Source organism: Rhipicephalus sanguineus, chromosome 2, assembly GCF_013339695.2.
Source record: "Rhipicephalus sanguineus isolate Rsan-2018 chromosome 2, BIME_Rsan_1.4, whole genome shotgun sequence".
Taxonomy (NCBI): Eukaryota; Metazoa; Arthropoda; class Arachnida; order Ixodida; family Ixodidae; genus Rhipicephalus; species Rhipicephalus sanguineus.
Window position 1 is genome coordinate 191,955,344 of NC_051177.1, and position 144,179 is coordinate 192,099,522.

Genomic DNA, 144,179 nt, shown 5'->3' on the forward strand with positions numbered 1-144,179 from the left:
ACACACACAAAAAGCTAATATTTTCATGGCACTGCTACTGAGACCAGAGCCGTACAAAATACTAATAGTTATGCCACCTCCATGATATTGTGATATATTTTACCATTGTCTTCTCTCCGTTCCAATCTCTGTTTTCCCTTTATTATTATTATTATTATTATTATTATTATTATTATTATTATTATTATTATTATTATTATTATTATTATTATTATTATTTCAGAGAAGCCGCACCAGCTGTAAGATTTCTGGTAAAGGAAGGGCTGCTTGACTCAGCTGCCGAAACGACAGCGTGGTTCACGGACTTAGTGTCGAAGTGGTACGCTTTGATGTCGTCACGCCATCCCACTTTAGCTCTAAGCCACCGAAATATGAACAAGTATTCTGCTGCTCTGAACACCCTGCGCCTTGCAGCAGAGACAATCAAAGGAATGAAGATGGGCGCCACAGCTCAGTGGAAACCATCCCAAGCCGGGCTTCTCATTTCCACGACAGTTGTTCTTCGCCTTCAAGAAGTCTTTCTGGGCAATGAAGGCTACGAGTTTTTTCTAACGAGCAGGTTACTTCAAGACTGCCTCGAAAATCTGTTTTCTGTTGTGCGCCTAATGAAGCCAGTGCCAACAGCATATGATTTGAAATGTGCTCTGAGGCTTGTGAGCGTGAGCCAATTTCTACATACACCGCGGACAACAAGCTATGAGCTTGATGATCGAGACTACCTCGTCGAACTCCTTTCTCAAGCGAAGAAGCAACACTCAGAAAATTTGTATGCAGAAATATACGACTCCGAGATTTTGTTCATTGAGGAGCTGACGGCAACGGAATGCTGCATTTTGTACTATCTTGGAGGCTACATCCTGAAAAGCGTTTTGAAGTCCGTATCCTGTTCCCAGTGCAAGGATGCCCTCCTTGGTGCAGCCAGCAATGAATATGCTTCTTTGACAGTTCTCAAGGAATATGTGAGTGATGGACGAAACTTGATTTATCCGAGCAGGGAAGTGATCCGCACTCTGAAGAACTATGAGGAGCACTTCATGGGCGTTATTGCGTGGTGTACAAACAATGTACACACGATGAAGTCGCCACTACGCTCTCTGACAGAATACCTTGCGAAGGTAGACCGGCCATGCCTGAGTACTTGCGCAGAACATAAGGAAGAAATAGGCAAGATGCTGGTAGCCACCTACACAAGACTGAGGCTACGCATACATTTACGTCAGAAACCATCCACACATGCCGGAGGTCATGGAAGCAAAACTTGTGCTGGTGTTAGTCTACCTTAACAGCAAGGCCTTTTTGTATCCTATATGCACATACGCATGAGAAAAAAAAAACTCGACGGAATTAAGCACACAGTTCATAATCATCTTGTCCATAATATATTTTGCGTAACGGTATTAAATGATTGTACTCCATCGCGTGTCTTTGTTTTGATTACCTAGTGCATGACACAGTTTGCCACCATGTAATCGTGTAGGCGGCGCGTAATAGCGACAATGGTAGTAAGGATGCCGGGCATTCGTACTTATATACAGAGCAGCTACTTTAGCATATTTCTCTTACTTTCCGCTATGTCCATATGTGAGCGCGACGACAGAAAGCGCGCGGCGACGGTGCAACTACGAAGACGAGCAGTTGCCCGCCGTTGTCAACTCTTATTATAACAGAAAGAATATTAATCTCTATACCTTCGCTAATCCTCTCGAACTAGCGGACGCGTCACTGAATGTTCACTCTCGCTTATCATCTACTCTGGCAAAGGAATGAATGTCGAAGCTAAAGTGAATGCAAGCGCCTACTGCAAGCAGGAGCCACCGCTATCGGGGCGCTCCCCGCGACTGGCGGATGCAAGAAAATGGCGGTTGCGCTAGCAGACGACGCGGTTGTCCTCACCCTAGGAGGGCGCTCGCATCGAGGCACCCTAAGACTACGGGAAGCTGGCGCTGAACGGCCGCGCGTATCACGACGCTCACGAATTCGTGTATGCATCCGAGTTTAATTGCATTTGTGCTTCTTGCAGGCTTTCACAGGTACAGGGGGATGAAAAGAAACGCGAACATAGCGGTGCACTGTTTTCATCACGCTCTAACCGTGGTGGCAATGAAAAGATGCTAGATGGTCTTTTATTGTGTCATGGATGACGTCGTGTTCTCATCAATCATCGAGGCTATAACCACTTGAAAATAGATGCGAAACAACAAAGAATGCAGATGCCGCATGTTCGCGCTTCTTTCCATCCCCGCTGTAAGTATTCTGCAAGCAGACTCTCAGGCCATGCTGCCGGTTCGATACTTGCAGTCGAGTTTGATAGTATTCGCGTTTCGCGGGATCAAATCCCGGCCGCGGCGGCTGCATTTTCGATGGAGGCGAAAATGTTTGAGGCCCGTGTACTTAGATTTAGGTGCACGTTAAAGAACCCCAGGTGGTCGAAATTTCCGGAGCCCTCCACTACGGCGTCTCTCATAATCATATCGTGGTTTTGGGACGTTAAACCCCAGATATTATTATTATTATTAGTATTCGCGTTTTATTTTCTATTTCAGTCTATTGCAACCGCCCCAGTGCTGTCATACTGTTGTGTTCTACTATGCAAGTGGAACTGAAAGAAATCACGATTGTCTTTTTTTTATTTTCCTTTATTGATAAAGAAAAGAATCTCACAGCTAGGGTCCTTTACGCATTCATCTAAGACGACTGAAAGGCGAACGCCATCTTTTTCTTTTTCTTCTAGTCAAATATTAAACATTTCCTGCCTCCCTCCGAGATATTTCTGTGCCTAACGTGGTTTTCTTACAGCCTCAAAAATCGGAGGCAGTGCAAGCTTTCTGCACATCAGCGGAGGCATGCACTGCCTCCGTGATCGGCCCATTTTGACCAAGCGAAGATGTAATATGACGACGTCATGATCTGTGACTTCATATGATGACGTCATCACGTAATTATTTTTTGCATCACTCGTGCTGACGCCGCCGACGGTCAATTTTCGTGTTTAGTGAGGCATCTAAGGCTTTCGCCTTAATACACTGTTCGGCTGTCGTTCCATGAAATTCCAGCTGCCGCTGGTATTCGGTAGAGGTGGCTTGCAGTAATTAGGCGGGATAATTGGTCTCCTAATACATCTTCAAACTACACTAGAATATGCAGCTGTCGTTTACGACGCGAAGATTTCATAGAATATAAGAAGCGGCGGCTTACGAAGGATGCAGTAGCGTCACTCTTTTCAGGCTACCCTTCACATTTGCAGCGCAAGGTAACAACTGAATCAAGCTTGGCAAGTATCCCTAAACGCGACCGTGTTGCGTCCGAACAGTCAACGAATGCATGTAGTACCAGTAGCAACGCTGCCTCGCGATCGTCGCCATGTGCATGCAGCGCTGACATTAGGTCCCGAAGCTGAAGAATCGGAGCCCATGGACACTAACATGCTCTACCGGCGAAACAACCGACACTCATTATCACTGGAAGCAGCTTAGTGACCAGGGGCGTAGCCAGAAATTTTTTTCGGGGGGGTTCAACCATACTTTATGTATGTTCGTGCGTGCGTTTGTATGTGTGCGTGTATATATAGGCAAGCAAAACTGAAAAATTTCGGGGGGTGGTTTGAACCCCCCCCCCCTTGGCTACGCCCCTCTTAGTGACATTTCATGCTATTTAGCGTATGAACTCATGGCACCAGTAGACGGTATCACGCATCGGGGAACTTTAAGCGCCCAAGCTCTTGGCAGATGCTGCTTTCGAAAATCGACTTTCAGACAGTCAATAACCAACTCTCAGTCAAGCGAACGTAACGGTGACAAAACAATTTTCTGCGCATCACTGGCATACGCTCTATGGAATCGGGCTGGCAGACGACGCGCGAGCGTCTCGATCAAATAGCCGAGAAAGACACATGCCTTTGAAATGGGCTGATTGCCCAGAACGACAAGTGCTTCATGATTTCAGTTTACAAGGTGTCATTGTACTTTAAAGAACGCGAATACAGCCGAAAACTGAACCATATGGCAGCTTGGAATGCAGCCACGGCATTCGTTTCCGCGAGCGACGACGCGACGGCTGGTCTACTACGGTGGCGGCGCCCCGCGGCTAAAAGCCGGACTAACGCCGACGGTCGGTTACCATTGCGCTCCGCTCCTTCGCCCAGGCACAGAAAAATAGAGGAGGCGCTGTCGAGGCCTACTCTTTCTCTGTAATACGCTTGGTCCCCTGTAAGGACTGGCTGCGCCAGAGCGTATGACCGAAGTCGCTTGTTATTATTACATGTCTTTGAGATTGAAGGCATTATGAAAAAGTATGCTATAATAATATTAATAATAATAAGAAGAAGAAGAATTAAAGTGAGACGTTGGAGTGAATAGCAGATTAGAAACTCAATTTTAATATGTATTTATTTTAGATATGTTTGTTGAGGGGCATATATTAACGGGCTGCCATCACAAGTAGGTCATACCGACTGTGTGTATACTAATAAACTTCTTAGTCGCAAAACGTTTTGTTCGGCTAGTTGGTTCATGACTTCTGAAGAAAAAATTGTAGCGCAAAGCAACACACGGACAGACAAAGAGGACCAGTCCCGTCCTCTTTGTTTGTCCGTGTGCTGCTTTGCGCTACAATTTTTCCTTCAGAATTCTTGGTCGCTTTTGTACCCGAAGGAAAGGCTGTCTCTTAAGTCTATGGCGCGCGGCCTAACGGCCGGATGCGAAAGCCGTCAAGGGGAGATTACATGCTCTTCACTAGAAAAACAAAGCACTGATTCATTTAAAATAACATGGAGAGGGCACGTTGCGTCACAAACCTGCCGATTGCACGTACAACGATGACGCAAAATGGTGGCGCGATTAGATAGCCGTACATCAAGGCTTTATTTGCATTATAGCCCACCTAAAGAAAAGTGGCCCGATTTCGATGCACTCATTCGGTGTACCAATAGTAATTCCGGCACCCAGGATCGACTACTGCTTCTGGAGGACTTCAGTACCCCTCACACTATTTGAGGCTACCGAACAGATACCCCTAAAGGCCGGGAAAGCGAGCGAGCGGTTGACGCTCATGGCCTCCAACGTATCATACTCCCGCAACATTCGACGAGATCGGGTAACAGCATCAGTGCAGGCACCTTTCCTAACCTTGCATTCACAAACGATGTCGACGAGGTGTTCTGGAACAACCTATAGTAGGTATCTAGGCAGTGACCATCATATCTTGAGCGTGTCGATATAGCCTGTCCCAAAATTCTGCAATCCTGTGAGCATGCGGTAACCACAGACTGGGTAAATCGTCGTAAGGTCCCCATGCCTGAGATTATTCCCGATAGCACTGAGGACTGGGCAACGCACATACGAGAGGCTCATAAAGCAACCTCCAATCGGCTAGCGCTCACAGTGAAAACCCCGGTAGTCGAGAGCCATCTGTTACGTATGCGGGAGGCCAGGAGAAGGCTGACCAAGCGATGGAAAAAACAGCGACATAATCGAAAACTGCGCCACACAATTGCGGAGATATTTGAGCAGGCAAACTCTTACGCACAGCAGTTGGAGACAGCGAGTTGGGCGAGGTTTTGCGACTCACTCCGCGAAACGTTACACACTTCCAAGACATGGGCAATACTGCGCAGCATAACGGAACCAGGTAAAACCAAAACGGCCGCAAATCGTACTCTTTAGAAGCTCGCCGGAGAATTTCCAGGAACAGATGAGTTCCTCCTCACTAAGCTCCGAGAAAAGTGTGTAGGCCTAGTTACCACTACCCCGTGCACTTTCAGCGCAAGAAAACGCACTGCTCGACGAACTGATAACCAAGGCGGCAGCGCAAGCTGCGAAGCGAAATACTGACCCAGGACCTGATCAGCTTACGAGCGCTATGATCCGGAACCTGAGCGACGAACACATCGAACAGCTTACTCGGTATTTTAATGAACAGGCATGGGAGAGGGGCATTGGCTTCACAACATTGGAACGAAGCCAAAATTGTTCTTATTGCAAAACCAGGAAAAACCCACAACCTACAAAATCTCCGACCAAAATCACTAACATCCTGTCTTGGCAAATTATTTAAACAGGTGATTCACACAGTCTCACGCCTTGCACAGAAGATCAAAACCTTTTTCCAATTAACATGTTTGGATTTCACCAACATTTGTCAACGCAGGATCCTTTCCTACTACTTCGGATGCAGAACATCTCTCGATGCCGAAATTGGTGCAGAACATGTCCTCGTAGCTGTTGATATGAAAAGCGCATTCGACGATATGTCACATGACCACATCTTATCTGAGCTAATTGACATCGGTTGTGGACGAAGAATCTATGACTACTTCAACAATAGGCATAGGCACTAAGCGCTGAGATCCTTTTCTCATGCACAATAAAGGTACACCACAGGAGGTGATACTCCCCCCCCCCCTTATCTTCAACGTCGACGTGAGACGCTTAGCCAAAAACCTTGCTGGCATTCCAAAGCTAGGGTACACGTTATATGCGGACGACATTACCCTATGGGCCACCAGTCGCTCTTTAGGACAAAAAGAGCAAATCTTGTAAGACGCAGGGACCGCTGTTGAAAAATTCGCTGCAGCGGAATGAGCTGCGCCCCCGATAAGTCTGAATCTATCAGGATCCAAAGCCGAGGTCGTCGAATTCTCGAGCCCGTCAACCTCTTTCTACAGATAAGAGAGGTCCAGAAAATGCGAGTCCTCGGAAGCTGGCTACAAAGCAACACGCGAGTGAACCACACAATCAAAACTCTCAGAACGACGTTGAAACAGATCTCCCGTATCATTCATACAGTCACCTATCACCGAAAAGATTTCAAGGGTGCGGAGACGCTCCGGCTTGTTCAAATTTTTTGTCCTCAGTCGGCCCACATATAGTCTTCCTTTCCAGGGCCCCAATAAAAAGATCTAAAGCTCAGAGATTCGTAGAACCAAACATCGTACAAAGCGGCTAACGGCCTACCACTCGGAATCTCCACTGAACGCCCAGAAGCCCTCGGGATACACAACAATGACGAGGAGCTATACGAGCGGCAGTACTAATTTCTCAACGGTAAAGGCTTTGCTTAACCAAACCTGGGAGAAAATTGCTATGCCATGTAGGTTACCCACCTCGCCCATGGCTAAACTTGTACGTGAAAGGATCATAGCAGCCCCTATCCCCAAAAAACATTATCCCAAAATACCATGAGGGCCGTAGAAGTGCACGAGCTCGCAAGTTACAGCGGCACTTCGAAATAAAATCCGGACATGGTGTACACAGATGTCGCCCGATGCGGTACCAACAAGTACGCCCTCGCATCGTAGGACCATCCACGGGTCAAGGGATGTTCGCGGACGAGCCGCGTCCGCGAACACCGCAGAAGCTTCAGCCATCGCGCTAGCTATTAAAACTAAGGATATCCTGGGACAATAATCGGTTATTCTCACAGATTACAAGGTCGCATGTATACACTCTTCCTCACCGGGAGATAACCACAGCACCATTCGCCTATTAGGACCCGACCTAACGCAGGACCATGCGATAATGTGGTGTCCAGGTCACGCAGGACTCGATATCAATGAGAGAACGGACGGCGCAGCTCGTGCTTTTATCAACTCCATCTCCGCAGGTAAAGACGGTAATTTTAACACGAAAGTGTCTTATGCCCGGGTCCACAAAATTCACTGACGTATTTCCGTCACAGAAATGCGTCAGCAAAACACAGACAACAGAGAAATACCAGAAAAAAGGGATGGGGGCGCCAAGCCTGTCCCGTACCTTTACACAGTGGGACCTGCCTCGTCATTGTTTATGGTCTTGCATATTTTTCATGATAATGGCGGCTGAGCATCACAAATTTTGCATTCCAAGAGCTGTTTGCATTTTCCATCTTCTCCCCCGAAAAACCGGGGGCCAAATGCAGGCCGTTGTGGGAAGCACGTCATCACTACATTTTCACTTCTGCATCCACTGCGAAGCTTGTTCTTTTTTTTTTCAACCGCAAGCAACAGCGAGGGGGGGTGGTAGGGGGTCTGCGGTGAGACTCCTTCGCCCCAATTAGAGAACCCAGCGCACACCTATGTATGCAAGCAAATACATTGGGGTGCACTGCCTTCGGGATTGGCCCGTAATTATCTGTCGACATACGCGAAGAAATCCAGGGATGCGAGTCGCATACTGTTTCGCTGTAGAATAAAAGTCAAAACTACGTGGCAGAATACCCTAATACAACAGAAGTATGGAGAGACCGTGTTGATGAAGACAACCCGCGTACAACAAATGCCCAAGCAAAGCTGAAAAGAAAGAAGACTTGGTAAGTGTATGACATTGTGTTAATACATCGCAAAGCTCGGAAAAATTCCATGATTGCGAGTCACGAAAAACCTTCGCGATCAAGACAATACCAATAATAACGGTCGTATTCTGTGGCCGCTTGAGTGCTGGCAGACGCAGGCAGATACACAAAAAGAACTCTTTGGTTATCATACGTGCCATACATATTAGATGCGAAGTATCTTATGGCGGAGTTCAATCCGGTGGTGGTGGTGTGCGGCGTGACCACCCTTACTGCGCATGCGCATACCCTCTCCACTTCCCCTCCACTTCCCCTCCCCCTCTCCCCACCCCTTTCCACTTTCCACTTTACCGCTCCCCTCCCCTTTCCCCTTTCCCTCTCCCCTCCCCCTCTTCCCTCCCCCTCTCCACCATTCCTCTGAAACGCGGGCTAGACATGTCGAAATTCTCGCCTGCGCCACGCCGCGATGAGCACCAGCGCATGCGCGTCCCCTCCCCCTCTCTCTCCTCTCCTAGGCTACCCCAATTTCGCACGCCTCTCGACCGCGTTCCCCCGCTCGCCCTGTGAGAATTAACGACCAGGCTAGAGGGAAGACAAGACGCGCGTAGCGTTCCTCGTCGCGTTCCACGACGCGAGGTCGGTAGCATGCCCAACGAACGCCAACGGAACGCGATCGTGCAAGTGCTCCGGCTTCGCATCGCCTCATGGTCCCCTTTAGCGGGAAATGGTTTATTTTAATAATACTAAATTAAAAAGGCGATGGGCTTTTCTTCTCCTCTCACTTCTATTTAAAGCAAATTAGGAAGAACGTTCTGTTACGTTCTTCCTAATTCTTGAATTCAAAACCATTTTTTTCTTAGCCTTGTTTCTCTATGCTGAACTTAATCGAGCTTGTCTGATAGCACACATAGCTGATGTCGCTTACGATTCGTTCCAGACCGAATTTCATTCAAAGCTTCGCGACTGTGTGATTTGTCCATTGTCCCGCTGTTGCCGTACAACCCAGCAAATATACGAAGCGTAAAGCTAACTGTAAGCTAACTCAGAAGCGTGTCATTCATGTATAGGCCAAATAACACCAAATAAGATGTTTTATTCTCTTAAAGCGATGTGTCAAAAGAAATTTCCCTAATTCTTAAAGCTAATACTTTCCTATCTTCCCACATAGAGGGTTCGACGTCCGGTGTTCAATTTTTGAGCGGTACAAGCAGCTACAAAAGCAAAATATCTTAACACAATGTACACAACACAATTAAGTAACATATTAAAAGTAGAAAATAGAAATTAATATGTTACAAACTAAGAATAAAGAAAAAGTGAAAATAGAAGTATTTTAACATAAATAGACAAAAATGAAACAGGAGGAGGAATAAATTTTAAGAACCAGCAATTTAGGTACCTTGGCCTAGGCCTCCCACGCGGGAGGCCAAGGCCCGCGAGGCGGCGAAAATGCAACAGCAAAAAAAATAATTAAAAATGCCAAATACGAAACTGGTACCAATCTATTACTATTCTATCCCAGCTACATAGTAGTGCGCATTCCATGTCGCGCGCTGCTCGCGACGCATTCGACGCAGGAATTCTCATTCTTTGTCTTCGCCACCAGACGATCAGACCCATCAGACCACATCATTTCCTTCGACCTCAACGGCCGCAGCGGCATCTCTCCCCAGCGTGGAAGCAGCTGAAGAAGAAGGCAACCTCTAAAGATGACCGGAATGGGCGACAGTTCGCAGGTGACCGCTGGGAACGCCTTCACGAAGCTGCTCAGGTACCTTGAGCCAATACACCACCAGCCAACGATAGACGAGAACGACCTCCTCGAGCCCAGTGTTCGCCTGGCTGAGCTGGCAAGACACGTCCACACCCAAGACTGCGTCGTGGCGCTCGGCACTGCGGAAATGCGAAGCCAGCTCTGCATAACGTTCCTCCTGACCCTTAAGGCTTCTCGCGCCGTCATAGTGGGCGAGAAAATTTGCGAAGACGCGGATTTTCTTGACTACCTGCGACTTTTCATTTCTCACCAAGTCCGCGTTGTGTCTGCTACAACCTCCTATTCCCCAGATGAATTCCGGGACACGTATCTCATCGTAGAACCCGAGGTCCTCTGGACTCTGCTGAAGGATGGCGTCCTCCGGACGTCCGACATCGACGCCCTGGTTCTCAGAGACTTCGAGCACTACCTAGATGCGGGCCACGCCTACTGCAAGGTCCTCTCTTCCTTCCAGCCGTCAGCAGCAGCTAAGTCCTCAACGCGGATCCTAGCGCTCGCCGACGGTCTGCAGGCAGGCAGCTTTGAAGATCTCGAGAGGGACTTGCGACGTCTCAGGACGCCACTGAGACTTAACTGCTGTCTAGGCACTCCGGCTGCACCCTACGCCAGGGAGGTCTCGGTTGAACTGTGTCCCCTCGAGGTGGATTGGTCGGGAAACGGTGACTGGAGGTGGGCCATCGACGTCATGTCCTGCTCGGACGACCGAAAAGTCCGCGACGTCGGTGCTGCCCTGAGCGAATGGGGAATTTCCGTGGCGTCCGGCGAAGCCCTGAACGCATTCGCGACAACACCAAGCAACGAGCTGGGGGAATTCCTGCTTCTAAGCCGCATGGCTCTGACGCCCCTGAAGGGCTACGCCGTGCTGAACTACGTTCAGGGTAGAACGTTAGCCCTGACGAACACGGCGGCATCAATGCACGACCTGGACAAGTGGCTTCGTCAAGAGGGCTCCGCGACGGTCATCAATCAGCCCGACGAAGTCGCCCTGGCGTTGTCGGTAGTCCTGGTGGCGACGACGGCCGACATGCCCACCCTGAGGCGCTATTGCTGGGACGTCGTAGTCCTGTGCGACTTGCCCTTCGGCGTCTCTTGCGACGCGCTCTTTGCCAACGCCGACCGCAAGATTGCGCTAGTGACTGAACGCGAGTGGAAGCGTTGGACGGAACTTCTCGAAATACACGACGAGCTGGACAAGCTCCTGATTCGCGTGAACGAGTTATCCGTACTTGATTAGTAAAGTATAAGTGACGCCCACAGATATCACCACCTTAATGTTCTTGCATTTTCTGGTACCAATTTCGTTCTTCATAATTCTTTGTGGGTTTGTTCTGTCGAGGTAACCAAACGTTCTTGCCTCAGTATGAGTGTTCATTGCTCTACAATCTTTTTTATAGGCTGGCCTCACCGACTTGTTTCTCAAGATACAGTACTAGTAATTGTCAATTCATAGATGCCACAGGTACTGCGAGTTACTTTATTATACGCATCCGCAACGCACAGCTTTATGTAATGCAGTGCGCAGTTGAGGGGCAGCCAGATGGCACGCACTCACCGGCGCAAATTTTTTTACCTTAGTGACATTTCATATTTCGCTATTGACTAAGGGTTCTGTGTCATTTCCGTATTAATATTTATTTTTATTACAAGCACGAATGACTATACTGGCTATATTGTTACAGGGAAAATACAATACTGAGTCAGTATCAAGCCACAGCACAGCTCACAACACAACGTCGACTTCTTCACCTCTTTTCAGCTCCCTTTTCAGGGTATATCCCACTATGCCCTCTTAGCGTAGGTAAAACCACGCAACACCACCCCCGGCGGCAAAAGCGCCGACCCGGCGCGTCTATGGGACCACAGCAGAAGGTGGGTGGTAACGCTTGAGCCTCGATACGTGGACGACGTCACGGGATAACAGAGGAGAAGAGTTTGTAGGATTGGCCGGGACAATTTCGTATGTAACGTCTGTCACTTGTCGAAGCACGCGGTATGGCCCCGTGTATCGAGAAAGTATAGCTTCTCAGAGAGACCGGCACGTCGCGTTGGGGACCAGAGAAGAACGAGGGAACCCGTTGGAAAACGTTGGTCACGATGCCGCTCGTCGTAACGGTGCTTCTTGAGAAGCCGTCAATCTGTTGCGGGCAAGCTGACGGGCGTGGTCAGCGCGGGCAATAGCGTCGCGTGCGTATTCCGTGGTCGACTCTGCAGCAGCCGGAAGGAAGGTATCCAATGGCAACGTTGGTTCGCGTCCAAACAAAAGGTAAAACGGTGAGTATCCAGCGGTGTCGTGCCGGGAGGAATTGTACGCGAACGTCACGTAGGGCAGTGCAAGGTCCCAGTCACGATGGTCGGTCGACACGTATTTCGAAAGCATATCTGTCAGGGTCCGGTTTAAGCGCTCTGTCAGCCCGTTTGTCTGGGGATGGTAAGAGGTCGTCAGCTTATGCTGGGTGGAACAGGAACGCAGGATATCGTCAATCACTTGAGAAAGGAAAGTACGGCCGCGGTCTATCAACAGTTGTCGTGGGGCACCGTGCACTAAAATAAGATACCGAAGTAAAAAATCAGCGACGTCTGTAGCGCAGCTGGTTGGCAGGGCTCGCGTGATTGCGTAGCGGGTCGCGTAATCGGTAGCAACTGCAACCCACTTGTTTCCTGAAGTTGATGTTGGAAAGGGACCGAGAAGGTCCAAACCGACTCGGAAGAAGGGCTCCGGTGAGATGTCGATAGGCTGAAGATACCCAGCAGGAAGTCCCGACGGCTTCTTGCGGCGCTGACAAACTTCGCAGGCGTTGACATAACGCCGCACAGAGCGTGCAAGGCCAGGCCAGTAGAAGCGGCGGCGCACACGGTCATACGTGCGAGAAACGCCAAGGTGACCAGCGGTTGGGGCGTCATGAAGCTCGTGGAGGACTATGGAGCGCAGGTGCTTTGGTACGACCGGCAGTAGAGCGGGTCCGGCGGGTGACAAATTACGCCGATATAAGGTGTCATCTTTGAAGGCAAACATGCGTACAGAGGCGTCGTGCGGGGAGGATCGCAGCCGTTGCATTATTTGACTGACATGCGGATCCCCACGCTGCTCGTCGCTGAGGCGAAGCAGCTGGGAGAGGGAAAATGCGCAGTCGTGCGAGGCAGTGCTCGTAGAGGGCCTGTCAGCCACAGGGTAGCGGGATAGGCAATCCGCATCTTGGTGCAGTTTTCCACTCTTGTACACGACCGTGTAGGTATACTCCTGCAAACGGAGTGCCCAGCGAGCGAGACGGCCTGTGGGATCTTTCAAAGAGGCGAGCCAACAAAGGGCATGATGGTCGGTGAGCACTGTAAACTGACGGCCGTATAAATAAGGGCGAAATTTCGCAACTGCCCATACCAGAGCGAGGCATTCGCGCTCCGTGATTGAATAATTGCGCTCCGAAGTGGACAGCAGCCTGCTAGCATAAGCTATCACGTGATTCTGCCCACGTTGTCGCTGGGCCAACACAGCGCCGATTCCGTAACCACTGGCGTCAGTGCGGACTTCGGTTGGCGCGGCAGGGTCGAAGTGCGCCAGAACAGGGGAAGATGTGAGCAGTGTGACGAGCTTGGAGAAAGCTGCTGCTTGCGAGGGACCCCAGTTAAAGGGCGTGTCTTGTTTGAGCAGGTCCGTGAGAGGTCTAGCAATTTCGGCGAAGTCTTTGACAAACCGCCGAAAGTAGGAGCAGAGTCCCACAAAGCTGCGAACATCTTTGGCGGTTTTCGGCACAGGGAAGTCCTTCACGGCTCGAATTTTTTCCGGATCAGGTTGTACGCCGGAGGCATCAACAATATGCCCGAGGATCGTAATGCGGCGACGGCCGAACCGGCACTTGGACGAATTAAGCTGAAGTCCGGCGAGACGGAACACTTCAAGAATTGCTGAGAGTCTCTCAAGGTGCGTTTCGAACGTGGGCGAAAACACAATTACGTCGTCTAAATAACATAGACACGTAGACCACTTGAATCCGTGAAGCAGAGAATCCATCATTCGTTCGAATATGGCTGGGGCATTACATAGGCCGAAAGGCATGACCTTGAACTGGTAAAGGCCGTCGGGTGTTACAAAGGCCGTCTTCTCTCGGTCCACGGGATCCACAGCGATCTGCCAATATCCGGAAAGGAGGTCGATGGAAGAGAAGTACGCGGCACCATGCAGACAATCAAGGGCGTCGTAAATTCGAGGTAGAGGGCAGGCGTCTTTCCTTGTGATGTTGTTGAGATGGCGATAGTCCACACAAAAGCGCCACGATCCGTCCTTCTTTTTAACTAACACTACCGGAGACGCCCAGGGACTGGAGGACGGCTCTATAATGTCCTTCGCTAGCATCTTATTTACCTCCTGTTGGATGACGCTCCGCTCAGACGCAGACACTCTGTAGGGGCGGCGGTGAACAGGGTTGGCATCACCTGTGTGTATGCGATGCTGGACAACGGACGTCTGCCCTAGAGGTCGGTCGCCGAAATAAAAGATGTCCTGGTAGGACCCGAGAACGCGCTGGAGGGCTTCAACGTGTTCAGGCGGAAGGTCAGCGGCGATCATGTTAAAAATTTGACGGCTGCCACAATTGGTTGTCGGTGGCGTCCGCTGCGTAGGAACAGCGGCATCCAAGGCGAAAGCTTCGACCGGTGAATCTAGTAGCGAACAAAGGTGGGCTACGGCAATGCCTTGCGGGAGCACTTGATTTGCGAAGCCGAAATTTACCACTGGTAGCCAGGTTCTGTTAGCCATGATGCTGAGAACCGTATAGGGAACAGCAACACAATGCGTGAGCAGCAAGTCGGGAAGAGGCGCAGCGTAGTAGTCACCGTCTGGCACAGCTGGTGAGCACAACATATCGACGTACGTAACAGATTGCTGGGGCAGATGAATAAAGTCGCTGCAATATAATCGGCACGAAGGTTGGGACGGGGGGTCACTGAGTTGTGGCAGTTCAAGGCGCAGCACACCGGCGGAGCAATCGATAAGCGCAGAGTTGGTTGCCAGAAAATCCAGCCCAAGTATGAGGTCGTGGGGACATGTGGCAAGCACAGTAAAAAGGACGACCACCTGATAACCGGCAACGGTAAGCTGAGCTGTACACATCCCAACGACAGGAACGGATAAATGCAGCGCGACTTGGACGAAGACAGGAGACACATAAAACACAGACGAGCGCCGACTTACAACTGAGTTTATTTGCACTTGACAGGCCTTTTTGTATGCACCACCTAGCCTGTATCAACCATCACACAGAAGCAGATAAACGAGGATAAAACGATAAAGGACTTAATGATGCTGTAAGCAAAAAATATCACATGCCTATAACAAGACGAAAAGCCACCGTTTATGCGCACCTATATCACACAAGCGAACTAATTTTTGATGACAAGACAGCGCAAAGAATTACACATTCCAAAAAACGCGCCAACAAAAACCAAGCCGAACACACGCACAGCGTGAAATATCTTGTCCTGGTGACGATTGAAGTAGGCATCTAAAAGAACAATGACCAAAAAACCACGGAAAAGCATGAAAGGATGAAACACTCAATAACAACCTAGAGATCAGAAATCGGCGTCAGGTAGTAAAACCAACAGACTGCTTGCGCTCTTACCGGAAAAAAAAAAACGAGCAATACAAAACCAAAAGCAGACAAAATCAATACAATTAACTGTCACAAATGACACAAATGAGGTGAATAATTCGTTTTTCACAGTGCGTGGTTGTCACCCCGGCGCCGGGTTGTTTTGAATTATCTTGATCCGTTCACAGTTAATTGTATTGATTTTGTCTGCTTTTGGTTTTGTATTGCTCGTTTTTTTTTTTTCCGGTAAGAGCGCAAGCAGTCTGTTGGTTTTACTACCTGACGCCGATTTCTGATCTCTAGGTTGTTATTGAGTGTTTCATCCTTTCATGCTTTTCCGTGGTTTTTGGTCATTGTTCTTTTAGATGCCTACTTCAATCGTCACCAGGACAAGATATTTCACGCTGTGCGTGTGTTCGGCTTGGTTTTTGTTGGCGCGTTTTTTGGAATGTGTAATTCTTTGCGCTGTCTTGTCATCAAAAATTAGTTCGCTTGTGTGATATAGGTGCGCATAAACGGTGGCTTTTCGTCTTGTTATAGGCATGTGATATTTTTTGCTTACAGCATCATTAAGTCCTTTATCGTTTTATCCTCGTTTATCTGCTTCTGTGTGATGGTTGATACAGGCTAGGTGGTGCATACAAAAAGGCCTGTCAAGTGCAAATAAACTCAGTTGTAAGTCGGCGCTCGTCTGTGTTTTATGTGTCTCCTGTCTTCGTCCAAGTCGCGCTGCATTTATCCGAGTATGTACCAACTCGCCCAAGTCAAAGTTTTATTGGGACAGGAACGGTGCCGCCATCCGCGACTTCTACTACATTGGTCAAGGGTGGCGTCAGAATCTTCTTCATGCGACGACGAAAATCCGCACTCATGACAGAGACGTGAGCGCCTGTGTCGATCAAAGCTTGAACAGGAGTGCCATCAACATGTACTTCAAGTGTGTTCTGGTGTAGACGTAAGGGCAAGAGAGGATTTTTGGTTAACGTCGACAGGGCAGCTTCACCTCCAGAAGCTGCGCAGCCTAGTTTTCCGGAGACATGCGGCGGCTAAGTGACGGCGAGGGCGAGCGGCGGCGCGTTGGTGAGCGAGAGGAACGGCTTGGAGGCGGCGACGATGGGAAGGTGCGGCCATAGTCCTCAGGGGCGGCGAATGCTGAAGACTCAGTGCGGTTCGGATAACGGCGATTCATTGCGCGGAAGGGGCCGTTGTAAGCGAGATACTGGCTAGGAGTAGTAGAGGGCCACTGACTGCGACAGTAACGAGCAACGTGGCCGGCACGACCACAGCGGAAGCAGATCGGCTTATCTGCTGTTCGCCATTCAGAAGGGTTCCTGGAACGAACAGGGTACTGACGGCGGCGTGTTGTCTCAGAGGCTACGGAGGTGTGAGTATTGTTCATGGCACATACAGTGGAAGACAGACCCAGATTGGCGAATTCCTGGCGGACAACGGCCTGGATCAGGGCGACAGCCGGGGCCGGTGTCTCGGACAACGTCGGTTTATGGGCAGCCGGGCACACAGCCTCGAGTTCGCGTCGGACGATGCGTGTCACATCGTCAGTTGTGGACGGCTGAAAGGGGGTTCCTTCGCAAGACGATGTTGCAGCGGTGTTGGGGAGACGATGGAACTGGTGCGGAATGCGCCGACTCTTCGCTTGTTCCAGGCGGCGACACTCCTTAATTACGGCGTCGATGGTCGTGATGTTGGTAAAAACGAGCAGATTGAACGCATCGTCTGCGATACCCTTCAAAATGTGTGAAATCTTGTCAGCCTCGGACATGTTGTGGTCAACCTTTTGACACAAGGCTAACACTTCTTGAATATAGGTCAAGTAGGGCTTGGTTGACGTTTGAGTACGTACGGCCAATTCTTTCCGTGCAGCAAGCTGTTGACCAAATGGGTTGCCGAAAAGGTCACGGAGCTGTTGTTTAAACATGTCCCAGCTTGTGACTTCGTGCTCGTGGGTCTCAAACCAGACGCGAGGGGTTTTGTCGAGGTAGAAGATGACATTTGCCAGCATAACGGTTGGATCCCAGCCATATTGCTTGCTGATGCGCTCGTACATGCTGAACCACTTGTCCACATCGATGTTGTTCTCCCCGGTAAAGGTGCCGGGGTCACGGGGTTGCGTTAAAGCGACGTACTGGGTTGTTGTTGTCGGAGATGTTGCCGACGTAGCTGGCGAAGGCGTGTCTTCACCCGGAGCCATGGTTGCAGACTTAAGGAGGCGTCCACTGCGGAGCTCCGTCGTCAAAAAAAAAGTACCCCGCACCTCCACCTAAAGTGTTACGGGGAAAATACAATACTGAGTCAGTATCAAGCCACAGCACAGCTCACAACACAACGTCGACTTCTTCACCTCTTTTCAGCTCCCTTTTCAGGGTATATCCCACTATGCCCTCTTAGCGTAGGTAAAACCACGCAACAATATTTTTGTAGACAAGCGAGAAGTACGAGAGTTATGCAAAGTGCAAGAAAGGGATATTACTCTGACGCAAGCCAGAAAAGATTGTATTTGCATCCGATTTAGAAAGGCCTTAAAAAAACGCCAGGCCTGCGCGGAAAGTGCAGCACAGTCGCAGCAAAAGCTGGACGAGTAGCATTTCTAGAGCCCGTTGTAAACTCTCTTGTGGATACTAATACAACTACACGAGCAACGTACCCACTACGCCACAAATCATAAATTTTGGGAAGTTGGGACCACGACATTATTCGTCATTCTGCGGAGAAGCGAGGTACCATCTGTAAGGCATTATGTGCAATTTGTTGATGCGACGGTTGATGACGATGAAGAGTTATCGCTGAGACCTTTGTAATGGGTTCGAAGCTTTAAACTACCCATTAGTTACATAATTCGCATTGTGTGACGCCCGGTCGTTATTTAACTCTCCCACCATGCTTTATAACATACGCTAACGTGAGAAAGAGACAGGGAATTAATTTTATTGAGAGACTGAGAAAATGGATCGTGGGAGCCTTGTGGGCTTCCTTGGCAACCAATAGAAGTGCACTTGCGAGGAACCCACTACGCTATAAGTCATCATAATTTTTGTCAATTAGGGAAGCAGCCACTATGCAATTTTTCGTCATTCTGCGGAGAACCATGGTACCCGCTACATACCTGTAAGGCATTATGTGCACTTTTTATTTTTTTTTTATTTAGAAATACTGCAGGCCAATACTTTGGCCCTAGCAGGAGGGGAATTACACAAAGGGAAAAAACAAACAAGCAAAAAAGAAAAGAAAATACAACATGCGTAAACAATGCCATATGAAATGTACATAGTGCGTAAAAAGAAGCAGCAATCTCACCTCGACATCACTAAAATTCACAAGAAAAATGGTTTGTCAACGCAGCCATGAAATCGTTCGATTGAAATACATGAATAGGAAGAGAATTCCACTCGCTCACCGTTCGAGGAAAAAAAACCGTACTTGTGGGCGTTTGTTCGCCGAAAATCGGCGCAAGCAAATGTTCGTGAGTGTGTCTTGTTTTTCTCGTAGTAGGCCTACATACCAAAGAGGGCAAAACCATATTATTTTTCGCAGCAAGTGTATTGTGTAGTAGTACCAGACGATTAATTTTTCTGCGTGTTTGTAGTGTCTGTATTGTGACGCAACGGTTAGCGCGACCTTTATTAGGCCCCGAAGGCACGGTGAAGCGACCACACCCGAGGCACAGATCACAATCAAGCCGAGTTCCCACTACAGATGAAGACGACGAACACCCATGATGATGACCATGTACGAGGAGGGTAGATGTGTCTAATGAATGCCCACTCTAACTTTCCCCCCACGCGAGGGCGGTCATCCTGACCGCGGGTTAAAGCGAAGAACGCCTTGCGAAAGGCTTCATGCGTGATACGTGGACTATCTCTGCAGCCCGGCAGCGGCGGTCCGCTGGGAGAACAACGGGTGCCACGCGATAGTTGACGGGAGACGTTTGCTCCAAGACCGTGTAGGGGCCAATAAAGCGTAGTTGAAATTTGTCGCACAAGCCAGGAGTGCGAATGGGTGTAAGAAGCAGCACTTCATCGCCAGGGCTGAAGGACACGGCGCGATGAGAGGCATCATAGTCAAGCTTGCGGTCCTGTTGCCTTGCTTCAGTGCTGACGCGAGCCAGCTGGCGGCAGTGAAGCAGCCGGGACACGTATTCTTCACTGGTGGATGGAGATGGTTTAACAGGCGCAGAGAAGAAGGAAACGTCGAGGAAAGAAGAGGGCAAACGACCATGGACGAGGTAGAATGGCGAGTAACCTGTTGTGCGCTGTACAGACGTATTGTACGCGAAAGTCACGAATGGCAAAATTGCGTCCCAGTTTCTGTGATCCGGTTGGATATACATGGCTATCATGTCTGACAGCGTACGAGTTAGTGTGGGCATTCATTAGACACATCTACCCTCCTCGTACATGGTCATCATCATGGGTGTTCGTCGTCTTCATCTGTAGTGGGAACTCGGCTTGATTGTGATCTGTGCCTCGGGTGTGGTCGCTTCACCGTGCCTTCGGGGCCTAATAAAGGTCGCGCTAACCGTTGCGTCACAGTATACTGTTTTGTGACATTAATGAGGACGGGGAGTCTTTCCTGGCATATTTTTCGTATATAAACCTCACAGCTTTTCTTTCTGATGCTGTGGCTGATGACGATGAAGAATTATGGCAGAGCCCTTTGTAATGGGTTGGAAGCATTCAGCGACCCACTCGTTGCGCAATTCGCATTGTGCGACGCCTGGTTACAGAATTCGCGTTGTGTGATGCCTGGTTGTTATTTTACTCTTCTACCACACTACATTACATATGTTAATGTGGTTCCTTCCCGATATGAACCCTGTATAGAGTGTTTTTGCAAAGCAATTTCAAGCACCGGCATGCCCCTGAGGTTGAACACTGGGCTCCCACGCAGAGGGCCTAGGTTCGAACCTCGTTCCATGCAGTGTATTTTTTCTTATTTAGGTTTTTTTTCTAATTTCGCGCGATAGTGCTTGCGGACACCGGCAGCGGCGGCGGCGGCGGACAACTACGGCGCCAAAAACGGCCCTAGTTGTGATCTCATAACAGCTTTCGCTGTAATATTGAAGCAGATGACCCGATGGTCCTCTTCTCTGTAGTTTTCGCCAACGTCGGAGAGCGTGCTGAACGCATTCCAACTTTTTCAAGGGGAACACGGAGCTTTACCAGGTTAGAAACCGACAAAAACTATAATGCGCACCGCCAGTGAATAGCAGTGCTGTAGACATGCTATAGGAAGTGACGCGAGCCAGCTGGCGGCAGTGATTCGACCCTTGTCGAATCAAGAGCCCAGTCATCGTCAGCGATTACCTCCGGACTGAGTGCCCAAAACGAGTAAGCGCCTTCTCTGGTGATGTCAAGGAATTATTTTATTCCTTGCCTCATGACCTCGTGTGCGAGGAAGTTAGCCAGTGCATTGAACGTTATGGGTGCACAAAATTTCAGAATGCGTGTGGAATTCATGTTGACAGGTTTTTGGAACTACTGCAATTTTACCTACAATCGACCTTTGTACTTCACAAGGACTCCTTTTACACTCAGCGTGAAGGAGTGTGCATCGGCTCATGCTTAGCTCCGGTGCTTAGCGACCTTTTACTCGCACGTTATGACAGAAGTCTCATGGCTAAGCTTCTCCAGACAAGCACTGTTAAGGTGTTCCGCTATGTAGACGACTTTTTAGTTGTTTACCAATTTCATGAAACTAACCCTCGACGAACCACTGGTGATATTTTTGACGTATTTCGGCGTGAAATGGAGCGACTAGAATTAACTTCTGAGTGTACGTCTGACGACAGGCTACGATTCCTGAATCTTGAAATGCATTTTTTGTCTGACCATGTCTGTTGGCGGTACGAGCCACGGTCAAAGAAAAGCCTTCTTCCTTTCACGTCCGCGCATTCCAAATTGGTCAAGCGAAGCATCGCTCATTCCTGCCTAAAGGCAGCCTTAACTCGCTCTTGTCACCACCAGGTCGACAGCAGTTTTACGCACCAAGTGCACCGTCTTCAACAAGCAGGCTTCCCTCTGCCCATGTTAACCTCCATCGCCGAGACTCTCCTTAAGTCGCTAAGAGTGCCCAATAACAGACAAAGCCATAGCCAACGTATCACGCCTCACTCTAGCACGGCGGTTATTCCCTACGTACATGAGGTTTCGCGCAGGCTAAAGAAAGTTGCAGGCAAAATTGATGTAAGAGTTGTTTTCTGCGCACGCGGCAAGCTGGCTGGGCAGTGCCGCAGGGTTAACAGTGATGGACCTAAGAAACAAGCATGCACTAAGAAACACGCTACGCGCTATGTGGAATGTGTTTCAGCTGTTGTCTATAAAATACCATTCACTTGTGGGCGCTGTTACATCGGCCAAACAGGCCGATGCGTAAATGATCGGCTGAGGGAGCACTCTTATGCTCTGAAAGGCTCTGTTCCTAGCTGACCACTGTAAAGATTGTGGTTGTCGGCCGATTCTCGATAAGTGTGTGGTCATGGGGCGCTATAGCAAGCAGCGCGAACGCGAGATCTGCGAAGCCTTTCACATTCAACAGCATGATGTTTCTTGTGTTAGCGTACCCTCAATTTCGCTTCATGGCTGTGAAATTAGATATCTGAGGTCCACTGATTTGACAGGCTCTTGATAATGTTTGCAGTTTGGCCTTATCACATGGATGTGCACTTTGGTGTATGTTCCGTGTTTTTGCGCAGACACCTGTGTCCTATATATTGCACTCGTTTTTGCAATAAACATTGGTTGTTAGTTCAGCGCCGTGTATGTGTCCTCTTCTCGTCCCGTGTCTAGCGCTGTTTCTATTCGTCGTCTACCATAGGAAGCGACGTCACAGTTTTGCGGTGGAGCCCCCGCCAAACTCTCAATAGAGAAAAGAATTACGGTTTTCGTTTCTGCTGCGAAGTAAGTTGCTGCAAGCTGGCATAGGAAAAGTTAAAGTAAAGTACCAAATTCGTTTCCAGGTGCATGTCACTGAAACGTGCACTAGCACGTGGTCATCGACATGCATAGTTTGAATGACAAGCCTGGCTAAAGCGTGTACGTGCTGAATGTCCTGCGGAACTCTCGGTCATACATGCTTGTTACGGTCCGCTGAATTTAGTGCAGGCGATGAAACCATCTCTCCGCACGGAGTCATGCACGATTGTCACGCTCGTCTCTGACACGTGAAATTCAGTCTTGATCAATCAATCTAGGCATGCACGATACGCTAAGGACCGACAACCGATCTGACACAGCTCAGTGGTGATGCAAGGTACACATGCAACACCACTGCTGGTGATGCATGTGTACCTTGCTGGCACACATGCTGGTGTATGCTGCCTGCACCATCGCCAATCCAAGGCGCTACAACTCCACTAACATGAAACTCCTGGAACGTCGTAAAGTTTCGAGTCTCCTCCTCCGCCTTCCTTCCTTCTCGCCTCTCCTTTCTTTCGTGTTCTCTCCTTGACGGTGGTGTCGCCTAACATGCTGCAACAGCAGGCAACCTTCCACAAAGTCAATGCGCGCCCTCCCGGGCGGTGCGCTTTAACCTCTTGTAGGAATGGTCGTAATATGTATTCGCTTAAAACTCAGTGAAAATGAAGGCTAATTAAAAAAAAAAGAAGACATGTGAAGAGCTCGGTTGCGCTCACGGTCATTGTAAATAAGTTCGAAGTTCTTGGTGCAGGTACATTCGTTGGGAAAAGTATGCGGCCTTACGTTCCAAAAACGTCCATTTCATGCGGCACGATGGCACAAACTTAAAGGGGTACTGACGCCATTTTTCGGAGGCGAGTTTACTCGGCCCGGGGCTGGGCAAAGATACTTTGAAATTGTATCGCGATACGATACAAGATATTCAGGAAAAAGTATTGGAGATATAGATGCAAGATACTGCCGCAATATTTGTATCCGATACGATACTTGGCAATTGTATCTTACGATACTTCGATACATTCTCAAATTTGTTATTATAGATCCATATAATGTAGCAGCAAACGCCTATGCGCGGAAATGTCTGCTGGAAACTTTCTTAACTGTGACCTATTTTGTTTCACTGGAATGAAATGTCTTATTATCTCAAAAGTTTTGCCCTTCTTGCTTAAAGTGAATTAGTTCCCTTCCAAAACAACTTATTGGGCTTTGTTTTAGCTTCTTCACCGGACAACTATTTATGCACTTCGCTGACAGCGGTTCTTGCTTGTCATTTTTGCAACTGATGGGAGTCGCTGCTCAGCTTGCCGACCAGCTAGCGGATTGCCATATAATCACATAACGTCAATAGGAAGTCTTCGCACGACGGCGCAAATACCGGTGTGGACTTTTACCTTGTCCGTAAAAGAAGGTTTGCACAATACCGTATATCCGAACAGGCGTACAGCAGCAACAACGCTGGTAACGGCTTTTTTTTTTTTTTTTTGAGGGGCGGAGGAGGGGGGAACGCATGGTGTATATGGCGTTTGAGACCTTTCGCTAACGGCCCGGCCGGCACACATGACCATCCCCGTCCCATTTGTTATTATTATCTAATTAAGTATGTTCGTGAGTCACGCAGACATGACTGGTCTCAAGCATTCCTTTCGTGAGGAACATGTGGTCACCATGTGCTGAAACATAACCTTGGAACAAAAAATATACATTTTAATCCGCGTCCAGATTTCACTCGTTGTGTACACCGGTATCGATGTTTCTCGAATCCTGACTCCAAATCCCCTTCAGAAATGACCTATATATGAGATATCGGATCTTTTCAAATGGCAATGTCATTTTGTTCAAACTCTCTCCGACCCCACCATCTTCACTGTCCCGGCCCTTGGAGCTAAATTTCGCGACTGCTGCCCGCCGGCTATAAGCTGAGTTTGAGACCCCTGGTGTATACGTAGATGACGGAAAACTGCAATGAATTTCCATGATTCTACTTAGCTGCTGGCGTAAGGGATTCTTTGTTGATATGCTCACTAACCTGCAATCTTTCAGCAATATTTCTTCAACGAGAGAACATGTGCAACATAGAAATGTCTCAGACGTATTGTATAGAATTGCACAAGCGTTGCAGGACACTGCCGCTATTCGCACTATTGCCGCTTATAGCTCCCATTTCCTCCTCTCTAACTTTCCTTCCCCTCCCCCGTTCCCCCGTGCAGGGTAGCCTACCGGGCTCAGCCCTGGTTAACCTCCCCGCCTTTCTTTTATTCTTATTCTCTCTCTTATTACGTGGCGAATAGTGATAGGAAAAATATTTAAGACTGCCTAAAACAGAAAAAACAAATATAAGTAAAATAGAGAGAGGTGGTTGGGTATCAAACATTCACATTGAATGAGTACAGAAACACAATACAGACGACGCCCTTAATAGCTATGAGCATGAAGTATTGTACACTTACCTGTTGAGAGAATAGAAAATTCGGTGCCTACGGAAAATTGCCTGTAACGGCTCGTTGGGACGCTCATGAATAAATCGGAGCATTCAGTAAAACAACGTTTCTCGAATCCTTTTCCTAACACCTTTAAGATGGCTCCTAAATATTTCCGTTATTATGATGCAAACTCAATTTCGCTATTTTCTTAAGCGGTAAACAGAATATTTTGTACTGTGTACTCAGGCACGCCCACATAATAATATATTTGTTTTCAAAATCACCTTGGCAACGTCTAAATGTGTAAACAGTAGCAGAAATGAAGCAGACAGAAGAATAAAGCAGAAATGTTATTTTGGGAGCACGTTACAAAATACATATTGCAGTGACCAGACCAGAAAAACAGTGCAGAGACCTAGGTAACGTATGTGATGCAAAATGACAGCTAAGAAAGCACTTGTGCCAGTAAACAAATTATGATTTCATAAATTCTTTGAATAAATATAGATGGAAGTGGAAAATACGGTACGCCAACATTTTTTCTGTTAGGTAAACGCTTGCTCTATTAGATCTAGCATCAGTACCAGTGGTGCTAAAGTTGTTAGAATCTTATTTGCATATAAGTTAATTTATTGCACGCAAGTCAAACTTACATCCACAAGATCCTTCAAATCGCTGATATGTAAAATCCACGCGACGCAAAGCAACCCCATTCTTGCACACGCATCACATTTCGTTACGGAGCAAGACGCAAGAGAATCTTCAATAACGACAATGTAACAACATGAAAATTTGCGCGATAGACGCCGCACGCAATGGAGTACGCGGCGCATGTACAGTGGCTAAGAGGAAGTGTCACGACATTGGCGCAACTAAAAAGAAAAGAAATCGAGAAAACAAAAGGTGCGTGGGCTGGGCGTAGACGTCCGCGTGCTTGTCTTCTTCATATTCTAACCTCACTGGGTGACTCTGGCGTAAAAATAAAATAACGCCACTGCCCTTAGACTTATTCAGATGGCTTAGTGACACCAGTACTAGCTTGAGAAGCGGAGCTTGGCCAGCGATTATTGTTTCGCGCGGTTGTGTTGCGATAGAAGTATCTTGTATCTTAAGATACACATACATTATCTAATGTATCGGAAATACAGATACAGATTCTCATCTTTCGAGACGTTTCGCGATGCAGATACAAGTACCCATAGAGTATCTAAGACAGTATCTAAGATACATTTATCTTCGATACTGCCCAGCAATGACTCGGTCATACAAATCTCCTGCATACAGAGATGGCTCTGAAAAAATGTGAAGCACAGCAAATGCTGATAAGATATTTTATTTTGATATAAAAGTCAATTTTCCGATGGTGCACCTACTGATATCGACACCAGCTCTACGTCAGGCAACAGAACTAATTCTGGTGACTTCACGCAGCAGTCTGGCGAGTTGTGATGACGTCAGATACCAAAACTTCCGAAATGGCAGGTTGTGAGTCACCAAAGCATTTAAAATGACCGCTTGCGCGTCACCAACGAAGCCACGGTGCGGAGCGGCCGTGGAAACGTCACGATATCTTGCGTGAGCACGTGACGAGAGCTCATACTGTGTCGTGACGTCAGGGTACAGTATGAACTGAAACTAGCTTTTGAAAGCATACTGTAATTATTTTTTCAGGGCGCTCTCACGGTTAGCAGTAAATTTTCTAGGTTCACGAGGGCTTGGCTTTTCATTTGGCGCAAGAAAAGGACAAGTGAAAGTTTTCCGCAACTGTGTGTGGCCGATGGTCCTTCTCGTTTAGGCTCTTTCATAAGTAGTGGAAGCTTTCCTGCCATGAGAGATAGCAAAAGGCACCTTGCACATTTTCTCCTGATAGTGTTCTAACGTCGACTGCGGTCTACACAACCGGGTGTCCCAGCTTACTCTAGCCAGAGTTTAAAAATAACGACGCGACCAAACGCATGTTGCTCACTATGGCATGGAGTATGTCCCACTATTTTCGTGTTCTCTTTGACTGCTTAATTAAGCAAGATTAATTAAATAACATCTAAAGCAACGAAGCAGGGCAAAAAATTCCAATGACAAAGTTGTAGATCGTTTTGCAAAAAGCCTGATTAGACACTTTCTGACTTCGTATCTATTAAGTATTCGTGTTTTCCCGCGTACTGCAAATGCCTGCGAAATACAAAAAAAAGATCATTCCGGACCGTTGGCGCTATAATGAAACAGCTCCACTAACGTGAAACCTGTGGTGGCACGAAGCATGCAGTGTGCGTCGGTGTTTCCCACAGCGAAATCACTGCTGATGGGCAGTGATTTCGCAGAGATCACTGCGAAAGAAAAGTTCGCAGTGATCAGATGAAAAATTTGACAAAGAGACCCACAGTCCGCTTTTAGTTAACTTGCACGCTGCGAATCTTTATTGTTCAACTACGCACAAGAGAAATCTCCCATCGGTACTACAACGCAGGTCAAGATCCAGTGCCTATATGTACGCGGGGGGGGGGGGGGGGGGGGGGGGATGAACGGTTGTGCAGCGCGAGCAGTCGGTTTTTTCAATCAAGAAACTCGCTAGCAGACGCTGCCTACGTCGGCGTTGTCTTTTCTTTCTTCTGTGGTTATTAAGGAAAGGGAAAAGGCACCTAATTTCTGTCTGCTTATAGGCGACACGGCGCAGTGCCTTGTAGGGGTGGGGGTAAGGAGGGAATAAAAGAATAGTAGGAAAATAGAGTAAAGTGATAGGAGCACATCCATCCAACGAAGAGAAAAGAGGACAGGAAAGATGGGGAAACGGTCACGGGAGTTCAGGGACGGGTCCGCGAAACACAGCTAGAGGCACGGTGCACAACATCGGCGAAGCGGCGAAGGCCCCGTCGATGAGCGGCGCACGGCATAGCGGGCGAGGAGTCCGTCACGGGGCGCCGATCAGCCAGAGGCACGTCCGTCTTGCTTGAAATCCAGCGAGCGCGGGCGAGGGCGCGTTCTCGTTCCTTGCCAGCAGGAGGAGGAGGAGAGGTTGAGGAAAGGAAAAAGCGCAACTTCTGCAACCCTAATTGGGAGCACGGCTCGGCGCCTGTAGGGGAAAGGGAGAAAGGGAGATAACGATGTGAAGAGGGAGGAGAAGGAGAGGAGGAACGCTGTCCATGACCAAGGACGCGGCGGGCGGCAGTCCAGTGACCTCAAGGAAGCGAAGAACCGCCTTGAAAACCTGGGTGTGGTGCTGTGCAGGGAATAGGAGGTCCCTCTGTGTAGCCGCGGGAATACCCTGGCGACGGAGTGCGGCGAGCAAGGCATCTCGTTGTGCTTGAAGCGCTGGGCACACACACAACAGATGAGCAATTGTTTCGTCTGCCCCACACGCACTGCACGCAGGTTACGAAGCTCTGCCTAGCCGATGGCGTCGTGCCGCAAGCCAGGAGCATCCGATGCGTAGACGCAGTAGTAGGGACCGCTCCCTCCTGGAGAGGCCCCTGTCATTGCCAGCATGGTAGTTCAGCGTTCATCGCAGAAAGAGCGTTTCAATAGTGAACTTCACTATTGAAACGGCGCGGCGCGCGCCATTCGCTCTCTCTCTCTCGCCACATGGCGAGCACTGAGGCGGTGGCGCCCTCTCTGGCGCTCAAGAAAGTGGACAGGACACGACGACGCACGCTGACACGCCGAGACCCTAAGGTGCTTCACCCCTAAAAAAATATGGTTAATCCCTCCGTCATAGGAATCACTATAACACGAATAACACGAAAGTAAAACGTGTCTTTACAGAAGTAGTTGAATGTTTACAGTACATTGGTATAAGAGAGCTTGCACACTGTCTGTTGGCGTTTGGCAGCTATAGATCCGTTTAACGTGGATGCACCCACGTTGACGCTTGGTGGCACATCTCCATCCCGACAAACCTTTGTGGTAGCTGTAGTAGTTAACGGTGAGACCGTAATCGGAGAAAGCGGCTCGACAGCCAGAAGAGTGTCCCTGGCTGGACGCGAAACTTGACTGGACGCAAAACGTCTACCCTCTAGTCCTGCCGTGACTTTTTTTTGGGGCGAGCGTAAGCGGGGAATGCGGTGTTACAGCTAGGCGACGCAGGCGCGTGTCGCAGAGCTATTTTTAATATGGATGGATGTTATGAGCGAGGCCGAGGTTTGGGCTAAGGTCGCCACCTCGCGGTGTTTAAGGCGTTGACGAAATTGCACTTTTTCTATTGAAAACGCGCCGAATGGGACGGACGCGCAACAATGACGAAATCCAGGAGCTGAACGCGGAGGCCATGATTGTAATGCATTACTTCACTTTACCGCTCCCAGACGGCGACACCACCCCGCTGATCAAGAGCACTGTGTAAAGAAAATGTGAGATATAAAAGGCGCGTTTGTAAATTCTCCAGAGTGTGTAACCGTGGCGTAGTGGATAGCGTGCCCGGCATCTGTTGTCGCGGGCCGAAAAGTCGTAGGTTTGACTCCCGCTGATAGAACTTCTTTTTTTCTTTGCCATCTGATCGCGCGCATTTTTCGATGTCATTTCCGTGACGGAAATACGTCACTGATGTCTTGGTGGAACCCGGCCTAAAACACTTTCGTGTTAAAAATATCACGTGACATGCCCGCTTGCGCATTACATTGCTACGTTCCGCGTTCAAATCATTCATGACAGTGATAAGAAGACGCAGCGGTCATCGCTTGTGCTACCTCAAACAACAGGTTCGTAATCGCACAGCCACCACCGGCGGTCGCTGTCCTGTCGCCTTTTAAGCCGCACCTTGGCCTAATGCTATAGTCGTTTGTAAACGAAGCGTAAGGAGCACTGCAATCACGGCGCGCATGTGGGTATGTCAAGTGGCACTTTTTTTGTATTTTGCGGGCATCTGCAGGAAGCATAAAAACACTAATACTTATTGAATATTAAGTTAGAAAGCAATTAGATTAAGTTAGAAAGCAATATTAAGTTAGAAGCAATTAACCAGGACAAAAGCTAGTGTGACATACTCCAAGTGCAACATGCATTTCGTCGCGCCGTCATAAAGTGCTTCGGCATATTTTTAAACTCTGGCTAGAGTTAGCTGGGCTCCGTGTATATGTGCACCGATATTTACATCAGGGTGCAGTTGGCTATTCATGGGCAGTTGGACACGTTACTAGTAAAAAGTAAACTTCACATTAATGGGTGAAATAATATAACGCTGAAGCGTAAAATAATAATAAAATGAGGTATTTTATATGCCAAATCCATATCATATGATTATGAGGCACGCCGTAGTGCAGGGCTCACGGAACCTGGGGTTCTTTAAAGTGCAGTAGAACGGAAAGTTGCACTAGTTGGAATGCATGCATGATTGATGCAGAACTATAGACGGAGACGTAAAGGAACACAGAGTGCACAGGGCGGGCGCTGTCTCGCAAGTGAAAGATTTATTTCGAAGAACAAACCGGGGAGAAAACCAAGAAGGGCATAGCAGACATGCGCATAAGAGAGTAAAGCAAATTAATGAACAACAACACGTGCACCTTCTTTAGAACAAATTCAAACATGTCACCTGATATTGCACGAGCCAAGCAGATAAGCGAACTCTTTGTCCGTCAAGAAAATTGACGGATGGCTCACGCATGCGTCTCCCATTCTTTTAATATGAAAGGCCTCGATAACTTCACGGGTTACTTTGTTAGTGTGTTAGTGTGCCTAGAAAGCACTTCCGCATCTACGAAGACCGGAGAGTAGCCACAAGTATTACAATGCGATGCTAGATGGGATGTGGTAGGCTTCTTCAAAGGCTGATTATGTTCCTTTAAACGAACGTTGATACACCTGCCGTTTTCTCCCACGTACGATCTGCCGCAAGTAAGCGGAATTTGGTACACCATCCCGCGCTTACAAGGTACATATGTGGACACATGTTTAACTTTACAGCCGTCAGTTTTCTCTTCACTACACTCTAAATATTTTCACGCGTAGCAAGCGTGAGAGGGGGGCGTGTTTTTGCACGCTTGTTCTATGCGTGGTGTGCTTTCACGCTGAAAAAATCACGCTTCCTAAGCGTGACTTGCGGGATGCATGACGCTTGCGAAGCGTGAGTGGGGGCGATTTTTTGCATGCTTGTACTAAGCGTGGTGCACGTTCACGCTAAGCGCACCACGCTTGCCAACCGTGACTGCCAACCTTTTTAACGCTTAGAGAAGGTGTAAGAGAGGAGTTTTACTTACTTAATGCGGCGTTCTCCCGCTCCTTGAAATGCCTTTCTGACTGTCAGAAATCATCCAAAAAGAAAGCTGAAAGAAGATAATATTTGTTGTGCTGTATGAGCTTGGCGGCTTCTTGAAGAGTATACATACTGATGCCCGGCATTAATTAGCGCATTACAAAAATTAATTTTCCTTTTCATCTTGCACATGTGCAAGCTGTAGAACGCGACACTGCGAGAGTGTAAAGTGAGCTTACTGGCTGAAACATAAATATGGATTTCGGTTTATAGTACAGAGAGTAGGCTAGAAATAAGAGACAAGTTTTCATTATTTCACTGGCTACTCTTTCCATGTTGTACCCAACGGCACATATATACGCACAGCTCAACATCGGCAGTGCGGTTTGTATTTACGGTGCAGCTAGCAAGCTCGTGTTATGCAGAACCAATAGAATGTTCCCGTGCCCAATATGAAAATTGAAACTTGATTTTTGTAATTAGCTATTTAATGCCGGCCAACCAGCATATATACCCGCCAAAGAGCCGCCAAGCATCAACAAATACAGCACAACAAATATTATCTTCTCTCAAATTTATTTTTAAACACTTTCTGACAGTCAGAAACACATTTTTAGAGCAGGAGAATCCCGCATCAAGTAAGTAAAAATCCTCCCTTACACCTTAACTAAGCATTAGGAAGGCCTCCCGTCACGGATCGACAAGCCTCACATCGCGATTGCGGCGTTAGATCTTCGTTATACACCGTTCAGAATTTAGTAGTGTTAGCAGAATGAAGGCGTTCTGGATTGTCTCAAACTTTCATAAAGCATCTTCCACAGGTGCATCTGGCGAATCCTACAATGAAGCCTGTGATGTGCATGCATTCTTTCGAGGCGATTACTTATATATACGGTAGTCCAGAAATTTGAGTGAGGAATTTTGCGCGGAGTCCTCTGACACTTTACATTTTGAATCAAAGATAAGGGGTTAAGTAGAACGAAATATTTACAAGAATTTAAATTTGAGTAAAACTTTTATTGACCATAACTTACAAAAACGCTTCTTCTTATGGAAGAGCAATCCAAGAAAAAACACACAGGAACTGTAAAATAGGCGCTAGATGAATTTTGAATGTCTCTTTAAGCAGCACATAAACTTTGATGTGTACTTAACTCAAACGAAGTGTAGTTTCGTGAACAAATCCCGTAGCCTTTTCTGCGCCCATGGAATTTCGTCGATGCCGGCACGTTTAACGACTGCTTGAACGAAGCCAAGCAACTGGCCAAAAGCAGCCGGATACGCAAGGTCCTTGACGTATTACACACACAAACAAAGCACCAGTGCTCTTTCTAGCGACGTGTTCGGCTGTAGGTTCATGGTTTCGCTGGGCTCTTTGCCGCATACAAGCTCCTTCACGTCGCCCCACACAATGCACGGGCCAATAATGTCTGCGGGTGAAACCTGGCAAAGATAAAAAGGAGAAATTAAATTGGTACCTGATGGAATGAACCGTTGTCCAATTTCACTTGGTACAGAACTACAAGTTCATGAAAATGATTTTGTCAACAAAGCTCATATTGCGACTGCGACGTTAAATCTTCTGATACACTGCTGAAAACGGAGTATAGTGTCAGAAGAATGATGACGTTATGAATTGCTTCTGAAACTTTGGCTCTTAAAGAACTATTTTACTCACCTCTGAAATTAGATCCATTTCGCGAGCCTTGGCCTCAGGTAAGCATCCACCTCTGTGTACGATGGATCCGCTAAGGATGACACTGTCGCCACTGCAGGCTGAATTTTGCTGAGGCTTTTGACATTCTCCTCGATAGTGCTTAAAAATCTTAGTTCACTTTCAAAGGCAAGCTGAAAGAGAAAACGTGGAATTAAACTTCATGAACACAGAATACAGCGCACAATCAGCAAAACTTCGTGGCTCTTTGTTGATTTAATTATAGCGGCATTGGGGAGCAGCAAGAACAATACAAAGGGGTTTTGAAGTCGTAAAGTTACGTATAGTGCGTACACCGGCAATCTGTTTGAGCACGAATGAAAAAAAAAGTGAGTGCTCTAGATTACACTGGGCGCCAATAAAATCTTCTGAAATAAAGAGGGACATAAGAAGCTACATGACTGTCTTACCAGTTCTTCGTTTAGGAGATAAGCCGGTAATACCGTCACTGGTGACGTGGTCCTCAGGATCAAGGATGCTTTTAAAACTGCCTTCACGCGGGGTGCATCTATTCCGCTGTCAAAATGTCCTTCTTCATCTATTGTCTGTACAGATCAACAAATATAAATTTCACAGCGATAAATATAATTGCGAAAGTAAGACGAGTGCCTCTTTCTGAACCCCATACACTCCAACAGATCTTGCGAGCTTTTCAATCACAAGTTGTTCCCTTGACAAACGAACTGCGTTGGCAGAACCGTTAGTCCTTCTCGAGACTAAATGCAGAGAGGTTAACCGTATGTTTGACATCCCGTATGACGCAACTGTAAGGCCCAAAGAAGGAAAATTGTGGTGCAACCGTTCATCCATAGAGAGGAACAGCTGCAGGAAAAAAAATGATTTGTACCCGCGGTGGGAATCGAACCGCTGTCTTGTCGGTTGGCAGCCGGGTGAGCTAAGCACTCTTCCGCAATTATAGTGTTTGTGGAAGTAGAACTCAACTCGACTGTGAACACGTGCACTCAGCGTGGTATCTCAGACATATTCATCCATTAGAAAAAAAAAACCGTTAACCTGGGGATCGTATACTGACCACATTTCACTGCGAATTTCAGAAACGGCATTCAAAATATTAGCTATTAGTTACACCACTGAGTACCATACGAAGCACTTCATTTTTGTACTCGCGACAATTTTGGGCTTTTACAGTAAAAGGTGCAAGCTCGAATTGACTGTTTTGACACGTATGCTCTACCTGAGGCGCTTACAAAAACAGCTTTTCTGTAATTCCGTATAATTTTGCTATAAGATCACAACATGACTGCAACAGAGCTCCATTCTTGCTGCCGCCACAGCTAGCATTACCGTCCGCCGAGGCACTGGCTCCACGTAGTGGACCGTAAGGTAAACTGTTTATGCTACCTTACGGTAACGCAAATATTAGGGAGTTTTCGAATAGGGGCCCCAAAGAAATAGCGTCGAGGCCGCTGCGCATGCGCGAGACCGAAACAGCTTCGGGTTTTGCGTTCGGGACGCTATTTCGCGAATTTAGCGGGAGCCCCAAAGCCTGCCCCAAAAGCTTTGCGTCAAACAAACATGACGGTACTCACTTCGAAGCGACGGCTCTCAGCCAAGACCACAGTGACCTAGAATAGGGGGAGCGCCCAAATAATAATAATAATATCTGGGGTTTAACGTCCCAAAACCACGATATGATTATGAGCGACGCCGTAGTGGAGGGCTCCGGAAATTTCGACCACCTGGGGTTCTTTAACGTGCACCTAAATCTAAGTACACGGGCCTCAAACATTTTCGCCTCCATCGAAAATGCAGCCGCCGCGGCTGGGATTCGATCCCGCGACCTTCGGGTCAGCAGCCGAGCGCCATAACCACTAGACCACCGTGGCGGGGCGTGCCCGAATCGCCGCAGACCCTATTCGAAAACTCTATAACTCCTGCTTGACCCAAAGCGAGCCCACGCAAGAGGCTTTGGGGCCCCGAACGTTTGGGCCACTATTCGAAAACTCCCTATTAATTGCACACAAGTGCGACTTCACCCAGTAGCCTGAAATTCCTGAAGGTGACGCAATCGTATCTTACTATAAAAGGCGAGGTTGCGGCATAAATAGTTCGCCTGTAACCAGAGCGGTCTCTTGGCAATAGCGGCTTCAAAGAATACTTATGGACTCGTGCGTTGCGCACTCACATAAAAAAAGCGAACTTCAGCCTTGATGTGCAGCAAAAACACACAATTGTACTGTGGCCTTAACGCGCTTGTTTTGCAGGATATGGCACAATTTTAACGCTTCGTAATGTACGCATCGACTAGATGAATTTACGGCATACAATATATTTTTGGTCATTTTCGAGGCGCTCTGCGGAGGACGGAGGAAGCAGGCGCTGTTTATTCACCGCGCGAGGCGCCAGGCGGCCCCTTTACCGGCGTTCCGCCTCCTGGCCCGAAAATGGCCACCGCCGCGAACCGCGACGCGGCCACGAAATTTGGCGCCGACTAGCCAAAGCTAACGAGCGCTAGACGCGGGGACCGGTGGATACCCGACGGCGAAGGAGAAACGGCTCGCAGCCACGGCACCGAGAGCAACACTCCTTCCTTCTTTCTTGTCATCCTTCCCGGTCGATCGCACGACCCGAGTGAAACAGAAACTCTCGGACTGAATGCGACATCACCAGGGGCGTAGACAAGGGGGGGGGGGGGGGGGGGGGTTCAAACCCCCCCCCCCCGAAATTTTTCAGTTTTGCTTGTGTATATATACACGCGCACATACAAACGCACGCACGAACATACATAAAGTATGGTTGAACCCCCCCCCCCCCCCCCCGAAAAAAATTTCTCCCTACGCCCCTGGACATCACTTTCTTTACTACAAATACTTTCATGAGCAATTACTCGAGGTAACCACGTCACGTCGCTACGAATCCGGCATCTAAAGTTAATGTTGGCTCTGATGTAAGTGTTCGAGCCAAAATTACGCCGCTATGACACGAAATGGAGATGCTGAAAATGAAAGTACGTGAATTACATAGCCCTAAATTTTCGCGTTTCTGTCCGTCATACTGTACACAGAGAACTTGGCCTGATACTATGTCAAGTTCAGAGGTCAATAGGAAGAAACGTCACTGTTGGGAAAAAAGTTGTAGAATATATAATGAGCAAACACATTTCGAAATATTTGCTTACCCAGGTATTCCAAGCGGCCGTGAATGGCAGGCGAGTGCCCGCAGTATGCGCACCATCCGGCCGGAATAGCAGAGTTCGCAGTAAGTGGCGCCGTGTCGCGCGAGAACTCCGGGCAGTCGCATTCGGTGTTCTTGCATCTACCGCGCGGCACACGCAGGTCAATCGATGTCAAGTTATTCATGACTTCACCACTTTTCAACACCACAAAGCGAACCCTCCGCACAGTACACGCTCGAAGGGCAGGCAGAGACGATGCACAAAGATCTTGCTAAGTCAATGACTCCAACGACTCTAAACCCGTTTTCCCGCCAAAAGTATATATCGAAGCAAGCGCCACCTTTCAAGGCATTCGCGTGAAAAACAAAAATAAATGAAAGCAGGCGCAAATCGCAGCAGCAGGTCAGAGGCGAGTAACGGCGACGTCGCACGGCTGTCTTGGCGATTGTATCAGGACATATATACGCGTGATGAGGAGAAGCGCGATCGGCGTCGCAAACTTTTCCTCAGCGTGAGTTTTCCGGTTCTCACGCGTAGAATCCCGCATCACGCGTAAAATACAGCGAATGTGCGTGTCCTTGACCGGCGTCACGCTTGGGTGGAGGAAAACAACGCATATTTTGAGTCACGTGGTACATAAAACAAATTTTAGGAGGCCGAGGGGCGCGTTTCACGCTTACTACGCGTGAAAATATTTAGAGTGTACTCTTAACAAGAGGGCAGATCCTATATAGCTTTTCTGGAGCAGAAAACCATACCTTTTGCCAACATTGCTGAGGCCGTGGAAACGTTTAAGGACATAAGGCAAAACCGATACCTTATCGTATTTTTTTCTTTTCACCACTGGTGTCGGGACGATTTTGATTCTTGACCCATTTCAACAGGCGTTTACTGCAACTAGCTAGGACCCCGGGAAACCTGCATTTTTTAGGCGCTGAATCTGTGAGCAGAAACTGCGCTCCAAACCATGCGTACAAGACTCAGTAATAGCAGACTTCAGGGCTGAGAATGCAATCCCGTTTTTGACAACTTTTGAGTGTCTTGAACAAAATGGAAGGAGCGGTTTTTGTGACCTAGGAAGGTAACACAAACAAACACGGTTAACTTCAAAAGAAAGGCGCAAGTCTAAGAACTGTAACTTGTTGTCCTTAATCAACTCAAGTGTAAACCTAAGCCCGAGTCCACATTCACGAAAGACCTTCAACACATCAGTCGCATTTCTACTATAGTCATCACATGAGAAAAACACAAGGTCGTCATCAACATATCGAAAGACGGAACACACCAATTCCTTTAGGTTGCCTTGTAGTTTTCTGTTGACACGGCTCAAATAAAGATCACTTAAGACCGGTGCCACCCGCGAGCCTATGCATACAACCGCTTTTTGTACATACACCTTATCGTCCCATTTCACAAAGGTGTTATTAAGGTAAAACAGCAACAGTTCTAGAAACGACTCCAGAGACATCCCACAGCACTGCGTAAACTCAAACTCGTCGTTATATTGGGTGACCGCTTCTTTTACACTGCACATTAGTTCAGCTTGTCCAAGGGAATAAAATAAGTACTCAACAGATTGCCGCTCTGTTTGCAAGCCAGCAGCTCCAAGTGAACTTCTACGGGAGCAAAGAAGAGGCTCAATCCAGTGGGTGCATCGTGCCTAGCCAAGGCTTTCCTCATCTCCGGCACTGACATCTTCTCCGACTACAACAAATTTATTTTCGCCGGCAGATCACGGTTCCGGGTTCACAAACTCGCCCATACATTGCGCAGGGCATTCCTGCTCCGACTGCAGCAGTGCAAACACTTAGAAGCTTCCGTGACCGTGATGATCGAGAGGTATACTAGTTGCCGGCCCACGTGGTCCACGCTGACTCCTAGGTGGAGGTCAATGACGAAATTGCCGGCATGCGTGACTCGCTGGTCCACAACTGGTAGAATACCCCCATACCCGACACGACGACGACAGACTCTTTGCGATCAAGCGCCTACTCGACGATCAAGGCTGCGGGGTTGCTCGCGTTGGTATACGAGTACTTTCACATCATGCCGTACGCCTTCGCGTTCCCTTACTTCGGCAGAAGCTCCACGGCGGTACTCAACTACGCCGGCGCCGGTGGGACCGCGGCGTTTGAGCTGGCGAAGCTCTTCGTGAAGGCGTACGGCCCGTCGCCAGCATCAAACGTGTCCCTCGAGGCTGTTCTACACTGCTTGGAAGACGCGTCGGCTATCTCCTTGACCAGAGACCACAGCCAACTAATGATTCAGCGCGCGCTCGCCACCAGGGTTTCTTTCGAGGCCTACGAGATCGAGTCAGCTTCTTGGGACGTCACTGTCCAGAACCTTGAGGAGTTTACTGGCCCGCAGCTGTTCTTGCTACTCACTCTGTCCACGAAGCGCCAGGGGACACAACGAAGGCGCGAAGTGCAATGCTTACCTGCAAAACTTGGAGGAGTTCGCTCGAGCTTTTGATTGCGCACCGGGCACCAAGACGAACCCACCCTCGAAGTCCAGCCTAATGTATAGAATGTGAAGCAGCTCCGGGTACTATGGGAATGGCTTCAATTTCTAAGGTTAGGACTGGGAATGTAGCCACAAATCAGTGCGTAGCTCGTCTTAGTTATAGTACTCATAATTACTGCGTGTTATTCTTTCTAACTTGCGATTTTTCTATTCTTATGATTTTTTGTGTCCTTTGTTTACGCACAATGATTGGTTGCGCTGCTCACAGACATGTCTTCTTTTTCTTTGACGTTTTCGTACATTCGTATGATCTGGAAAGGACCCGCACGTTAGTCACCACAGCTTTCGCATTGTTTAGCTCTGGCTTTCGGGGCGGGAGAATGTATCCAGCATTGTTTAGCAATATCCCAGCGTTTCTTCGTGATCTTAGTTTGTAGTGTTTGCATCGAACTTATCACCATTAGAAAGCAATGAACGAGGCTCAGGTACTAACCCGCTGCAGCACCATATAACGGAAACACGTAAAACTGCTGGCACTTACTGCTATAGCAGTCATGTGTCATCCGTAATTTAGTGCATATAGTGAGCTCTGACTTGTTAACTTGTCTTCCTGCCATTGTATGACCGGGCAGACATAACGAGAAATGTGAAAACGAGCGATACATGCTCACGTTTCTAATGCGCCTTTTACGGAGTCCCGATCGAATTAAGGAGCGTGGTTGATAATGACTCTAAACGCATGCTCGCTTCGATTTTGAAACGTCTGAATCGCAATAAGCTTCATGCGCACGTGTTCATCCGTGAGTTGGATTTCATTATGATCGGCGCATGCATCAACACGGACATTGAGAACTTTGTGGAACATCCACCTCTACTCATATTATCGCAGCCGTGACCGCACTAAGAAAATGAAACCCGGTAGATGTTATTTAAATGGAGAAAAAAATACAGAAGGGGTAAACTGAGGGTGGTGGGGTGAGGAAGGGGGCGGTATCTGAAGTTTACTTCTACCGAATCCACAATAACACTAACAATTAGCTTCGCTAACCGTGTTACCGCACTGACATCCCTCCGTGCACTTCATTGCTAAGTATTTTTAGAGGCTGGTCGCAAGTTCTCTAAATATCGTTCAGTTAAACCAAGCTTACTTGAGATCTGGACATCCCAAATTTCCTGCCTGTAGCGTCGAAGACAACTCAAGTACGTGTGGCTGGCAGAGGTAAGAAAACGTTGGCTACTGTTGCAACGGATGTAACAATTCTATCCGCAAGCACAGTTCTTATTTCGTCTACGGTCAGTCACCCAGCCTACTGGAATGCGCTGGTTTAACGCAGGGTTTCCATTGGGTAGATTCAGAAAGCAGAGAGAACCCAAGCTAAAAGTCCCAAATAGGAGTCATTTATCGCCAAATTTGTAGCCACACAGAACGGAAGAGGTAGTTTGAATGAAGTGGAGGAAGGAAAAAACTTTTGAGTGAGCCGAAGGCAGAATCGTCCAATATGGACGGCGTCTTTGTAGTCTAGGATGCCGTAGGCCTGAGCTAGAGTTTTTATTATTAAACAATGAGTAATCTCATTCTAAATAAGCAGGAACATAAAAACAAGACCACATTTTTTTCCCTCTTGCTAGGTCACGCAACAGGGAAGTTGCAAATAGTTTCTTCATTTACTACCTTTAATGCCAAGGGCATTACAGAAGAGAGTGCATGCCCTTGGTCTTGAGAGTAAAAAAAAAAAGAATGACCAAATTTTTAACAGGCTACTTCCTATTCAAGAGCAAAAAAGAACAATAAAGAAATTTAGAAGAGGCTAGTACTTGTACGATGGCGGTTACTGCCTCGTGAAAATGTTGATTATTGCCTATTGATGCGATGTCAGCTGCAATGAAGTTGAGTGATCTCACTCAATTGCTGCGCGCAGTGGAAAAAGTTAGGAAAACGTTTCGTTTTTCACAAACGGAATACCTACCTTACAGCGACGGTTAATGCGATGGGGCATCTATGGGTTATAAAACAATTGTGTCGTGAAGAACGCTATCGTAGTACGTCTTATGAAACAAGTTCAAGTGGCAAAATTGTCTACGCCCTTTTAGAGACGGAAGGTAAAGGCTGGCTTTCATGGATGTCACAGCAACGAGCGATTGTAGTTACAAAGAATAAAACAAGATGAATTATTCTGTACAAGTTCCAGGGAAGTGATTAGTTTTACAGCATAGGGTCCCACACTGAGGCAGTGTATTGAAGGTTTGATCGTATACAGGTTTTCTAAGGTATTAGTTTAAATGAACAAAGAGCAGCGGAAAAGTTGCGACGTAAGTATTTATGCATACGGTTGGCATTATTAATAATGTTTTCATCTGTACTGTCTAGATTAGATTGCATGATATATGAATATCACAATATTAATAACGAGTGACGGTTTTTAATGGGACTCTGATAAAGAGGTGAACAGGTGGACTCTTAGTGTTTCGGGCGACACGCATACCCTTGCATTTTTGGACACTTAGTCCCATAAACCATATTTTCGCCTGTTGGACAGAAGTATGTCCGATTGTAAGTTCAGAACGCCAACGTAAAGTTTATGTAGAATAGACAGAGTTCTAAACAGGGACAGTAATTTCGGAACATTCCAGCCAATAAGTCATTAGGAACATTTAAGCGTTGAAGCAGCTTCTCCTTGAAGTCACAGATCGAAATGCATTAGTAGAATTACTACAATGCCAGTCGAGTTTCAAGTAGTGAAATTTAGCTGAACATGAACCGTCCAGCTTCATACTGTTACGGATCTTTGGTTTCGTCGCGTGCACACGAGAACAAGCGCTGTGCTCAGCATTAGAAATTGGCGTCAGCACACATGGCGGGTAGCGTGAACAGCGTACTAGCCGTACGCATTTGCCAATATGCGCCAACATCATCGCTTCGTTTTTGTTGAGGTGCCTCAAAGCGCACTAGCCTTCTGGTGGGAGGAGGACACGCGCGCGCATCGGCTGACACCACAGAAAAGCAAACAGCGATCGTTCGCGACCGGATCTTATTGCGATAGCAATTATATGGACACTCCAGACGCATTCTTGCCGTCAGCGTAGCCGCGAGGTTACGCAACTCCAGCAGCGATAAGGGTCCAGAAGGAATATGCGCATAAACGGAACGTAAGCTACTCGCCGGATAGGCTTTACGTTTACGGCCCTATCTCGCAAATCCACCTTCCTTCGTGGCTACTCGCGATATCCGCTTTGCGGAGACTCCAGCCGCCGAGTCAAAATAAGCCGTAGTGCGAGCGCCAATTGCGATCACCTTGTTTCAGCTGGATTACCGAAGCTACAGCACACGGTACCGAAGCTAGAGCGACCTAGAATACCGAAGCCGTAAACATGAGAGGCCTAAAGCCCGTGACAGGCTGGACAGGTCGCGCCATCTATCGGGGCCAAGATGTATTTCAAAATTTTATATATTATTGCCTGATGAGTGGAAACAAGAGATCCGCAATTTGTTTTGCCGCCAAAAAATTTTTAGAACCACAGGGAATCAATACTGACGAAGAGGTGGAGTGGAGCCCTCATCCGCTTTGCTGTTTCGGCCAACTTTCATTATGAATTGCACAAAATATAGTAAAGTTAGGTAGCTGAAATTTCTTTAACTAAATATGTGCATGTTTTTGCTTCTGCTCATGTACTTTTAGTTTTTATGTGTTGTGCACGTTTTTATAAAAAACCTCAAAATTGGCCCAGGAAACGTTCTTTTCTTTACCTTGAAGGTCATTATCTCAAAAATGCCTTGTAGCAGAGCGACAAAAATTCCGCATTACGTTCTTCCCATAATTATCTATACCTAAGTGCTGAATTTCATATTTATATAACTTTTCAGTAAAGAGATACAATCAGGCTAATTTTAAGAAAACACCGAACAATAGAAACTTCTGACAATTAAAAAAAACATTTTTGATATTTCTTAAACTTTCTCCACTTATTCTCCTGCACATCCCCTTTCACGACATATTGCATAATTTCGTTACCTCACGCAAGGATTGGCAATTGTTGAAATGCATGGTTTGGCGTAATTCCGTCTGATCGGGAGGGGGAGGAGGCATTGTAGAAAAGGAATAAACGCTGACCACAATAAAAACACTTTTAAAAAAATTACACCATCTCCCACTGAAGGGAACTATAGTGTACTAGTACACTATAAAGAACCTTGAGGGGATGCGAACCAGCATTGGGGGCGCACACCAAGCTCGCATTACCAGGGGCGTAGCCAAGGGGGGGGGGGGGGGGGGGGGGGGGGGGGGGGGGGGTCAAACCCCCCCTCCGAAATTTTTCAGTTTTGCTTGGGTATATATACACGCACACATACAAACGCACGCACGAACATACATAATGTATGGTTGAACCCCCCCCCCCGAAAACATTTCTGACTACGCCCCTGCGCATTACGTTCATTCGGCGTTTCCGTTAGCGTGTGAGGATTGTATTTAGTGTTTGTGTTATCATTACGTTGTGTTCGTGCGTTGCTTTCCGTTAGCGCCGAGTGAACGAGTGGCGCCGACGTTGACGTTACAACTCATCTGAACGGGAGCGAAGCGAGAATTACGGAAGCCGACCGAGCACACGCCCTTATATACACATGAAATGGGGTAAGGAGAGGAGAAAGTGTGTTACAGGCTGTATTAGGGGCGAAGCTCCTTAAGGCGGCACCCGTTCGTCCCTCGTAGTCGTCGTCGTCGTAGTAGTAGTAGTAGTCGTAGTCGTAGTCCGTAACAAGTCTTACGCTTTGACCTCCAAGGTGGTGCCGGTGGGAGATTTTTCCTGTGCGTTGTTGAACAATAAAAAATTCGCAGCGTGCGCGTTAATAAAAGCCTAATTCTTCTGTCTCTCATTCCCCATTAGCAGCCATTGGCATGTTCCAGTAGGAAACGTTAATAGAAGTAGAAGTGTAAGTGTTAGCTAAAAGCCGACTCTGTCTCTCATTCCCATTAGCAGCCATTGTTTACCTCCAAGGTAGTGCCTGGTGAGATTTCTCCTGTGCGTGATTAAACAATAAAAATTTTGTTCAAACGCCGTTGATTGATGAAATAAACCAACGAAAGACGCCAGATGTTTTGTAAAAGCAAAACGAAAGAACGCCAGATGTTTCTAAAGCAAAACGAAAAGACGCCAGCTGCTTAACGAAAGACGCCAGATTTTTCTAAAGCAATGGTTTTCTAAACAATGAAAATTCACAGCGTACATGTAAAATTAAAGTGAGCTGCAAGTCGTCATAACTCATCGAACCTTTAGTATAAACGCGCCCGATCTCACGTCGGTGATGATGTACTGGGCAGAATTCACGGAAGATTCACGGTTTACCGATGAACCTCCGCAGCTTCGCCCACTCATCATCATTCACTCCGTGGATATGCTGTGATTTTTTTGGCTGCGGCGCGGCTGCATCACGTGGGAGGAGAGACAGTGCCGCGGCTGCAGCGCGGGGGAGAGGAGAGAAGGCGACCGAACACCTGCGTAACGGAGGAGAGTGGGAGAGATGGAGAGTAGACGCATGCGCAGTGGAGCGCGGACGCCACCACCGACGACGGACACGGCCGCGATCAAAAGCTGCTTCGCATCTAAAACAAACAAGACTTTTCGGCTCCCGCATGGAAGCCTTGTTCACAAAGAAGTGTAAAAAGTAAGATACGTTTCGATAGGTCTATTGAAACGCATTGAAGCCTATTGGAACGTACCTGACTTTTACACTTCTTTGTGAACAAGGCTCCCGTGTGGGAGCAGGAACGTCTTGTTTGTTTTTAAAGTGTTTTTATTGTGGTCGGCGTTTATTCCTTTTCTACACTGGCAATTCTTTTAGATCCGACTTCTTGCCCAGCAAGTGTATAAAATGCAGGAAGAGTTGGATTTTTTCTTCGTAAAAGACCAGCAGTACCGAAGATGTCGGCGGCACTGATGACGTCAGCGTTGAAATTTGGTCACCAGAGAGGCCACGAGCGCGGGGCTACCGAGCAGGCGCGCGCGCACCCGAGATGCTCGTTGTGAGAGACGGCGCAGTGAGAGCTCGTTTTCGCGTCCTCAGACCGATTGATTTCGAAATAGCAACACCTCTCGGGTGACTTGAACGCACGTGCACTGGAGCTCCGCTGTTTTATCCGTCCTTTGTTCGCATCGCAGCTAGGCGCTGATAACACGGCGGAGATGGAAGCAAGGTAAAAAAATCACACCATCTCCCGCTAAAGGGGACCATGAGGCGATGCGAAGCAGCGTTTCGGCATGTAGAGCCCGCGTTTCAGAGGGGGAGTGGAGAGGGGAGGAGAGATGGGGAGGGGGAGAGAGGGAAAGGGTAGATGCGGTGTGTGGAGATGGCTTGCGCATGCGCAGTAAGGGTGGTCACGCCGCACACCACCACCACCACCACCACCGGATTGAACTCCGCTATAAGATGCTTCACATCTAAAACTCTATAAGGGAGCTATGAGCACTATATCTTCACGCACGCTGCTACCACAGAAACTGCGATCAGTGGGAAGCATGAACGTGGCGCTCCAGTGGCAAAACAAAATATGGAACGTCAAAGGAAAGAAAAGCAAAACTATCGGTAACTGGATGCGCTTGCCTATCTTAGATGTCGGCAGCAGACGGCCTGAACTGGCCGCGCGTTCGGTCCGCTGTTCACACTTCATTGGACGCCGATAGTGCTTGCGCTTTGCTCGTACTCTACTCCTCCTGTGCGTTTCATGAATGAGTGCACTGTGGAGACTACCTTTCGAAGCACAAGAAGCTTATTGCAGAGAAGCCAAAATTTCGCAGAATCACCGACCTAGACATCAATGCTTTGAAGGAACGTTTAACACCCGAAAGATCAGTGACTGTCAGTGAGACGGACTGCTTGTGCTATATCGCGTGCTTTTGCTACCACTGCAACGATAGATCCCCATGGAACGCGCAGTTGAACGATGACATTCTTATGGCCCCTGAAGAAGAAATCGACGTCATTAACCAGATCACTGCGACTACCGGCGTGTCCTCTTTGAAACCTCCTGGCACAGTGAGAAGTCGGGACAGGCCTGCCTACATCAAGTGAAAACAAACTGAAGTGCAGAACGTGGCAGAAGGTGGCAGCCGAAACTGTTCGCTGCAAGATACGCCGGGCGTACAGTTAAGGTGATGCATCGGAAAATTCAGCCGAAGGAAAGTGGTGGTTCTGCGCGTATTGGACCGATAGCTTTCGGCAAGTTCATGCAGCAATGACGGCACCCTGGGAACGCTGTCAACTCCTCACTCTCCTGTCATCCACACTAGCGAAAATTGTATTAATAAGCTTATTTCTTAAGTATGGAAGCATCGGATCTTCAGACCTGCATGCTGCGCTGTGCCTTGCGTGAGGACCTCATTGGAGGGGCCGTAACTATTAGCGCAACGAAATTATGCAATATTGTTTCAATGATTGCGAATGGGGATGTGGAGGAGAATAAGTGGTCAAAGTTTAAGAAATATACAAAATGTTTTTTTTTTAATTGTCGTCAGAAGTTTCCATTGTTCGGTGTTTTCTTGAAATGAGCCTGATCGTATCTATTTACTAAAAAGTTATATAAATATGAGATTCGGCACTTAGGTAGATAATTATGCGAAGAACGTAATACGGAATTTTTGTCGCTCTGCCACAAGGCATTTTTGAGATAATAACCTTCAAACTAAAGAAAACAACGTTTCCTGGGCCAATTCTCAGGGTTTTTTTTTTATATGTACAGAACACATAAAGACTAAAAATACCTCAGCAGAAGCAAAAACATGAACATATTTAGTTAAAGAAATTTCAGCTACCTTCATAACGAAAGTTGGCCGAAACAACAGAGCGGATGAGGGCTCCACTCCACCTCTTCGTCAGTATTGATTCCCTGTGCTTCGAAAAAATTTTTGGCGGCAAAACAAATTGCGGATCTCTTCTTTGCACTCCATCAGGCAATAATATATAAAATTCTGAAATAAATTTGAGGTCGACCAGCCATCGTTTGTTCGATCTTAGTGGAATCACCCATCTATAGCGTGGTATATTTGAACATCCTGCATTTCAACACGACTCTAATAAAATTTTGAAATAAATTTAAGAGGTCGACCAGCCATCGTTTGTTCGATTTCAGTGAAATAACCCATCTACAGCGTGGTATATTTGAACATCCTGCATTTCAACACGAGTGTACTATGGACCACGCATTCAAACTTTCAAGCTGACTCAATGCTGTGCTCGATTTCTGGCTTTAAGGCCTCATCAAATTTGGGCTTGTGCCTAGCGGCAAGTGAATTTTGGTGCAATGCATTGTGAAATGTTACATTACTTTACGTACCTGAGCTTATCGTGGACTTGGACTGCCATTATCACATATTTTGCTTTCACAGTCGGCCACGTAGCATATGTATTGCATTTTGTCTGTTGCGTATTTTGGAGATCTCACGCGAAGCGTGGTGCTCGACATTAGTGGATTGATTGCGTTGAAACAAAAGTAATTCGTAGTAAAGCGAATCATAGATTTGATTTTTATTGGCTGAAAATCATAAAACAAGCCTTATACAAAGAATACAGCTCGCACCCAACTGCGGCAACAACAACAAAAAAACTATACACACAAGTGGACTCAATATCGAGTAACAATTAGGAAAACATTCCGCAACTTACTGTAACAATAAAAATATGAAACGCAAGTTTCAGAAATCGGCCCTCGCTTTACACACCTGTCTGTCTCAGCTTTAATAGAGAGCCATTTGGGAACGAACTAGATTCATGTCAAAAGTGAACGTACACCAGGAGTTTGCTTCACAACTTCTCAGAAGGAAAGGACATGTGGTTCCAAGGACTTAAAACCATTTACATTACGCCCTTCTTCAGGGCATTTATATTTAGGCATATAGTACAGGCTTCTCTGTGGGGGTGCATATGAATCACTGGCGGTAGCGTACCGCACAATTTCAGTGTTCAGATTTGGAAACGTGTCACTTTACGAAAACAAAATTTGAAACGCAAGGTCGCCTGAGACGGCAGAACCTACATCTGTCGCAACAAGCACTTGTCCACTTTAGGGCGGCTTAACCGCGTCATTCCTAAGGGCTAAAGTCCCTAGATTTTTCCCTGTTCTTTAAAAATCTAGGGACTTTACTAAGGACGATGCAGCGATCGCGGCCACCGCCATAAGCTCTTTTCACAAGCATCGCTTCATAGCGACACACGGCAGCCCCACTTCTGAACTTACAATTCAAGATCCAGGCGAGCACTGTCATTTAAACATATGGAGCTAACACCTAAAATGCATTTGCCACATTTTTTTTATATCACGTTACACCATTATTACGTTACGTAGACGCGACGCAACGACTGAAAGGTAACGTGATAGCCGTAGGTTATCCTATTCCATTTATTTTGTCAAGAGCGGCACCAACGGTCATATCTCGCGACTGGTTGTGAGGAGGAAAACAACCCTTTCCATACAAGGAACGACTCTTCCGTCAGTGGAGCCATCTCGATTTATGTTAGGAATTGTTGTATGAACAATTTTTAAACTAAGAAAATGTTGCCGATCTACAGACTACGCTTCCGCGAAAATGAGCTAAGTATTGCTGCATTGCACAGAAGGGCATTAACAACCTTGTCGAACCCTGGTTGAACCCCCCACCCCGAAGTTAATTTTTCGCTACTTCGCATCACCACCAGCTATGGAGAAAGTGGACGTAACATGTATTCGCCATTTTCTTGATTGCTGTGGAATTAGCATCCACAGTAATAGAACTGCCTATTCTTTTTTTGTAATTAAATAAACGTTACGAGTGCCAGCGATGCCATAATGACCGAAAAAACCTTGGAGAACGCTTGAGCTTCGCTTCCCCCCCCCCCCATCCACTCCTCTCACCTAAGAGGGGGAGGGGGGCAAGTCTGCTCGGACCTGTTCCGTAATTGTTTGAAAACCAGGGCCACGCAGGTCCTTGACGATATCGCGGCAGAAGGCCCCTGATGGTCATTCCAAGAACTTCACTTGCCATTGCTTCATTTTTTTTCTTTTAATCCATTGGGAAGCGTGTTCTTGGACTCTACCAAAACGAAGGGAGGGGAGGGGGGGGGCAATGAAACATTGCCCCTCATAACGGGGCACCCTGCACACATCTGTGAATGTGGCCAAGTGGTCTACCGTGTAAAGGCAAAATAAAACTTGAAAGTGGCGACAGGACTCCTTCATTCCTCAAATGTCTATTGAATGGAATCAGCTCGCAGATATTGCATCCATATCCTAATGCACCCAATCCGAAAAGCGCAGCTTGCCTTTGTTGTGATGAAAATGTGTTACTTCTTTATCCCAGTAACGTGCACCCAATGTTCTTTTAGAGTAGAAGCATAGCCAGAAATTTCTTTCGGGGGGAGTGGGTGGTTCAATCATCCTTTTTGTATGTTCGTGCGTGCGTTTGTATACGCGTGTATACATGCACATGCAAAATCGAAAATTAGTTATTTGGCACCTTACTACATGTAATATATCCGTACAACTGAGACATTGAGGGCGAACAGCCACATTTCTCAGTTCCAAAAGTGCCAGGCCTGTATGCATATGGTATGGGAGTAGGCGACGTGTCACCTGCAAGACCCATCCACCATACGGGGCAACTTTCCAGCGAAAACGCTGAGCCCGCCGCCTGCCAGAAGCGGCAAACACAAGCGACGAGCACGGCTCAATCAGTATTCAACTACATCCAACTTAGTCTCCGAGAAACTGAAATCGCGGTGGTGGCGGCCTCCTGTTCTTCACTGCATGCGCGCGCGGCAAGACAAAGGCATGCAACCCGTCTCCACATCAGCGCTCGCTGCTGAAAGTTTGCAGAAAAGTTCACTCCATGTAGGTGAACTTAAACAAGACCAACCAAGGAGCACACAGAGCCAGCTGGGGCTCAGGAGCAGCAACAGCCTGGAAGGTCCAGCTGACCAGCACGTGTGGCAAAAAAAAAAAAAAAAAAAAAAAAAAATTGGAGATGGCATACCTAGGACAATTTGATCGAAAGATAGTATTGGCCTAATGTATGATCACCGCATCTGACAGTGCGTGCAGTGCACAGAAAATGCTAAAGCCGAGCAGCTAAACGAATATTCTCTACCAATATTGCTCTCTCAAAGGTAGTGGGAGAAAAGTGCAAGTGAGGTGCCCAAGTCTCTGGCTTATTTTGCACCGAGCCCACTATACAACACTATGCATATAGCCTCCCAAACCACATGTGCCAGCACTCACTAGCTTCCTCTGCATTTCGCACTTGCCGTGTATCGCAAGCAAAACACCTTGGTCGCATTATTTCATACAGAGCTAAGAAATCGCTACAAGATGTGCAGGCAGGGTTCATTTAGTATCCATCGATCAAGCTGATGCAGCATAAAGCTGGTGTCGCCATGCACTTGCAAAAGCTTAACCTATCTAGGCTGCACACTCTTCTGCCCTGCCATGCAATTGGCAAATATTTAGTTATAACATTATGGCAAAACAGCGCAGACAGGACAGGTGAAAAAGAAGTACAGGAAAAATATGCAGACCAGTCATGTGTCGCTACTTCTACTGTGTAGTGTAGGTACTGCAGCTTCCTCAATGAGCCCATGCACCCCAAGAGTTGCCCAGAGTTATTCTAGAGAGTGCCACAGACATCTGAACTCAAAGTAACAGCCAATATAGTTCAGTAAAGAAATTTCCCCAGGCAATGATGAGCAGCAGCACAACTTTCCGGCGGGACCTTTTGAAGAGGCACACAGACACACCAAGCTCTGTGTGCCTGATCTTTTGTGCCTTGAGACTTCTTACGCTAGTTAGGTTCGGTTTTATGCGGCAAAAGCAACAAATGCTATGATGCATTAACTACAAGTGAACAATTGTTTTGCACCAGCAAGTACTACGCACTTTCACAATCTAGAATCTTTCTGAAGCCATCTTTAACTGCCACTTTCAGCAATGACCTAGTCACGTAATGAAAATTCCAGCTGTAAAAGCAGTCCCTACTCGTAAGATTGGCATTTTCCTGTCTGACTTCTCTGGGCATTTGAGAAGATGCCGTACTCTTAGTCTCTTTCCCGCTGCACAATAGCACAGCATTCACATGGATTCCTAAAAAATGGTGCATAAGCATTCATTTGCATCAGTTAAATGCCTCCACATCTACAGTGGCAAGCTAAGTTCCAACAATGCTAAAACGAAGCAACACATGCGCACACAGGTAGACACAGCAGGTCACGTGATCTCATGTCTGAGCACGCTATTTTCAGCATGTTCCGTATAAATTTTCTGAATTGCATAATGACAAACTCTTTATTAGGCACTTAGGACTTGGCCACATCACAAATGAACAGAACATCGATGAGGGACAACACGAGGCTTTGAAAGATGAACTATGAATGAACAACATGATCAATGTAGCTACGCCATGCGTAAATCACTACAGCTGGTGGCTGCTTGTGCATGTGCTATTACACCTTCGGCAGATTTTTCTTGCAGTGACTACTAAAAATATGCTATGCGATGATTTAGTCAGATGCTTATCCTTTCAAACGATGTTGCTTGTTAAAAAACTTCCATATGGTACTCCAGTGCATGTTGTCTGCTCAATAAAGCACAGCTCCCATCGCCTGTCCAGGGCGCCAGACACAGTCGCTGCCATCTTGAAACCTGAGGAATAAACCACATGGCAGAATTAACACTGAGGAAGCATGTCAACCTAGCATATCATTTTTAACTATTCGACCCCCATCGCATCACAGCCATTTCATCTACCTAGCCATATCATATCCAAAATTGATCTATGAAAGCTGCTTATGCATATTAACATCAAATAATATACTGTAAAATGCCAAGCAAGCGCCCCCCCCTTCGGTGAAGGATAATCCAACCAGACTTGGAGGGGTGGCGCTTGCTCCGTCCCAGACCAAAATTCAAGATGGCGGCGGAAGAGCCGCTAAAAAAATGCCCATCCATGTTTAGAATGAAATGCTTTATTTACTGTTTTTATTCCCCCTCGTCACTTTTAAACAATTGAAGCAGCGACCGGTTTGACCAATATACGACCGGCCACATGACAATGGAATTTCATTAACAACATTATACAGTAAAACCTCGGTGATACGATCACGGCTCCTACGAATTTCGGGGTGATACGAATTTTTCCGTGGTCCCGGCCAAGGCCCATTAGCCTGCAATGTATTGCAGTACGATTGTTGCGAACCGATTTGCACCCCGCGACGTTTGATATACGAACGTACGCTACCGCGCAGGTACAAACAGGTGTTGCCCGCGCTGTCGCGGAAGACCCGGCAGTCACGCGCGCTGCACGACCATCAACGGTACGTCGTTGCCTCCGATAGTGCACGCGAATCTTGGAGGCCTTTAGGCGCCTTCGCGTTTAGGTTACAGATGACGTTGACGTCGCGCTTTCTTTTTTTCGACGCGTTGACTCGTGCTCCTGTGCTCGAGGCAGCAGCGTCTTTGTACTGTGTTAACATGTGCCTGCCACGTCGATGCAAGCTATGTCCCCGCAATCAGACGTTCTATGAAACAAGACTGCGGGTCCGTCAGGAAGTCCCATTAAAGGTGGACGAATACCCCAAGAGACGAAGCGGGAGCTTGGCCTCTATCATGTGCAAAGCGCTTCTCTAATCACTTCCGCCATAGTACTCTTGTCATGCAGAAAAGCGTAGTAAAATTAGGAAGGGGCTACTAGCGGTCACGGGGCACAACACATCTGGTTCATTAATTACACACGCGCGCATGCACCGTATATTTACGAGTACAAGTATGATTGCTGACGTGTAAAACCTTTACTGGCAATCATTCAGAGCTGTTTATGACGTCGCTGCGACCCTGACAAACACTAAATCAAAACGTATGCCAACTTTCTTTTGTCGCATACTAATTTCCCATGTTTTCTGGTGATACGAATATTTTTTTAACCCCGTGAGATTCGTATCACCGAGGTTTTACTGTATATGCATTCAGTGTACTCATTCTTCTGGTTCTTTTTACGCAAGCGATGCTCGTCTTGAAAAAAAAGTGGCCGCAGGTGAGGAGTGGGAGGGGGGGGGGCGCTTGCTTGGTCACTGGCGCCCATTTCAGATCTCCCGAAAAAGGGAGGGGGGCACTTGCTCGGGTGGGGGCGCTTGCATGGCAAAGAACTAGGAGGCTCACCAGTAAATATACGGCTAGCAGTGCGGGTGATATGGCAACAAGGAGCATTAAGCGGAAGGTCAGAGAGGCGGAGAAGACTTATTGGATGACAGCGATGGAAAAGAGGCCGGCTCTGAGTAACTACCGAAAGGGAAAAAACGAAATAAGGAGGGAAAGGTTTATGATAATTCAAGGGGAAGCGCTTTACTGTTTGAAGCAAGGTCGGGCTGCCTTAGAACGCGTAGTTATAAAGCGAGATTCAGTAACGAAGAAGAACTATGTACATGCTGCGGGGGAACTAAGGAAACGATGGAACATGTACTGATTGAATGTGGCGATATTCACCCAGGTATACGTGTGGGCATGAGTCTACAGGAAGACTTGGGTTTTAGGGACAACAATGGAAAGCTGAACACGTCCGCGATAGAAATAAGTAAAAGACGGTTAGAGTATTGGTGGCAGAAAAGTAGAGATAAAGTACCAAAATAAATAATGGGGAAAAATAACGTCATTCTGCCTTAATTAAGAGGCAGATAGATGGACCGTGAATTTATATTTTTTTGGTATAATAACAGATTTAATCAATGTAGATAAGGTAATAGGCCAACATGAAACAAGGAAGTTTTTCTTTTTTTTTCTTCGAGCCTGGTGACAGACATGTCACCGCCCCGTTGTAAAGGGGACGCTCATAGCATCCATCCATCCAAGGTAGGCACTTTGTCAGATGATCTGTCTATGCTACGGCGTTACAGAACTGGCATACAGCCATTACGGAAACTCTGAAGGGAAATCAATGGAGCGATCACTTTTGTTTAGACAACTCCATATAAAGTCAACGAAACAGTGTTATTTGTAAGCTTTAATTGAAGTGAGGTAATTAAGGAATATAGAGAAACAAAAGCAGATGGAAAAAGAACTTTCTACCAGCAGCATGCGAACCCATGACTTCAGTCTGTTTCATGCCTCAGGTAACATAAGGCATACAGTGTAACGGTAACATGGACAAAGACACGGATGAGCGCTGACTTGCAACTGAAAGTTATTACCGAGAACACTGAAATGCGCACAAAACAAAAATTAGCCATGGGTTATGAACAAAATGGATAGTGCGAAGAAAGAAAATGCAAATTATTCTAAATGACTGCCATTGTGGCAGAATGCAGTTTTTCTGACTAGGTGCGTACTGGCCACGCATGTGGCTTCAGAACGCTGTGCTTGACATCCAGTGATAGCAGGACTAGTGACGATGAGCAGTAGCTTCGTTTTGAGCGCAATGTCAGAAACATGGCAGGAGCAAGCTCCTGAATGATTTTACCACGGCTCGCATGCGCATCAAAACCCCGCATGCTGCATTGTGGTGGATGGAGAATCTGTCACCGAATGACAGATCCTGGTGAAAAATGTAGTGGTGGTGAAAAAAAGTACCGGACGGTGAAAAATCTACCAGGACGTGCCTGCGGTAGCGGAAAAGATGTCTCAGGTGAAGACAGTGACGCAGCCGCACTGCTCAGGAAGTCATGAGCCAATTAGAAATCGTCGAGTTGACATTGCAATTTCGCAGTAATGCTAGGCTAGCGCCTTTTCCTTACATGGTGGCACTCATGAAAGCTTCATTGAAGTGGAAGTGCCCAGGAAAATTATTCGTTGTGACGAGACATTTTTCGCGTCGTTTCTTATGGGCGGCCGAAAGGGAATCAAAGATTCTTCATTCTGGTAGAAATTTCACTGTAGCAGTGTTAGTTGTAGTGGGAGTTGACTAATGGAAACATATGGAGGGAGTCTATGCCAGCTGGGATTTCACTCGCCAGAGTTCAACCTACCATATCTTTTGTTAAAATTGACTTATCCACTTTTGTTTTGCATGTAGCTTTAATTCCAGATTACTGTGATGTGCTGATTTGCTTTGTAGCTTCTACGGTTTAGAAAATGATATGCCTCCCAATAAAACACATGAAATGAAAGATATTTTAAAAACTGCATGTTGTAGCAGAAAAAAAATTTCATACCTGAAATCAGCACATAAATAATAGCTGAGAAAGTTTTATAAAAGTCCACTCAAAAATAAAGACTTATGCTTCCACTAGAACTAAATGCTGTAATGACTTTAGTTACACTATTAATGCAGAAAAACTGGCGAAAGTATTCGACCATTCGACCATAAGTATCTTGGTGTTTATTTTACTGCAGAATTATCCTCGCCTCGCCATATCCAGTATGTCACGTGCAAGGCTTCAAGTGTTCTAGGTTTTATTAGAAGAAATGCAAGAAATTTGCCTATTGCCGCTAAAGAGCTCTTGTATATAGCCAATGTTAGACCAATACTTGAATATGCTTGTGTTTGGCACCCTTGGCAGCAGGTGGACATTCAAAGGATTGAAAGAATTCAAAATTTAGCTGCGAGATTTGTTCATGCCGATTATACCCGCCACTGTAGCGTGACCAGTGCAAAGGAAAGCCTTGGATGGGAGTCACTGCAGCAGTGTAGGCAAAACTTAAAGGGACACTAAAGGCAAATAACAATTTATGTAGTGAAAGCTCAATGTATGACGTCTAAAACAGCAATATTATCAACAGCAGTGCCCTACTTACCGATAAATTAAGCTAAATGTATCACACGATGAGCGCCACGAGCGGCACATTTTGGAAATGATCCCGATGACGTGAGAGAGTTCGACTACAAATTAATCACTCGTAATCAAACTAGCTGCAATAAAAAAAGGACCTTCCGTGCATCAAGAGACGTAATAAAATGCTGCTTGTTCATTTCTGTTTGATTCATGGAAAAAAGAACCTCTTCGGCGTTGCCATGGGTAACGGCGCGCATGGTTTGAAAGTTCCGTTTTCGTCGAACTGCGCTTCGCCCGGCACCCTGTTTCGCTCACGGGGTCGCATCTCAGTGGTAGTTTCGGTATCGCGTACTGCCGCGTGTGTTTTGCGCAATCGTGAAAGTCGCTCTGAGAGAAAGTTCGGCAAAATGCTGCATGCATGTGATGTTGCCGGATGCCCGAATGACGCACGCCGCTGCGCAGTAAAAGGCAGGTAATGTTGGGCACGGCAGCAGTGACGTGAGAAACACCGCTTTTTGAGGCGGGTGATTTGAAGTGCACTTGAAAGACGCCGGCAACGGCTGGCATTGTGGCTCGACCTTTTACGGTGGCGTTAAAAACTTTGCCTCCTCTAGTTCATGGCCCGGCCACTAGATGTGGCAATTTGTGAAACATGCATTACATTCATTATTTTTCGCTGGTGTCTGTCTGAAATGAAGGATGTGTCGACAAATTTTGGCACTCAATCTTTCACATACTCCAGATGCCATTTTCAAAAGAGGAGCTGGCAAACACTACCAGGGTTAAACATACAGAAGTACAAAAACACAATGTGCGGGGGCTGTTATAGATCAAATGGAAAGGCATTGCATGCAAAACGCAAGCTTTGTGGGTTAAAGTCACACTCGCAACAAGCTGCTTTTCTGTATGTCACTTAAAAGCAAACCCACATATCTCATGTGTGATGGTTTCAGTCAGCTTTGGCAATTGGAGCTACGTCCTGTTTTGTCTCCATCAGAAAGAGCAGGTCTATATAGGGCGCATGTTGACTAGCAGCCGAGTGTTTTACAGCCAAGCACACACATGATCCAAAACTGGCCACGACCAACACGGCAGGAAGTAGAATAGATAACTGCTTTACGAGAGTAATGCAAGAACTGTGAAAGGCTTCCCGCTGTGCAGGTGACAAGACAGTTTGTTATACTACAGGGGTGAGACGGCTGAAATCAATTTGGGAGCAGTTTTGGGAGCAGCAAAATTTCAATTTAGGAGCAGGAGAACCTTGTTTGGGAGCAGTTAGCGGCATTTATTATGTCGTTTACGGAGCTTGAAAAAACAAATTTGTAGTAACTTGGAGGAACAAGCACATATTTTAATCGGCTTAGAATGCACATAACATTCAAAGAGCCTTTGGAGAAAGCTTTTTTTAACAGATTATTGCCAGGTATGAACTACACCTGTACCTTTTTACAAACCACGCAATTTATATAACCCTGGTAACAACATATGAAATAGATAAAAAAAAAGTATTTCCAAGTAGGTTCACTTTACAATTGAAAATAAGAAAAGAAAAACATCACACTTCTCAAATAATAAAAAAAAAGTCAGTTTCACCGCAAGGGCGAAGCAATGAATGCGATAGCAACAAATTGTAGTGTTACACGAAGTAAGGCTCGCAGCTAACTGTTTTGTATCCGATCTCGCGTAACTATAAAACGATGGTGTAAGAAAATACGGCCGCTCCAGGGAGCCATGTTCTCCGCATAGTCACTTCGCTTTGAGAACGCAGCACGTAGAAGCGTATACGAGCCACCCCCCCCCCTCGCGTCTTCGTGTCTTTTAAGGCTTGTTAAAAACGGGCGGGGAGTTTCCTGTCTGCTTCGACGGCAGGCCTTTCCGAGCGGGGTGAAGTTATCGCATGCAGCCTCCGAGCAACGGCAATGGGCCGGCTCGTTTGCTACGGCCGCGTACGTCGCCTCTGCTCGCGTGCTTTTACCCGCTGGAGAACATAAATTCGCGGGGGGGATCTTATCAATTTGGACTTCATACCGGAAGGACATGACGGCGACGGCAAGGACCCCTCGAGACTGTCCATATAATTGCTATCGCAATAAAAACTGATTGCACAAGAATGGTATAGTCACATAGCAGTAAGTCTTTGAACGGTCAATGAATGATTCCGACTAGCACGCGATTGCGGCGACGCCTTCGCGCGTAACATCAGGAAAGAACAAAAGCGCATGCGTCGTACGCTAACCACTTGCGGGCTACCGTTAAGTGACGGAAATAGCGGGCCGCTAACGCTAACTTAGCGTACGCTATTCGAAAACTGCCTAAAATAAAGCGCCTTCAGCTATCTGCTCGGCTGCGCGGGTGGCGTAGCGTCAAGTGTACCGCACGCTTTCAATAGGTGATAACAAAAGCGCGCTGCGCCACCGTTCACTGCCACCTCGTGAGGGACCGCCTTCAAAAATGCGTCGCGAGCGCCGAGAAACCTTACCCCTCGGACACTACGTCGTTACTGCTCGGACACTACACATATTTACAACCGCTCAGAGGCGATTATCACAGCACTATGGAAGCCTCTATTACAAAGGCGCGTAGAAGGACACGCTTGGGCGCGTTAACGTGTTCTGAGAACGTATCCCTGGCGCTGCTTCTAAAGTTACGTTTTCCCACGCTGAAAGTGACGCGGGCTTGAAAATTCTTGATTGTGGGGCCGTTTCGGCGCAGTTCGGCACAATTTTTGCAATTTTTATGCTTTTGGAGCAGCTTGGCGCAGGAAAACGGAATCTTATCAAAAATGCGCAATATGCACAGCTGTCTCACCCCTGATACTAATATTTGTTGCACACCTATACATATGTGTCATATTGTGCTTACTCTTATTCTGTATGCAGCACCCCTACATAATGACCCAGCGGGCCCTTAGGGTACTCAAATAAGTGAATAAATAAATAAACAAACAAATAAATAACACCTGTCTACTCACCACCTAATTGCGTGGGAGAGGTTTGCCACGTCCAAGTCCCATAAGCCTCATCCTTGCTCGTATTTCAGCTTCAGAGTCTTCCTCGCTCTTTTGCTCAGCTCCTGCGACAAATGGGAACATTAAAGTGCATTACATTTTGCTTCCCTTTCTGTTCCTGCCTCGCCGTGCTTACAAATGATCCTGTGAAGCCAAAGTACAATGCAGTCGAAAAAACATTTTAGTTAGAGCTGTGCGAATAGCAAAATTTTGGGTGCGAAGCGAATTCGAATAATAAAGATTGAGTGCAAATCGAATCGAATAATTTCGAATAATTTTCGAATATTTCTCAAACATTTTTCGAATAATTCGAAGTGAAATTACAGAAAAAGTTGCAGAGAATCCCTAAGTATGTTCTTGTGACACAGCAACTTGAAAGTGTTTCTTTTCACTAGGCTGATGAAGCACTGGTGGGGTTATATTTCATAGTTGTCTTTCTTATCAAGAATGAGGCAATGTAGAGGCCGAATTGTATTTATGTACATGATTTGGTGCAACCAAAGTGTTGCCGACAACACTTTTCACGTGATAGGCAGAGATGCCATTTCCTCAGCCTCTCCTCCTCTTTAAACTTCTGTGGAAGGCCAACTGATGTGGTGGTCAAGGGTGTGCTCCGTTCGAGTCCAGAGTTCCAAATCTGCCTCGTAGACTTTGATATCTAAGAGCATCTGAATTTTGGATGCTAAAAAGCTTCGGCGTCCTATTTTTCGAACTTCTTGCCCAAATTTCAAGTCCAAAACAGTATTAATTGAGCCCCCAACTCTGCCACATCTTTCACCTTCATGTTAGAATCAGCGTTTACTTGAGTTAATACATTTGCGACCGTAGCGGAGCTTCAAAGGCAGCTTTGCCGCAATACGGGGGTGTGATGAGGTGAAGCATACTGAAACTCTAGGGACCACTTCCAAACGGACCTTGAAAGGCAGCTCTGCCGCAATACGAGAGTGTAATGAGGTGAAGCATATTGAAAATCTGAAGGGGTCACTTTCAACCGGACGTTGACTGCATTTGTCTTTGGGAAGTTCGAATAGTTCGAATAGTAAAATTTCAGTGCGAATCGAATCGAATAGCAGACACTATTCGAAAAATATTCGAAATTTCGAATATTCGCACACCCCTAATTTTAGTCAAACCTAGCTACAATAACTTCGCATTGGAGACAAAAACTAACATTTCGCCTTGTATACATATAAAAAAAAAAAAGATTTTCCTCGTTGTACTATTCAATCATTAGTGACACCCATGTTGTACCGAGGTACAACTGTACTGTCAATAGTGATGTGAGCAAAGAAATTATAAATGAAAGCTACATATGCAGTAAATTTCACACATTTAGCAAAAAAATAAACAAAAAAACCAAATTACACCCTTAGAAACCGTAACCGAAATGCATCATTAAATCCTCATTACAATGACGTTGCTCTACTTTCAAGTTTATTGCTTCTGTCAAAATGTCACGTCTTCCCAAATGAAACTAGGCGCACGTTAATTTCGAACGGTATTGTTCAAATCCCATGAGCAGAGAAGCTGGCTCTGCTTGCTTGATAGCAAAGTTTGAAGTCTTGCATTTCACCTCCACTGACATGCAAATGCCATGGCTGGGACTGAACCCAGAACTTTCTGGTCAACAGCCAAGCACCGTAACCACCGAGGCAGCCCAATAGTGCAGAGGATAGCACGAACCTGCCTGCCCTTCCTACTCCTTTGAGTCAAATGTAGCACGGAGAAACAATGGGAAAGCATGCCCTTGTGAGCTCACAGCTGTCAAAACGAGTCCTACATAGTCTGATGCTTGCACACACATGCTGCTATCATCAATTGACAATATCAACTGCATATCACTTTGGCAGCCATAAGTGGAAATCCTCGATGGTTAAAAAGCTCTATCACCAGATTCAATAGCACAACGTGCTACAGTCTCCGACCGTTTATTCGGACCTCTGTGGGAATCGCCAAGAAGTCCCAATAATCGGGAGTACGAAAAAAGGCTTCACCAGAAAAAAGCACCTTTATTGGCCCAGCGGCCGGAAAAAGCTTGTCAATGAGAGTCTGTACACATGCACACTTTCGTGCGACCAAGTCTGCCTGTATTAGACCAATATTTGGCCACCCTTGTGGGTCGGCAATAGCACTGCAACGGCCTACGCTAAATCCGCATTTGATGGCTGTGGTGTGGGAGGTGCGTCGTCACGGCAGTCACTGTCCACATGCGCTGGTTGGAGTAGCTGACGGACGATCTCATCACCCAATTCTGCGATGAGTCACTGCCTTCCACCTGGCGAATAATCTCTGCTTTTCTTGCCATTGTCAGGGCCTTGTAGTTGCCACGTTTCCTTAGCTCCGACGGTGCACATGGAACGGGCGGCATCAGAGCAATTTCAGTAGATTGGGCCTTGCACGCCAAGCAACAAGCAAGGGAGCGAGACACAAAGCTCGGGACGCAGATCAGGCCTAGCCACAGGAACCCTCAAAGCCAAAAGGGAACGACGTTCGGCTAGTTGATGTTCCAGCGCTCGTGCTGTTGTACTCTCTTTGTCCGAGCTAGGATCCACTTCATACTCGTACGCGTTATTAGTCACCTCAAACGCCGCACCGAGCTGATTCTGATCTTGGCATGGCTTGGCCTGCTGTTTGGCCGTGGTAGCCATTCAATGGATACTTCACTGGCTAAAGCCAAAAGGCAACCGTACATGTAGCCAACAAACAGCCTTCGAGATCTGTAATTTCTGCGTGGATTTTGACACTGGCACAATCTCCAGCTAGAGCCAGTGCAACATTTCACTGCTGGCAACCTAGCAAAAATATTGTAAACATTGCCGACAGCTTGTCACAGTGTTCAACGTCGCACTCGATCAGCCAGCCAGAGTACGAAAAATCGAACGGCGCACTGTGGGGAGTCCGAATTTTCAGTCACGAGTTTATGTTACTTCAATGGGACGAGTGGCAGTGTGGTGAAGGTGTCCGAATAAACGAGTATGTCCGAATTTTCAGCATCCAAATAAACGGTTGGTGACTGTACCTGCAAAAACGGTAACCAATCCCTCCACTGCTGTGTGTCTCAGATTGCCAAGCACATCGTAGTTAAACACTTCACAGATTGGAATCTTGGACTGCACAACAAAGCGCATTGAGAGTGTACTTCTTAGACCCCAAAGAAACCTATTGCTTGCAGGCTGTTCAAAACTGTAGCTAGGAATATTGTGCGTTTGTGCCCCCACACTGCACCACTGAGAACATCACGTCGCAACTCCTAGGACACACGACCTTGTACCACCTTGTAGATGTGAACAAACCACCGGTGATACAACACAGGTGCACACGGAGCCATGCTTCGTATCACTGGACAGTGATGGCAGAACCAAAATGGCTAGACACATCAACATCATAAGAAAACAAGTCACTTGTTATGAAAGTGCATGTGGAGCATTTCCACAAACTTTTCAAGCAAACTTGACAGACTATACTTTAGGATCATTTTTTTCAGTTACCAATTTTTTGGGCGGTGTCCTTCCTTCATCCCTCTGTCATTCTTCAACAAATTAAGATTAAAAGATTGTGTTTGTTGCATGTCAGTACTGCATGTTATCCCTGCCGGTGGCAAGTTCTTTTCGTCCACTTTACTTTCTTCACATTTATATTCTAATTACTACAAATAACACCCCCTATACTTTCCTTGGCATTATTGTCTTAGTTCTCATTAATATTGTGTCTAACAAACAAAAATGAGCCCTTAAAAAGTCACCTTTCCTTCATTCATAGCAAGGATCTCGTTCCGGCAGACTTGATGCCTTCAAGTAGTATGCGAGGGATTATTGGTCAGCTGCCCGTTCGTAAAAAGATCATGTGCTACGTGACGCCAACAGACAGAAAAAGAGTGTTCCACACTTGCCGCCATGGCTGCGATCAGCGCTGACTAACACTCCTAGGTTTTAATGCACATATATACCCCACAAAGTGGACGACAGGATGACCACCGCCATAGCTCAGTGGTAGAGCATTGGACATGTTATTCGAAGGTCGCAGGTTCGGTCCCTGCCGGCGGCAAGTTATCTTTTCGTCCACTTTACTTTCTTCACATTTATATCCTAATTACTACAAATAACACCCCCTATACTTTCCTTGTCATTACTGTCTGTTAGTTCTTATTAATACTATGTCAGTACAGTCAAACACGGATATATCGAACCCACATACTATATCGAATTTTCAGCTATATCGAATTCGTAAATTATCCCCTTGAAAACCCTTTGTAAAAGTATAGAAATTCGCATGTCTATATCGAACGGTATTTTTACCCGCCACCAGCTATATTGCCACGCCCACTTCATGTCTTGTTTTGATGTATTCGGGTTTGACCGGCAGGGACGGTTATCAACGCTCGACGCTGTCCGCGAAGCATTGTTCGAGAAGCTTCACGTCTATAGTAGATCGTTCTGTTAAGATTGCGCCCCGCACGCGAATGTTCCAGCTTTGTCTAGAGATAACGCCGCCACCAGCGATATTGCTGGAAAGTTCGATACCGCCTGTATAAAAGCCGACGCGATTGACCGCTTGTGAGTTGATCGACGGACGACGCCCTGTTCGCCGCTATCATTGCGCAGCGTGTATTGCTGTAGTTATAGTTCTCATTTTCCGGCCACAAGTTCGGCCAAATAAACAGTTTCATCCTGCAAACGCCGACTGCTGTTTTCGTCGACGTCACGACCACATGACATCTGGTGGAGGTGCTGCTTCTTCCATGATCCGGACGCCCCCGCGAAGCGCTGACCCAAGTCCAAGCCGCGAGGAGGACGACAGCAAAGAATACCCGGATCGTCGAACAAGCCGCAGGCAGAAGGGACTGCAGCCAGAGCACGGGCTCCTTCCCGAACAAACCAGGCAGCCCAAGGTCCCAACACCCACCGCAGCGACGATGACCGACCCTGTGCAGCCTGCGCCGATCCTACTCCGGCAGCCCAAGGAGCCGCCAACCTTCCGCGGGTCGTCATTCGAAGACCCGGACACCTGGCTCGAGACTTTCGAAAGGGTCTCAACATTCAACAACTGGGACTCCGAGGACAAGCTCCGTCACGTTTACTTTTACCTCGAAGACGCAGCAAGGACCTGGTTCGAGAATCGGGAGTCCACTCTTCGAACTTGGGACGCCTTTCGCAGCGCTTTTCTGCAGACGTTTGCAAGCGCCGTCAGAAAAGAAAGGGCCGCAGCCTTGCTAGAGACGCGGGTCCAACTTCCAAATGAAAGTGTTGCCATCTTTGGAGAGGAAATGACCAGACTGTTCCGCCACGCTGACCCAGCCATGCCTGAGGACAAGAAAGTCAGGTTGCTCATGCGAGGGGTAAAGCAAGAGCTCTTCGCTGGGCTGATGCGAAACCCACCCTCGACAGTCCAAGAATTCATCTCAGAGGCGACGACGATTGAGAAGACCCTGGAAATGCGCAACCGACAGTACAATCGCCGATCGATTCAAGACCGCCCAGCTGTTCATGCCGACGGCTCCGACGACCTGCGTGAAACGATCCGAGCGATCGTGCGGGAAGAACTGCGCAAGCTTTTACCCTTACCACAGCCTGAAGTTGCCTCGATCGCTGATATCGTCCGAGAGGAAATACAGCAGTCTCTGGGCACCCCCGAATCAGCGCAGCCACAGCCGCAAGCAGTGAGCTATGCCGCTGCAGCCCGACGCAACGCCCCCCCTCCTCGCCCACGTCAAGACGCCGCGCCACCCCAGCGGTTCCGCCGCCAGGCGCCACCGCCGCCGCCACCGACGTCATACCGCCCGCCAGCCGGCCAGCTATACACGCCGAGAAAGACCGACGTTTGGCGCACCCCCGACCACCGCCCACTCTGCTACCATTGCGGGGAAGCTGGCCACACTTACCGCCGCTGCCAGTACCGACAGATGGGACTGCGTGGGTTCGCCATCGACGCGCCGCGTCCACAGCGAGGGGAAAGACCACACGACATCGCCGACTACCTCGCGGGAACGCAATGGACGCCCCGACAACCTTCCCGTTCGCCGTCGCCAGGCCGCTACGTCTCCCCCCAACGCCGACCATACACTGGCCCAACGCGAGGCCGGTCACCCAGCCCGTATCCGGAAAACTAAGGGCAGCAACCGATGGAGGTGCGGTTGCTGTACGACGAAATACCGAAGATCCTCCGCCGCCGACGACAACGCCGCAACGACATCTAAAGAACACGCCGCAAGCCGAACGAAGCCCTGACGTCGAAACTTCACGGCCCGAAGAAGACCTGACGACACAACGACGAAGCAGCGGGACAAACCGACGTAGCCGTGATCCGACGCCGCGACCAAATCGAAACGGTAGGCGACGAACGAGTGACCTCGACGTTCTCATCGACGGCCACAACGTCACCGCTCTCGTCGATACTGGAGCCGACTATTCTGTCATCAGTGGACCGTTCGCGACGAAGCTGAAGAAAGTCAAGACCGCCTGGGAAGGCCCCGAAATCCGCACAGCGGGAGGTCACCTAGTAACGCCGGCAGGAATCTGCACAGCGAGGGTCTCCATGAACAACCGGATTTATCCCGCAAGCTTCGTAGTCCTTCAGCATTGCTCCCGGGATGTCATCCTTGGTATGGACTTCTTAGGCCTTCATGGTGCAGTCATCGACCTCAGATCGAAGTCGATAACACTATCTACAGAAAAAGCATTACCGCGGTACACGCCGCCAGGGAAGCATGCCTTGAATGTGCTGGAAGACCAAGTCACCATTCCCCCTCGCTCCAGCGTCATCATTTCCGTCGGCTCTCAGAAAGTAGCAGACCTGGAAGGCGTCATTGAAGGTGACCAGCACCAGTTGATTAACCGCGAGATTTGCGTCGCAAGAGGAATAGCAGAGTTGCGGGGAGGCAAAGCAACAGTGATGCTCACAAATTTTAGCAACGAGTATAAGCACGTAAACAAAGGCACGACAGTCGCCTACATCGAAGAAATCACGGCTACATCGATGGCTTTCGCCATCGCCGATTCTTCCGAGCCAACACCGACGAACCAAGCTTCTCAACCAGTTTTTGACGTTAATCCTAGCCTTCCGAAGCATAAACAAGAACAGCTCAAAACCCTGCTCTTGAAATACAGGGACTGCTTTTCGTCATCGTCAAGAATCCGCCAGACCCCAGTTGCAAAACATCGCATCATAACAGAGGAAAATGCCAGGCCACTCCGGCAGAGCCCGTACAGAGTTTCAACGCGAGAACGCGAATCCATAAAGAAACAAGTCGACGAAATGCTACGCGACGACATCATCCAGCCGTCGAAGAGTCCATGGGCGTCACCCGTGGTGTTAGTGAAGAAGAAAGACGGAACCCTACGCTTCTGCGTCGATTATTGCCGCCTGAACAAAATCACGAAGAAGGACGTCTACCCTCTCCCACGGATAGACGACACCCTGGATCGACTCTACAACGCGAGGTACTTTTCGTCGATGGACCTCAAGACCGGCTATTGGCAAATCGAAGTCGACGAGAGAGACTGAGAGAAGACTGCCTTTATAACACCAGACGGCCTCTTCGAGTTCAAGGTTATGCCCTTTGGTCTTTGCTCGGCACCTGCGACGTTCCAGCGCGTTATGGACACCGTGCTGGCTGGATTGAAGTGGCAGACTTGCCTTGTGTACTTGGACGACGTCATTGTGTTTGCCTCAAGCTTCGACGAACACCTCCGGCGCCTTGACACGGTACTACAAGCAATCAAGACTTCTGGCCTCACCTTGAAGCCTGAAAAGTGCCGCTTTGCATACGAGGAGCTGCTGCTTTTGGGTCACGTGATCAGCAAGGGTGGTGTTCGCCCAGACCCGCGGAAAACAGCTGCCATCGCTGCCTTCCCGCCCCCCACCGACACGAAAGCCGTGCGCCGTTTTCTCGGCTTGTGCGCCTACTACAGGCGCTTTGTCAAGGAATTTTCACGAATCGCCGAACCGCTAACTCACCTCACGAAGACCGACGTGCCATTCAAGTGGGAAACGGCGCAAATCGAAGCATTTGAAGAACTGAAACGACGCCTTCAGATGCCTCCGATACTAGCACATTTCGACGAATACGCCGATACGGAAATCCACACCGACGCAAGCAGCGTAGGACTCGGCGCCGTCCTTGTGCAGAAGACTGACGGGCAGGAAAGGGTCATCAGTTATGCTAGCCGGTCGCTATCAAAGGCAGAAACGAACTATTCCACAACAGAAAAGGAGTGCCTAGCGATCATCTGGGCTGCATCCAAGTTTCGCCCGTACCTCTACGGCAGGCCCTTCAAAGTTGTGAGCGACCACCACGCATTGTGTTGGCTAGCTAACTTAAAGGAGCCTTCAGGTTGCCTCGCACGGTGGAGCCTACGACTTCAAGAATTCGACATTACCGTCGTTTACAAGTCCGGAAGGAAACACTTCGACGCTGACTGCCTGTCTCGCGGCCCCGTCGACCCACCGCCGCAGGACGACAAGGAGGACGACTCCTTCTTGGGAATCATAAGTGCCGATGACTTCGCCGAACGACAGCGAACGGATCCAGAACTCAGGGGCCTTGTGGAATACCTCGAGGGCAGGACCACCGTTGTTCCGAAGGTATTCACGCGGGGACTGGCGTCATTTTTCTTGCGCAACGGTGTTCTCCTAAAGAAGAACTTCTCACCGCTTCGAGCCGATTGCCTTCTCGTGGTACCGTCGACATGGCGGCCAGAGCTCCTCCAGGCTCTGCACGACGACCCGACGGCTGGACACCTGGGTGTTTCTCGCACGCTAGCAAGAATACAGGAGAAGTACTACTGGCCGCGCCTTTCCGCCGACGTCACTCGTTACGTGAAGACCTGCCGGGACTGTCAGCGACGCAAGACACCGCCCACTAGGCCAGCCGGACTTCTGCAGCCTATCGAGCCACCTCGACGGCCGTTCCAGCAAATCGGGATGGACTTACTGGGGCCGTTCCCGACGTCCAATACCGGAAACAAATGGATCGTCGTAGCTACAGACTACCTCACCCGCTACGCCGAGACGAGGGCCCTGCCTAGAGGCAGTGCCGCCGAGGTAGCGAAGTTCTTCGTTGAGAACATCGTCCTGCGTCATGGCGCCCCAGAAGTTCTCATCACCGACAGAGGTACGGCGTTTACTGCTGACCTAACTCAGGCAATACTGAGATACAGCCAAACAAGCCACCGCCGCACCACAGCGTACCACCCACAGACAAATGGCCTGACCGAACGGCTAAACAAGACCATCGCCGACATGTTGGCCATGTATGTCGACGTCGAACACAAGACGTGGGATGCCATCCTTCCCTATGTGACCTTCGCATACAACACGGCCGTCCAAGAAACGACGCAAATGACGCCGTACAAGTTGGTCTACGGAAGGAGCCCGGCGACGACGCTCGACGCCATGCTACCCAACGTCACCGACGAAGAAAACCTCGATGCCGCCGCTTACTTACAACGTGCCGAAGAAGCTCGACAGCTCGCCCGCCTGCGCATCAAGACCCAGCAGCACACCGACAGCCGTCGCTACAATCTTCGACGACGCTTCGCGGAATACCAGCCCGGCGACCGTGTTTGGGTCTGGACGCCGATACGCCGACGTGGGCTTAGCGAAAAACTCCTTCGGCGATACTTCGGGCCATACAAGGTTCTTCGACGCCTCGGCGCTCTTGACTACGAGGTGATCCCGGACGGCATTACGAACTCCCAGCGACGCCGCGCACGACCTGAAGTCGTCCATGTCGTGCGCCTTAAGCCGTTTTTTGCGCGTTAGCGAACTTGGGTACTCTATTTTTCTTCCTTTGTTATTGTAATTTATTTTTGTATGCACTTGTTTTTTTTCTCTCTTCCATGTTCTTTCACAAGCATCGGGACGATGCTTTTTCAGAGGGGGGCAATGCCACGCCCACTTCATGTCTTGTTTTGATGTATTCGGGTTTGACCGGCAGGGACGGTTATCAACGCTCGACGCTGTCCGCGAAGCATTGTTCGAGAAGCTTCACGTCTATAGTAGATCGTTCTGTTAAGATTGCGCCCCGCACGCGAATGTTCCAGCTTTGTCTAGAGATAACGCCGCCACCAGCGATATTGCTGGAAAGTTCGATACCGCCTGTATAAAAGACGACGCGATTGACCGCTTGTGAGTTGATCGACGGACGACGCCCTGCTCGCCGCTATCATTGTACAGCGTGTATTGCTGTAGCTCTAGTTCTCATTTTCCGGCCACAAGTTCGGCCAAATAAACAGTTTCATCCTGCAAACGCCGACTGCTGTCTTCGTCGACGTCACGACCACGTGACAATATCGAACGCCGTGCGAGCTGGAAGTCGCGCTTTGGCACTCGCTGAGCCCTGCGACCTTCGCGGCACTGCGCCTCAGTTGACACCCAAAATGTTTGCTCGGACTGTACTCTTGCTGGGTGCGTTCTCCAACTTGTGGAACGGCTTTTTTTTCTTTCTTTTTTTTTCCCTTTCTTTCTCATACGCTCTCCACGTTACCGTCGGCTCGGAGAGCAGGAACGAAGGAGCCGGCGGCCTCCTCCTTTCGCCTTTTCTTTCTTTCTTTTTTTGTTGCTGCTGTTTTGTGAGTTTTGATCAGGCATTAGGGTGGCTTGTTGGGGCAAGTTGGTACATACTTCTTCGTGAGGAAATGCCAGCAGCCCCAAAGAAAGCAGAAGAAACTGAGCCAAGGAAAAAGAGACAGGAACAGGTAGGATGCCAGCATCCTACCTGTTCCTGTCTCTTTTTTCTTGGCTCAGTTTCTTCTGCTTACTTTGGTGCTGCTGGCTTTGGCATTTCCTCACGAAGAAGTCTGATCAGGCAACCACAGCCCGCGCCTTTCGTATTTGCTCAGCCAACCACAGCTCGTGCCTTTCATACATCGCCGCTGCCCTCGCAGGTAGCCCGGGTGCCCGGGTAGCCATCGCCACCATCGCGACTGATCGCAAGCACTTCGTTGGCGGAGTTCACTTCCGTGAGTTGTCGCATACCACCGCATTCCTCTTTAGCGTGCGTGCTCCCCTGCGAGCTCAAAAACATCGAGCTAAAGTTCCTGCTGGCCAACACGACAGCGAAGCTGCAACTGCTCGACCAGGGCATCATCAAGTCCTTCAAGGTGGGCTGAAGGTTGACCTGCTTGGTGCCATTCAAATGGTGACGGGCGCCTGGCGAGACGTGAAGACGGACATAGTGGTCAACTGCTTCCGGAAGGCAGGCTTCGTGACAGCGGAACTTGCGGAAACCAGTGAAGACGGCGACGACAAGCGCATAGATGACGCATTTCACGAGTTGTCGTCCCTCTTCCCGGCTGCCGTTGCACCCGAAGTGTCTGCGGACGATTTTGAGGAAGCGGACTGCAATGTTCAGGCTGTTGCGAGCCCCGCTGACGAGGACATTGTAGCTGCGGTCACAGGGACCCAGGATGCCCAGGCCGACAGCTCAAGTGGCGACGAAGATCGTCTGGACGAGGCGGCGGCTACACGAGCGTACTCCGCCGAAGTGGCGGCAGCATTCGGCTCGATTCACCGTTTTTGCAGTGACATGGAGTGAACTGGGCTGTCGCACCTGGACAGCCTCGATAAGATCGAGGCCAGCGTCTTCAACTTCATTTCGAAGATGAAAAAGCAGGCCAAGAAAAGCAATTTTGTTTCGCGCAAATAAACCATTCTGTTGCATCGCGTGTGTGGAATTAGTTGTCACTCTTCAATGCGCCGATTGTAGGTGATCGTCCACCACTGGTAAGGTCTCGGGGCCCGTATTACTTTATATCGAATTTTTCTTATCTTGAACTAATTCGCGATCCCCTTCGAGTTCGATATATCCGTGTTCGACTGTACTTAGGCATTCAGTAATGCAACACAACTATTTTTGCTTGCTTGCTTTGGATGTCTCTGTAACAATCTTTTTCTTTTTTTTTTTTCAAAGATTTGGCTTATGTGCTAATGCACATGGGAAGCATTCCACATTGTTTTCTTGGACCAGCTGGGCAGGGAAAAATAAGCAATAATACTATGCACAGGACTCGAGAACTGACAAAAATCTAATGCAATTTTCACCTACAATTATGATCAGTGCAGCTACTCTGCAACTTTTGAAGCATTCTTGTTTTGAAGTCATCGAAGAAAATCGCACGTCTCTGCCAAATCTGCATAAATTTGATGCATAAATAGTCTCCTCCCAAGGAGACACACTCACTGGCTTTGACAGCAGCCGCAGAGGCGTAACCGCGGCCCAGTCCCATGCGGTACACTTTGCTCTTGAACTGCTGGTCAGATTCGTCACCACTGTCACTGTCTTCATAAAGCGCTGCACCTGGCACGAGAGAAAAAGAAGGATTACACTTGCATCACAAGAAAGAATGCAAAAGGCATCTACTACATACAATGCGCACGAAGATCAGACAAAAGGGGAAGATTAATGCCCCCACACAGTGGCAACAGTGAACAATTAGCATTATTACAACATGACGATACTATGCCTGTGCAAATATTAGTGCTCTTTGAATACGCAAACAAATATTGCAGTATTTGAATTTGCTTTGAAACGAATTTAGAGTTTCTGAAATTTCAAAGTATTCAAAACTAACGTACAGATTAACTTTATTGCACATAACCTGCCTAAAAAGGTGGCTTCACCGCAGTGAGAGTCTGATATGCCATGAGACCACACATCCAGTGGAAATATGCACTGTTGCAAAGCCACACTTCATAGTTAAGTAAGCAATTACCTACTTTCCTAACTTTTTTTAACAGCAGAGCTGCCAATCATGAGTCCGTGCAGAGCGAACTCAAAACTATCACAATCATGAACCGGCCTGCGCTCTCTTCATCCCCTTCATCTTCTGCTTTGCTCCCAGAACACATGCACTAATTTGTCCGGTGTGGAATGCAATAACTCGGATGGGCGAGGGAACAAGTACAAAGAGAGAAAGAAGAGAAATAAACAGGAGAAAAATTCTAGGAGAAAATCTTCACGAGGCAAGATTCGAACCCGTGTACCCATGATCCGAGGCGAGTGTCTTAACCACTCTGCTATCCAGGCACGCTAGCAGAGCATAGCATATCAAGGAAGATAGAACTAAAGAAATATAGCGAGAGAAAGGCAGAAATAAAAATAAACAGACAAAAAACAGAGAGAAAGAGAATAAAAAGAAAGGCAGGCCACCCAGCTCCACACATCCTTCAGGCTTCGCACCAATACGGGGAAGCTGCCTTATTTTTCCTCAATTTGAAGAGTGTTCTACGAAGCGATAGTGGCCGAGTATGGCAAATTTTAAACTAACGTATTTTACTACTCGTAGCTTGCGCCCTACAATTGAAATCCTGCTATTCAAATTCACTTTGAAATTATTTCATACTAATTAGTCGTTAAGATTCACTACAGCTTTGCACTGAACCGAAAACATATGTGCACAAGCCTCAATAATACCTGTGCAGTTACTTTTTTGAAGGCGAGAAAAAGCCACCAAAAATGCTGAATATCAGTTGCCTTCTACCTCTGAGGCTATCAAAATTTTTAAAAAAGTACCTGTTCAATACAAATAACGACAGAACTTCCATTGTTTGATCAATGCACTATATCACTAAGAAAAAATGCACAGGGGATGGCCAACAGCTGATGACATGCCACAGTGTCGATGCACTAAACCATTGCTTTTTCACTGTTCAGCATCGCATATGTACTACCACCTAAACATAGGCTGGAATGCAATATTTCACAATTTCTACGTTGTTCCCAGGGCTCGTGCTGAATAGTTAGGGATGGCATCAAATCGGCAGAGAATAGATAAGCATCTGCTACGAAGATATTTTGAGGGACAACTTATCTTGAGACAAAAATCATACTTCCATGAAAAAAAAAATCGAAACGCACCTGCCAATGTGCGCCCCAGCACAAGTCTATTAGAGCCTTGTATTTCCTACCATTTCCTTTAAACAACAGCTACTAACCCAGCCCACTTTTTCTTATCCCTACAGAGTTTACACAGTCTGTTCACTTACCATTCTTCCTCTGCATGGCCTCCATCGCTTTCAGATGCATCAGTACCTGCTCGCAAAAAGGAAACGAACAAGAAATTTAGCAATGTCCTGATCGGTAGACATTGTCAACTCATTCGTTCATGTTAAGCTATACAACTCCCCTATACAACTCCCCACTTTTCTGAAGCAATGTTTTACGACTGTTGCCTCAATCTGCACCCATACAGTAAAAAGCACCTGCCCCACAAATCTGAGGTCTATGACAGAGTCTCGCTTTTGTCGTACGTCAAAACGCAAATGCTCAGCCAGGCGTGCGTGGTACCTAGACTTCACCCGAGTGAACGTTGCCTGGATTGATAGGTTACGCTTTTGCCGTTGTGCACGGTGGAAAATATGCGACCTTTGCAGCATGAAGCTGGGGAAGCTGCATGTGGCTTGAGCGACTCAACGAAAAGCTGCACACTGCTCTTCTGCTTTTGCATCTTACTGTCGAAATCCAGCAACCATCTGTTGGAAGATGTCCTCAGTCATCCAGGCACTTTTGTTGGAGTCCCAGTCCACAGGAATGTGCACGTTGTGCATGCACAGCGGTTTTTTTGACTTGCCTACAACCAAGAGCCTTGCTTTCTTTGTGCCAATGTAGCCACAGAAGGAAACACTTGCACGCTCCTTCAACTTCTCGCCGCCTTGGCACAGGTGTTCAGGAAAACAGAGGGGTCTTTCCCGGTTTTCAACTTTAAAAAAAAATGCTGCTTTCATCGGCCTTGAAGACATCGTGCACTGTGTAGCCTTCGGGGCGCACAGGATGAACATCAGCTTTCCAGTCTGCTACAACAGTAGTCGATGTTGGCCAATTCTCTTGAAAGGCCCTTGAAGGAGATTCCACGCCTCGGTCTAAATCAGTTGAGCCAAGTTTGATATGACTTGATATTCAGACCTTGCTGGGCTGCAGAGATGACCTAAACAAAAGGTAGAGAGATCACTGTCAGGTATTTGGTTACGGACTAGTTATCTACCCTCGTAGTATTCGGATGTCTGTAGTAAGTAGGTCCGTTGTACTGAGGTTATATTACACAGGCACGTGTTTCATTTTGACCCAATGGAATGCGGTCGCTCTGGCCGGGAATCGAATCCAAGCATGAGCCACTCGAACGGGTGCAAATTAGTTTTGGTACCCTAGATGTAGATATAGCAGTATGCAGTGTTCCTGCAATGGCTACAGCCGCTGAACAAGCGCTGTTGACCAACTCAGGTGCACTGTTTGAAAGAGCACGCATGCAATAGGCCATGTGCGATCACACACGATTCCAGGATAAAAAGGAAGAAGAAAAAGCATTAAGCACATGACCATCTACGTCCACAAAAATAGCAATGCACCTTTTCTTGTACAGTCAAATGCCGTAACAACAAAATCGTGCAACAACAAAATGATTTCCTGTCCCCAGCGAACACCCAAGTGTTCAATGAATCTCGTATTTCTAGACAATGAAATGTTTCTAAACTGCAATCCCGTATTATACCGTATTACCGCAAATACTGTATCATTTTGCAACAGCAAAGCTTTTCGGTTTCCCTGTAGATTTCGTTATTGTAGGATACAACTGTACTTTTGAGACCACAGACATGCAAAGTTGAGCACCACTACAACGAAATTGACAGTGTGCGAGAAAAATATTCATTGAAGTGAAAACTTCAATGTATAACATTCATAAAAATATAGCTGACCTGAACTTTAAACACAGCGTGAGACATTGTACTCTCTCATTCTTACCATCATGAAATGCCCACAGCAGCTCATGAAAAGGAATGGATATGAAACTTATGGCTCTCACTTTGCACAAGACTTGCGTACACAGACCTGCTAACACCACAGTTCTTAAAGTACTACAAGAGATCACAAAAATAACTCAAACTGGGTACAAAAATACTAAAATGGTTTTATTTTCCAAAAACTGGCTTAGATGAATGAAATACAAAAGAAACATTTCATAAGAGGCTGAAAAAGTTCTCAAGTCTCGGAAGTGGAGGGGTGGGCTAGCATAGAGGCCGTGGCAGCCTTGGCCTTCCTCAGAAAGTCTTTATCAAAGACCTGTTCGTGGCACTTTCCTGAGTGTGACTGAGCGCATCTTGTGACAAGAAACTGCTTCACAGTCTTTTTTTGACATGGAGGCATGAAACTGGGTGTGCGCCTTTTTTCACTTTGCTGAATACTAGAGCTGTGCGAATAGCAAAATTTTGGGTGCGAAGCGAATTCGAATAATAAAGATTGAGTGCGAATCGAATCGAATAATTTCGAATAATTTTCGAATATTTCTCAAACATTTTTCGAATAATTCGAAGTGAAATTACAGAAAAAGTTGCAGAGAATCCCTAAGTATGTTCTTGTGAGATAGCAACATGAAAGTGTTTCTTTTCGCTAGGTTGATGAAGCGCTGGTGGGGTCATATTTCATAGTTGTCTTTCTTATCAAGAGTGAGGCAATGTAGAGGCCGAATTGTATTTATGTGCATGATTTGGTGCAACCAAAGTGTTGCCGACAACACTTTACACATGATAGGCAAAGATGCCATTTCCTCAGCCTCTCCTTCTCTCTCAACTTCTGTGGAAGCCTAACTGATGTGGCGGACAAGGGCGGGCTCCCTTCAAGTCCGGAGTTCCAAATCTGCCTCGTAGACAACGATATATAAGAACATCTGAAATTTTGGATGCTAAAAAGCTTCGGCGTCCAATTTTTCGGACTTCCTGCCCAAATTTCAGGTCCAAAACAGCATTAATTGAGCCCCCAACTCTGCCACGTCTTTCATCTCCATATCGGAACCAGCGTTTTTTTTAGTTAATACATTTGCGACCGTAGCGTAGCTTGAAAGGCAGCTTTGCTGCAATACGGGGGTGTGAGGAGGTGAAGCATATTGAAAATCTAGGGACCACTTCCAATCAGACGTTGACTGTCTCTTGCCTCAGTTCGACCGTAACGGAGCTTGAAAGGCAGCTTTGCCGCGATACGGGGGTGTGATGAGATGAAGCATATTGAAAATCTAGGGACCACTTCCAACCGGACTTTGTCTCTTGGCTAAGTTCGACCGTAACGGAGTTTGAAAGGCAGCTTTGCCGCAATACGAGAGTGTAATGAGGTGAAGCATATTGAAAATCTGAAGGGGTCACTTTCAACCAGACGTTGACTGCATTTGTCTTTGGGAAGTTCGAATAGTTCGAATAGTAAAATTTCAGTGCGAATCGAATCGAATAGCAAACACTATTCGAAAAATATTCGAAATTTCGAATATTCGCACACCCCTACTGAATACTCTTTCACACTCCGGTTACTATGCGGGGGTGTTAGGAACACCAACATAAATTTCGAAAGTCTAGCATACTTCAAGCTGCCATCCACTTCTCGTAAACTGGAGACCGCCTGCCACTGCACGTCAATCCGCTGCTCCTTAGGTACTTCAGTGGGTAGTTCTTCCAACTGAAGACACGTGAACTCTGCCTGAATGTCGTCCAGAGCAGAATTCACATCTTGCCCCTCTTGAAGTGGTAACAGCACTGGGCAGCGGTTGATCAAGTACTTGACATCACAAAACCTGGCGTGTTCAATGGAAGGAAGCCCTGCTACTTCTGCACGCACAACTTCTGCACTCTTCAGTGGAAATTTCAGGATCATGAACTCTGTTGCTGTAACGAAGAACCTTCTTATGTATATAAAAAACTCTTCCCTTGCGTCTTTAGGCTTTGCAAGGTCTGCGTGGTCCAACTACCAATTACAATATCTTCATTATCTCTTTGGCTGACGGAAGATTTGTAGTCAACGTCTGCCGGCACATTATGTTTTTTTTGATAACTGAAGGTTTGACATGCAACATGATCTCTCTTAGCAAGTTGCTAAGCACTTGCTAAGCAGCAGGTGCACTTGAGGGGCTCCAGACTGCAGGAACACGTTCGCCTTTTCAAATTCTTGAATTACAGACAGCAAGTCACAGTATGCTCCGTTTACATCTGACGAAAGAAACATTAAAAGCCTTTCTTCTCTGTTTAAGACATTGCCTGGAAGGTTCTGGCTTCGCTTAGGAGCTGTATTCGACACAGGGACATTTGTGTCCAGTCTTGGTCTTTTGCTCTGATGACTGCTCTCCGCTTCCTTTGCATGCTTCTGAAGGCCAGTGCGAAGGTTACATGGTTTCCTGGGAAACTTGGAAACCTGCCCAGAGGGACTTACTTCACTATGGAAGAAACCAAGCAGTAGCTGCCACTGGTCCACAAGCAGTTTTCAAGCTCCTTCGGAGAAAGAGCTACCTGGTGCTGACATGCTTTAAAATTTTCTTAGCCTCTACATCGTGGAGAGACTGAAAAGCTTTCAGCTTGTCCTTCCTGTCTGAGCTTTTCTCGTGGTAGTAGAAAATGTCGACTAGCACCTCATCCACATTCAGTGGAAGGCATGCTGAGCCTTTCTGTGCCGCCAGATTGATCAAATGGCAACAGCAACCCATGATTAAAATGTTCTCATGGCTTTCTTTCAGCACAGCAGCCACTCAGTTTTTCAATCCAATCATGACTGGCACGTTATCACATGCCATGCCGATTTAGTTCTGGAGCGGTATCTTTTTGCTCGTTAGCGTGTCCACAACAAGCGCACCGATGTTTCGTCCCGTGGAGTTACCTTCGAGGGCAGGCATCGCGAGCAAGGCAGTGCGAACAGTACCATCACAGAACGTCACCACGATTGGATACAGTTTTGCATTGTTGCCGGCGTCATTGCTCCCGTCTGTGGCGGCCAAGAACGGAACGTGCTGTAAGTGACCTATGACTTCATCAATAGCTTTGTTGGCCATTTCCTTCACAATTGCTGTAGTCTTCGCACGGGCTCAGTTCTTAGCTTCCTTCGAGTCCAGAAACATTTTTCGAAAGAGGTCTCCAGTGTGATCAGCAGCCGTGAATGGCATGTTCTGTTCATTCGGGAACACAGTAAAAAGGCACTCCGCTCTAGTTGTAGTATCGAGATCCGCTCTGCTGAAGTACCCTCCAAGTTTCCCGTGTCCGTGTTTCTTCGTATTCAGATGTAGCAGAATGTCCCGGTGACCAGCGTGCAAGATGGTCACATCGCAGCAGCACAAACTACAAGATGCGTACCGCTCACCTTTACGCGACCTCTTAATAAATGGAAGGTCAGTTGAATATCTGGGAATAAACACTTGAAAGTACAGTAGAACCCCGCTGATACGTTTTTGAAGGGACCGTAGGAAATAAACGTAAGAGACGGGAAACGTAAGAGCCGAAAAACAGGAAAAACGGCAAAATATTTAGTGGTACAGAATTTTATTTCAATTCTTACGAGCAGCACGAACATTGGCGCGCTCAGCCGCGATCTAGTCGATGGATAGAAACGCGGAGCTTAGGACGGCCTCATCCACAGAAATGTAATCAACGTATGTGATTTTTTTAACACCAACAGCTGTAGGTATGAAAGAACTAAGCACACGCAATCACGACTGGCGCGGCGAGTCCGACCGCGAACCGCACGCACGACCATGCGAGCTCCAACCAGCTCGAACTCCTCCCGTTCTCCGACAAATAACGATGATGATGAGTCTACGCCAACGCGATGGCAGAAGTGAATGCCAATCTCGAAGGCCTTGCTTTTGCAAGCAATTACGTCATACACGCCATGTTTGTGCAATGCAAATCTCAGAGGCTATGCTTTTGTCAATAGTAAATGCCAATCTCGAAGGCCTTGCTTACGCGAGCAGTTACGTCATAGACGCCATGTTTGCAATTTGAATCTCGAAGGCCATGCTTTTGTTTGCATCAATTGAAAGATTCTGTTGTTTGCGCCTCTCATGCGGCTAATATTACGGTCAAACGAGGCCAAGCTGTGTGAAAATGCGCCATGGCCGCTCTCTTTGGTAGTCACTCGGTCGGCTCCGGGCGCACTTCGCGACGTATCATATGGGAACGGTCCGACAGTTACGACGTAACAGCGGGGTTCCCAATACACTGTACCCTAAGGGAGCTATGCCGGGACCGGCGGAAAACGACGTAACAGCCGGGAAAATGCAGCAGTGAGGAACGTAACAGCGGGGTTCTACTGTATTTCTTCTCAGACAACTCGTGAGCTGCTAGGACTTGTAATATCTGGGGTTTAACGTCCCAAAACCACGATAGAGCTGCTAGGACTGAACCATACACTACAGCTCTGCAAGAACATGTGCAATGCACCTCCCACAGCGCACAAGGTAACAAAGAAAGTAAAGCACATTTCCACTATCTGCACAGTCAATACACTTTGGCTTTGACTTTGGATATAAGCCGATTCAGTGTTGCCTGCATGGGCCCGCAAAAAAAAAAAAGAAAAAAAAGAAAAAACACAGAAAGAAAGGCCAGATTCAGCTGGTGCAGTTTACTGTCTGAAGCAGCGTGTTCAGTTTGAGAGCTTTTCGAGCCGAAACATGAGAAATCATAAAAATATAGTTGTCATTACGATATTCGTAAAAATGTGCTGAAAATCTGGCACTTTACGATAAAATCGTAAAACTTGGCAGGTATGCGTAGACACCTTGGATTCTGTCTTTGGCATCGGCGGCATCTGCAGGAGCTCCTCTTCCTCCTCTTCTAGTGTCTTGGCTTCTGGCAACACCCTTGGCTTCATGTCGCTTGGCAGCAGTTCATCCCTGGAGTGGAAAAGGGAATGGCGGGTGAGCAACCAAAGAAGCAGGCACCGAGAGAGCTATTTTTAATAGGCATTAAAAACGAGGACAGACTTGTATATCTAAATTACATCCTCCTGGCTGTAATGGCTTGAAGACATTGCAATTAATTTTTCAATTAAATATTGAATCTCATGCACAGCTAGGAATCATTACCGTATTTACTTTCACGATGGTTGTGCAGCTATTTTGCTATTAACCAATGCAGAACTTGAGGGTGCGACCATTGCACAAGTTAAAAAGCCTGTACAGACACAGCAAAGCTGTTCCTTCACCTTATACGTCAAGTGACCGCAGAAGTTGTCCAAGACCAAAAGTGGCTGTTTAGACAACAAAGCGGCTGGGCAGTTCTGCTGAAAAGTTTTCACTCAATGAAGCAGGTCATTCGTTCACCCCTTTCCTTGGGCGCGAACTACGATTCCCTTGGGGAAAACTTCCTTGGGAATTCTTTTCCTTTTGAATACATTGTAGTGGGGTAGCTTTCTTCCCATCCACGGATGCACAAAGTGTCACTGCGCAGCGTTGGCGCTCAGCACCAGTGGTTTGCAGGTCGATGCTCTAACAGCTGAACCACGCAGGGTTTGGTCTGCGTTCCACTACGTGGGACAATACATAGTAATTGCATTCATGGCGAAGGACAATACCACGCTTATGAAGACTAAGCACCTTGTGAGTGTAGTCCTCTGGAAGCACCTGGCACAGAGGAGTGCTTTGCCGAAAAGAGAGCACCTTCCTTTCCAAAAATCTTCGCACCCCGTCGGCATTAGCTTTGAAATCCTCACGCAGTATGCTTGTGACAAGTGCCAAGGCTTGTGCCTATAAGTACAGTGTGTCCGTTGTCAGCCATCATTCCGTACTTGCATCATGTGGCGGAGGAGCTCTTCTTCCAATTCAGGAAACTTGCATGGCTTGCCTCGGAAAGCACACGTTTTGCCGCTAGTGTTTTACAAAGCTTCTGTTTGACCGCACCATCGTAGACCGCACTTCTCGTCCACGTAGAATTTTCTGCTGGCAGCACACTTCCCGTATTCTAGAAAAAACTACAGCCTTCAAATACAGACTCAGACATTTTTTCTGTTTATTTCGTCACCGATCTTGATGAAACTACACTGGCTTGTGCAGTTTTTCAAATTTGTAATTACTTTTTTTGTAACTCATCTCATTCCTGAGATGACTTAAGTTCACGCCCCCATTGTTTAAGACCTCGAAAGAAAAAAAAACTGCTCAATTAAAAGCGACATTTTAGATACGGCGAGACAGACTGACGACTAAACATTGAAAGCATGCAAGGCGTTTTTTGTTTTGTCTTAGCTATTTTACAGCAGAATAAACTTTTGATTCTGAAAAGCAGTTGGCATTGTGTTAGTTTTGAAGAGTAATTAAAAAGGCGTATGCTCTAATTCCATTCCCATACTTGGATTCTATACACATACAGGTTTCTATTGCAAAAAGAAATTGTTCTACCTGCCCTAGCTGCCGAGATATCGAGGCCTCAAGATTGAACAAAGTCATAAATTTAAATTTGAGAAAAATGGAAAAAACAAACACACAGTTTACTCAAAAAACAACAATCAGGATGCGCATATATTGCAATGCAGATGCTAATAGCCACCAGGGACATAACCAGACTGATGCTTAGCACTGCAGTGGCGCTTCTTTAGTGCTTGCTGGACATTCTCACCTGAGGCACGCTTGCGGTTAGAGTCAGCTACTCGACGCCTGTCCTCAGGCAGCGCCCGACGCTTGGGAGGCTGGTGTTCAGATTGAGCTCATCCAGGATACCTGTTGAAGTTCTCAAGTTGCCGCAGTTAAATTTCATTACTGCCTCTGCAACTGCAGCTTCAACCGCAAACAGTGAAGCATGGCACTGCTTAGGTGCCAAAGCCCAGATCATAGAATGAAGGCTTCTATTACTGCTCTGGGTTTTACTTCTTTGGCATCTTTCTAAAAGCACTCTGTGATAGGCACTTGTAAACTGGCAGAAGAGCCTTGCACGCGTGTTGTGGCAAATTGTAGCGGTGCCTCGGAGTGGGTTCCCCTTTTGCAGCTGCTGCGTTCTGCCAGCACTAAGATTCTGGGCCTGTCGGACACAGGCTGTGGTTAGACTCACTATTATTTGAAGTTATCAGATAGTAAGTCGCCATGACAGCTCTTTGCATGCCATCAACATCTCCTTTGATTGATTTGAGCACCCAGCCGTAATATGAGCTCAACTTTGTAATCAGGTCCCCAATGAGCCTTCTTGCAAGGGTTTCAGAGGCTCCTCCCTTGTGCCCTGCAACCAAATTGCGTAGGGCAGTGTCCATACGCTTCTGGATGTGATTTACACAATACTCTTTTTGTACTTTAATGAAGCCATAGACATCTCCTTCTTGCAAAAGCGAGGAAGGTGCAGCTGTCACCATCTGAAAGGATGGTTGTGTATTTGAGGCCACTTTTTCTCAGAGACCTCTCAAAAAGGAGCACGGCTGCCTCCACTTCCATATCGCCAGCTTTTTTAGATGTGTTTTTCTGGCATACGTGGCTGTCCCCGCCAAGCCTGATATGCCAAGTCGTGTTTTCAATCCTCTTCCACATCCGGCACAGAAACTGCTCAAAATTGAAATTGCTCAATACTGACAAATATTGTCTGTATTGTCGATATGTAGTTCCTTATAAAGCTTGCGAACTGCGCTCGCGCACTTGCCTGTCACTTTTCCGGCCACGCGATTGGCTGCAGGAGTCTATTTTCGCTTCACATATACCTGCCACATTTTTTTATGGAGACCACGACGGGATATGTTCATGGACGAAAAGATGTCGTTCATAGCCGCTTGACGGTTCCCAGTGGCCTGCATGGCTCGAGCGGCGAGAATGTTGACGGCGAACGGGTCCACTTTCTGATCGCCATCCACCGACGGAGAGCTCCATGCTTGCACGATGTCACCACAGTACACACAGCGCTCCCACACATTTTCACGGCAAGGCCGTACTCTGTCCTGTTTATAGATGCTGACGCTGCCGTTGCAGACTTTGCACTTCATAGCATCCAACAGTAGACCCATGCAGCCGAGATCGGCAATTACAAAACTTGCCTCTTCGCTCGGCTCCACAGGAGCAGTGCCAGCCGGTGCGTCGTTTCTCACAAAATCAACTTTTCTTTCCGACGCGGCGGTCCATGCAAGATCATGTAGCCTTGAATCGGCTTTTGTCTGCCTTTCCAGCAGCTCTGATCGCATTAGCAAAGTTGTATCGCGGCGGACACGGATGCTGCCTTCCGAAGTGCCGGTGGCCGGCGGGCCTGCTAGGCCTAACTCTCAGTCAGGTGCCTCCGGCGCCTCGGTGAATCCTTCGCTGTCACCGGATGGGCTGGGTGACGCAGAGTCTCGATGTTCATCCAGTTCCGATGTTCATTCACCGATGTTAATCCAGTTCCGATGTTAATCCAGTTCCGATGTTAATCCAGTGATCGATCGATGTGCCAGTGATGTGTCACCGTTCGGAGCATCGCAGTCTGGTGCGCCTGACAGGCTTGCATCAGCGGCAGTGGCGGGCAACCCATCTCGTTCTCCATTGACGCTTCTTGCCAGCAGATGCACCTTGAAGTTATTCGCTTTAGACTTTCTTCTTTTGCCAAACTTATGCCGTGAATGAAACTTTCGTGCTGATCCAGGCATTGCAACACCTTGGGTCGCGAGCTCAAAGTACAGGCAAAATGGCGGCGCAACAGGTTGTTTGCGCATTGTTGCCGCCCCAAGCAGACGATGCGAGTCGCACTCCGCTAATGAAGTGGCCACTTCACGGTGACGTGCGCTGAACAGCCAATAGCATCACGTACTTTGCTTCTTTTTCAGCTGCTTTTTTTTTTCTGCAACAAATGAGTGGAACGAAGCAGCATGAGCTGGACTTTGAAGACGAAGAAACTCTCTTTCAAATAAGACCAAGGACCAAGCGATATAACAAGCAAATTATCGCTTCCCGGAGTCTGAAAATTGGCAGGCAGATTGAAAAATGCTCGCAAAATTCAAAAATCCCATTGAAAAAAAAAACCAACTTCTTTGCTATTGTTTGGTCCCAAAGACCCGTCTGCCTCCTTAAAGCCAGCCATGTTGTTAGGTGCTTGCCCACCATGCCAAAACAACCGGTCAAATGAAGACAAGCTAACAGCACTGAAGAGTCAAACGGCCTAACAACGCACAAAAACCAGAGCTGGTGATGCTAACGCCGGTATTGATAGTGTTTGTAGAGAAGTGCGAGAAGCTAAGGACCAGCTTTAATCTTTAGTTGGCAAGTGTATGAACACTATTGAAAAGGGTTAAAATTTTTAGACAACTTGATGAGCACCTTAGTATGTAGGAGGTTAAAAAATAATCCTTGTGGCGCAGTAAATTCATTGACAATGATGATGGTGATCTGTTGCATTGTCTTGTACCACCTATCGATGGTGCAGCCCTTATACATTTTTTTTTCTTGGATACATAGTTTAGAAAAACTGGGTGTGGCCGTACAAAGGTGTCGACCTTAAATGCCTTTGTACTGTATATACATAATGTGCAAATAGAAACTGTTCAATAATGATGATGGACTGTATTTTGCCAGTGTCAACGCAGTGATAAGGAGGGCCATGACATTTCTCAAAGTGTTTTTGCAATGGCAAATGGAGTGTGAATGTTGAATGTCACATGGCTGCATAACTGCCTAGAGATCACTGTTTGTGGCTTAATTAAGATATATATACCTGCTCAAACGAAGTCTCAGAAGCTAGTATTATGACTGTAAAAGGTCGTTATGAAGGAATAGTTAAAACAAGTTAATGAGGGGGGCACAAGCACTCCAGGGCCTTTGAACACACACATTCTACACATGCAATTGCATTGGAGCTCCAGCCTCCAGAAGTCTCCAGTGAAGAGATTAAACACAGGCACTGGAAAAATCAACACAAGCTGGCACTCACGCTTTACTGTGCAGGGAGGCGTAGTAGTGCCGCCGCTGGGCAGGTGCCATTGCCTGGACACTGACGAAGACGGGAGCCACGGCCGGCTTTGGAATTTTGTCTTCGAGACTGGCCGACCCGCTGGCTTCTGCAGCCAAGCAAGAAATAGCTTTTGGTCAGTGCGCAAATAAGCAACGGAACACGGCAACCAACACTGCCCAAAGCTATTCACGTCCAAGCAACCCCAAAATTGTCCAACATGCTAAAATGCAACCCGCATGCAGTCACTTGTACCAAAAGGGCACCTGGGGCACCTATTTTCAGCATGTACATTGTTGCGTAAACATTGCAAAAAAAAAGCAGGGAAGCTGCAGCAAGGGTCAATCTGTATCTTGAGGACAAGAAAAGGTATTGCGAGAAGATCTCATTTTCTTTTATGGCTGCATTCATCATGTATGCATATCTCAAAGAACTGCAAGGTGACATACGGCAATACTAATATCCGCAAACAAATCATGCGAGCCTACACACTGTGGCAAAAGCCTGACCCAAACAGACTATTACGAAAATACACAAAAGAACCACAGAACTGCTTGCTATAAAGACTCAAACGCTCGTCAATGGAACTGCCAGTTAATCATCTTTTGCAAGAGGTAATATGCTGCTTACACACAAAGTGCTTTTAATTTGATACATTCAATAAAGAAATTAAAAGCCACTGTGAATGTATCGCATAAGCAATACATTCGTAACGGCTTTTCATTCATAGTGAAGTCACATTAGTTAAAAGGCTATAACCCTACAGTAAAACCTTGTTGATCATGCACAAATTCTCTTCAATCAAGCAAACCTTTTCTTGCAGCGAAAAACGTGTAGCACCTCGGCATCTTCTGAGCACACCACAATTACAGTTCACAATGAAAAATACACACAAAGACAAACGCTGTAGTAGCATGATTTTTTGCCAAATTATATGGCCAACAAAACTTGTACCGTATAAACGCGTGTAAGGGCCGCACCTTTTTTTTCAAGAAATAAGGGCCAATTTTCAGGGTGCGGCCCATACACGCGACATTTTTTTCTTTTAAGTAAAAACGCACCAGTTAGCGAACGAAGAGCGTTTATTGCAGTATACGACCTTTCTTGCGACATACGTGCTCAATCGTCGTCACTCAGCGAGTCCTCAGACTTGGAGTCCGAGATGAGATGGTGTGCTGCAAAGCGCCGTCACTCCACAAGCAGTCATCTTCCGTGCCATCCAAGCTGTTAGATATCCCGGCGACTTTAAAACTTCGGGACACAATGTCCGTCGACACCGCGCTCCCCGCAGATAGGATCCACCCAAGTACAGTCACCAAGGCTAGTCCCTTCACACGCAGCATGTCCATTGTGAGTGCAAGACCATCATTCCGCACTTCAGTCACATAGCGGAGCAAGTCTTCTTCCAAATCGGGAAACTTGCACTGCTCTCCTCGGAAAGCGCGCTTAGTGCTGTTGGTGTTTCGCAAGGCTTCTTTTTGAGCACACCAACGTCGAACAAACTTCTCGTCAACGTCGAATTTTCTGCCGGCGGCACGTTTCCCATGCTCGAGAGCATACTCGATCTCCTTCAACTTATAGCCAGCAGTGTAGCTATTCAGGTACTTGCCCATCTTGCCAAAACGTGAACGCCGTGTAGAAAACAAGCTAGCAAGAAGGTCATCGAACAGTGCAGAAAACTACAGCAAATGTCTGGCTGAACTGGACAAACTACACAAACCGAACAACGCCGCGAACGCCATGCCAAAGTTGGTGATGCTAATGCCGATATGGATAGCACCGATAGCGCGTTGGTATAGAGATGTGAGAAGCTAAATATAAAATCCTGCTTTAACCTTTAGTTGACGAGTCTATGAATACTAATAAAAAATTAAAATTTTTAGCCCACTTCACGAACATCTTAACACGAAATAAAATCGAAAAAATATATATACATACTCTGGTGACGATGATGATGGTTGCGTTTCCTTACGCCATCTATCGATTACGCCTAGAAGCTTACGCGCGCGCGCATTTTGAATACGTATTGGTTGAGGAAAGTGTGGGTGCGGCCCTTACGCGAACTTTTTTTTTTTTTTTTAGAATATGCACTTCAAAAAAACGGGGTGCGGCCCTTACACGGGTGCGGCCCTTACACGCGTTTATACGGTACTTCAGTGTTGTAAAGATGATGGCAACAGCACACACAGTCACCTGGCACTTGTCAATTGCTGAAACATTGCGTGTGTGTGAGTTTCCAGCACAAGGCTAGAATAGCATGGCCTTAGAGATCTGTTTTTTCGACACACTGCCTTGATTTTGATTTACTTGAGGCCTACGAGACCAGCAACTCTCATTTCATGACGCAGAAGCTGTGGGTAAATGAGAAGCAGCCGACTGACTGCACCAATTATCCAATTAAATTTAAATGCAATTTTTCGGACTCCCCAAGGACTGTGCAATCATCCGAAAAAACAAATTCAAGCTTTCTTACTTCGCCCAAGCGATCAAATCGCCACAGTCACTTCTAAAATGCCATAAAATATCCCGAGCAGGCGTACCCCTCTTGAACAACTTCAAATTGCCAGCAAAATGGAGGGGGCGCATTTTCCTGGAGAGGTACCAATATTCAAGATTCATCGCACATCACCTTCCTCCTTTTTAAAATTGGGTTTTGCAGCCAGGAAAGCAGTCATGAAGTCTAGCTATTAATAGCCTGGCTGGAAGAATATGAAGGGTGTGGTCAATTGTTTCTTCGGCAATCGCACTAAACTTCCTTTTCATCACACTGACTTCTTTCCTCAGTTTCTTTCTCATCTTGAGGTTGTAAAAAGTGCTTTGCAAGGTAATTGTTCTCTTTGCAAGCCTTTCTCTTTCTGTGGCTCTGTCCACTGCATAACCACTTGTTGAGAGTTTCTTCACTGAGCAACATGAAGCATTGATACTTGATCGTACAAGGCATGTTCTGCACCTCAATGTTTCACCATCCTTTGATGCCGCCTAGTGACAAAGATTTTGGGACACTTAGCAGGGCAGCCCATACACAGCTGCAGGTTTTCCACATGCAGAAAGAATTCCATTCTTCTACGGACTTCCACTCAACGGTGTGCTTACAGGCGTATGCAATGACATAAATGTAAGCACTGACAAATCAGTCTGGCTGGATGAAAGAATTCTAGATGCTGAGATGAGTCGGCTCCAGTGAGTACTAGATGTACCCGATATTGCCAGACTGCTTCTATCCTTTCCTCAGTGGCTGACTATTTTGGAAGCGACAGCGTTTCACGTCTTACCACAGCTCCTTCCCATCGAGTCATGGAGGCCATGCATGTATACAGTGGGCATCATTCCCAGCAACTGGTCGATGTTCCTCGGGGTATCTTGAATGTGCCAACACTCGAGCAGAAGACTCCTTTTCAGGCTTGTTTTGGTGTCTAGCACAAAAGCGCCGTCGAAATTTGACTGTGCTTTTGCACCTAGATTTTACCGCATATTCGTTTGCCCTCCTGCAATGATCCCAATGTAAAATGGCGGTATGTACAAATGAGCTATTAGTACTGCTGCGTACAACTGACCACCATGTCTCCCCATTCATTCAGAAAGCCTGGAGTATTGTGTGCAATGGACATGTCGGAAAACAAGAAGTCAGGCACGTACCCTCATCCCAGTTCTCTTCCGTCGGCACATCTTGGGCTGCAGGGGGCAAGGCCACATCTCCAGATGGCTTGTCTTTTTCTGAGACTGCAAGGCACGTCACTTACAATGAGCCTACGTGCAAGTTCTTTGAGCAAGTCAGTGCATGTAGCTTTTTCATGCACTCCTGCAGTTGCAATATTACGTTATAACATTTTCAATTACAATACCTCAAGGAAAGCTGTATGTAAACTAATGCGAACCAAGTAGAAGAGTAAACTTTCTGTTATACTTTTTTTGCTTTTGCTATGTGCTCTTTTAAAAGAAATGCTGCTTTGGATTAATTTTTGTACCAATTTATTAGTGCCAGTTCTATATAGCAAATCTATACTGAAGGTAGAGGGTTAATCACTTAACTGCTTATGACAAGCTGAGCTCGTCATGAGAAATTGTCACTTTTTTACTTATAACAAGCTGTGCTCGTCACGGCTCTTCAGCAATGTTTTAAGAGGCTTTTGACAAGCCCAGCTCGTCAAATGGTGTTTTCCTATTTAAAACACAGATGGCAGCCCGGGTTCCGTGATTGGCGCTTTTACTGAGTGAGAGTCTGCACACTAAACGGCGAAATGCGCGCCTTCCGTCTCCCACGCATAATAAATGAACATGGCACAGTGCCATGCTTAAACCGCTACCACAAGGATGGTAGCCTCATCTAGTTTATATTGAACCATCGAGGAATAGTACATTTTGCCCACGAGTAGTCAAAAGGAACCCACACTTTCTGGAGTTGCAGAAATTTCTTTCGGAATACCCATCAGATGCCACAGGTATGGGGTATTACCAGGCCCGCAGCCAGGAGGGGGAGGGAGGGTCTAGGGCCCCCCCCTCCCGAAATTCTGATGGAGGAGGGTGTTTTACCGAAAATAAATAACGAAAATGTGTGTTCTTCAAGGCCTTCAGCAAGTGCCCTCCCCCCCCCGAAAAAAAATTCCTGGCTACGGGCCTGGGTATTACATGACTGTGCGAAATATGATGAATAAAGCATTTTTATGAGCCGTAAAAAGTTTTCGCAAGTTTTTTTCTGTTTTGGACATGTTATTGAAGCACTTCAAGTAAAAACAATTTTGGAACAATTTCTCGTAATTTAATAGGCACTTAAGGGATTAACCAGCGAGGCGGGTCAGTTTAATTTCTAACACTGCACTCTCACAGGACAACAGTTCCCTCTTGCAGAAACAGGCCGCAGTCGAATGTTTTAAACATCATTAGCATTACGGCGTGCTTCCCAATAGACAACACTAACAGCATGCAGTGTTCAAGCCTAGTTTGCCTTCAATTCCAGAGCTCAAATAGATTGCTATTTGTCAAAGAATCAATGCTGGGCATCGATCAGGCGAGAAAAACAAACAGGCTGCACCAACTGAAGTTACTGTGCATGTACATCTGGCAGCAAAAGTTGCCGAGAAAAACTCTATCCCCACTTTGCCTCCAGTGAAATGTTCCTGTCCTTAGTATTTCTTGCAACCTAAACAGTTACAAGTGATGTGATTGACCAAAGCTTCTGGAACAGTTAAAACCTCACTTTGGAGCAGCAAATCAGTCTCCTGGAGCAGTGCGAATGGCAGTTAGGCATGAACATTATAATAAGCTGAATTATCAAGAGGCAACAGCCGCCATTTACCTGCTCATCACAATTACCTTGGTCCCATGAAATGCTCTGCTTAATATGCACAGCAGACTTGTTAAACGAAACCTGAAGGAACCATGGCATTGGGAATATGTTCCATTTAACCGGAGTGCCACTTACAGGGAGATCAACAGTGGTGAAGAACTCAAGAAACCAATCACTTACAGGCAGATTTCCCATTTAGGCAGCAATTTCATTTAAGAGATTTCAGTTTACTAAGAGTATTGTAGTTACCGGCCTTTATAAGAGATTTTTTTTAAACTACATGGCACTCTCCTGTATGCTTGCATAACGACTAAAATTTGCACTAACTTGAATAAGGATCTCGAGTGCCTGCTGTGTGCTTTTTCTCCGAAAGAGGGCAACGACGTTGGCACATTCTCAGCGCAAATTACCGTATTTACGCGATTCTAAGCACCCCCCGATTCTAAGCACCCCCCCTGTTTTCACTATAAACATTTTGGAAAAAAGTTTGCTTGCGAATCTAAGCACCCCTCTTTTTTATTTTATTTTTTTCCTTTCTGCGAACACGGCGCAGTCGGGGCCGCCAAGCGCGCCCTCTAGTCGCTAATCTCGGAAGCCGCCATGTCGTATGTTGCTAGGTTCACACAAGAGATGGCGGCACAAGAGTCGGCAGCAATCCAATCCGCAAGTCCGGACAGGTTGCGCTGGCTTCGCGGTGGCGGGTGGCGTGCTTACGTTTCTTTGTCAGTTGTTCGATAGCCCTGACATCGGTCAAAATGAGTGCAAAGAGGGCATCCTACAACTTGAAGTTTAAGGGGAGATGCTACTCGAAGACACTTTTTCTTTAATATTCACCCTAGAGCAATGAAACTTGAGCTGCTTATAGAACTTTTTATGCTGATTTCAAATATATAATTAGTTTTCTTGCAAGTTGCATACTTTTAGTTCTGCAACATGACAAAGTGAAAAACTGAAGCATCTTGCCCCCCCTCTTTTCAGACCTAAACTTCAATAATTTTTTACAATTGATAGTTCATAATGTTTCAAATAAAGTGCAGAATGCAAATAACTAATTAGGAAGTCATTACAAAATATGTACTAGACGTGAAAAATTTTAACGTTGGAAGTTCATATTTCTCCTACCCTAGTGAAAGTTTACATAACTTTTTTTTTATTTTATAATAAGAATATCGAAACTTAAACAAGATAATTGTATTTCTCGTACTTTGGAAAAACTTTAGGAAAAATTTCATGCAGATCTGAGCACCAGAAGTACCCGAAAAAGGAGGGGCACATTGACAAAAATGGCAAAATTTGTGTTTTGAGAAAAACGAGTTTTAAAGTCAAAATTGCATGTTTATTTATCAAAGATGTCATTGAATGCAACGAAATTTGTACACAAGAAAGAACAATCCTCCTTGTAGTGGCCACTGCCATTAAAATGCGCCAGCACCATAGGTTTGGCCCTCACGGCTCTTTCGAGCTGACTCGTCGACAAGAGATTTTTTTCTTCAGCGCACGCCGACAGGCCCTTGCTTCTCCTGTTAGTTTTTGAGACATTTTTTTCTGGCGTGTGCTGTCCCGTGATGTGCCAAGAGCAACCAGATCATGAGACGGGAGCACGCCAAGCTCTTCCAGAACACGTTCAAAACTGGAGTGCCCTCGATTAAACCAACATGTTCAATGCTGTCATATCAGCAATCAACGAAGACTCGTCGTCCTGCGATTTTTCTTCGTCTTCGAAGAGTCCGATCTTTTTCTGGGAGGCACTCGCATATTCGAATGCCGCGGCAAACTCGTCGGACGCATCGGCGTCACTGCCACTACGCCTTGCGGCAGCAGACGATCTTTTCATGGTTTGAGTGTTCGGCTTTGATTTGCGCCGGCGTCCTCGAAATTTGTGCGTCGCGTGAAACTTCACAGGCCGATGACCGCGCTTCCTACGGCTTTCTTCATCCATAACGGATAAGCACTCGAGAAAAGCGTTGTTCAGCTGCGCTGCTCGACGAGACACGGATCCTGCAAGTAGGCTTCACAGCACACACAGGCGCGCAGCGGCCAATGGCGGCTCCCGATCCGTACCACGTGATTTAAAGCCAGTCGCGACGCTCGAAGAAGGCGGCAAAAGCGTGCTTCTCTTTATTATTTCTTGCGCTGCAGCAGCGCGGGAAACTTGTTATTTGAAGAGTGAGGCTCGGCTCTTCGCCTCATGCGGTCGACAATGGTGAGCGGCGGCGCATTATCAGCGGCAAGGTGCTCGAAGATGACACACTTTCGGCCTTTTGACAGCCACCTTGTGCTCTTTAGACGCAATTTTAAAGCATTTCCAGTTGAGTCTCGACATTGATTTTTTTTTTCAGAACAGTAGAGGTACTAATCTTAACAAAACAGGCGAAAACAAAAAATCGATAATATTTTAGAAAACTCGTGTTTTTCGACCCGCATCTCCCCTTAAGCGTGCTGCGATCGCGTTTGCCGAGGACAATGGCAACCACAGTGCTGCTGCAGAATTTGGCGTGGACCGAGCCTGTATCATCAGGTGGAGGAAGCAGCGGGACCAGATTCTCAAGGGCGCCGCGACTCGCAAGAAATTCACGGGACCGCGCAAGGGCCGACACCCCGAACTCGAAGAGGAAGTCTGCGAGTTTGTTCGCAGCGAAAGAAGCAGGGGCTTCGCTGTCACTGCCGATGCCCTACAGACAAAGGCGATGGAGATTGCGAGGAGAATGGAGATTCCCCGCGCCGTGTTCCGTGCTAGCCATGGCTGGGCGGAGCGCATGATGCGAAGGAATGGATTTTCTTTGGGACGCCGGACCACGATATGTCAAAAGCTGCCAAGTGATTTTGATAACAAACTCGTTGCTTTTCAGCAACACGTGCTGGATCTCCGCAGATTAAACAGCTACGATTTCGGCCAGATCGGCAATGCCGATGAGACGCCCGTTTTTTTCGATATGCCGAGAGCAAGCACCGTTAATGAGGTAGGAGCCCGGGAAGTGAGGGTGAAGACTACAGGGTATGAGAAGCAGCGTGTCACAGTGATGCTGTGCATTACAGCTGACGGCCGCAAGCTTCCGCCCTACATTATTCTGAAGAGGAAAAACATGCACAAAAATGAGTGTTTTCCGAAGGATGTCATCGTCCGAGTCCAGGAGAAAGGATGGATGACAGCCGAGCTAATGGAAGATTGGATCCGGGTTGTGTGGCAGCGGCGCCCCGGGGCACTGCTTGGGGAAGCTTCAGGTACGCGGTCCATGCTTGTCTTAGATGCTTTTCGCGGCCACCTCACCCCGGATGTGAAGACCAAGCTGCAAAAGAGCAACTGTGACTTGGTCGTGATTCCAGGAGGCATGACACCAGTACTGCAACCCCTGGACGTTTCGGTGAACAAGCCGTTCAAGGCCCACCTTCGACAGGAGTACGAAGAGTGGGTCCGGAACCCCGAGCGAAAAAAAAAACGCCGACGGGAAAGTTGCAGAAAGCGTCCCCGTCCACCGTGGCAACATGGATTTCGGACGCGTGGAAGCGAATCAAAGTCGACGTTGTCGCGAAGTCGTTCAAGAAATGTTGCATCACGAACAACCTGGACGGCACCGAAGACGATGTGCTGTGGGACACAGAGAGTGACGGGTCGAATGGTGTGACGGACTCGAGCGGTGCGACGGACTCTAGTGGCAGTGATAGTGACTGACCTGATACACAAGTGGTGTGTTCACTGTGTGAACCTATTTTTCTTTTCATTGTTTTTGAATTAAAATGCGATTTCTTGCGTCAGCCTCGTTGATATGTTGTCGCAAAATGGGGTGGGGCTGTGCGGTCATTTTTCGATTTTTCGAATCTAAGCACCCCCCCTAACTTTTAATATCGCGATCGTGAAAAAAAGGGGGTGCTTAGAATCGAGTAAATACGGTATGCAATTCTTTCAGAGATGTAGCTGAACTAACGATATTTTGTACTAGATAACATATTTGAAGTCAGCACACAAATATACATGAACTACGCAAGTTTCATCAACATCAATCAAGAATTTATAAAAATTTTAAGGTCCATGTCCCCCGTTAACCAGTGCTTTTAGTATTCAAGTAAGGCATAGTAGGCCTTACACCACCATTCACTGCTAGCCATTCGCAAGAATGGGGATCCTTGTGACATGCTCTTGCACACAAAATAGGAAGTGACGAGATGGCAAGTAAAAGATGCGTTACCGGTGAGGAAGCGTTCCACAGTGGTGTTGAGTGGGCACGTGTAGATGTGGTGCATCAGCTGGCTGGCAGGCACCACGTGCTCGGCAGAGAAGGGGCACTGCTTCATATCCTTCTCTTGGTGGGCCTGCAGAAGAGGCAGCATGGCTCTCAGTTATGCAGGTGCAGCAGAGATGCACGCAAACAAAGAATACTGAAAACTAGGCACGTGCGAATTGTGATTTTTCACTTCGAAGTGAATACGAATCGAATAGTTACTTCATTCGAATAGTTCTGAAGCAAAGTGAATATTTTCGAATCACAGCAAATACCTAGGAGACAACGTTCACGAGAGAAAAATTGATGGAATACACTACATTACCTTGTTACAATAACCTTTCCTAGCTGTTTCATCCACTAAATCTTTTTGCCCTTCATAAAAGTAGGGGATCAGAAAATCAGACTTTTCATTTTCAAATTTATTAGCACCCACCCCCTTACATAATACCCTTGTAAGAGCCTCGTTAAGAATATTGTGATTAAATAAAAATAAATAAATGTCCTAGCGCAAGTTACTGTGCACGAACACCAACTGTTCTACATGCTCAGGGAGAAGGTGCTCTCTTCGTGCTGAGACACATTCCCTGTGGTGGAAAATAGCCTCTCACTGTACACTTGAGTAGCTGGCACTGAAAGGCAGAGCCAAGCTACCTTGGAGAGGGATGGGTAATTGGCCTTGCCAATATTTTTCCACCACAGGAAGGGATTGTCCAAACGAGACTGAACAGGTGCATGGAGGTACTCCTCCACCTCCTCTTTCAATCTCTCGGAGCCAGTTGGTGCAGTATTGAAACCAGCCAAAGTCCCAAACACACTCCACGCATCAGTGCTCGGTGATGCAGCTTCTGCAGGCGCACTGCTCGCGCTTGGCTCCTCTTCATCGTTCTGTTGAGGCCGGCTCTCTTCGAAAGCTGAGAAGAGCTCACTCTTTAACCATTGTTTCTCACAAGTGGCATCACAGCACACTGCCTTAAATCGGGGGTCTAGTGCTGTGCTCACGGCATATGGCACCTGCAATTTAATGTCCCCAAACCTGCACTTGATGGCCTGAAGGAGGTTTCCTGCAGATACAGACTCCTCCCCACAACTCCACTCTTGCTGGGTCAGGAGGAGCTACATGCAGTGCACTAGCGGCTTTACCTGCGAAAGTGTTGGGTGCTTTTCAGAGCAACTCTCTCTTGTTGCATTATCAATGCATTTAAGGACTAACATTACTATGTCGTGAGACCCCATTCACTTGAGGTAAAATCCTCCAATGTATCCTGTTCGGACAGGTCCAAAGAAATCGGATGACGAAGCTTTAAAAGGCGAGCAGTCATTTCGTACTCACTGTTCCAATGTGTTACCACGTCTTGGATGAAGCTTGTTTGAAGTTCCTTGAGGCAATTCCTGACCCATGCTTGTTTGAAGTTCCTTGAGGCAATTCCTGGCCTGGGAGCTCCTCTTGCAGTATCCTACAATTCCTCAAGCCTTGATGCACAGCTGCTCAAAGTTTGGGGTGTCTCTCTTCGCACAGTTAATGCACAGTTGCAAGGTGTGCGCAAAACACTGAGGGAAAAAAAACGCGACACGCTTAATTTGACTGGGAACCTAATTTCAGTTGCTTTATGAGGTGTGGTGGCAGTACGTGCACGCACATCCAAATCCGAATCCATCACAAGTCAGTCCTTCTTAGCAACGTTGTACATATGGTTGTACCAGAGAACATCCATACCACTGCTGTACTTCGTTATGGCTGTCAGCGTAGTTTCTCTCAATGGCTGTTAGGGCAGTTAGGATACTGTCCGTTGTTAGGGGCATTCCTCCGGTACTGTACTGCTTCAGGCGTACGCCTGTCGCACTAGTGGCCTCATTGGTGTGCAGGGGTGATCTGGGCTCAGCATTAGTGTTTATGCTTTTCCGCTTCAAACAGAATGCCATGTTGAGAAAAGCTCCCAAATTGTGAAGCTCCTAGGCGTCTTTAAATAGCGAATCTACACCCCGCCAGTGTCAGAACGAGCGAGCCAGCCTCGAGGGCAGCGTTTACACCAAAAACATTGCTCGAGGGCGGGCCTGCCACCAGTCTTCTGTGGCCTTTGCAACGGCCGTCACCATGAAATATACGCAAGGTAGCGGAGGTTATTTCACAAATAAAGGGGACATTTTTTTTGCCATGCGTATTGCGGCACATTCGCGGTTTTATTTTCTTTCACGAAATACTTCGAAAATATTCGAAGTTTTCGAAGAGTGATATTCAATTCGAAGATTAAATTGAATATCATATTCGCTTCGATATTCGAAAGTTTCGAATATTCGCCCAACCCTACTGAAAACTAGTGATCATATTCGCTCTGTATTTTGTCCTTCTGCGAGTGCTTCGACTTGGGGAGTGAGAGACCATGCCTTGTTAGTCTGTGCTATCAAGGGGTCATTTGCCACAGGCTCACCAAAACGAGTTTTCCTACGGCATGCAAGCCCGCTGGGCATTGTGAAAATCGTACTGATAAACTTTCATTGGTAAGTAACTGCCAGTAATTTGGCAGAGCTAAACACAAACTGCAAAAGTAAAAACTTGTCTCCTATAGGAGCCACCACTACGAACAAAAATAAATATGATGCAATAACTAATGGTGCCTAATGAATCCTCTGAATGGCAGTTCCTTTTCATCAAAGCGCAGCAAAAATATTGTAGCTCTCTCATATGTCATCTCGTACAATGGCTCTCTTGTTTAGCGGCAAAATATGTATAATTTCAAAACTGACAAGGAATTGCATATTGCACAGAACACAACAGCTGACTAGGGTTGCCACCTGCCCGGTTTTAGACCGGCCCAGCCTGTATTTTAAGCAGTGGGCCGGTTGCCCTGCACCTAAGACTGGCATCATTTGCTGGTTTCTTGGCCACTGTATCGCAACTTTATTTTTTTTGCATTTGATAAGCATAAATTCAGCAACTTGAAGATACTAAATATTTTTCATCAGTCACCAAGGCTCTCAGGTAGTTTTCACCCTATTTCTATCTTGTGCCCATAAAAACACAACTTAATTAATCCCTCCAGTTATACCAATAATTTAACCACACCGAAAAATTAATGTCAGTGGTCATGTGCTTGCATCATGAGTGTAAGTTATCCACCTTCGAAGCAGCGAAAATTATGTCAATGCTTGTTCCCAAAGACTACAGATCTCAACTAGAGAATGAGAGCTGGCTCCTGGCCGTGGACGACATGTATTATTAATAATTCCTGGGAGCTTACGTCCAAAATGGACGGTATATATGTAGACTGCATTTATTTTTAAGCCAACAGAAGAGTTTCTTAGCTCTGTTTTCTTTTTTTTGTACATCTACATTATGTCGACTTCTGACTAGGCAAGCAATGTAACAAAAGTGTCACTGTGTGTGAAAGACTGAGTTTTTTTTTTACCATAAGTTCATCACATGAACAGATTTTCTTCTTAACAATTTAGCTTCGAGAAAGGTGTGGGACAAGGCAGCACTCTTCACACAAGATGGTGATGTAACAGTTATCCGGTGCTGACCACTCGTTCTCTTGGTTGTGACCACAGAGGTTGAATGTGACAGCAAAAGCCATCCCGCCTAGCCTTGGAGTTCATGTTTTGGAGCAGCGTTGGAGCAGTTTCTCCAAGTTGTAGTACGGATGTAGCAACATTAAGCAAATGTGGGTAAATATAGCAGCATTCCCTTCCCAGAGCTTATTACTTTGCCATTTTAGGGGCGAAGCTCCTTAGGGTCGAGGCTTGTCTGCTGTTGCGCCGTAGCCAGCCGCTAGTACTCTGAGCGCTTGCTCTCGCGCCAAAGAGAAGTCTTCTTCCTCTTCTTCTTCGAGCGCCTTGATGATGATGCCAATGAGGAAAATTTCAGAATCACCGCATATCCACGAAGTAAATGATGACAAGTGGGCGAAGCTCCGCTCGCGTCAAAGAGAAGTCTTCCTCTTGTTCTGCGAGCGCCTTGATGATGATGCCAATGAGGAAAATTTCAGAATCACCGCATATCCACGAAGTAAATGATGACAAGTGGGCGAAGCTCCGCTCGCGTCAAAGAGAAGTCTTCCTCTTGTTCTGCGAGCGCCTTGATGATGATGCCAATGAGGAAAATTTCAGAATCGCAGCATATCCACCAAGTGAATGATGACGAGTGGGCGCAGGTGAAACTACACATAATAATTGCAAAAGAGAAAGCAAGCGAGAAATACAGAGAGAATGAAATAAAGAAATAGGAAGAAAAATAGAAATATAGATAAATAAAGAGAAAAAGAAACGAAGAGAAAAACAGGAGGAAAGAAAGAGCAAACAGAAGAGAAACAAAGAAGGCTGCCCAGCTCTGCACTTCCTTCAGACTCGATCAGAGGGACTTGCACTGACCTCGTCTTCTCAAATTTCAGGTTGGATCCCATACAAGAACCTTTGGCTTTACATTTCACTAATCATAAGGCGACCATATTGAAAGGAAAACGCTGCCCACATCTCAACACCATATAAGCAGTGTGATTAATAAACAACTGTGTATATACTACACACAAGTATTGTCACATCTTTGCATGATCGAGTGGGCAATGTACGGGGGGGATTCCCGGTAAAAGATCCCCCGGAGCTTCGCCCACTCGTCATCATTCACTTCGTGGATATGCTGCGATTTTTTTAGCATGTCTGTGTTAATCCAAAATGATGCATGATGCTGCAGCCTTTAACACAGCGAACAATGCACTCCGCACTAGCACACTCCTCTTCTACGCATGTATTATATACAATGCAGTCCTGCCATGTCACACATGTACGAATTTTATGATGAGCTTTGCTGTTGAAAAGACTACAAAACTTTTCATAATATGTACTTCATATTCTATGGTCATCTTTCTCTAACATTCCTATTCAATCCTTCTTGGAAATATTCTTCAAACATCCCTGTAAGTTTCTACTGTTTTACCAGTTTTAAGTACGATTACCAATTCAAAGAAATGCAAGATAGGGCCCTGGGACGGATGCGCCGAAGGGGTACACCCTTGCCATGCAACGCAGTGCATTGCAAGAGTATGGCAACGCAGGCATGGCAAGATGACAACCGTCATACGAGTGCACCACCTACAGACATTTTTACCAAACTTTGTCGACATCTACGCGAGAACGTCGATCTACATTTCTAATCTGCCAACGGGCCGATTTCTTGCAGCGGCTGAGAAAACTTGATACACTGGGCACACCACAAGACAATTAGAAACGAAAAGAAAATTAAACTGAAAATTACAAACAGAGTCCCGGTGAGCTAACTTACAAGTGTCCTTAGATGAAGTGTCGCCTGGTGCATTTCAGCTTAGCACTTAAATCAGTAGCAATGTGCAACATGTTGACAATAACGTTTATTGTGTTGAAGGAAGAAGTTAGTGAAGAGTTGCCGATTTTTAGGTCTCCAAATCAGAACAGAGCCAATACGAAATTGAACAATGTAAAGATAAACCTGTCTTTTTATCTTATTTGGACATTATGGTTGAAAGGCAGTGCTTTCCATATTTTCTTCCGTCCACATGTAGCCTTGCACTGCAAGATTAGCTAAGGATGATCTCAGGGTGTCCACCAATTTCATTTTTCTAAATTTCCCGACTTGTAGATTTTGCATGACGATTCTAAGCATATTCCCAGACTGAGAAGCCTGCTCGAAAAACTGACTATCTGTGTACTGGAAACAAGCCCTCGAGTCGAAAAAAAAAAAAGACCGGGCACTTGTATAAACTGAGTGCAGAACTGAGGACGTCTGCTGTTGCATAGCATCTGAAAGAGGTTGACCTGTCCCGGCAAGCCTCTGGTCATAGTGCTTCTGGCCAAACCAGAATGCCTTCGAGTGGAGCCGAGGTCATGGCCAAGACAAACAAGAAGAAATTCATCGAAGTGTGCAACATGCTTAGGAATTGAGATATTTTGTGTGATCTATAGAAGCAACACTATGCGCTGTCCTTTTTTCCTTTCACTTCTGCTTAGCCGTTTACTTAAGCCATGCAAGAAGGAGCAACCTTATAAGCTTTGATGAATGGCAGAGATTGTTTTCTTGTCTGTCGCACCTACTGCCATCAGTAACATTTCCATGACTCCGCCAGGTTTTTCAAAAATTCCAGGACAATCCTCCGACCTTTCCAGACATGTTTAAAGTCCCTGACAATTTCAGGTTTTCCAGCTTGGTAGACACCCGGGACCTATTAACTGGCACCAAACATTTACAGACATACAAAAATGGCGCAGTTTATGGATGAACGAGCCTGCAGTTCTCACCTTTCTGCACTTTGTGATGTGGATCTGCAGACGTCCCAGCTTGACCTGATGGGCCGGGTTGTAGGGGCACGTAGTCAACGGTTCCTGCCGAGACTGGTACGTTGCCATGGTTTCCAGCTGCAATCAATTGAGGAGCTTCATTAGCATTACGTGAGACATTACACTCAAATCTCGATATAATGAACACTGATATAACGAATTATCGTTTATAACGAAGTAAGTGCAGAATAGTGTTGCCATATATACAGTATTACAAATAAATGCTTATAACGAATTTTCGGATATAACAAAGTTATTTTCGTGGCAGATGTGACTGTTATAATGAGTTTTGAGTGTACTACATAACAGCGGAAGTGATATATAAATGCTAGCTGCTGCTTCAAGACAAACTGCACTGACAGGATGGTCGCAGGAATGAACTTAGCAATGAAAAGACATAACATATGACTAGTAACAAAGTTACTAATTGGTATGAGCATGTGGGAAAAAGAATATTTGCAACCAAGCCTTTAGATAGCTCACTCACAGATGTTTTGACAATTTATATGAAATCGCAGGGAAGATTAATTCACGCTTCCGAGAGCTTCAAGCGGTTAATTAGGCAATTGACTGACGAAGTCCTAAAAGCACACTGGGGCTTATGTAAGTGCTTGCACTGTGTCTTGCATCAAGAAAGACAGTACTTGTAAATAAAACAAAAATACACTGAAGCATCAATTTGTGTGACTGCCAGTCCAAAGTTTTATGTTGTGTTTTGCAATGCCACATTAAAAGTAAGTGTACCTAGTACTAGTCAGCAGCCCACAGGGCCAGAACACTGAGCAAACATTGCACGATTAAATTAGGAGAGTTACATTTAATGATCAGCTCAATGACTTTTCCAGAGCTGCGCTTTAGTGAGTAGAGTCAAACTTACTGCAAAATTCCATCTCACTAGAATAAGACTTGTTGTAAAGGCAACAAAAACCTTGACTGTCACTGCAACCTAACCGGTGGCACTAAATGTCACAATAGTTAAATAGAAGTTACTCCACTAAATCCGAGTGATATATGCAATAAAATAATATGGGTCCTCGCTAGAAACTGTTCTACTTTGAGAAAATTAGAGAACAAACATAATTGGGAGTTTGTTGGCCTTTCTAGCAAAGCAGGTCGCGTTACCAAAGTACAACCATGGTCATCTCGAAAATATTAACAAAATTTGGCCGACACAGGCATGTTAGCAAGGAACTATGAAAAAATTAACTATGTCGAAGAAGGCCATGTTCTTAGAGCCGGAAACTAACATCCTATCCATGGAAGGGCACAAAAGACACTAGCATCCAAAGAACTTTAAATGTGAGGTATAGCGCAGCACACAGACACATGAGCTCCCTAAACTGCTGGAAGATTGAAAGTGGCCAGACGATGACAAAGCAGCCCAAGCTTGCTGGGAGAAGAGGAAAATTACCTGCTGCATAGAACTACATTGCAGCATCAATTGAACTGTGTTCACAGTGAGTACAAACTAGTGTGAACAGCTTGGAGTATTGCTACCTTTACATGGGGGGAGCACTTCTTTGGGCAGATCTGCACAACAGGACTGCAAAAAGCATTCTGCAATGAACTTAAGCAGCGGGGCCTGTGCCTATGACCTGCGCACTGGGGAATTAGGCTCATGCACGGGAACTTGCATCAGAAAGGCTCACAGCCTCACACAAGCAGCAAATGCTTATGAACATTCGGTATTTTCAGCTCACAATGTGACCTTTAACGTGGTTAGTTTAATATTTAAGTGCACAGCACTTTCGACTGAGGTTCATATTTGTGCCAGATTTTTAAAGCAAAATCAGCCAGGGTGGCCTAGCAGTCCGACGGCTAAAGAGACACTTCGAGAAAGTTTCGAACTGCAGTTATCAACTAATGGTTCCCGACATTACACGGGCCCAGCTTTCGTAACACGCACACACACAGCGCTGACGCAATATTACGCGTAGAAAATAACATAATATTTTCATGTGCCCTAATGAGCACATGAATATGAACTCCGGGTTAAACACCCACTGTGTTGAAGTTTCATGTACGGAACTTCCAAGCGTCATGACATTGAAAAGCCCAGGGATATCTTTTTTCCTCGAGGTGGTAATATTGGCGAGCCCTCGTCCAGGGATTTGGCCAGGGATTTGGTCCAGGGAACTGGCCCAGCACACCACCTTATTGAGCCCTCATCGCATTCGCCGTTTAACATGCGCCACCCGCTCAAAGGACTGTTTTCAAACACCGGAATTAAAGCAACAAAGCGCGTCGACGCGTTACACACGCTGTCGGATAACAAACGCTTATACAATATTCAGCTGCTCGTAGAAGGTATTCGTACGCTCACGCCGCTGCCAAAGTCACACCTAACCCTGAAAAGCCTCTGACACGCAACGTCATATAGTACAACTAGTTGAATAAGCGTTTCTCGTACGATACTAGTACGCTGCGCACTTCTGAGCCGTAATACACGAATACAGAACACATACCAGGTACAAGCGCTAAATTTGGGCGAATTCGAGGCTTCGCGAAGCTCGAAAGCAGATGCGCGCAGGGCTAGGAAAGCAGCGCTGAAGTTGCTTAAAAAGTGGCTTTGACGATAACACAAACCATGCGACCGCACAAAGAAAAACCAAAGCTCACTTCTACTTCGTCTTCGGCTGCCTCGGGAAGAGCAAAGTACGAGCCCAAGAAAGCTGACCGCTTTCACGCTGACGAGCGAAACCACTTGCCTCGTACGTTCACAGCGACTGAACTGCACTCAGTCGCAAGACAAGACGTAAGTGAAACGGTGCAAACTGGAATAAAGACTCGGGAAATTCAGCACCTGTCGTGACTGTCATCCAGTTCGCACTGTTCCACATGGGGCACACAAGAATGGAAACAAAGCACGAAGACTTACGTAGCAGCAAAAGAAGAGCCGGGAAATACGCCTGAAGGATTGCCTGCTTTGCCAGTGAGAGGACAGAAGACGGACTGTGCCGCGTGTGAGCTGCAGAACGTGCGGGAACAGTCACACGAAAGCAGTGACTTTTGGGTGACTAGTGAATTTTGGGTGACCGAAAGAAATTCTGAATCCAAACCAGTCGAAACTTCCGACAGGTTTGACTTCGACTTGACTCGCAGTGGCTTGCACGCGTTCAATAAACGTGCCAATCTCAGAGGCCATGGTTCAACGAGATCTGCTTGCATGCAACACATATGCAACATTAGCCGTGACATTAGCGATCGGAAATGACACAATTATGGAGCCGATGACGTAAATAGACTCAAGCTCGCTGGAAGCCAGCTATTATAGTTTCGGTCCTCATAGAAAATAGCGTCACGATCACGTATGTTGGAATCATAGATAGATTCATTTGAAACTATGGTTGGGATCCCGAGACAACCCAAATATTGCTCGCTGCGAGATCGGGCTACAAGTGGCAGCAGCATCGCAGACAGTCCGTTTCGGCGCGCGTTTCGAATTTAGCTCTAGTTTGTGAGCCTTCCGTCGCTCCTGTGACGGCTGTTTGATTATTCGAGCGGCCGTCACAGGCTTAGACAGCCATTTGTTAGAGAAATTCATCACAAGCTCCCTCGGCGAGTCGTCAGAAAAGCTGGAGGGTGACGAGCGCTCACCTGATTTTTACTGTGAGGTGCACGAAAAAGGTGCGACGTTTTCATAGGCGCAAAAACGCGAAATGACACTGCATAAAGTAAAACAAATATAAATATCTCCTTGGTGCGCGCTGACCCTTCAGCGGTAGCACATGCGTTGTTCGGCTCTGCAGCCGAACAACGCATGAGCCTAGTCCTAAAAGAGCGCAGGGCGTGGCTGGTGGCGGCACGCATTCAATAAAATCACGCCATATCCACGAAGTGAATGATGATTGAGGAGCTGGCTCGGAGATAATCGGGTAAACCGTGAATGCTCCTACTGTCATATAAAGACGTCACACCTTGTTACAGAAGCGATCGTGGTCAGGTTGTTGTCGAACCACAAGCGGTCGCAGACCTTGCAGCTATGGCCGAACGCGTGGTGGCGGAAATCGTGGAAATGTGGTTTTGCCTGCGTTAATGCCATCATCAAGGCGCTCGAAGAACAAGAGGAAGAACACTTCTCTTTCGCGCAAGCGTGCGCATGCTACATTTGGCTATGCTATATGTGGTTTTGCCTGCGTTAATATCATCATGAAAACGCTCGAATAACAAGAGGGAGAAGACTTCTCTTTCGCGCGAGCTGCGCCTGTAGCGGTCGCCTCTGCAACTAAGGTTACGCTTACGGCGCGGGAACCTGGCGAACCAGCTCCTAATATACACAACGGCGCTTCCCTGTGAGCGGTTTGAGCCGACTGTCACCGAATGAAACACGTTGACGAGAAATGTGTCCGAAACTGCTCAGAAATAAGAAAAAGGACATATTTTCATGCTGCCTTCATAACTCCTTTTTCTGTGGCGGCAGATATTTTTAGCTGAGTAGAGGCATCAATTACGACTGGAATTAAAGAAATTAAGTTAATTAGTGGAGATAGGCGGTAGGGTAAAACGGGAAAATCGCAGCCCTTCCTGCAAAGAGCCTGTTGCCGCTTTCAGATTTCGCAAAAGCAGCCGCTGGCAATTATTAGCGAATGATGAAATCTGACTAATTTCGCCGGCGGAACCGAAACTCCGAAGAGCGCAACTGCCATACTCTTCCGAGACGTCCAGAATAAGTGATGGCATCTTCATCAAATAGCGCCGGGGCGCCCTGGTGCTCCGTCTCTTGCAATGCGCGTAGCGCCTGGGAGCCGCGGTGCACACCGCTGCGATTTGTCGAAGACGGCACGAGCGTCGTTGTACCAATCATCGATCGACCTCGCTTCGTGGGTGTACGTGTTTGGTTTGCGATTACAGCACGTATACGGCACACGCACGTTAACAAATTCAGAACTAACACCACTGCAATCGCCATTGGGAACAGTCACCTCATTATGGTCGTTGCGCTCATGGGAACTTCGGTTTCGCCGGTGAATTTTGTTCAATTCATTGCTCTGCAATAATTACCAGAGGCCGATTTTTTTAAATCTCAAAGCGCCAATGGCCTCCTTCACAGGAAGGACAGCAATCCGCCTTGTTCATTTTCCTGTGCTGCCATCTGCCGTTTTGGTAGGGCCGGGACAACCGGCATTGCCAGAAGTAAAGCCTCCGAGATCGAGACGTTTCGCGACTTTCCCGCTAGGGGAAGGCGGACGTGAAAAAGGCGGATTCTCCCATTTGACCCGACCGTCTGTCTTCGCTAATTAAGAAGGTAATTATTTCTTTAATTACTGCCGTATTTGCTGTGTCTAATCGTACTAAGATGTCTCCCATCCACAGAAAAATTTCTTATGAAGGCAGCGAGCAAATATTCCATTTCCCTTATTTTTGATGATTTTCGAACACATTTCTTGTATCTATTGCCACTTTGATTCAAGAAGCTCGCCTAATGTTCCTGTAGGAGACAACGGAACCGTGGAGGGGCGCTGCGGTACGATGTTAGGCTTGTGAAACTGAATACAAATGCAGGTACGATGAGAAATACAGAGCAAACAAGATAAAAGTATATACACAATACTATACACTTTACTCGTCATCAGGTAAGTATAATTGTGTAAGGCCGAACAAAACGAACCATGATTTGAAATGGAAACGATGTCGGAAGGAGTGTGGTTCCAGTCTTCGGACGTGTGTGGGACAAGAATATTAAAAAGTTTTGGTACGGCAGCTACTGACGTGTATACCTTATGGTGATAGTCTCAAGGAGACGAGCGATAAGGTGGGGCCGTAACGAACTGAGCTTTGAAAACTTGATTGAATATTTTATGAAAGAGCACGAGACGAGATGCTCTGCCACGTGATTCAATTAGTAACTGCAAGTACAGGTTGGATTTGATTGACGTGACACTGCTACTGCGATGGTAGTTAAATATGATACGAAGCGTACGTGCTGCGTTATTTTGTATCATTTCAAGTGAGTGAGTCAAGTGCGATTAAAAAGGGTCTGAATGGAGCATGGATACTCCTTGGCTGGCTTCAGGGGGCGCTCGGTTAGCCTTGTTCACCTCGCCGCGTCGTCCAGAGTCCCCGGGAAGGTCACGCCGAAGCGCTTGGAAGGAGAATGGCGTCTCCCGTTCCTCGTATGCCTCTGGTTGCGGTGCGTGGTCCTGCCCAGTGGCGTAGACAGGGGGGGGGGGGGCACACAGGGCCCGTGCCCCCCCCCCGAAATTTCTTTTCCCATGGGATACAGAGCACAAAATGACACTCGACCCCCCACTTATCTGCCCAGACCAAATGTCGGATCAAGGAGGCGCCCCCCCCCCCCCCTCTGAAAAAAATTTCTGCCTACGCCACTGTTCCTGCCAAGCGGTCATGTACGAACGCCGTAGTTGAAGGAGCAGGTTGTAAAAGTTCCACGCCAGGAGAGACACTATAGCGAAACTCGGGTGCAAACCATCAGCAGCAGCACGGTCCATGGCGGGAACGTGTCGACGGCATGGTCCAGATAAAAAAACACCCTCACTCCTGTGGCACAAATCCAGGAGTCGAAGGTTGGATTCCTGGGCTTCACGGTTGAATCTCACGACCGCACGCCAGCCAAGTGGCATTTTATTGTATTTCGCGGGCACCTGTGGAAAGCAGAAAGGCACTAATACTTAATAGACAGAAAGTTAGAGAGGGGCGTAGCCAGAAATTTTTTTCGGGGGGGGGGGGGGGGGTTCAACCATACTTTATGTATCATCGTGCGTGTGTTTGTATGTGCGCGTGTATATATACGCAAGCAAAACTGAAAAATTTCGGGGGGGGTTTTAACCCCCCCCAACCCCCCCCCCCCCCCTTGGCTACGCCCCTGAAGTTAGAAGCTGCCTAATCGGACATTTTGCAAAACCGATCTACAACTTTCTCATTGGAATTTTTTGCCCATCTTTGGTGCTTCAAAAGTTGGTCAGTTAATCTTGTTTGATTAAACAATGCCCATGCAACAGGCGAACCTATCGATCCGGCACGCGTGGCGGTCTACGTGGAAGATAACTTAAGGCATTTGATTTCATCTTTATGCAAGTTAATCGACGGTTGGCTCACGCATGCGCTACCACTATTCTCGATATGCCATGCTTCAATCATCAGGCGCGTTTCTTCATTTCTATGCCGGTACAACACTGCGCATTCATCAAATTTTGGTGTGCACTTACAATCTCGACAATGTAAAAATAGATTAGAAGGTGAACCTCCTGTTAGCGATCTCTTATGTTCCAACAATCTCTGGTTGATGCATCGGCCCGTCTGTCCTACGTAGAAGCGGCCGCAGCTGAAAGGGATCTTATACACCACACTCGCACGGCAATCAGTGAATTTGTTGGTGTGTTTTACGAAACAAATATCGGTCCGCTTCTTGTCTTTTACTCGCTCATTCTTCCTCTGCACAGCGGCACAAATCTTACCTAGCTTATTGGCAGCCGTGAAAACAACATTAACGCCGTATCTAGTTCCTACTTTCTTTAGCCTGTGAGAGCGATGAATGTACGGTATACCTACGACACGTTTCTTCCTATCGCTTTCTGCAACCATGCTCGGACTTAACACAATAGACTTCTTTAAACGTTCAGCGACTGTGGCCACTGCATCACGAGGATACCCTACATCTAAAAGACGTGTAACCTACGTGCGTTAAAGCTATCACTCATTTTGTGCTCACACGACTTGGTGAGGGCTGACTTAAGGCAAGACATGGCAATGCCGTTTTTTACAACCTTCGAGTGCTTCGAGGAAAAATTTAACAGCGGTTTCGAAGATCTAGGAGAATACTGCCAGCACACGTGGTTCTTCTGGAACGTTAAGGAAATGTCTAGAAATTGTATTCCATTATTCTGAGGCACCTCTTTAGTAAAGCTCAGCCCTCCTCCATTTAATTCAAATTTTTCGCTCACGGAAGTTACCACCTTTTCAAAGTCCTCACCACTACAAAAAAAAAAAAAATCAAGTAATCGTCCACATAACGAAAAACATTAATAACCGAATTACCTAAGGCGCCTTCCAAAATATTGTCAATCTTGCTAAGGTATAAATCACTAAGAACCGGAGCAACTTTAGAACCAATACATATCCCTGATTTCTGCACATAAACGCCTTCCTTCCAACCTACCAGCGTGGAAAGGATTTCTAGAAAGGATTTCTACATGGAAAGGATTTCTAGAAATGCCCTGGTAGAAACACCACATTTTTCGGTGAAAACCGTCCGGTGCTCTTGTTCGTTAATACATTCATTAACACATTTTAACAAGTCCTCATGCGGCAAAGAATAATACAGGTCTTCAATATCCATACTAAAGGCCTTACAACAGCCGGGGTTCTCCTCTGAGAGGAACTGAACTAGCGCCTGAGAATTACGCATACGAAAAGGGTCTGAAAAACTCAAAGCGGTTAAGCAGTTCTGCAAATAACTAGATACAGCGACTTGCCAGGTGTCTTGCTCTGAAACGATTGCTCGAAACGGAATCTCGTTCTTATGTGTTTTGGCTGAAAAAAAAAACAATTCTAAAGTAAGTGATTTAGACTTCTTGACATTACAAGTTATTCTCTCAAGATTATGTCTTAACAAAAGGTCGACAGCACGTTGTCTAACTACCGATGGCTTGAGTTTTACCGTCCTAAAATTCTTTTCTATGGCTGTTAATGCTTTTTCTGAGAACAAACTGTCCGGCATAATTACAAAATACCCTTCCTTATGTGAAATTACTGGCCTGAGTTTCTTCTCGACACAGTAATTAACCAAAGGCCGGATAGGATCAGAACACTTGAGATGCATATTATAACCCTTGATGCTAGCAACGCAGTCAGAAATGCAGTGGGAACGCTCTTCTTCAGGAACAAGTCTAGTGAATGTACGCGGCAAACTTAAAACGTCTATTGGTTTCAGGTTCGGCTTAAAACAGTATTTAGGACTCAAGGCTAAGGTTTTGCAGTGACTATCATCTAAGGCAGCTCCTCCAAGGACTAGCAAGTTATTTTGCGGTGAAACAGTAGAAATAATCTTCCTCTTACATGGTTGAAGTTCTCGAAGTTTTTACCCTCCATATGAATTCCGCACGCTGGTTAGCTACCCTCATCCAGTCGGCGTACATCTGCTTCTGGCGGCGATCGTCATGCGAAGTCGAGCAACGGACCTTGAGGCATTCATGGTAAAATCTCACTTGCGCAGGTAAGTTTTAGTGCCTTCTTTCTTTTCAGCCGTTGTGCGTCTCTTCAGTTGTTAGTCGGCGTTTGTGGTGTCCTGACTTCTTTCTTGTGTCCGTGTTTGCACGCCCTGTCTATTTAGAATGAATACTTACCAACTAGCTCAGCTCTCTGTTATTCTAAGCTTCATTTCTAGTACTCTGAGCCCTTTTCCGTGGTCCCCTACTTATCTGAACAATCCTGCCTCTTTGGCTTCTTTAATTGCTATTTGCTTGGTCCGTGCTAGAACTTTTTCATGCTTTTCTAAGAATAGAGTTTGCCCAGTTGAAGTGCAACTTTTGTGCGGCTTTCTGCAACCATCTAACGGACATGGCAGGAGGATATGTGCCATATTGACCGCGGAATCATGGCGTCAAGTGAGATTTTACCAGGAATGCCTCAAGGTTCGTTGCTCGACTTCGCGTGACGATCGCCGCCAGAAGCAGATGTACGCCGACTGGATGAGGGTAGCTAACCAGCATGCTGAATTCATATGGAGGGTAAGACTTCGAGAGCTTTTGAACCAGGATGTCAGGGAATGTTTAACGAACGGCGACGTTAGCGTTAGTTTTAGCCCCCCTACCCTAACCAAGTTGCAACATTGGCCTTTGACGCGTTTTAGACATTCGTCCTGTCGAATGCCGACAGCTGGACTGAGAGCTCGTTGCGAACAGGCGGAGGGCCACGGTCTTCCAGTACCGGCGTGGGCGCGGCCAGCAACTGCGGCGGACCCCCCATCGGGGGTTGTCTGATCGGGGTTCTCCAGGACCAAATAAAGTTCATTTCATCATCATCCTGTCGAATTATTCGAAACTTCTAATACTACCTATTCGAAAGTCGAATCGAACTATTCGATTCGAATGTCGAATGTTCGCACACCCCTACTTATTTTACTAAAGGCCGACTGTACTCTCTCGCGTAATCGTTAAATCTCGGAGCCTCACTTTGTGCTCGTGAACGGCGTCGGCGGACGTTGATTCGAAATGGATCCTCGGATTGCATTGACCGCTCGTGGAAAAAGTCTAGAAAACCGAGCTGTATCCTCTTGCATAATTCATGCTGTAGGGCATGCGGGCGCCAAAACAACAAAAATGAAAGAACAATGACGCTTCGTAACTGCTCAGCTATAGCTGCTCCAACTGTGGCACGCGGGAACACAAATCGTAGAGAGGTCGTCGTAGGTAAACACAGAAGAACTTCATAATTGAATTGCACAGTAACATGTTCCACCTTGCCAAATGCACTTGATATGAGAAGTGCTGGCACGGCGCAGCCGGGAAGCTAAAGCATGATGCCCGCATACCCGCGCGCTTGTCGCGGCGACTGCTGCGGCGTACACACTTTTTCCATGAGTGCTTGCGGGCCCGTTGGTGACGCTTGTGTGCTTGAAAAAGGTCTATTGTCTAAATCTAAGCTTTACAAAAGAGGTATATAACCGGAATGCACAGCAGGAAAGCACAGCTGTCTACTCACCCCTAAACGGAGCACCGGTTGTTGCGTATGGTAGCGTGCAGGAGCTGTGGCGCTTGCCGTGGGCAGCCGAAGACACGGAAAAAGGTCGGGAATGGACGAAGCGAGGAGTGGTCGCAAAAAAATGTTTCCTTTACGACATTTTAGAGAAGAGAAAAACGTAAGAACACACATGGAAACACATGAAGGTGAAGCATCGCAGAGCAGACATCCCAGCTAGCAAGTCCTTGCTTGCCGCTTAAATACGGTTCCAACACAATACTGTGGTCCCGCTGGTCCAATAAAAAAAGTCAGTCTTCCCCATTGGCTGGGTCGAGTCACGTGGATCAGCAGAGGGCGGAGAAAGTGACGTCCCCACACGCTCTCGCAGCGCCTCGTAGTGGGAGATGGCACGGGCGAGGAGGCGAAGGCACATTTCCACGAAGGGACTCACGGTTACTGAGCGTGGTAGTGGTGGTGGCAGTGGTTTGAAGAGGAAAAGGCGCCTACTTTCTGCAGCCCGGTCGGGAGCACGGCGCAGCGCCTAGAGCGTAGCTTCCTGTAACCAAGCTGTGCTACGTGCCTCAGGTTGAAATATGTTCTCTTCCCGAAAATTCGTCAAGGTGGCGGTCACGCTTAAATGCGCTTACTTCTTTGTGAAGAATTTTGAGGGTCTCTGCAAGTACAGCAGGTTGTCCCTTTGTTAGAAACAGGATAATGGCACTCTGGAGTCCACCCCTTCACGGGAGGCCAATTACTCACAATGGACTCCCGCAGTAGTGCCCGTGCTCATTGAGCTTGCTGAACGGGGCGTGCTTCCCGGAAGGCCTTCATGCTTCTTCCTTTTCGCACAGCTCCAAACAAGGCGTTTCGCACGTTTATTTCGGAGGAGGAATAACCTTTATTGATAATAAATAGTGTGATAGCGCGGGTGCACCGCGACGGTTACGGTAACTATGCAGCTCCCGATGATCAAATCAGGGAATGGCCGCGTACTCTGTGGTTATAACGCGGTCATTTCGGATTAGGGCATCATTTCTCGAGGGAAGAGCGAGTAAATTCTAGGCGACTTTGAAAATTCGTTGTAATTTCCGGGCTGCGTGCTGCGCTATAACTTTCGGTTCGAATGTTCTCAGGAACCTCGGCAACCGATCGGCAGCGTTTTTTTGGCCTTGCTTAAAGAGTGTTGCAGGGCCACGGAATTTGTTGTTGTATTTGTACATATTTACCTTTTCTTTTGCGTATTACGCCGTCACTGCTGTTGCGCGATTGAGATAAAGTATTTACATCTTGCACATCTGGCTGCCCCCCCCCCCCCGCAAAAAAAAATGAGCCTCTATTCCTGCACAATCAGCTGAAAAAATTTATGGGGACTCTTGAGCTTTTCGCCTTCAAAAGTAGAACGCAATTCGAAACTTTCACGTATCGTGGGCCACCGAAAGCACTGTTGAGAGTATTGAAATGTTGGACCTGCTTGAGTCAGCAAATGTTACTGCTTGTTTTGTCTTGTTTGTGGTCATTTTGCATTCATTGTGCACGCTCTCGATATCAGCATAGGCGTGCGAAAAGGGGGGGGGGGGCACCTAAGAGGGGGGCGCAAAATCTGCGCCGTACATTGACCCTACTAGTCACCTAAGAAGGGGGGGGGGGCGAAATCTGCCCCATACATCGACTTTGTAGGGTGGGGGGCGCTGCGATGAACCTTTCCCCCCCCCCCTCATGGGGAACCCTGCGCATGCCTATGGATATCAGCGTGAAACTTTCGGTACCTCAAGGTGTACGGAAAATAAAAAGAAAAGAAAAAGGCATCTGATTTTACTGCGGACCTCGATGCTCACAGCGTACAGCGGGGGGGGGGGGAGGGGCAAAGTAAGCCTCTTTTTTAGATTAGCGCCTCAAAATCCGTGAGTGGTTGAGCGGGTTAAACTTCGGAAGCAAATAACCAAGGCTATGACCAAGGCCCATGAATGCATGCAGCACGCCAGGTTTCTCACGCTTCGTACCTCCGCTCGACACGGTCGCTGTGCAAACAGTACCAGAATTGATTAGGAATGTGTTCCGCCTCTAGGACATAATGAAAGGTCTGGTTTCAAAAACAACTGTCGCATATTTCCCCGTCTGAAGCGTCTGTGAAGTGTCTGCGTGACCTTCACATCTCGATCACTTTTTGTTCGGTGTTACTCGCCGATGGCGCTGTTTCTGTCGTCCCTGTCCCGTACCATGTTATCTATTGCACTTCTCAAACACCGAAAACGTAGAATGATAGCCGGAACGTCACTTCTTAAACGCGAAAATTGCGTCTGCCGCTAGTTTCATTTGCTGCTTGCCGACTTCTTGTGGCATTCCGCAGTTTTTTGTTTTAGCAAGAAAACGCAATAAAGTCATATTTCTGATAGTCACACATGCCTCAAGAGGTTCTTCGGTCTGGAAGGGCAACAAGTTATTTTTTTCCGTACTTACTCCACTTCGTGTTTTGAAGTGAGCTGAACAAGCCACGCAGCAGAATGCAATAATGCAAGCGAAAATGTGATACAGAACACCTCCGAGAATGTCTGTGACTTTGCTGAGAGATTATTTAGTGAGTATCCCATTATCATCTTGTGCTAACGACACAGCAGGAGATGCAAAGCGCGATTAAGCGTGCCGCAAGCAACGCGACGGGTGTGCTTGCCTTATTTACAATTATGTGCATATTATCTTCCTAATGTGGCTGCAATTACGTATACCCACAATTCCTTTACTTATTACGATATGTAACCGCTGCCCTGCTTTCACAAAAACATAAATATGAGGGCAACCGAAGTGCGGAGAGCTGCACCCTTCGCCAAACGTGTACCTTCCTAAACCGTCTGTATGTAGCGGCGGTGCGATAATCTCAACGACCGTCATATTGGTTGTACAGTCGCGCTGCCTATACATTGCTTGTACGTGACGTCACAGACAGGTTCTCTGCGTTTGTTCACCAACATGGCGGCCACCGTGACTGTCATTTCAGCGAAGGACACCCAGTTACAGTGGTAACCCAGTCGTTCCCTCCCCGCGCTTTCCCTTGTGCTCTCCCCGCTTTCTTCTGTTCGTCAGCTGCGCCAAGGGAGAACACAAAGGATTGGAGGGTGCACCGGAACTAATCTGGCGTCACCGTTTCTTCCGCGCGTTCGAGCAAGAGTTCACCCTGCGTCTCAACCAGTTTGTGCACCAAGATGGCGGCCACAGTGACGTCAATGCAAACCATGTATAGGCCGTGAAAGTTGCGAATCCGCGCGCATCGCCTTCTCCATAGCTAGCCAGGCTTCGCTTCTCGCTGCACACCTCAGCTGTGCCGCAAGGAAAGGAACGCCAGTGCGCGGGTAAATTGGCGGCTTCAAAGGTTGCCTACTGCAAGTACAGTTGCGCATTGCCCACAACCCACTACGCGTCCGTAAGGCAACACGCGCACGTGCCCGCTTTGTTGATGCGGTTGCTGATGATGATTAATTATGCCGGAGTGCTTTGGCACGAATAGGCGTTTAGAACACCCAGTCGTTGCGCAATTGATATATCTTGACGCCTGGGAAAATTGTGCGCTTCTGCCACGCAATATTAATATCGTTAAGGAGACTCCTCGCACTGCATAGGCCCTGCCCTCTGCTTGCTACGCAGAGGGCCTATGTTCGACTCCCGCTCGAATCGAATATTTTTATTATTTAATTTACTTGCGTCTATCTCGATTTTTATCTCACGGGCAACGCTGATTTTTCGCGGATAACCAACGACGTCGACACAAGAATTTCTGCGAAACGAGCTCTTTAACGCTATCCTGTTAATAGAACTTCGCGCAGCCAGCTACTAGTGTTTGCGCGGATACGTAATCGCATTTTTTTTCTTTTTTTATTGCCCATGAAATGTAGGGCAGCCATAACCAGTGTGGGCGGTAACGCGTTACAAGTAACGGCGTTACCGGTAACGCCTTACTTTCTTCGGTAACTTAGTAACGTACTCGTTACAATTTAGGAACTGTAACGGGTAACGTACTTACGTTCGTTACTTTTTCATCCTGTAGGTGGCTTTTTCCCAGAGCTCGCCCCGAGTAATTCTTTTGTCGCAGCGTCGAACTGCTGTCCGCCTACCAGGCTTTGACCAGGAAAGCGCGGGCGGAATCGCTTTTGTTAGTGACAATTGTGGGGACCAATTTCTTAAGACGCGCCGACTCCCTGTGTGGAGGGTTGGGCCATCGCCACACAAAGCTTGAAGAAATAAGAAGTTGAAATACCTCCAGCCACAAATTCTTGGAGGTATTTCAACTTCTTAATTCTTCCACCCAGCCAGACAGACTTCTGTCGAAATGTTTACATTTAAAGCTTGAAGAAAGCCGCGCAATTCGCCATGAGAAACTGTACGGACATGCTTCTCGTGGAAGTGAATTGTAACAGGCGGATTGCTGGCACCTGCGTCTTTTCGTGCCCAAAAGACAGGCTTCCCGAAGAGAAAGAGCAAGGGCTGGTTTAAGGGCGAGACAGACGGTACGATTTTTCATGCGATTCGACGTCCGGCACGGCGGAGGGGAAACCGGAATGGTGACCTTTCATAGCATCGTACAGCCACCATTCCCTCTCCCCCACCGCGGCGTCGGCCGTCGGATCGCATGGAAAATCGGACCCGTCTGTCCCCCGCTTTACTCTATACCATATGCTGATCGTGAAAGTTCGTACATGGGGGAGACAAAGAATTTCACTGAGTGGCTGCGACAACATAAAACCGACGTCCACAAGTTCGAGTGACAGAGGAGTACACTCGATGAGCACAGCATAGTGAACGACCACCGCATCGAATTCGACAACTCCCGCGTCGTCGACTTAAGCGGCTCTTGGTGGAATTCTGTCCCATCCAGGCAGCAGCCGGAAACGCCAACCGGTCTACAGGTGCGCTGCCGATCGAGAGTCTGCCTTAGCAGGCGTGACCCCACGGCTGGAAGAAAAACCCTGAAAAAGAATGCGAGCGGGACACGAAACGTAGAATTTTTTCTTGTAACGCAAAAAAAAAAAATCTTTTTTTTTTTACTCACTACCTTAGTACCGCTGTCACACGAACAGCCTTAACCGCGATTAAGCTAACTACGGTTACGACTAACCCCGGTTGCAGGTAGCTACACGGCAGACATGACCGCAGTTAGTTTCCTAACCGTGGTTATTGCAAACGGGTGATTCCATGAGAGATCGACACGGATCCGAAAATAGATATTTTAGATTTTATTGCGTATTTTATATTCTATGCACGTACCACCCAGTAGCCCGAAAAGGAACGTAGTTTCATTATTACCTGCATAATTTACGAGGGAAAAATATTGAATATATTCAATACGAAGGGACCAATTTCATTATCTGTCGTTCTCAAAAGTTCAATATGTTGTAAAACACAAATATTACGGTTACAAAGAACACATTTTGTGTATGAAATGCGTGCGCAACAAAGAGTAAAGTAACATTGTTTGAAACTTGTAGAGCGAAGGAAACTGTCTTTGAAAAATGTCTAAATATGCGACATTTTATTATAGTCGCTACAAAGTAGATAAGGCTTATCAACTTTGTTTAAAAAGTAAATTTTGCTTCTTTTTATCTGCAACTGCAGCTAAGTTTCTGATATTGAACTCCTGAGCGAGCAAGGCTGATCTTGAACACCCTCACATAAACGCTTGCAATTTTTGCTGTAAATATACAGGTTAAAGTGAACGAAAAATGTTTATGCACAGATATTTTTTTCCCGTGACTAGCCCATTAAAGCATTTCTTTACTACTACAAAATTTGCGCATCTATTTTGCTAGTAGAAGCACACCATCAGATTTACTGTAAATTTCTTGAGAGTTCATTGATGCTTTCTTTGCGAATAGCGTTGATGATTGAATCTCATATTCTGTATAATGTCACATTGAGAAAAACGGCTTCACTATGTGTCAGAATCAGAAGCCATCACTTGCAACTCTACAGGCATCTTCAAGCCACTATAACATTGCTAAGGTCTGGTACATTTGTGCAAATAACACTCGGTAAATCAGCATTTTGGGTATATTCGTTCTTTGGGTTAGAAGTATTATGCATGTGAAACATAAATTTCAGATTTAAAATACTCTTATTCTGGGTTCCTGCAGCAAAGGCACATTGATTAAAATTTATGATTGTGGAGTAACGGCAGAGGTAACGTCCGTTACTTTTTTTCGGTAACGGTAACGCGTTACATTTTTTTGTAGGTAACGTAGGGCGGTAACCAGTGTTGTAGGCGTTACTGAAAAAAAGTAACTATAAGTACGTTACTCGGTACACTATAAAAAAAGGAACGCGTTACCGCCCTACATTACCTACTAAAAAATGTAACGCGTTACCGTTACCGTTACCGAAGAAAGGAACGGACGTTACCTCTGCCGTTACTCCGCAATCATAAATTTTATTCGATGTGTCTTTGCTGCAGGAACCCACAATAACAATAATTTAAATCTGAAATTTATGTTTCACATAAAACTTCTAACTCAAACAACGAATATACCCAAAATGCTGGTTTAACGAGTATTACTTGCACAAATGTACCAGACCTTAGCAATGTTATAGTGGCTTGAAGATGCCTGTAGAGTTGCAAGTGATGGCTTCTGACTCTGACACATGGTGAAGCCATTTTTCTTAATGTGACATTATACAGAATACGAGATTCAATCATCAACGCTATTCGCAAAGAAAGCATCAATGAAATCTAAGGAATTTACAATAATTCTGATGGTGGGCTTCTGCTAGCAAAATAGATGCGCAAATTTTGTAGTAGTAAAGAAATGCTTTAATGGGCTAGTCACGGGAAAAAAATATCTGTGCATAAACATTTTTCGTTCACTTTAACCTGTATATTTACCGCAAAAATTGCAAGCGTTTATGTGAGGGTGTTCAAGATCAGCCTTGCTCTTTCAGGAGTTCAATATCAGAAACTTCGCTGCAGTTGCAGATAAAAAGAAGCAAAATTTACTTTTTAAACAAAGTTGATAAGCCTTATCTACTTTGTAGCGACTATAATAAAATGTCGCATATTTAGACATTTTTCAAAGACAGTTTCCTTCGCTCTACAAGTTTCAAACAATGTTACTTTACTTTTTGTTGCGCACGCATTTCATACACAAAATGTGTTCTTTGTAACCGTAATATTTGTGTTTTACAACGTATTGAACTTTTGAGAACGACAGATAATGAAATTGGTCCCTTCGTATTGAATATTGCCACGCCCACTTCTTGTCTTGTTTTGATGTATTCGGGTTTGACCGGCGGGGACGGTTATCAACGCTCGACGCTGTCCGCGAAGTAGTGTTCTAGAAGCGTCGCGATTGTAGTAGATCGGTTTGTTAAGATTGCGCCCCGCACGCGAATGTTCCAGTTTTGTCTAGAGATAACGCCGCCACCAGCGATATTGCTGGAAAGTTCGATAGCGCCTGTATAAAAGCCGACGCGCTTGATCGCTTGTCAGTTGATCGACGGACGACGCCCTGTTCGCCGCTATCATTGTACAGCGTGTATTGCTGTAGTTCTAGTTCTCATTTTCCCGGCCACAAGTTCGGCCAAATAAACAGTTTAATTCTGCAAACGCCGACTGCCTTCTTCGTCGACGTCACGACCACGTGACATCTGGTGGAGGTGCTGCTCGTTCATGTTCCGGACGCCCCCGACAAGCCTTGAACCCAGCCCACGTCGCGAAGAAGACACCGACACCATCAGCGGCAGTCGAGCCAGCCGCAGACTGGAAGGACTACCCCCACAATACGGACCCCTACCGGACAAGACCAGGATCACAACGAAGAAGACAACAGCCACAATGACAACCGCTGTGGCGCCTACAACGGTCGTCATGCATCAACCGAGGGAGCCGCCGACATTCCGCGGATCACCATGCGAGGATCCAGAAAGCTGGCTGGAGGCATACGACCGAGTCTCCACGTTCAACAACTGGGACTGCGACGAGAAGCTACGCCATGTCTACTTCGCCCTTCAAGATGGCGCAAGGACCTGGTTCGAGAATCGAGAGTCCACGCTAACATCATGGGACCTCTTCCGCACCGGATTTCTCAACACCTTCACGAGCGTCATCCGGAAAGAAAGGGCTGAAACCCTTCTCGAGACCCGTGTACAGCTCCCCAATGAAAACGTCGGACTGTACACCGAAGAAATGACTCGACTATTCCGCCATGCCGATCCAGCCATGTCCGAAGAAAAGAAAGTTCGCTTCCTGATGCGGGGAGTGAAGGAAGAACTCTTCGCCGGACTTGTACGCAACCCGCCGAAGACGGTCTCGGAATTCCTTTCAGAGGCCACCACAATCGAAAAGGCACTAGAAATCCGCACTAGGCAGTACAACCGCCGCATTCCTACGACGACCTACGGGGAGGTTCAGGCGCTGCAGTCTGATGACCTGCGTGACACCATCAGAGCGATTGTGCGGGAAGAGCTGCGCAAACTGTTACCTTCGCCGCAGCATCAAGTGCATTCAATCGCCGACGTTGTCCGCGAGGAAGTCCGGCAATCGCTTGGAATTCCCGAAGCACCGCAGGCTCAGCCGGAAGCCATGAGCTATGCTGCTGCAGCCCGACGCAACGCCCCACCCCCTCGCCCACGTCAAGACACCGCGTCGCCGCAGCAGTTCCGCCGCCAGGCACCGCCGCCACCACCACCGACGCCATACCGCCCGCCGACAGGACAACGCTGCGCCCCCCGAAAGACCGACGTTTGGCGTGCCCCTGACAACCGGCCGCTCTGCTATCACTGCGGGGAAGCCGGCCACACATACCGCCGATGCCAGTATCGACAGATGGGGCTACGCGGATTCGCCGTTAACGCGCCGCGCCCGCAGCCAGGCGAACGGCCTCGCGACATCGACGACTACCTCACCGGAACACAGTGGGAAGAACGACGAGCTTCCCGCTCGCCGTCGCCCGGCCGCTACATGTCACCGCACCGCCGGCAGTACACTGGCCCAAACCGGGGCCGGTCGCCTAGCCCGTATCCGGGAAACTACACTGTTAGCAAAAATAAGCCAAGATGGGAGTAAATGGCTTGTCCTCTAGCGCACGCCCTGATGGGGGTTTTAAAAACACCGTCCGGACGGAGTAAAAAATTTACTCCCCAACAGGACGGGGTTTTTGGATGGACAGAGGGGAGTTTTTGTTTACATCCATAGGGGAGCTTTTCCAGGTAAATATGGGAGTAAATTTTTATAGCCATCAAAAAGAAAAAAGAAATGCTTTTCGCTCTTTAATTAAATTAGCATCGAAACACGCAAACTGGATCACACGTACACAAACATGCACACAACGTTCGCAAAGTAATACAACACTCACACTGACAACAACTCACCACCAGCGCTTCACAACCAAACTTTGGTCACCGAGTATATATAGGCACCACATCTTGACCTCCAATGTGGCTCAGATGGGACACTTCTTTCTCCGAAATTAAGCAACAAACATTCATGGCGTACGTGTAAATTTGTGATGAGCTTATAGATACCACTGAGGCACACCTATCTTTTACTATAAACCCGCCTAACATTGAACGCCTTCTTAATTAGCGAATTTTGATTATCAGCTGGCACTCTGTCGCATGGGATGTATCCGCCTTAGCAGTACTGTGCGTGAGTCTGTAAAATGCACATAATCGTACACGAACCACGAGCGGCCGTGCACGAACGCTTCAGCGGCACACATTCACGAGCAACACCGGCGAAGAAATGCGTCGCCCCGCCGGTATATACCGCGTTGTGGCCGACGGCGTCGCTAGGCCTCTCCCAGGAGTACGGCACGGCTATACGATGAACGACAGCTCGCTATCACAAAATGCTTGCTGCTGTACAGTTTTCGTCGCCGTTATTTTACACACACACTGTCGCTATCCGAGTCCGCTATCCGCGTTAAGCTACGGAGCGATGCACTTACAACGAACGAGACGGCTCGTAGCCGCGGTTCCTGTTGCTCGCAGTGCATCGGCGGTCGCATGTTGGTTCAATCTGTCTCGTATCGGCGCTCGCCTTCTCGCTAGACGTTTGACAGCGGTGGTTGCATGGCGCAAAAGAGACATTTAGACTTATTCATTCCAGCAGCTTTTATTTTCTGTGAAACATATTCTTTGCTTCACCGGTGGCCGATGCGAGCTCGTAGAACTCACCACGGCGACCGGTGTGGCGGTGCGAGTTCGCTACGCCGCCGGCTTGGTACCGATGAAGTAGCGAAGCCTTCTTACCGCTTAGAAGTTGCAGCCGGTGAAACATCGGTTCGGTGACACTCCGAGAAGCAAGCGTTGCCGGTGGTCGGGGCGAGCGCGTCGCCGGCGCAGCTTTCACACCGGCCGCCGGCCGGCTTGATGCCGACGACGTAGCGAAGCCTACTTCTTTCTGTTTCGAAGTTTTAGCCGGTGAAACTCCAGAAACAACCCGCTGACAATCGCAACAGCTTACTTTTGTTACCGATGAAATTATTTTTCGCACTTCTTCGTAACTCGGCACGTTGAAGCGAGGTATCCGTGGCGTGTCGGAGGCTTGCACTCGTGTGCATGGGCATTGCCGCTTCACGGGAGAATAAACACGCGACAGCCAGCTCGATGTGTTCGCGGTCGGACGCTGGCGTTAGTTGAACTTGTCTCGGCCGGCCGTTGCAAATCCTCGCTGCACTGATAATTTCGTTGTCTGTCGACAATGCTCACACGGCGACTCACACAAGGCACTGGAGCTTCACAACGGCGTGCTAAACAGATGCCCGTACACACACGCACATTCACACACGCACGCACGTCACGACCAAAAATGGTTTTTAAAACTCCCATAGGGAGTTTCTAACCACGTGACACGCACGTCACGACCAAAAATGCTTTTTAAACCTCCCATAGGGAGTTTCTAACCACGTGATCTAAAACTCCGTGGGGAGTTTAACAAGGTCATGTCGTTCATAAACTCCCTCATTAAGCAATGGGCGTTTTACGACGACATGTGCCGACATCACTCCGCTACCAGGGAGTAAATGATTGGGGCATGGGAGTTTTAGGAGCTCATATGCTGGAAAAGCTCCCATCTCGGCTAATTTTTGTTTACAGTGTAAGGGCAGCAACCGATGGAGGTGCGGTTGCTGTACGACGAAATGCCGAAGATCCTCCGCGGCCGCCGACGACGACAACGCGACGAGACCTTCAGAACACGACGCAAACCGGACGGAGCCCTCACGACGAAACTTCGCGGCCCGAAGAAAACTTGACGACGCAACGTAGAAACAGCGGGACAAATCGACGAAGCCGTGATCCGACGCCACGACCTAACCGCAACGCAAGACGACGAACTAGCGACCTCGATGTCCTTATCGACGGCCACAGCATCACAGCTCTCGTCGACACCGGAGCCGACTATTCCGTCGTCAGTGGGCCATTCGCCACCAAGCTGAAGAAAGTAAAGACCGCTTGGAGTGGACCCGAAATCCGGACAGCTGGAGGCCACCTGATAACACCGATTGGTGTCTGCACGGTGAGAGTCACCATCAATAACCACACTTATCCTGCGAGCTTTGTAATCCTACAAAACTGCTCCAGGGATGTGATACTCGGAATGGACTTCCTAAGTGACCACGGCGCCGTTATCGACCTGAGGTCTGAGTCGATAACACTAACCTCAGACAAAGCGCTCCCGCCCCACCCGACGCCAGGGAACCATGCACTGAATGTGATAGAAGAGCAGGTGACCGTTGCGCCGCGCTCCAGCGTCATTATTTCCGTCGGCACTGAAAAACCTGCAAACCTTGAAGGCGTAATCGATGGCGATCAGCAACTACTCCTGAATCGTCAAATTTGCGTCGCAAGAGGTATCGCCGAGCTGCATGACGGCAAAGCAAAGGTACTGCTGACAAACTTCAGCCACGAATATAGGCACCTCAACATGGGTACGACGGTTGCCTACATCGACGAATGTGTAGCCGCCAGCGTTGCTTTCGCCCTCTTCGATGCTGCCGAACCTACTTCGACGAATAGAGGTCCCGAACCGGATTTTGACGTCAACCCGAGCCTTCCGAAGGTCAAGCAAGACCAGCTCAAAACCCTGCTCCTGCAATTCGCAATGCCCATAGACTGTCGCGCCGCCAAGCGGAATTCAGGAGCGTCCTCTCGAGGAGGGTTAGTAGACGACAAAATGGCAGCACTACGCAGTCGCTCCCTTGTTCGGCTGTGCTAACTTCAGTGTTAACGCGTTGGCAATGAACGAACACTACGATTTGGCATGATCCCTGTATCAGTGAACAGACCGGGCCCTCCGTGACACGAGAAATCTGATTCGTTCTTGCGAGGCGCGAGGTTTTCGTGAAAATACGTGGCGACTCGCGCTTTCAATGCCAGCCCACAGCGTACGCATACTATCAGCTTCGCGAGGCTTTCTGTAGCCACGTAGGTTAGTTAAATGTTATCGTCTGACATATTCAGTTGAAGCTCACGCTGTTTTACTTGTATATAGCATTGGTCAGTGTTTCTTGTAGTGCATGAATCGCATAACACTGTACGCGGGAGGTCGCGCCGGCTCGCGATGTGCTCTTGTAAAACTGAGCGATCTCAAGTTGTTGATACATTAAAATATGCCTCTATCCTTTCAGCAAAGCGCTGTTACTAATCGTGCGAGCGACGTTTCAATCATTCGAGGACGAGTCTGCTCCACGCCTTTTGTGGAGCGAACGCTTTCCACGCCGTCCTTCGCCAGTGTGTTGGTTTCATAGCCAGCGCTGCGCCGCTTGTTTTTGTACGTTTGTTGATAGGTGGCAGCACACTAGCGAAATGGCGAAATGTTCTCCGCGCCCAGACGTCTCTGTAATTGTAAACGTGGTGTCGCGGAGTGGTCGAAGTTGTTCCGTTGTTCGGCGGAGGATATTCTTCAGATTGCTTTCAGCAGTGATGTTGAAAGAAACCACCTTGACGACGAGGATTTTTCACTGGACGTAGAAGACTGTGAAGGCACCGAGAGTGACAGCGACGATGAACGATCAGCTGCTAACTCACGAGGAGCGAGTTGCACTTCACGTCCCCTCGTGCGTTAATGTTCTTTCACGCTCGTAAGTCACTTTGATTGTATTTAATGTATAATATCCTTGAGCGAGATCAAAATAAAAGCATAGTTCCTCTTGTGCATTGCATGTATCAATTATTGTGGATATTATGGAGCGCCGCATGCCGCCAACACGCTCGAGCTCGACCAGAGAAGCGAAATGGTTAGAGCGTTGGAACGTGCAGTCACGGCTACAATCCACGCCTCTCGGCTAACTTCTTCGACGTTGCGAAAAGGATACGCGTGCATTCTTTTCGATATTCGTGTTTCGATCGTACTGATCGAGCCCGCAACATGCGAGTGAAGTGAATTGCACACGGCTAGAGTTTCAGCATGGCTGTGGCACAAGCACTACTGAATGGGAAGTTAAATGCTTGTGTTCCGTTGAAGACGTAACTCCGCGTTCCCGACTGCACAAGTAATGACGACGGCGTATTATGTTTGCAAACCATCACCACGTTAAACGTGCGGTCCCGTGCAGCAGCGATGGCGCTACTTGCTGGCGGCCTACTATTGCGGCAAATCCGTAAGGCAGGCTCGGTACAACATATCTATAAACGTTGGCTCGGTACGTACTACCTCGGAGTGCCGTTCTGCTCATACGTCAATTTTAGTTCATGCAGTTTTATGTAGCACGCACAGCATTTCGCAAAGCATCGTTATGCACGGTAACGGAGCTGAAATATAACATTTCACACCACAGCAAATAATTAGGTGGCGAGTACTTAGCACTTTCCATGGTTTGGGAAAGTAGTTTAGTCTCATATGCAATTCAACACAGCTTATGACTTCATCCGGTGAAAGTGGCACGGGCCGTACGTCTGCACGTACTATCTGTTCCTATGCTAACAAACGGGTTGACCCTCCTCCTGGCGCCATCTTGAAAAGCACGGCGCGCCACCTATAGTTCGTGGGCATTGCGAATACAAGCACTGTTTCTCGTCGTCCTCGCGGGTCCGACAAACGCCCCTTGCTAAGCACCGCATTATAACAGAAGAAAATTCTCGACCACTCCGACAGAGCCCCTACAGAGTTTCGACGCGAGAACGTGAGGCCATAAAGAAACAAGTCGACGAAATGCTACGCGACGATATCATCCAGCCTTCAAAGAGTCCGTGGGCGTCACCCGTGGTATTAGTGAAGAATAAGGACGGGACACTGCGCTTCTGCGTTGATTATCGGCGCCTGAATAAAATCACGAAGAAGGACGTGTACCCCCTCCCACGGATAGACGACACCCTGGATCGACTTCACAACGCAACGTACTTTTCGTCGATGGACTTCAAGACCGGCTATTGGCAGATCGAAGTAGATGAAAGAGACCGAGAAAAGACCGCTTTTATAACACCCGACGGCCTCTTTGAGTTCAAGGTCATGCCTTTCGGTCTTTGCGCGGCACCTGCGACGTTCCAGCGCGTCATGGACACCGTACTGGCTGGATTGAAGTGGCAGACGTGCCTTGTGTATTTGGACGACGTCGTCGTGTTTTCCTCGACCTTCGACGAGCATCTCCGGCGGCTTGAGGCAGTACTTCAAGCAATCAAGACCTCTGGACTGACCCTGAAGCCAGAAAAGTGCCGATTCGCATACGACGAGCTCCTGTTTCTCGGTCATGTGATCAGCAAGTCTGGAGTGCGCCCAGACCCGCGGAAAACAGCGGCCATCGCCGACTTCGCGCCTCCCACCGACAAGAAGGCCGTCCGCCGATTTCTCGGCTTATGCGCCTATTACAGACGCTTCGTCAAAAGCTTTTCACGCATCGCCGAACCACTCACGCTTCTCACGAAGACTAACGTGGAATTCAGGTGGGAACCGGAGCAAGTGCAAGCATTTGAGGAACTTAAACGACGCCTGCAGACGCCACCCATACTTGCGCATTTCGACGATTGCGCCGATACTGAAACACACACCGACGCAAGCAGCGTAGGACTCGGTGCCGTCCTTGTGCAAAAAACGGACGGGCTTGAAAGGGTTGTCAGTTATGCTAGCCGGTCATTATCCAAGGCAGAAGCCAACTATTCCACAACAGAAAGGGAATGCCTCGCCATCATCTGGGCTACGTCAAAGTTTCGCCCCTACCTCTATGGCAGGCCCTTCAAAGTTGTCAGTGACCATCACGCCTTATGTTGGCTAGCTAACTTGAAGGACCCTTCAGGTCGTCTCGCACGATGGAGTCTGAGGCTTCAAGAATTCGACATTACCGTCGTGTACAAGTCCGGACGAAAACACTCTGACGCCGACTGCCTCTCTCGTGCCCCCGTCGACGCGCCGCCGCAAGACGACGACGATGACTGCTTCCTCGGAACTATAAGTGCCGACGACTTCGCCGAAAGGCAACGAGCCGACGCGGAACTGGGGGGCCTTATGGAGTACCTCCAGTGCAAGACCGCCGTTGTTCCGAAGGTATTCAAGCGAGGACTGTCGTCGTTTTTCTTACGGAACGGCGTTCTCCTGAAAAAGAACTTCTCGCCACTTCGAACGGACTATCTTCTTGTCGTGCCCTCATCATTGCGACCAGAAATCCTCCAGGCCCTACACGACGACCCGACGGCTGGACACCTCGGTGTTTCCCGCACGCTCGCCAGAATACAGGAAAAGTACTACTGGCCACGCCTTGCTGCCGACGTCGCCCACTACGTCAAGACTTGCCGAGATTGCCAGCGACGGAAGACACCGCCGACTAGGCCAGCGGGACTTCTGCAGCCAATCGAACCACCTCACCGGCCATTCCAGCAAATCGGGATGGACCTGCTGGGGCCGTTCCCGACGTCGACTTCCGGCAACAAGTGGATCGTCGTAGCAACTGACTACCTCACCCGCTACGCCGAGACAAAGGTATTGCCCAAAGGCAGTGCCGCGGAGGTAGCCAAGTTCTTCGTGGAGAACATCGTCTTGCGTCATGGCGCCCCAGAGGTCCTCATCACAGACAGAGGTACCGCCTTTTAACTCAGGCGATCTTAAAATACAGCGAGACGAGCCACCGCCGCACCACCGCCTACCACCCGCAGACCAATGGCCTCACCGAGCGTCTAAATAAGACCATCGCCGACATGCTCGCCATGTACGTCGACGTTGAGCACAAGACGTGGGACGCCGTCCTTCCGTACGTGACCTTCGCTTACAACACGGCCGTCCAAGAAACGACGCAGATGACGCCGTACAAGTTGGTCTACGGAAGGAGCCCGGCGACGACGCTCGACGCCATGCTACCCAACGTCACCGACGAAGAAAATGTCGACGCCGCCGCTTACTTACAACGTGCCGAAGAAGCTCGACAGCTGGCCCGCCCGCGCATCAAGACCCAGCAGCACACCGACAGCCGTCGCTACAATCTTCGACGACGCTTCGTCGAGTAAAAGCCCGGCGACCGTGTCTGGGTCTGGACGCCAATACGAGGACGCGGACTAAGCGAGAAGCTTCTTCGACGATACTTCGGACCGTACAGGGTACTTCGACGCCTCGGCGCACTCGATTATGAGGTTGTCCCTGACGGCATTACGAACTCTCAGCGGCGCCGTGCGCGACCTGAAGTCGTCCATGTCGTGCGCCTTAAGCCGTTTTTTGCGCGTTAGCGAGCCTGGGGACTCTATTTTTTTCCTTCGTTATTGTAATTTATTTGTGTATGCACTTGTTTTGTTTTGTTTTTTTTTTCTCTTCTATGTTCTTTCATAAGCATCGGGACGATGCTTTTTCAGAGGGGGGCAATGCCACGCCCACTTCTTGTCTTGTTTTGATGTATTCGGGTTTGACCGGCGGGGACGGTTATCAACGCTCGACGCTGTCCGCGAAGTAGTGTTCTAGAAGCGTCGCGATTGTAGTAGATCGGTTTGTTAAGATTGCGCCCCGCACGCGAATGTTCCAGTTTTGTCTAGAGATAACGCCGCCACCAGCGATATTGCTGGAAAGTTCGATAGCGCCTGTATAAAAGCCGCCGCGCTTGATCGCTTGTCAGTTGATCGACGGACGACGCCCTGTTCGCCGCTATCATTGTACAGCGTGTATTGCTGTAGTTCTAGTTCTCATTTTCCCGGCCACAAGTTCGGCCAAATAAACAGTTTAATTCTGCAAACGCCGACTGCTTTCTTCGTCGACGTCACGACCACGTGACAATATATTCAATATTTTTCCCTCGTAAATTATGCAGGTAATAATGAAACTAAGTTCCTTTTCGGGCTACTGGGTGGTAGGTGCATAGAATATAAAATACGCAATCAAATCTAAGATATCTATTTTCGGATCCGTGTCGATCTCTCGTGGAATCACCCGTTTGCAATAACCACGATTAGTACACTAACTGCGGTAATGTCTGCCGTGTAGCTAGCTACCTGCAACCGGGGTTAGCCGTAACCGTAGTTAGCTTAATCGCGGTTAAGGCTGTTCGTGTGACAGCGGTACTAAGGTAGTGAGTAAAAAAAAGATTTTTTTTTTTTTTTGCGTTACAAGAAAAAATTCTACGTTTCGCGTCCCGCTCGCATTCTTTTTCAGGGTTTTTCTTCCAGCCGGGGGTCACGCCTATTCTCCACAATAAGGCACTCTCTCGATCGGCAGCGCACCTGTAGACCGGTTGACATTACCGGCTGTCGCCGGTGGTCGTTTACCATGCTATGCTCAGCGAGTGTACTCCTTTGTCACGCGAACTTGCGGAGATCGTTTTTATGTTGTCGCAGCGTCTCGGGGGAGTTCTTCGTTTCCGCCACGTAAAACATTGCACGATCAGCGCGTGGTATGGAGTAAACCGGCCCTTGCTCTCTCTCTTCGGACGGCCTGTCTTTTGGGCACGAAAAGGCGCAGGTGCCAGCAATTCATCTGCTACATCCACTTCCATGTGAAGCTTGTCCGTACAGTTTCTCATGGCGAATTATGCGGCTTTCATCAAGCTTTGTGTGGCGATGGCACAAACCTCCCCACAAGGAGTCGGCGCGTCTTAAGAAATTGTTCTCCACAATTGCCACAAAAAAAAAGTGATTCCGCCCTCGCTTTCTTGGTCAATGCCTGGCAGGCTGACAGCAGTCCGACGCTGCGACAAACGAATTTGTCGGGGCGAGCTCTGAGAAAACGGCACCCCCATGATGAAAAAGTAACGAGTAACGTGACACCACACGTTACCGAAAAATGTTAACGTAAGTACGTTATACCCCTGTCACACGGGCACCCGCTAACTCCGTGTAACTCCCTCGTCGTTACGTCAACGGAGATGCGGTCCGTGTCACACGGTCTCCCTTACGCCAAGGAAGTTAAACGGGACGTTTCGCAAAGGGAGTTCGGCGATCTCCATTAGCGGCCGAATGGAGTACTCTTGCCCCCAATTTTCTGTAGTTACGGAAAAAACAGCAAACACAAAACATCCGCAGTCAACACAATAATAAATTTTATTAATTTGAAAGATATTTCACTGCCCAATCCATTCATAACGTGCGTTTAAAGAAAAGAAATACGCATAGAAGTGCACATACTCTCTGCACCATGCCTCGAGAAAAATCGTCGTGCCGCCATTTTGAATAAGTGTCTCCGAGTCCGTGTGCATCGTCTTGTTTATGTCTGTGCATCTCGTTCCCTTCTTATTGCGCTGCCCTTCATTCTACTTCAACACTACCAATAGTCATAACAGTGAGTGACGCGGGTTTTCTTCCTTCTTCGTCGACGCCGGCACTCGTGCTGGCAGTACATGCGGACTGTTGTGGGAGCCATACGCAGCAAAGGCTTCGGGACTGGACGTTAGACCTGTGCTCAACCGATATTGGAAAGGTCAACGTGATCTGGGTGGTAGCGCAACTTCAAAGAGCTCGGCGACAACTTGCTGCGTGTTTGACAATCGGTGCGCGTAGAAAAGACGCGTACCAAAGCAAGCGTACAGTGTTGCCAGCACTCCTGTCAAAATTACTGCCAACATACTTGCAGGTACACGTTTATGTCATAAAGACAAAAAAAATTTTCTATCGATGTAATTAAATTATACTTTTTATATTCACACATACCATTGAGAATGTTTTCAGCGTGATTAGACGCGAAATCTTGCATGCAGACGTAGGTGCAGCAGCGCCTAATGGACCCCTTGCGGCTTCTGTCCGAAGCTCGTAAAATTGCCGTGTGACATGGGCACAACTCCATCTCCGTCGAACTCCCTCATGGAGTTTTAAATTGATGGAGTTTAACGAAGTTCGGTGGGGGCCGTGTGACAGGGGTATTACCCGTTACAGTTTCTAAATTGTAACGAGTACGTTACTAAGTTACAGAAAAAAGTAACGCGTTACCGGTAACGCCGTTACTCGTAACGCGTTACCGCCAACACTGGCGCTAACGCGTTCCTTTTTTTTATTAAGTAACGAGTAACGTACTTAGTTACTTTTTTTTTCTGTAACGCCTACAACACTGGTTGTATTGCACGGCTCGGTATTACATTGTTGCTTTATATTTCCTTAACATACGTTGTTTCGGTGAGAAGCACATGTGTACAACCTTCATGATCTCTTACGCGCACTTTTAACTAACATATTTTTTTTATTGAAATGATGAGATAGGAGAGGTTGGTGCCATTATGGTGGCACCGGCTACTCCTTCTCGCTTAGCAGACAAAATATGTAGTAAGAAAAATAATAAGGGCACAAAATGCAATGCAGTAGAACACACGATGTGAAAATACGCACAGCCGAACATCACAGGGCAGTTCAGATACGTCTAACAGGTTCATATGTACACAAGTGTTGCATCACAAGTTCAAATAAGAAAAGTCACTTCACATGTAGACCTTCAAACTAAAATATTCTGTATTGCTTGACATACACAGGAGAACACACTTACACAAATGATTAAACATAAAATCAAACGCACTATCACAACATTACACATTTCCTTTAGTATGAAGGGGAAGTCGACGTCGTGTACAGTAAGTCAATATTTCCATAAAATATCAGATTCTTCAAGAAACTTCTTGAAGGCGACAAGCGCTCTTTTCTGAAGTCTTGCGTTGGCCATGGACCTATTTTTTTTTCTTCACTGTGAAAGGCCTTCTATCTAAAAGTAGTAGACTTGCTCGTAATACTTTTTGTTGTGATTCATATTTTTTGCACTCGATAGGTAGATGATGTACATCATCGTCAGGGTGGCCGTAGGAACATTCTGTACTAGACGCACGTATTATCCTGTGTAGGAAGTGTCGCGTAAATGATGTGCCAAGCCGTAGGCGTTGGACCAATATTTCAAATCTCCTATTTTCTCTCAAGTCTCATGGAATGCATATAGTTTCATGCAAGGGTCTATTAAATATAAGTCCCAACATTTAGACTTTTCATCGAACCCTTTGTCTTTGGTGAGGCTACAGGTTATTCGCCCGAGATCGAGCGGAGTCGCTGCCTGGCGGCGACTGGCTGAACCACGCCTGGATGGCTCCCTGCGTCGCCTGCTAGCCACCGCGGGTTTGCGTATGCGCTTATGTCATGCACGTCCTTAAAGGGCTGTTTGTTCCGTTGTGCTATCGCAAATTTAACTGCTTGTTCGTATGCCGACCACGATGTACAGAATCATTTGACCTTGCTAGGCTGTATATGCTCTGTAATACGATCATTGAGTGGACTTGTCGAGAGTGCTGTCGAGAGTGCAAACATGATGAGTATTAAATATCGTATATGAATGCAGCGTCGTAGCGACTCCGTGGTGAACAAAAACAAGGCTCTAAGCCGTGCACTTGCGCGTCACACTTGTTAGGCGTACAATTGCGGGACAGTCTTTTGTCGGTTACGCGACGAGCTTTAGATGTGCTTAAGATGTCCTTTTATTGTACAGTCGTAGTCCCACTACAGAATAATATTTATGACAAGTGAAGTCTGACTTTTCGGTACACAAATAACTCCCTAAAAGGTACAGAAAATGGAATGACACGGAAGTGATCAAACTGATTTGCCGAGTCTGGTTTTTACCTTGGGGCAAAATGCATGCGAAAACACCAGTGTACTGTTCCAGTGCCAATTTCACGCGAAAATTTATCTGTTTTATTTTTACATTATCATCTGCTATTGTGTGGTGTTTTTATAGATTGATTTGAGGCAGTGGACATCACTGGTTTTAAAAAAAACCACTTTTGTCCCATAAATTAACCGCCCCTTTGTTGCATCACGGTCATGCAGGTAATCAGTCGAAAAAAGCTCTCTGCTTAACTGTTACCTTTTTAAACTGTTACTGGAATAAAAACGAGTGCCTACGTATGAAACACATTCATAGAGCTAAAGCTCTATGAGAGTCGATGTTATGCGAAGCATGCAGCGGGAAGGTGACTATGGCGTAATTTTTTTTACTGAGCGAAACGTTAAAGAATGACGCTAAAAATTTGTATAAATTTTATACGCACACATATATGTTGAAGAGCCGTATATGTATTATATAACCAGTTCTTTACAGTTGGTTAACGCTGCCGACGGCAACGTGGGTGTTACTCTAAAAGAACTTGTTGTTGGGCTAGTTGGTAGATCATTTCTAAAAACTTAATTAGAGCGCAACCACACGACACATTCTGAGCGTTGTACGCTCAGAATGAAGTGAGCGCTGTACGTGGTGGATGTCTGGGTGTGTGGGTGTGTGAATGTGTCGTGTGGTTGCGCTCTAATTAAGTTTTTAGAAGTGGGTGTTACCAACACCAGAAGCGATAAGCTGATATGTAGTGCTTATACTTGTACCTTATGATGGAGAACGCACGCACGTTTCACGAACCCATGTGCATGTGTGGAAGAGGTTCTTGACAGTTCTTGAACAAGGTCATCATCACCGTGATCATATCGGATCCGCTCCTGATCACGGTGACGAGTGGTCCATGTGTAGTGAAGTATCAGTTATATAGTACAGCTGTTGGAAATCGTGGATGCCTCGGTGATTTCGTCGACAAATTGTCTGTCGATAGAGCCCGCGACATTTTCGGAACCTGAAGTCACCCTTAGCGTTGGTGATGTAAGGGGCGTCGAGGCTGGTAGGCCTGGACGTAGACCAACATCAGTGGATGGCACTTGTATTCGTAGACTACCTGGGCGTATGTGGACTACGTAGTCTAGTCTACAAAGCGGCTGTCAATCAATCTGGCATCATCCTCGGTCAGCATGAGGCCATCGCCCAAGCTCGTAAGACATGAAGAGGACACTGCGTAGTACTGGTGGACTAAGTGCACTTTACGGTGTGATGATGTGAATATCATACGTAACTTTCGTCAATGTATTTCTCCGGGGTAAAGCAATGCTTCAATATAGTTTGCTGAAGCATAGGGATACAATAGTAATGTTTATTAGAGTCCAAGATCAAGAAGGGAGCCGACGGATGGATGCACGTTATAGATTTCAAAACAGGAGAAAGTGCCTCAGATCAGGCTGGCCGACGTTTCGATAGGGGACCTATCTTTGTCAAAGGCGCCTTGTCATCCCTGGCGTGTTAGTTTTATGGGGTTAGTGATGACGTCATGTCAGCGGCGGCGCGTCTGTTGCTGTTGGTAATTGATGCCTGGAAAGAGAGAAACTCGAAAGCAGAGGAGTAAAGCCCTTGCCACATTTCAAGAGAGTTTGCAAACACGTTCGGGTCTGCCATGTCAGAGTTAAAGGTAGCTGCAAAGAAAGAAAAAAAAAAGAAAAAAAAAGGGGGGGGGGGCCGGGTACAACCAAGCGAGAGGGCGGGTGCAGCCATCACAAAGAGCTGCAGAAGGTGGTGAGGAAGGGAACTACAGGCGGGGAGAAAAACAGGGCGGCTTCCGTTTAAATGTCCTTGGCGGACATTTAAACGGAAGCCGCCCTGTTTTTCTCCCCGCCTGTAGTTCCCTTCCTCACCACCTTCTGCAGCTCTTTGTGATGGCTGCACCCGCCCTCTCGCTTGGTTGTACCCGGCCCCCCCCCCCTTTTTTTTTTTTTTTTTCTTTCTTTGCAGCTACCTTTAACTCTGACATGGCAGACCCGAACGTGTTTGCAAACTCTCTTGAAATGTGGCAAGGGCTTTACTCCTCTGCTTTCGAGTTTCTCTCTTTCCAGGCATCAATTACCAACAGCAACAGACGCGCCGCCGCTGACATGACGTCATCACTAACCCCATAAAACTAACACGCCAGGGATGACAAGGCGCCTTTGACAAAGATAGGTCCCCTATCGAAACGTCGGCCAGCCTGATCTGAGGCACTTTCTCCTGTTTTGAAATCTATAATGTTTATTAGAGTGCTATAAAAGCGGAGCCAACACTGGAACCACAGGCGTTAATCTGATATGACGCCTGTATCGTAGGAGTGCATATAGAGTGTTTATTTCTTTCTTGTAAAATTAGATAGCCACCACCACAACCGCAATTGACGTTGCACCGCCATTATGCCTGCATAGGCTGTTTTTCCAAACCAGTTTATAGACCTGGCATGGATCTGTGGTAGAATGCCTGATTACCACGAAGAATGCTTGGGTTGTAATCCTGCTGGGATCCTAATTTTCATTCTTTCCATTCGTCAGGTCAACGCTGCCGATATCGCTTTTTCTTAACGCTCGCGCATTTAAGTTACCAATGTCTGTTCTCGCCGTTCGTGGGTAGATATAAACTGTCAATCACCTGTGGCGCATACCCGTACACTGCGGCCCATCGTAAATGAGTATGTGCCACACGTGCCTAGAAGAAAGGGTTTGACGACGTACGCGTCAGGACTTTCATGTTATTCATGTCATGACCCGACAGTGATATTCGTCAAATCCTCTTACCTTCCGATGCCAGTTTTGGTCTACATCAAGTTAAGGAGGCGATCATTAGAGCACCCAGACGTAGGTGGCTAGATAGATAGATAGATAGATAGATAGATAGATAGATAGATAGATAGATAGATAGATAGATAGATAGATAGATAGATAGATAGATAGATAGATAGATAGATAGATAGATAGATAGATAGATAGATAGATAGATAGATAGAAACGTGCGAAGTGCCAAAGGTTCGCTAAGAAATGCTTCGCATTTAAAATACCGGTGCGTATTAGTGCACAGAGTTCAGGAAGTGCTATTCGGTCGCCAGATGAGCACGAAGAACATACTTAATTAGTTCAGTTGCGCAACAGCAGTGCGTAGTAGGCGGAACACAAGGTAAAAACGTACCAATAGACCAGCAAAAACGTCATATAGTGCAAAAACGCAGACTGCCGCCGAGGAAGAGCATCCCGTTCATTGCCACGTTGCGCTTCTCTCACATATGATAGTAACGTTCGGCGGGCTTCATACATCGCTTCGGCAATGGAGAATGTGCATACTATTACCAGTAGGCTGCACTCAACGCGTTTTGTTGGCCGATAATCAGCTCAAACCGCCCACAACGAAGCGCCGCGTTGTACATTTGTATACAAGCCGCCAGCCGCCTCTCCACACTAGCGCGGCGACGGTGCTGCCACCTGTAGCCCGATCTCAGGGCGAATCTGTCTCAGGAGTAGGCGGGTTTCATTGCGTGAAATTGGAAGACTAATTGTCTCTTCGTTATTGTGCGCCCGATTTGCTGCGGTGTCTGCTGCAGTGTTTTCTGGAATGCTGCAGTGACCTGGTATCCCATGTCACAGGCCGCTCTAGGGTCGCTGCAAATTAATTAAAAATATTCTCTAAACTAACATAATTATTTTGGTGTGCAGCTTTACGTGAGGACCAGTGGCAGATGCAAGGGGGAGGGGGGCGACTGGGCGATCGCCTCTCCCCAAAGCCACTACCCCCCCCTCCCGGTCACTTTCTCGGCAGCAATTTTTCGGCACGTGGAATTTTTTAGGGCGCTGCGGCGACCTTCGCTGTCTGCGGCGAGAAATGCACCCACCACTTCGACCTTTGCGCTGAGCGTGAAACCGGCTACCTAATTGCCACCTTTTTGGAAGCAAATGATCGCCTGCGTGAGCTTGCCAACAATATCAGAAACAGAAGAAACGGGTTCTCCGGTCATACATTAGAGAGTTTTAGCAAGTTACGGAAATACGGTATGCAAATACGGTAAGGCAGTATGGTAGCGTTCCTCCTTTCCCGCTGGTTGTGCTTTGCCGCTCCCCGTTCCAGTGACAATGCGTACCCCAAACGACAGGTGTCTCGTTAACAATGCGTAGGCTGGAGGGCAACAATGAGGCGTGACAACCCCCCAGCAATTTTTGAAAAAGCTTTTGTGGTGTTGGGGTGCCTTCACTGGCAAAAGGTCGACGACCGGGAAAGCAGGAGAGGTACCGTCATACGGTAGCGTATTTGCGTACCTAAAGTCTCTAGATTTTTCCCTCTTATTGTCCGCTGAAAGATGCGTGGCTAATGTACTCAGACGTGCGTGGCCCCGTAAATCTTCCAAGTTAGGAAGAAAATGGCGTCAGACGCCGGCTGCGCGTGAGAGAGGGCCGTGAAGGAGGCAGTTGTCGGTACTTAGGTAGAAGGGAAAAATCTAGGGACTTTAGTTTGAGGATTAAAGAAAACGCTTATTTCTGCAACGCATTAGAGAGCACGGCTCAGCGTCGTTGGGGCGACGGGAAAGAAATGGTATATGAAAGAATATGAAGGCGAAAGAGAGGGCGCCTTCATGGGAAATCAGCCGTCTTTTCCGTGTTGCTGAAAGGGGATTGTACAATTGCGCTGCGGCTTTTATTTTTCTCTTTTCCGCCCTGCTGCCAAGGCCGTGTATGTAGCTTTTTTTTTTTTGGGGGGGGGGGGGTACGGGAGGTTTGGAGTCACTTTTAAATCTGTTTATCTCCCCGACCAGATAGTTAAAACTGTCAAGATGTTCACCTTCAAGTAGAGTGTCTCTGTGAATAAAACATTTCTCTCTATCTCTCTCTCTCACGAACAGGGCTCGCAGACGGGATATAGTTTGGACCTGGACAATGCAACGACGCTGGCCCGTGAACAAAAGAGGGAAAAAGGAAATTCCTCGAATCCTGGTGCACACATCGTGGCCATCCGTGGCCTCCTGCCGTGGCCTCCAACCAACGTTTATAGAACCAGGTCAGTTGCAAAACTAAGCGATGTTGCGCGGCGCCGCCGCCATCAGCGACAGATGTGGCGCTGCTGTCGCATCAGGATTCACTCGCTCCACTCTCTTCAGCCAGCGTTGCGGCGCGTCAGTATGGTCGGGCTGCCTTAGAACGCGTAGTTATAAAGCGAGATTCAGTAACGAAGAACAATGTACATGCTGCGGGGGAACTAAGGAAACGATGGAACATGTACTGCTTGAATGTGGCGATATTCACCGAGGTATACGTGTGTGCACGAGTCTACATGAAGCCTTGGGTTTAGGGACAACAATGGAAAGCTGAACACGTCCGCGATAGAAATAAGTAAGAGACGGTTAGAGTATTGGTGGCAGAAAAGTAGAGATAAAGTACAAAATAAATATTGGGGAAAAATAAGGTCATTCTACCTTAAGAGGCAGAGAGATGAACCGTGAATTTATATTTTTTTGGTATAATAACATAGATTTAATCAGCGTAGATAAGGTGTTAAGCCAACTTGAAACAAGGAAGTTTTTTTTTTTTTCTTCGAGCCTGGTGGCAGACGTGTCACCGCCCCGTTATAAAGGGGACGCTCATAGCATCCATCCATCCATCCGTGGAGGCTGCTTAATTCTGCGTGAGCAGTTTTGCGCTTTCTATTGTGCTTCGGATGTGCTGCGTGTCTTCACCGTGCCGACATGGGTTCCCGGCTGTACGAGCGGTTACAGGAATTCTGTGGGAAAATTGTAGCGCAAAACAACACAAGGACCGACAAAGAACACGGGATGTATTCTTTGTCCCACAGAAGTCATTTTCCCACAGAAGTCATGAACCAACTAGCCCAAGAAAATGTTTTGCTAGGTTACAGGAAATCCGAGACACCACGACATTCCTTTTGGGCGTAGGGTTCTTCAATGAAGGGAGTCGGGGAGGGAGGTGGGGGGGGGGGGGATTGTTTCTTCATTGTTTCGGCCTCTTCAGCTGGCTACGTGCTGCTCGCAACACTTCCCCCTGCTGGAGAATGTACCCGTAAAAGTTGTCGCGCAGCGCACAGAAGTACAGTCAAAGTAACCAAAGCCCTTCGCAGCCACCGCTGTACCACCGCAACATTGCTTCGTGCGTGGTATTCGTGAGATCTTCGTGTTCTGGAGCGTGACGCGCGGTGTCGGGTGTGCGTTGGATCACAAAAATCTCTAACTGGACGGTCCGGAATAAATCCTGGACATATAGCTGTCCCGACAGGGACGGCTCGGGACGCTGTATGAGAAGTCGCGACAGTCCCACGAAATTCAAGAAAGTTCGTAACCTGTTTGTGCCCCGCGTGACCCTGACCAGCGAGCGGCGTGGAATCGCGCCATTTCTCGATCTCGTGTATGTGATATGCACTTTCATGAGGAAGATATCCTGAAGACTTTCGCTCACACGGTCAATGGTAAGAATTAGGGCTGCAATCGCCAGCGGAAAAGAGCCTCGTCGAAGGATGCGCCCTAAAGATATTCTTGAACTTGCCTTGATTTGAGTGATCCTAAAAATTGTGCGGTAAATAATCTTTTACAATTAATTAGAGCTGTTTTGATAAGGTTTAATGCCTCAGACTGTAAATAAGTTGTGCCGTTTGTGTGCACCACACCATACATGCAATATGTGAAAAATTGTTTTTCTGCATTGCGTGCGTAAAATAAATACAATTTTTCTTTATGTAGCAGGACTGAAATTGTGGCGTGCAGTACACAAACAGCGATTTTACCACTCAATAACTGCAAGTAACGACAGCCGCGATACATAGTGAAAACACCTCACTTCAAAAAAGTTAAAGTGAAGAATTATCGGAAAGAAAACAGCGCAAAAAAAAAAAAGACGGAGCACCAGAAAAAAGGATTACACTAACAACCGCGCTGACTTGCAACAAAGATTTATTCGTTAACACCGCGCAATACTTGCACAGTCCAAAACGAAAAGACAGAAGTACCAACACGCCGAAGCATCCACTATGCTAAAGAATTTACGCTACGGGAATGCGGCATTTAGTTAATTCCTTATAGGGTAATAGACCGATTCATATGTTACGCTATCAAGCATCAGTTATCGTGGGCAGTCTATAAGCCATAGCTTAACTGACTTTACCTTTCCACTGCTAAATATTACTCAGTTTTACGTTGCAGCGGCAGCGCAACGGAAAATCTCGATAATTACAGAAGCAACGGAGCCCTTTCTGAACGGCTGCCGCGGCGTCTTGCCACGCAGACTATTCTAGGGACCGTACGCAGACTACGTGTTTTCGTCTGCTAGCGGAAGCTTGTTGCGCCGCCAGCGCCACCAAACCGGAAGCTGCCCCGGCGCCGCGCGACGGGTTGGCTGACGCGGGGAGCTTTGTAACTTACCTGGTTCTATAAACGTTGCCTCCAACACCATCCGTGGCCTCCTGCCGGACGTTTGCAAGGACCTGTGTGTTGAGTAGACTGGTCGACATTCCCTCATTTCTCTCAGTATGTACTGAAGATGCAATTGGCATAGGTGGCGTAATGTTTGTACTTTTATTGTTAATTTGTTTTGTTAAGTGGGAGGAATTTTTTTTATATGTGCTCAAGGCTGTACGTTCGGAAACTATGCATGCTCACGCAATGACTATTTTGAAAAATGCCCGTTACGAAAAGTGTCATGACAGCAGTGTTGCATGCGTTACCGAAAAAAAAGTAACTAAATACGTTACGCGTTACGCTAACAAAAAAGGAACGCGTTACCGCCCTGCGTTACTCATAAAAAAGTTAACGCTTTACCGTTACCGAAAAGAAGTACCGGACGTTACTTCTGCCATCACTTCATAATGAGAAATTTTAGTCACTGCATCTTCGCTGCAGGAACCCAAAATTAGAATTCATAAAGCCCAAAGTACTAATTTTAACGACAAAAATGCGCACAAATGTGCCGCGCCTGGGCAATACGATATATAGCGGCCTATAGAGTTGCCTGTATATAGTTACATTTGATGGCTCCTAACTCTGCGTCACATTGCGGAGGGGGAGGGGGAGGCCAGTGTTACTAGACTACTCTGGTGGCTTGCACCACCCGTTTGACGAGCTGCTGACGACGAGCTGCAGACGACCATCCAGCTGCAGACTGGACACCCACTGCCGCTCTATAGCCGCTCTCTGCAGGAGCAAGTGCAACAATGTGGCCAAACAAGAGCCCGAAATTGCGCCACATCCCCCACCGCAGGAGGATCGTTAGTCCTTTCGGGGAAAACGTCCCCGTCTCCTCCGAGGAGGCGCGGGGGTGTCACGCCCACTCGCTAATCCGTGACCTCGCGGTCACGGGATACGCAATCCCCCCGTCTCCCCCGAGCATTCCTCCCCCGTCTGAATACCCCTTAAAGTGGACGAAAAGACAACTTGCCGCCGGCAGGGACAAAACGTGCAACCTTTGCATTACGCGCCACTTATGTGCATGCAAACCTGGAAGTGTTAAGGCCGAGACAGACGGTACGATTTTCCATCCGATGCGGCGTCCGGCGCGGCGATGCGGCAGCCGGAATGGTGACGTTTCGTGACGTTTCATCGCATCGGATCGCCGCATCGCATGTCCGGCGTGTATCCAACCGGGCAGATATTTTCGCCGCCGCATCGGAGCATAGGACCGTCGGATGGCCGCAGCCAATGACAGTTCGGGAGACGTGTGTCGTCACGCCGCTGGTGGCGCCCTCGGCGCCCTCTCCATTTTTTTTTTGCATGATTCGAGCTTGTTTTTTTAGTTAATCCACTAGATTGCAGCTTAATAGAGCTTACAACTTTGTACTGTTGGTACAAAGTGGTGTGACAGTCGCCTCGGGTGTTTTTTTTTTAAATAGTTGTTTGTTCGGCCACCACGTGGCTGAAAGTTGCACAGGTGCTTTGACGTGTAACGTACTTGCGGAGTTTTGTGATATCATTTGGCTTTAAGTGTATCTAATCCACCGTGTGAACGATCTATAGCCATGGTCAAAAAGACCGTAAAGTGTTCAGGATGCGGAATGGGGCGGAAAATAGAGGTTTGTGAGGATGAGACGACAGAGACAGCTGACGCCAAGTGTAAGCAATGCGAGTTAGAGGCGAAAATGGAAATAATGATGGCCGCCCAGAATGAGCTCATGGTGAGAATCTCCGAGCTGGAGAAAGCGGTAGCGACAGAGCGGGAAAAAACGATGGCTATGGCGGAAAGGCTTAAGTCAGCCGAGGAGGGATTAGCAAAGGTAGCCATGCCAGCAAAGGTAGCAAGCGACCAGCGGGCAACAATGGGGCATCGACCCCGACAGTGGTAGGCGCGAAGGGGGAAACAGGTTTGGAAAAGACAGGTGCAAGGGTCACAGGACCCACTTTCCGCGAAGTAGTCTTGGGAACGGGAGGGGACCAAAACAACAGCAGTAGCACGCGCTAGTAACGGGGGCAGTGGCCAGGTGCGGGAGAGTCCAGCAGAAAAGTCGGATCACGTGATAATCGCCGGGGACTCGAATTTAGCTACATGCGCAGAAGCAATCGAGGAAAGGGTGAGAGGCGACAAACGAGTTTAATAGGGAAGTTCCCGGGACATAGGCTGGGATCAGTGATGAGACAAGCTAGCGCAGAACTCGCAACTAAGTCTAATGGACGTAACCTCGTGATAATCGCGGGAGGTCTAAACGACGTCTTGAGTAAAGAATCAGCCGAACTAGCGACCACATTGGCGAAAGGGGTCGATGACATGCGCGCCATTTCCCCTCAGGTGCAGATAGTGGTATGCACAATACCGGAAGTACCAGTGCGAAATATCAGCTTGCAAAGAGCGGTTGTCGTCGCAAACAAAGAGATATGGCGAATTAGTCGAGAGAAAGGCATCGAGGTAGTGGAAATAAACAGAGAGGTGCACAGGTGGGGTGGTTTTCGAAGAGACGGAATACACTTCGATAGGAGGCTTGGCCATGAGGTGGGTTGGCGTCTTGCAGGACGCGCAGTAGCTTTTTTGGTGGCACGCGGGCCCTTCGGTGCCCAAGGTAGCTTGTAATGAGGAAAACAACCAGGACTCTTTGACAGGTAGTATAGCGAAAAAAACAGAGAAGAAAGGTAAAAGAAGGGAGAAGGCGCGTGTTGCAATTAGTTACATTAACCTGCAGGGTGGCAGAAAAAAGGCAAAATGGTAGAGATTGAGAGACAGTTAAACAAGGAACAGATAGGTGTTTATTGCGGTTACAGAAACACACCTTAGAGACTTGGAAGAGCCACCACATATTGAAAATTATGTTGGGAAGGATGTAACAGGATCACATCAGAAAGGAGAGGTGGGGGGGTTGGAATGCTAATTCATAGCAGAACAAAATGGGAGAGAGCTGAAACAAACGTGTTCAGAGCACATATGGGTTTCGGGCACAGTAGGTGGAAAGAAAACGTGGCTAGGTGTAGCTTACTTGTGGACGGGGAATAACTGCAGAGAAAAGAATCTGGAGATAGTGAAATGCATAAGCACCGATATTAAAGAATTTGGTCATGATGCCGAAATAATCCTTCTAGGGGACATGAACGCTCACATTCATGACCTTGACGGATATTCAGACACCAAGGCAAGTTATTGCTAGATCTCTGCGAGCAACATAGTCTTGAGATAGTTAACGTGGGGCCTAAGTGTGAGGGGCAGATCACGTGGGAAGTCGGAAACAGGCAATCGAGCATTGATTACTGTCTCATGACAGAAGGAATATATGACAAACTTAGAGACATGAGAATAGACGAAGAAGGCATTAACAGCTTGGGTAGTGATCATAAACGCATAATATACAAATGGATATAAAACTGAAAATAAGAACATAGAATCAAAGTTTGGCAGCTCGTATCTAAATGACAAACAAATAACAAATATAGCCGCAAGAGTCGAGGAAAATGTAGACGAACTACCAGGCAAAGACTGGAAGTATAGTGAGCTGCTACATGTAATCACGAAAGAAATGGAAATAGAGAAGAAAACTATTTGTTGGAAAGGAAAGAAAAGCCAAAAGTTGGTGGAACAAAGAAATCCGGGAAGCGATCGAGATGCGACGTCAGGCATCACGGGAGCACAGACAGGCAAAAAGGAGAAGCGGCCACAGGACGAAGTTAACCAAATAGGGAAATATATTTAGAGCAAAATCCATTGTGCAGAAATTAGTCGAGGCAAAAATTAAAGGTGAAAGTGAACGCTGGATGACAGAGATTCGCGAAAAGAAGAAGGCCGCGCCTAGGATATTTTGGAGCCACCTAAAAGCGCTGGGTAGGAAGTCTGTCACAATGCAACAACATATGGTAGATGAAGGAGGAAATAAATTCGAAGGATATGAAGCGCTAGGTTACATTCGAAAGATAACAGCCGATTCGTTTAAAAAGGTCCCACAGGGGATTCCCCCGGTGAGTAAAAGTACGCAAAGGAGAGCAACCGACCGAAGATGTAGTACTAGAGTATTTCAATTGGAAGAAGGCCGAAGGAAAAATTCCTAAGCGCACTACTCCGGGCTTAGATGGGGTTCCCGTCAGCCTCATTAACGAACTCGGACATAACACTAAAGAAGCACTGCTGAAAGCCGTAGAAAAGTGCTTACAGGAGAGGGAAATACCAGACAGTTGGCGAAAAAAGTAGAATGAACTTAATCTATAAAGGCAAGGGAGAAAAGATAACATTCGCTCGTATAGACCCTAACAATTACATTGGTGCTATACAGGTGGCGATGCAGGCAGTAAAATTAAAAATAGAAGCGTGGGTAGAACAAAATGATATTTTGGGAGAACTTCAGAATGGATTTCGAATCGACAGGCGGTTAGACGATAATCTGTTTGTTCTTACCCAGTGTATAGAAATATCTAAAATAGAAAACAGACCCTTATACGTAGCTTATCTAGATATCACCGGGGCGTATGACAACGTTAATCAGGAAATTTTGTGGGATATATTGAAGGAAGTGGGCATAGGTGACGACTGTGTACAGCTTTTGAGAGAAATATACCGAGAAAATACGTTTGTATAGAATGGGAAGGAATAAGTAGCAAGGACAGCGTTGAAATTAGCAAGGGGCTGAGATAGGGATGCCCTTTGTCCCCGCTGTTATTCATGCTGTACATGGCGAGGATGGAAAAAGCGCTAGAAGGTAGCAACATTGGATTTAATTTGTCACACAAACAGGTCGGAGCGATGGTTGAGCAGAAGCTTCCAGGTCTATTTATGCTGATGATATTGTCTTATTGCGGACAGTCAAGATGATATACAGCGACTGGCAGATATATGCGGAAGGGAGTGTGAGGCTCTAGGACTAGGATTTAGTGCAACAAAATGTGGATTGATGATATTCAATGATCACGGAGACCATACGGTCTTAATACAGGGCCAAAAAATACCGAGGGTAAGCGAGTACAAGTACCTCGGAGTATGGGTAAATGAGGGGGATAGATATATGGAGGTACAAGAGAAAGCATCGGTAGCAAAGGGAAAGAGGAATGCTGCAATTATGAAGCAATGAGCTTTATGGGGATACAATAGGTACGAGGTGCTTCGAGGGCTGTGGAAGGGTGTGATGGTTCCGGGGCTTACATTTGGGAACTCAGTGGTGTGCATGAAGTCAGAGGTGCAATCAGGAATGGATGTAAATCAAAGGACGGTGGGCCGCCTCGCCTTGGGCGCTCACGGGAAGACGACAAATGAGGCGGTGAAGGGTGATATGGGATGGACAGGCTTTGAAGTGAGGGAAGCGCAGAGCAAAATGAGATTCGAAGAGAGGCTGAGGAAAATGAAGAAGAGTAGATGGGCAGAGAAGGTTTTCAGGTATTGTATAGAAAAGCGTTGACACGCGTGGAGAAAAAGAACTAGGAGGCTCACCAGTAAATATACGGCTGGCAGTGCGGGCGATATGACAACAAGGAGCATTAAGCGGAAGGTCAGAGAGGCGGAGAGGACTTATTGGATGACAGCGATGGAAAGAAGCCGGC

General features: G+C 47.3%; 1 protein-coding gene across 2 annotated transcripts; it reads right to left on the bottom strand.

Moving 5' to 3' along the window:
- Positions 1–50,762: 50,762 nt before the first annotated feature.
- Positions 50,763–102,704, bottom strand: LOC119383940 (protein D7). Of its 2 annotated transcripts, none has more exons than XM_037652216.2 (10): positions 102,488–102,704; positions 99,571–99,687; positions 93,274–93,397; positions 87,442–87,525; positions 83,788–83,914; positions 78,704–78,818; positions 72,175–72,220; positions 70,370–70,486; positions 58,156–58,256; positions 50,763–51,126 (listed from the first exon to the last, which is right to left on the bottom strand). In XM_037652216.2, the coding sequence occupies exons 2-9, from the start codon at positions 99,676–99,678 to the stop codon at positions 58,159–58,161; spliced, it is 819 nt and encodes a 272-aa protein (XP_037508144.1). In that variant the 5' UTR covers positions 99,679–99,687; positions 102,488–102,704; the 3' UTR covers positions 50,763–51,126; positions 58,156–58,158. The 2 variants fall into 2 exon arrangements, with proteins under 2 accessions (XP_037508144.1, XP_037508146.1); XM_037652218.2 differs by lacking the exon at positions 102,488–102,704 and adding an exon at positions 102,229–102,359.
- Between the last annotated feature and the right edge of the window lie 41,475 nt (positions 102,705–144,179).

Coding starts and splice junctions, on each gene's coding strand:
- LOC119383940 (XM_037652216.2), bottom strand. CDS start 99,678: ATGGCAACGTACCAGTCTCGGCAGGAACCGTTGACTACGTGCCCCTAC. Junction 93,398..99,570: donor ACATCACAAAGTGCAGAAAG/GTGAGAACTGCA, acceptor CCTCTTCTGCAG/GCCCACCAAGAGAAGGATAT. Junction 70,487..72,174: donor GGCCATGCAGAGGAAGAATG/GTAAGTGAACAG, acceptor CTCTCGTGCCAG/GTGCAGCGCTTTATGAAGAC.